This window comes from Schistocerca gregaria, chromosome 3, assembly GCF_023897955.1.
Source record: "Schistocerca gregaria isolate iqSchGreg1 chromosome 3, iqSchGreg1.2, whole genome shotgun sequence".
In the NCBI taxonomy this organism is placed as follows: Eukaryota; Metazoa; Arthropoda; class Insecta; order Orthoptera; family Acrididae; genus Schistocerca; species Schistocerca gregaria.
Genome location: NC_064922.1, coordinates 840,029,562 through 840,173,740, shown reverse-complemented (window position 1 = coordinate 840,173,740; position 144,179 = coordinate 840,029,562). Strand labels below are relative to the sequence as shown.

At 42.5% G+C, this 144,179-nt stretch overlaps 1 protein-coding gene across 2 annotated transcripts; it reads right to left on the bottom strand.

The window, feature by feature from the left end:
• Positions 1-44,973: 44,973 nt before the first annotated feature.
• On the bottom strand, positions 44,974-121,311 carry LOC126355817 (isoaspartyl peptidase/L-asparaginase). Of its 2 annotated transcripts, none has more exons than XM_050006261.1 (7): positions 121,212-121,311; positions 67,415-67,615; positions 58,289-58,366; positions 57,964-58,189; positions 49,519-49,637; positions 46,732-46,842; positions 44,974-46,400 (listed from the first exon to the last, which is right to left on the bottom strand). In XM_050006261.1, exons 2-7 carry the CDS (start codon positions 67,602-67,604, stop codon positions 46,195-46,197), a joined length of 930 nt encoding a protein of 309 aa, XP_049862218.1. In that variant the 5' UTR covers positions 67,605-67,615; positions 121,212-121,311; the 3' UTR covers positions 44,974-46,194. The 2 variants fall into 2 exon arrangements, with proteins under 2 accessions (XP_049862218.1, XP_049862217.1); XM_050006260.1 differs by lacking the exon at positions 121,212-121,311 and adding an exon at positions 97,811-98,073.
• Positions 121,312-144,179: the final 22,868 nt, after the last annotated feature.

Genomic DNA, 144,179 nt, shown 5'->3' with positions numbered 1-144,179 from the left:
AATGGGTAAGAAACTAGAATATTGGTTATTGAAGTAAACAGTTTGAGATCTATTAGATAAGTATGACTGAATAATTTTAACAGCAGAGACTGAGAAACCTACAGTTTTTAATTTCATCAGAAGAGTGTTGTAGCACACAGTGTCAAACACTTTTGATAAATCAAAAAATTTTGTACTTACAATAAATTTTTCTTCTTTTGCTTCAAGACAGTTACATATGTAGCTCATAAGAGCATCAGATGTTGATAGGTTTTTCCTAAACCCAAACTGGCTATTTGAAAGTAATTGATGAGAATCTAGAAAAATGATTATTTGAATACTCATTAGTTTATCAATCACCTTGGATAAAAGTGGTACAAGAGAAACTGGCCTATAATTGCTAGGCAAATTATTGTCACCTATTTTGTGGACTGGGATTACTTTAGCTACTTTTAATTTTTCAGGGAAACAACTTTCATCAAAGCAGTAGTTTATGATGTGACAGAGAACATCTGCTATATTATGACTACTAAGCTTCAATATTTTAGAGCTGATATTGTAAATATCCAGTGAATCACTTTTGCTAAGAGAAAGAATGACAGTGTGTTCATCTTCTACACAAATGTGTTCAAAATGAAACATTTTCCATAGCATTTTGGTTGTTATAGGCAACATCCAAATAGTAACTAGGTTCATGTTTAGTATCAGGTATCTTAGTAACTACACTATCTACACTGTTTATAAAATAATTATTAAAACTATCAGCACTAATGCTGGATCTAGATACAAATTCGTTGCTACCCAATGCTAGATTCTCATTAATGATTTTTCACATTTATTTTGGTTTATTAATAGCTTGTGCAACCAATTTGTAATTATATTCTAATTTAGTTTTCTTAATACCCATTCTGTGCTGATATTTGCATTCTTTATATCTTACTTTGGAATGCAATCACTTATTCTCTTGTATTATAATTACTGTCAAAAAAGGTAATAACAAATTTAAATGTTACCGGTAACACAGACAGATGAAAACCAAGACAAAACCTTGTTTCTAAACATTCTAAACATCTTTCCCTAACTCGGTATTTTAAGTTTCTGGTAGCTCTCTAGTGATGATGTGTCGATGGGTGAAACTGATAGCAATCCTCTCCTCAATTATGTGCAACAAAAAGGTACTAAACTGAGCATCAACAACTGACCACATAATAAGAAATATACACAGAGGCTCATGTGATGTACCTATTGCAGATCTAAGCTTCTCAGATCCCCACAGCAACTTAAATATGTAAGATTCATATTCTTTATCAGTCATTTGCAATAAGTGGATACACTAGACTTTACAAGTGCTCTTAATTATTAATAATATTGCTTATATTGTGAAATATTGCTTAAACGATTACTGTGAACCTATGCTCATAGTGGCTAAATGAGTTTCTAATGAGTAAAATGGGTTTTATATCAAAAAGCTACGCCGTTTTTTGTTAAATGGTTTGACTAGTGGGCTCTGAGTGTTGTTATATGAATGTGGCAGTAGTTAATATTCGTTAAACTGAAAGCTAAAGGTCCATCTACTGATCCTGTCATGCAATTCAGTATGGAGCAATTATGGTGTCACCCTTTGTGAATGACATCAGTCAGATGGAATGTGGAGGGGTACGAAGTCAGCACACCACTCTGTAGACAATTGTTAGCTGTCCAGACCTTAGAGCCAGTATTCCACACTCAAGCAACTCCTCAAGTGCAACAAAAGGCTGAGTGCACACTGTTCTGGTCCTCTGATTAAGAAAAAGTCCCTGACGGTTTTGGAAATCGAACCCAGGTCCTTCAGACAACAGTCAGATATCCGAACTATTGAGGTGCTTTTTAGTTAATCTGGTTTGTGGTAGAACTGGTGGCGTACTGGTATTAGTGTTACACTTGTGAAATACACCATCACTTAAAACACACACGAGAAAGTTCATGGAGTCTGGAATATATGAGATCTCTGTTGACTTCTTGGTTGAAAACTAAGATGAAGTATTTGCTGGTAGAAATGTAAGTGAAAAGTTCATTGTATTTGCTGCATATTCATGATGAAAAATAGAAGGAAAAGCAACCACAGTATTGACATCTACAAAAAAGAGAAATAAATGCATCTGGGTGAGAAATGCAAGCAAAATATCACTTGAGTCCCTGACGTATTTTAGTTCTATTAAACACAAAAATCACTCTAATTTTTCTTAATAATCACGTAAAATATAGAAAAATACACAAGACTGTATTTCTTCCTACTAAAAGCGATCTAACATAAAACCTACTGAAAACTCTGATGAAAATAAGTGGTATTCAATCTGGGACATTGCAAAGAGGGACACCAGGATTCGTAAATTAAATTATAGTATTTCCATTATACAAAATAATGACAACCATGTGATTACATCAATCACAATTTATAAAATGGGACTTCTCTAGTATTGCTTTGAAGCTACAGAGTAAAAGTAAATGAAAATTATTAATTAAAGTATTATAATGAAAATATTTTGTCATTCTTCCCAGTGACAGAATCTGAGTTAGTATCAACACTGCAGAAACTGAAAAATACGTTGTCTACAGGATATTTTAATCTATAATTTTGTAATGGAAGAAAATGTACTCAACATGGAAACGGCTCTAGCCAACATAATTGATGAACCATTAACAGTCACTATCCTACCAGAATATGTAAGACTTGCAAGAATTTTGCCACTCAAAGGAGAGACCAAACAAAAAAAATTGGAATCTATAGACACCACAGCAGCCCACCAAACTCTCTAAATGAAAAAAATTGGGGAAGTTCCCCATTGCAGTGGAACTGCATCCCACACTTAACTACAGTAAAGAATATACAGTGACATCACACATACAGAGACTGGAGAGCTTCAGGAGGAGGGAGGCAATGAAGATGGTCCTGAAGTTCGAAATGCAATGAGATGAGTGAATGAAATGTTAGATAAAATAGGATCATTTACACTCATGATTCATTCTTCACTTTTGCTATCTTATATGAAAGCTAGGTTTATAATACTAAAATTAAGGCCATGCTTCCCAAACCACATGAAGTGCCAATAATTCAGGCAGACCTCTATGTGATGAAAATGTGGAATTGTGGAAAGTGTCATATGGTTCCTCAATCTGAAGGAACAATATTTTCCTTCCTTGAGTTCTGGCTTAATTGCCAGTCCAACTTACAGCGTGCAGCAGAAAGTGCACTCTCTTTGGAGAAGAAAAAAGTTCAAGTCTCAGAAGTAACTAAGTGTATATCATAAGGTGAGATGAAGACGTTGTACAAAACTCTTGAACCATTTACATTTGCAACATCCTTTGTGGCAGTGTTCATCAAAATAAAAATGTACTTCCACACAGACATCATCAATCAATCCAAATAAACTACATATCTATGTACACTCATGATCAGAAGAAACTGAATGCCTTGAACGACTAAAGATAGGTCGTTCATATTCAAAGAACATGTACATGTTCTGCAGAAATGATTAGTATTTCAGGCACCTTGGATCAGCATGTGTTGGGGTCTGCCATGGCCCTTGATAACTTGTTCCATGCGTGATGGCATTGATGCGTACAAGGTGCGAATGGTGTCTTGTGGTATAGCCATCCACGCTGGATTCGTGTGGTTCCAAAGTTCATCTGTGGTGGTTGGCATTGGGTTACAGCCCTGTACCCATTGTTTCACCATACCCCCATATCCCATTTGCAAAATTCCATCCACCGATCAGGATCTTCATCATTAAGTGTGGGCAGTAATTGTGAAATGTAAAGTTTCCACTTTGCAGCTTTCAGAATTCTTCATGCACTTGTACTGCTAACCCCCACTTCACATGTGCATTGTGTAGCAGACCTCTGTGGAGAATTAACAAACGTTTCCAACATGAGAGACGACAAAGCAGGACTTGTAGCTGTACGCGGTCTTCCTTTGTGAATATCACAAATCATTCCATGCAATTCAAACTTGTCAGTGATGCATTTAATTTTTAGGTGGGTTGATGGCTCTGTTTCAATCTCCCGACTCCACTGACATTGCACTTCAACAGCATTATCAAGCTTGAAAAACCGCTTCACAATATATTCGTTGCTTGAATGTCAAGTGTGCTCCAGCAAACTTGGTTTCTGAATACCGAGATGAAAGTACTAACATCTGTTCAGCCAAAGATCATACTACAACACACCTGTAACTCAAATTGAATGACAATATCGATATCTCGATAGAGCCTGACAAAGAGTGTATACCTTTTTCTGGAGGACTCTGTAAATGGGAAGTGGGCCTATAATATCCACTTAAAACGCAGACAGGAAATACCATTACCAAATCCAGTAAAATTACGTTAAGAGCTATTTGAGAATGGTAGCAAAATCCCCAAACTAAATAGTCATCAAAGACTCACAAAAACTACGTCCATTTCAAGATGATACACAAGAGACTCACTAGTTCGAATTAGTCCAGAGTTCAACATGACGATTCACAAACTGACACACACAATACGAAGTAGAGTATTGTAGTGGCCATTCACCAGCCACAATCAATCAGATATAGATTTGAATCAAACATGTTACCATAGGTTTCTCTTCTTCCAGCACTTAACATCAAGTCTCCTAATCATTCGCTTGAGCTCTTCCTTCGAAAAGTCCGTCTCCAATTGACTCCCATAGTATTCCACTACTGTCTGCTTCTGCATTTGCTGAAGGCCTTCCCCACGAAAAGTACACCGTCCTTATGTGCTACAAACATGAGCTGACTCATTTTGATCACTTTCCCACATTAAACTAATTTATTACAATAATATATAAATGTTAAAAGAAAAGCAAACAAATTCCTTGAGGTCTATATTTATGTGCTGCTCCATGACTCTGGTGTCAATATCTTTATTCTTGGCTTGTATGTAACTTCTGTGTTTTTTCAGTAAATGTGTTTTTTTTCATATCCAGGGTGTAATTATAAAGTTAATAAAATGTTTTCTTGCCTTTAAAATAATGTTTTTCATCAGGTTATGGGCCCAGTACACGTGTAAAGGCAAACAACATAGTTTGATTAAAACAATATTTGCAATGAGCCTATGACTGTAAAGAAACATGACTGCTAGCATTGATAAGCTTGAAGGACCTGACGACTGGGCCAAATGGAAATGGCATATTTCTATGGTGCTGCGTTCACATGGACTAGAAGATATTATTAACGGTACACGTGAACGTGTAGAGTTGCCGCAAGATGCGACAAGTGCACAAAAAGAAGCGTATGTGGAATGGCACAAGTCTTATAGCAAGTGCACTAAGTAAACCTGTTGCAGAACTCGGCTTAACGTGCAAGAATGCTAAAGAAATCTGGGACAAATTGCGCGCCCTTTTTGAACGTAGCAGTACTCAGCGTTTGAATATGTTGATTGAAACATTTTTCCGTGTTAAACGTAATGAAACGGAAGATATTAGTGCACATTGGCCAAACTTCAAAAGTTATTTGTGGACCTGAACGATGAATTAGCAAAACATGAAGAAAACACGCTATCTGAAAGAATCTTAAATGGTCGAATTTTGTTGACACTGGGAAAAGACAACGACAATTTTAAGGATCTCTGGGATACGATACTGACAGAAAAGCAAAGCTTGAATTTATTAATTGAAAAAGTGTACTATTGAACTGCGTGAACAAGACATTAATGGAAGTGCAGCTTTTGTCGTTTCCAAAACAAGAAAACGGCAAACAAGTAATCAGCAAGCAAAGATGACGAAGTCACAATTAAAACAAAAGTTTCCGTGTAATATATGCAAACAATTAGGTCACTGGGCAGCAGAGTGTCCACAGAACACTCGTGACAGCAATAAAAGAAAAGAGAAGAAGCGAGAAAGTGAACACAGTGCATTTACTTCATACACTATGGGTGTGTGTACCAGTAATCACAGTGACCCAAATAAGTTGTATTGCGACAGTGGCGCTACAAATCATATCACTCCCAACAAACAGTATTTTGTTTCGTATGGTGAATTTGATGTTCCTCAAGTAATTTCATTGGGAATACAAGATGTCAAAATGTGGGCATACGGTCAAGGAACAGTTTACGTCCAAATTCGACGAAACAATAAATGGTCCGATGCTAGAATGGACAATGTTTTGTACATCCCTGATGCAAGTGCTAATCTGTTTTCTGTGAGAGCCATTGCCTGCAGAGGCTACAGTACTGATTTTAGTTATAATAATGTCTGTGTTAGAAAACAAGTCAGTGGCAATATTGTTATGACAGGTTATGTGAAAAATGGACTTTATGTGTTGAACATGCGTGTTGTTAGAAATGCAAAAATGAATCGTGTGAACTTGATAACTTCATCTGAAACATTGCAATTGTACAATGAAAGGTTTGGTCATCAAAATAAACAATATGTGAAGAGTATTTTAAAAGGAATGAACATTAATGTGGAAGATGCCAAGAGTGAATTTTGTGATGGCTGTGCAGTTAGAAATATGCATAGGCTGTCATTCAAAACACGAACAATACGCTCTACCAGTACTGGTGAATTAATCCACGCGGATGTCAATGGACCAATGAGCACGAAATATTTTGGAGGTAAGCATTATTATGCATGTTTCAAAGGCAATTTTAGTAAATTTCGTGGAATCTTCATTTTAAGACAGAAAAGTGAAGTGTGTACTGCGCTTAAGCAGTTTTTAAATGAAGCACGAACTAATGGACATGTTGTCAAACATTTTCGATGTGATGGTGGCAAAGAATTTAACAATAAGAACGTCAGGAACTGCTTGCAGACAGGGGAATACAGCTACTGATTCCTCCTCCTTAGACTCCTGTACAAAATGGTGTGGCTGAATGGGAAAATAGGACCATTGTTGAAGCTGCCAGTCAATGCCAAATCCGAGTAAACTACCTAAAGGGTTGTGGACAGAGGCATGTAACACAGCAGCCTACCTAGTAAATCGTACTGGAAAATCTTCAGTTGGAAATAAAACCCCTTATGAACTGTGGTTTAATCGACCAGCAGGACGACTTGGTCATCTCAGAATTTTTGGCACAGGCTGCTATGTTCACATTAACAAACAATTCCGTTCCAGGTTTGAACATAAGGCAGTTTCTGGACGACTTGTTGGATATATGATAATGACAAGGATGGATTTAGAGTTTGGATTCCACCTAAAAGAAAAGAGGTGTTGAGTCACGATGTGAAATTTAAGCCAGAAATTGTTTGTGATTTACGTAGTGATCATGTTGAATATAGTGATCATGTTGAATTTTAAGTCCCCAGGAAGAATTTAATGATCCAAATTCATCTAAAGATGACCAATGTAAATCTCCTAGGCTGTACACTTCTGGAGGAAGCCAAACTCAAGAAAAAACTGTCACTCTCGATTCTAGAGAAAGTCAAGAGTTGAGTGAATCTGATGAAAATAAAGAATTAACAGAATTTCTAAAAGCAGAAGCTGCTAAATCTTCTAATGAACAGAAATAGACGAATAAAAGACAACGAAGAAAACCAACCTGCATGGAAAGTGGTGAATTTTGTATGGCAACAAAAGTTGACGCACTTGAATACAAAGATCCAAACTGTTTTTCAGAAATATCGCAGTTAAACAAGAAGGAAGAATGGATGCAAGTTATCAGTGAAGAACCTCAATCACTAAGGAAAAACAATACCTGGGTGCTGGTTGACCATCCGAAGAATGCCCAAGTACTGAAAAACCGAAGAAGAATTAAAGATTTACGCTGATGCAGATTTCACAGGTGATAACCAGACAAGACGCTCAACAACTGGAATTATTGCAAAGTACTCAGGTGGTGCAGTGTTATGGACAATCAGTTGCAGAGAGTAAAGCAATAATTTCACGACTTTTTTTTCTTTTGGAGGAAGTGTTAAAAGAAAAGAAAAAAATCCTTGAGGTCTATGTTTATGTTCTGCTCCATGACACTGGTGTCATTATCTTTATTCTTGGCTTGTATGTAACTTCTGTGTTTTTTTTCAGTAAATGTGTTTTTTTTGTATCCAGATTGTAATTATAAACTTAATAAAATGTTTTCTTGCCTTTAAAATAATATTTTTCATCAATAAATAAAAGCTATGTTATAAATATTCAGTTACATTCGAGTCATTTACAATAAATAGAGGGCGATTTTTCACCATGTATAAACTCTAGGTATTGATGAGAGGATACAGAACGGCGAAAATCTAATGTACTTATGTGTGGGAATGCAAGCCTTAAATGCTAGAGATCATTTATTCAGTTATACATTGTTACATAGACTGTGGTCTAATACATAGTCTATGACAGAGCCACAATTATAGCATGCATGGTTTCCTCATAGAGTGTGGTACTCTTCCTCATACATTATGCCATAGCACCCTCTCTTGCCATAGTTATTCGTAACGTTGTGTCCAGTTCACTTCTCTTGCTGACTCACCTTGTACTGGATGTGATACAGCGTTCTACACAAAGGTTCCATATTCGGATCGACAGCTTGCCAACATGGTTTTTACGTATGGAAAGGCAAATGGCAACGAGCGGCGAGCAGCAAGTTTGTATCAGGAGACCTATCCCCACAGACAATAGTCATGGCATTCAATATTTGCAACAGTATTTCGGTGTCTGTCTAAAAAATGGTCGTTTCACGAAGCAGGAAATCACGAAGGACACATCTTAATTGTTCAGACACCAGACTTGGACGAAAATTTGACTAACATTGTGGAAGGCGACTGCCATGTCAGTACCAGGCAGTTGGTGTGTGTAGGGCTTAGTAGCGACAGACTTTGCACATTGGGAGCAGTTTTGTCGCTAGTTTCATGTCCAGTAAAACATGATTCATGGATTTTTGTCATCCATTGCATTCAAAGATGAGGTGACCTTTACATGGAGTGCTATCTCCAACTTTCATAACAGTTATATTTAGGATAGTATGCAGAACCCTCATGGTCTGGTGACAGTGAATCATCAGCATCGGTGTAGCTGGAATGAGTGGGCTGGCATAACTGGGGACCACATTTTGGGACAAATCTTCTGGATGTATCTCAATTCTGTATTGTCTGGTCAACGGGTCAGACGAGGGGGTCCAGTGGCATGGGCTGCTCATTCACTGGATTGCAACCTGTGCGTTTTCTGATGTGGGGCCATGTCAAAAGTATCGTGTATGCAGAGCACATTCCAGATGTGGAGACACTGGAACAGCACATTCATGTTGCCTTTAACACTGTTTGGACGCAGCCTGGCCGATGTGAACATGTGAGACTAGACATGCTATGACGTGCAAACGAATGTGTTCAGGTACATGGAAACCACTTTCAACACGTTGTGTGACTGTGGCTGCATGGTACAGCGCGTATTAGATCACAGTCTCTGTAATAATGTCTACATCTACATGACTACTCTGCAATTCACATTTAAGTGCTTGGCAGAGGGTTCATCGAACCACAATCATACTATCTCTCTACTATTCCACTCCCGAACAGCGAGCGGGAAAAACGAACACCTAAACCTTTCTGTTCGAGCTCTGATTTCTCTTATTTTATTTTGATGATCATTCCTACTTATGTAGGTTGGAATCAACAAAATATTTTCGCATTCGGAAGAGAAAGTTGGTGACTGAAATTTCGTAAAAAGCTCTCGCCGCGACGAAAAAGGTCTTTGCTGTAATGACTTCCATCCCAACTCGTGTATCATATCTGCCACACTCTCTCGCCTATAACGTGATAATACAAAACGAGCTGCCCTTTTTTGCACCCTTTCGATGTCCACCGTCAATCCCCACCTGGCAAGGATCCCACACCGCGCAGCAATACTCTAACAGAGGACAGACGAGTGTAGTGTAAGCTGTCTCTTTAGTGGACTTGTTGCATCTTCTAAGTGTCCTGCCAATGAAACGCAACCTTTGGCTCGCCTTCCCGACAATATTATCTATGTGGTCCTTCCAACTGAAGTTGTTTGTAATTTTAACACCCAGGTACTTAGTTGAATTGACAGCCTTGAGAATTGTACTATTTATCGAGTAATCGAATTCCAACGGATTTCTTTTGGAACTCATGTGGATCATCTCACACTTTTCGTTATTTAGCGTCAACTGCCACCTGACACACCGTACAGCAATCTTTTCTAAATCGCTTTGCAACTGATACTGGTCTTCGGATGACCTTACTAGACGGTAAATTACAGCATCATCTGCGAACAATCTAAGAGAACAGCTCAGATTGTCACCCAGGTCATTTATATAGATCAGGAACAGCAGAGGTCCCAGGACGCTTCCCTGGGGAACACCTGATGTCACTTCAGTTTTACTCGATGACTTGCCGTCTATTACTACGAACTGCGACCTTCCTGACAGGAAATCACAAATCCAGTCGCACAACTGAGACGATACCCCATAGGCCCGCAGCTTGATTAGAAGTCGCTTGTGAGGAACGGTGTCAAAAGCTTTCCGGAAATCTAGAAATACGGAATCAACTTGAGATCCCCTGTCGATAGCGGCCATTACTTCGTGCGAATAAAGAGCTAGCTGCGTTGCACAAGAGCAATATTTTTTGAAGCCATGCTGATTATGTGTCAATAGATCGTTCCCTTCGAGGTGATTCATAATGTTTGAATACAGTATATGCTCCAAAACCCTACTGCAAACCGAAGTCAATGATATAGGTCTGTAGTTAAATGGATTACTCCTACTACCCTTCTTGAATACTGGTGCGACCTACGCAATTGTCCAATCTGTAGGTACAGATCTATCGGTGAGCGAGCGGTTGTATATGAGTGCTAAGTAGGGAGCTATAGTATCAGCGTAATCTGAAAGGAACCTAATCCGTATAGAATCTGGACCTGAAGACTTGCCCGTATCAAGCGATTTGAGTTGCTTCGCAACCCCTAAGGTATCTACTTCTAAGAAACTCATGCTAGCAGATGTTCGTGTCTCAAATTCTGGAATATTCCATTCGTCTTCCCTGGTGAAGGAATTTCGGAAAACTGCGTTCAATAACTCCGCTTTAGCAGCACAGTCGTCGGTAACAGTACCATCGGCACTGCGCAGCGAAGGTATTGACTGCGTCTTGCCGCTTGTGTACTTTACATAAGACCAGAATTTCTTCGGATTTTCTACCAAATTTCGAGACAATGTTTCGTTGTGGAACCTATTAAAGGCATTTCGCATCGACGTACGTGCCAAATTTCGCGCGTCTGTAAAAGTTTAGCCCATCTTCAGGATTTCGCGTTCTTCTAAACTTCGCATGCTTTTTCCGTTGCCTCTGCAACAGCTTTCGGACCTTTTTTGTGTACCACGTGGGATCCGTTCCATCTCTTACCAGTTTATGAGGTATGACTCTCTCAATTGCTGTTGCTACTATATCTTTGAATTTGAGCCACATCTCGTCTACATTCGCATAGTCATTTCGGAAGGAATGGAAATTGTCTTTTAGGAAGGCTACTAGTTACACTTTATTCGCTTTTTTAAATAAAATTATTTTGTGTTTGTTTCTGATGGATTTGGAAGAAACTGTATTGAACCTTGCTACAACGACCTTGTGATCACTAATCCCTGTATCAGTCATGATGCTCTCTATCAGTTCTGGATTGTTTGTGGCTAAGAGGTCAAGTGTGTTTTCGCAACCATTTACAATTCGCATGGGTTCGTGGACTAACTGCTCGAAATAATTTTCGGAGAAAGCATGTAGAACAATCTCGGAAGACGTTTTCTGCCTACCACCGGTTTTGAACAAGTATTTTTGCCAACATACCGAGGGTAGGTTGAAGTCCCCACCAACTATAACCGTATGAGTGGGGTATTTATTTGTTACGAGACTCAAACTTTCTTTGAACTGTTCCGCAACTGTATCATCGGAGTCTGGGGGTCGGTAGAAGGAGCCAATTTTAACTTAATTCGGCCGTTAAGTATAACCTCCACCCATACCAATTCGCACGGAGTATCTACTTCGACTTCACTACAAGATAAACCACTACTGAAAGACACAAACACTCCACCACCAATTCTGCCTAATCTATCTTTCCTGAACACCGTCTGAGACTTCGTAAAAATTTCTGCAGAACTTATTTCAGGCTTTAACCAGCTTTCTGTACCTATAACGATATCAGCTTCTGTGCTTTCTATTAGCGCTTGAAGCTCAAGGACTTTTCCAGCGCAACTACAACATTTTACAACTATAATTCCGACTGTTCCTTGATCCAAGCACGTCCTGTAATTGCCATGCACCCTTTGACATTGCAGCCCACCCCGTACTTTCCCGAGGCCTTCTAACCTAAAAAACCGCCCAGTCCACGCCACACAGCCTCCGCTACCCGTGTAGCCGCCAGCTGAGTGTAGTGAACTCCTGACCTATTCAGCGGAACCCGAAACCCCACCACCTTATGGCGCAAGTCAAGGAATCTGCAGCCAACACAGTCGCGAAACCGTCTGAGCCTCTGATTCAGACCCTCCACCCGGCTCTGCACCAAATGTCCGCAGTCGGTTTTGTCAACGATGCTGCAGATGGTGAGCAAGACCGGCAGCCTTCACCATATCAGATAGCCGCTGGAATCCAGAGAGAATTTCCTCAGATCCAAAGCAACACACGTCATTAGTGCCGACATGTGCCACCACCTGCAGCTGGCTGCACCCTGTGCTCTTCATGGCATCCGGAAGGACCCTTTCCACATCAGGAATGACTCCTCCCGGAATGCACACGGAGTGCACACTGGATTTCTTCCCCTCCTTAGCCGCCGTGTCCCTAAGGGGCCCCATTACGCGCCTAACATTGGAGCTCCCAACTACCAGTAAGCCCACCCTCTGCGATTGCCCGTACCTTGAAGGCTGAGAATGATCCTCTGAAACAGGGCAGGCAGCTGCATCTGGCTCAGCCAGAGACAGTGCCTGAAACCGGTTTGTCAGACGCACCGGGGAGGCTTTCTGATCAGCCTCCGGGGACGCCTTTCGCTGCCTGCCACGCCTTGGAACGACCTCCCAATCAACCACAGGCGAGGGCTCAGCCCCACTGCGGGCAGTAACCAGGGCAACCACAGCGGCAGACCGATCTGGGGACAGACGGGACGAGGTTGACATTCCCGTGATACCCAAGTCCGGCTCCCCACAGTGGTGCCCATTGGCAACAGCCTCAAGCTGCGCGACCGAAGTCAGCGCCGATTGCAGCAATCGCAGTACCTGTCCATTCTAATCGATGTTGAACAACAGTTACTGAAACACGAGTCTGTGCCTAGATAACGCAAGCGAAACACGCAAAGAATGTATCAACTAACTTGTACAAATGCCTAACGACTGCGCTACAATCTGCTGAATTTACGATTACAGTAACTAAAACTCGAAACTGCACCTCCTACACGAAACTCACTCGCAATTTAAATAAGAATCTACCAAGTAAACACTAAAGCGCGATGCTACAACTGTCAAATACTATAATACGCCCGAAATATGAATTAAACAATGCAAGCACCCAAAAACACGCAAAGAAATTAATTGAACTATCTAACAAATAAGTAAGCTAGGGTTATACGACTTGCTGCTGCAGCTGCTTATCCAACGGCGGCAGGGTATGGTTGAATAAATGGTACCTAGCATGGAAACCATACATTTCTGGACGTAGGTTCATTACACCTTTTTTATTCTCATCGATCAACCCTTACAGTTTGTACATGGCGGCAAAAACCACCCTGTATAAATAATAGTTGTTTCGCAAATAAATATGCCAGTTTTATTTCGCAAGTTGGCTCACATTAAATGACTACAGACTATCAAAAGTATTGTTTAAATAATTATTTATGTCTGCTTGACAGAAACGTCTTTTGACACTGTTTACAACAGTAGTGTCAGCTAACACATGTGGTTGACCAATTTCAAATTATCACAGTTCTTAATAGAACTCGTGATCAACATTTAAATAGAGTCACTGGAAAAATAGTAAACGATTCATACATGACAATGTGTGAGGTATTAATGCTGTGTTATATCTCATGAAACGATTAAAAGTTGTTAATTCTGAGATTCATTGTGAAAATGTTAATTCAGCATGAAGTATTATTAACTTCTGTAGCTTGAAAGATATTGAAATATTGTTGTGTCTTTAGATACGCCTCATTTATCTGAGATCGCCGATCTATTCAGATCTGCATTAATACTTTATGTGAGTTATTGTCGAATCTCAAAGAGCTGTAACTTACCCACCTTTAACATTGTCTGACACTCCCCATTTCTTGGAGCTTTATCTCCTGGACAAAGGGAGTGCGAGCGACAGCCATTCAAATTCCTAGCCATGGGATTTACCCTTTCCTGGTGACGCTACTCGTCTCTGTACCTGGACACGCCCAGGTTGGTCACGTGACGTAGTCATCCAGCCAACTCCGACCCACCGCAGCAGGTAAATTCAGCTCTCCTCAGTACCAGTACTATGTGGACCAAATATGCTGTCTCAGAGCGACTCTAGTAGTATAGCGGTGTCCTTCAGGAATCTGTTTTAAGTTTGACTCCATTTATTATAGTGAGAAACTGTATTATGTCCACAGGAAAATCTCTTCTTCAGTGTTCATTGTTCACATATGGCTTTGACATATTCTCCTTCTCCTCCTCCTCCTTCTCCTTCCCCTCCCCCAGCCATACAAACGACTAATTGGCAGTTGCAGTTCATCATAGGACGATTGTAGGAGTGATCAGATAGTACTGGTTTTAAATTTTCGTGAGTCAGGTGTATCAGTGTTAATTTTAATTTTTACCGTCCCTTGCAACCCACAATCCTTAAAATAAGGGACACCTATCAATTGTGAAAGCACGGTTTTAGATTTTATGAGCAGCTGATGTGGCCACTACAGCTAAAATATATAAAGGTGGGGACTAAGGGCAGTGAATGTATTAAAATGCGCCAGCCACTGGTCGTGGGAGCCAATCAAACATATCTTCTCCAATTCTACATAGTTTTTGTGTGAATGAGGGGACCAGGATGCCAGTCTGATTTCCAGCCTTTGTGTTAAAGCTGGTGAACCGCCATTTGTCATCACACTACTCACAACCACCATGGTTGCCAGCATTCCATACCGTTGTCCACCTTTCTGTGACACATATATTCATAATACTATGGCGCAGAATGGTAAGTGGTAGAAATTAGAAAAAAATTATTAAAATTTACTCACACTGTTTAAAGGTAGATTTGCAGGATTGGCGTTGATACACTCCTGGAAATTGAAATAAGATCACCGTGAATTCATTGTCCCAGGAAGGGGAAACTTTATTGACACATTCCTGGGGTCAGATACATCACATGATCACACTGACAGAACCACAGGCACATAGACACAGGCAACAGAGCATGCACAATGTCGGCACTAGTACAGTGTATATCCACCTTTCGCAGCAATGCAGGCTGCTATTCTCCCATGGAGACGATCGTAGAGATGCTGGATGTAGTCCTGTGGAACGGCTTGCCATGCCATTTCCACCTGGCGCCTCAGTTGGACCAGCGATCGTGCTGGACGTGCAGACCGTTTGAGACGACGCTTCATCCAGTCCCAAACATGCTCAATGGGGGACAGATCCGGAGATCTTTCTGGCCAGGGTAGTTGACTTACACCTTCTAGAGCACGTTGGGTGGCACGGGATACATGCAGACGTGCATTGACCTGTTGGAACAGCAAGTTCCCTTGCCGGTCTAGGAATGGTAGAACGATGGGTTCGATGACGGTTTGGATGTACCGTGCACTATTCAGTGTCCCCTCGACGATCACCAGAGGTGTACGGCCAGTGTAGGAGATTGCTTCCCACACCATGATGCCGGGTGTTGGCCCTGTGTGCCTCGGTCGTATGCAGTCCTGATTGTGGCGCTCACCTGCACGGCGCCAAACACGCATACGACCATCATTGGCACCAAGGCAGAAGTGACTCTCATCGCTGAAGACGACACGTCTCCATTCGTCCCTCCATTCACGCCTGTCGCGACACCACTGGAGGCGGGCTGCACGATGTTGGGTCGTGAGCGGAAGACGGCCTAACGGTGTGCGGGACCGTAGCCCAGCTTCATGGAGACGGTTGCGAATGGTCCTCGCCGATACCCCAGGAGCAACAGTGTCCCTAATTTGCTGGGAAGTGGCGGTGCGGTCCCCTACGGCACTGCGTAGGATCCTACGGTCTTGGCGTGCATCCGTGCGTCGCTGCGGTCCGGTCCCAGGTCGACGGGCACGTGCACCTTCCGCCGACCACTGGCGACAACATCGATGTACTGTGGAGACCTCACGCCCCACGTGTTGAGCAATTCGGCGGTACGTCCACCCGGCCTCCCGCATGCCCACTATACGCCGTCGCTCAAAGTCCGTCAACTGCACATACGGTTCACGTCCACGCTGTCGCGGCATGCTACCAGTGTTAAAGACTGCGATGGAGCTCCGTATGCCACGGCAAACTGGCTGACACTGACGGCGGCGGTGCACAAATGCTGCGCAGCTAGCGCCATTCGACGGCCAACACCGCGGTTCCTGGTGTGTCCGCTGTGCCGTGCGTGTGATCATTGCTTGTACAGCCCTCTCTCAGTGTCCGGAGCAAGTATGGTGGGTCTGACACACCGTTGTCAATGTGTTCTTTTTTCCATTTCCAGGAGTGTATATAGCAAAAACGTAGATACAAGTTGATACTATAAACAAAGAATTATTAAGATTTAATTAGTTTAAACGGTTGTATCGACTAAGTAGTGAAACCGCTGAAACATTAGAATAATTACGCATTTCAGTTGTCTTGTCGCGAAGGTGGCATCTTTTTGTTCTGGTAGTGCTCCAGATGGGACACATATCTGCCATTCCCACAGATAGTTATTTGTCACACCACCATTGTTCTATTTTACTGAGACGCCATCTCACTAGGCGTACTCATAATTACACACAACAGTATTGATGTAAGTGTCCATGTAATCTAATTTAGTATAATATTTTGTGATACAGTGATACTATTTAATCTTGCGTCTTACTTACGTTGCAAGGTATTGTTCCAATTAAACGGCGTCTTGGCAAGGCTAAACGTTCTGTGTTATAAATCTTATGAATCGTCCAGCGCGAGCCAATGCTTTGTAATTATGTAATCTACGAAGTCCTACGAATATTTTCAGAAGAGTCACTCACGGTCAAATTTACAATGAACGGACTTTACGCAAAAAGCCATTGTCAAGCGCTCAAAGTTTGTATTAAGCAGCATCAGAAATTTGTATTCTGATCACATACGATTATCACTATTATCATTTGTCTGTTGGTTGATATTCACAAAACAGGCCGGAGAAGCTGATAAATTAAAACTGTCCCAGGCATATTCATGTCATGCTGGAGACAGAGTCGCAAGCAGGAAGCAAACCAGTATGTCACAATGGGTCAGTACTGTCTGCCGAGTAAGTATACTCATTCAACAGAAAGGATACTGCGACAGAAAGCCAAAGGAAGCGAGACAAGCACATTACTTAACTCATAAGACATGTTGCAGGAAACTGTATCTCTTTCATAACAGCATATAATGAGGGACTGACACAGTAGTTAAGAGCCTGTTAAAAGAATGTAGCAGACTGCGTAGGACACATTTGGTTATTACAAACAAAGGCTTGCACTACAGTCTCATGCTAGCTCCCATTAAATGCTCCAGCTTTCGTCAAGAGCTGACCATGGGCAACAATGACATTCACAGTAATATCTCTCAATTCCATGACTGCGATTCTGTAGTGAATCTCTGTTCTAGATGCTCCAGCACAGCGTATGAACATGCCAAAGATGTACTAAGATGATGGCCTTCACCTGACGGACTTCCTGCTGCTCGATGCCAACCATCTACTGATGGAGAAACTGACTGTGTTTTGACGACACTACATTGCAGAGTGCTGCCAATAACGGACTTCAAGAAGGAACCCAGCAACAGTGTCTCCTGGGGTCCACATTCCTGTTCAACACTCAGACAACATCGGCTTCTGGCACATACCAAGGGTATCTGAATGCTAAGGAGGCAGACGTAGGGGGAGAGTGGCCTCACAACAATCAACCTAAACTGCTTAACAGAGCGAAAGGCATCTGTGCTACAGCGGTTATGTGAAATAACGTGTTCCCCTTCTAGCAGCAATTACTTATAGGTCGCTAGAACAGCGAACGTTACTTAATGATATAGTGAAGTTCTGGCTTACTAATTTTCAAGAAGAGTTCTTAAATGGATCTTCATAATGATAGCGAACTTTAATATATCAAAGAATTATGAAACATCTTTGACGTTCATGGACCTTTGACCACAGCGAAAATATACTCTCCACACTCAAAAACCTTACCTTACGCAGGGGACTCTGTTGGGCCATGAGGTTCAGAGCACCATAACCAAAGGTATGATGCCGAGTTTCTTGACGTCTACAAGACTTTTGATATTGTTCTGAAGTGTCATTTAATGAACAAACTTTTAAGTCAGCATGTAACGGATCGGGTTCATAATTAGATCCAAGACTCCTTAGCGAATAGAACATAACGCAGTCTTCACTGGACGATACTGACAGACTTCACTATGGGACCAAAAGTATCCAGACAACTGGCTGAAAATGACTTACAAATTCGTGACGCCCTCCGTCTGTAGTACTGGAATTCAGTATGGTGTTGACCCAACCTTAGCCTTGATGACAGCTTCCACTCTCAAAGGCACACGTTCAATCAGGTGCTGGACGGTTTCGTGGGGAATGGCAGCCCATTCTTCACAGAGTGCTGCATAGAGGAGGGGTATCGATGTCGGTCGATGAGGCCTGGCACGAATAGGATTCAGGTCAGGACTATATGTAGATCAGTCTATTACAGGGATGTTATTGTCGTGTAACCACTCCGCCACAGGTTGTGCATTATGAACAGGAGCTCGATCGTGTTGAAAGACGCAATCGCCATTCCCGAATTGCTCTTCAACAACTGGAAACAACAAGCTGCTTAAAACATCTATGTAGGCCTGTGCTATGATAGTACCACACAAAACGACAAGAGGTGCAAGCCGTCTCCATGAAAAACGTGATCGCACCATAACACCACAGCCTCCGTATTTTACCGTTGGCACTACACATGCTGACAGATGACGTTCACTGGGCATTCGCCATATCAGGACCCTGCCATCGGATCGCCGGATTGTTTACCGTCGCTCCACACAACGTTTTTCCTCTGCTCAATTGTCCAATGGTTACGCTCATTACAGCAAGCGAGGCGTCGTTTGGCATTTACATCCCGTGTGGCTTATGAGTAGCCGCTCGACCATGAAATCCCAGTTTTCTCACCTCCCACCTAACTGTCATAGTACTTGCAGTGGATCCTGATGCAGTTCGGAATTCCTGTGTGATGGTCTGGATAGATGTCTACCTATTACACATTAAGATCCTCTTCTACTGTCGCCGGTCTCTGTCAGTCAACAGACGAGGTCGGCCTGTACGCTTTTGTGCTGTACGTGTCCCTTCACGTTTCCACTTCACTGTCACAACGGAAACAGTGGACCTAGGGATGTTTAGGAGTGTGGAAATCTCGCGTACAGACGTATGACACATGTGACACTCAATCACCTGACCAGAAGTGCGTTAGTTCCGCAGAGCGCATCATTCTGCTCTCTCAGATGTCTAACTACCACTGAGGTTGCTGATATGGAATACCTGGCAGTAAGGGAAACACAATGCACCTAGTATGAATAACGTATGATTTTGGGAGTGTCTGGATACTTTTGATCACATACTGTATGAAAGTAGTCCAAGAGTTCCCCAAGGAGATTCGAGCCCTCCTTCAGGCATGGGTGTGTGTGTTTGTCCTTGGGATAATTCAGGTTAGGTAGTGCTTAAGCTTAGAACTGATGACCTCAGCAGTTAAGTCCCATAAGATTTCACACACATCTGAACATTTTTTGAGTTCCACAAGGAAGTTTTGTAGGGTCATTTCGTTTACAATAAACTTACATGATGTAGTGGATAGTATCGAAAGTTCTTTGATTCTGTTTGAAAAGGAAGGATCTGAAGAGTTTCAATTTTTGCAGAGACTGGCAACTCATCCTCCACATAAATAAATGTAATGTTTCTTCCATAACTAAGTGGAAAGATCTATCATTGTCGAATCACGACACTGGTGATAAATCACTAGAAACAATGAAAGCACAGAATATGTAGGAGTGACTGTCAAGAGATCCCCAAAATGGAGTGGCCATTCTAAACCAGTCCATGGAAAAGCTGATGCCAGGCTGTCGCACTGTAAGAACCATAAAGTAACGTAATTCATATGTGATAGGCATGCCTAACAGAACAATCGTTAGACAGAGTCTTGAACTTTGTTCTAATGTTCTAATCTAGCGAAGTATTCTGGTAGGAGTGGATCCGTGGATCTAATTTGGGGACAGTCACACTTTTTCACTGTCTCTCCCTATCTCATCCAAATATTATTTGCCATTGCATTTATATATATCTGAACAAGTGCACACAGTCGATCATTAAGATACGCCCAATGACACAGTTTTGATTTCTCATCTGGGGCCAAAAAGGTTGCGGACAATAAGGCCATGTATCCAATTCACAACGATAGTTTTCGTTGCACGATAATGAATCAAGTCTGGGAATAAAACCTTCCTGAAAGTGATCTGCGCAGGTGTCTGTCGGATAGGGAGAGCCAAGATATGTTTCCTGAGCCTTCAGACGTCAGACTACAGTCCAAGTGAGAACCAGTGGGCGTCTGTATCGTCCACATCTCAGTGAACACATTGGGGTTTTTCAATAAGGTGGGTGTAGGTGCAGACGAAACTGGTTTCCCTGTTTGCCATTTATGGTGATATACGAGGCAGAGTGGCGCTGCTGTCGAGAAAGCCTGCATGCACCACTTTCCATACACGATGCTATATGGGCTGGGGAAATGTATGTTTCATGGGACTGGGAGGCCAATGCATTTGTCGCTCGAGGGGCATATTCCACTGTTACTACATGAACTGGAAAACCAATGTGGTGGAGGACCGTCTTCAGAAAGGTGTGATCAACATGGTTGAATGCCTGACTGAAGTGGAGCAATGCCAATGCAGATGTCGCGATCTGTAGAGTCCAATCAGCTCCCTATAACAGCAATGGGCCATATGAATATTGGTGTCACCACCCAAGAAAGTATCAAGAGACATGATGTTTCACACTGCCTTCTTCAATCATGGTGCCGACAAATACATGAAAATTTTTATGTCACTGTTGATTACAGTGATGTGCTGGTAATACAGATCTGTGATCGTCTATACAGTTTAGGGACCGGGATATTGACCTACCAAAGAAGGTGGATGGAATCATCGTTGTTGGGGACATCAGTTCATGACAGACGGACATCCAAATATGTACCAACGCATAGCTAAAACACTTGTAAAATTCGAGGGAGAGGCCATCAGGTCCTGGGGATTTATTGGCGACTCCCACCTTGATATCGTCTAGGACTTCATCTATGGTCACGTGTTCCTGAAGTTCCTGAGCCACGTCCTCCAGTATGGTATTTATGGTGAGTGCTGCTACTTCCTCAACTAAGGGTGGGTGATGCAGGATGGCAGTATACAGTTGGGTGAAATAGAAATGGAGAGCGTGACCAATGGAGCATTTTGCAGTATATCATCGTCCTTCCACATGAGTGAGGCTGTGTATGAGAGCTCGACAGCAAAGACAGCATCCTGTGAAGAGGTGCACATTGAAGATGTTTCATAATGCATATGGTCATGGGTGTGAGACGTGGCTAGGATCCCTTGCAAGCATCGTTGCATGAGTGAAGTCATATGCACTTTAGCATGATGCTCTACCATCTGACAGATGGAAGAGAATGCCATCGAAGTGCAGTCACATAGGATTACTTTATAAAAGTCCATGGCACTCGCATGTAAGGCCTTGATGTCTTTGTCATATACCATGAATGCCCTGGTTTCATGCATGATAGCCACCAGATAAGGGTGCATGTAGGTGGGGCAACATTGAGAGCAGAGGGCCCATTTCTCCTCAACGATTTGCCAGCAGTCAGGGGCACTCAAGTGCAAAACATTTAATTTCCACTGGCCATGACTGTACCACACCTGTTGGCAGGCGAGGGTGAAATGACAGATGCAGGCCTTGAGGTCAGAGAAAGCAAAAGGTCAAACTTCAGCATTATCAGCAAGGAAACTTGTTAGGTAGACACAGTCTAAGTGAATGGACCAGTGTACCATATAGTAAGTTAATCCCACATAGGTACCATGGACCATATATCGACCAGCAGAAGTTGGTCGATGATGACAAAGAGCGCCATATATGGGGAATGTCATGGGAGTTGACCAGTAGACCCTTGTGTAGAGCTGAAGTCCCCACTGAGTGCCAGAGCGTCCAGGACACCCTCAGAAAGTGCCATTACCTCATCAGCAAAGAGGATGTGTCGTTTGTGACGCCGCCTGGAGCTAGACAGTGAATACACATCGAGGATGCAAATGCTGAATAGTGTAAGAGCCATAGCCCTAGTATTAGGAATGTACACTACATCTTCAGCGGGGAGCCCTGCTTGGTGGTGGATAGTCACTCTGCTACTGTTGTCAGAGGCATGGGAGATGTGCCTGTGCAGCTAGTGGGAGCATAGAAATCAGTTCAAAAATGGTTGAAATGGCTCTGAGCACTGTGGGACTCAACTGCTGTCGTCATTGGTCCCCTAGAACTTAGAACTACTTAAACCTAACTAACCTAAGGACATCACACACATCCATGCCCGAGGCAGTATTCGAACCTGCGACCGTAGCAGTCGCACGGTTCTGGACTGCGCTCCTAGAACCGCGAGACCACCGCGGTCGGCTAGAAATCAGTGGCGATCACTTTTTGGAAGAGGACAATGTCTATATCAGAAGCATAAACAATATCTCTGAACTTTGCCACGTTATGTGGAGTTTGAATGAGGGCCAGATTTATCACAGCAATGTGGTAGTATTGTGGATGTGCTCCCCCTGTTGGCGCAGAGGGTCCTGTGGAGATACCAGTGTGGCATGAATCATCTGAGGCAGCCACTGTGGCTGCAATCACTGAGTGGAAGATGGGTTGGGCGCCACTGTGTGGCACTTCCTGACAGGTGGACCAGTGTCCCAATCTGCTGCATCGTCGACATCATCAGCTCAAGAGATCGAGACCGGTGGCAAGCAAATGTTGAGCCCATCGAGGACTAGCAGTGGTGCCACTGACACAGTGCCATCTGGGAATATCGGGAAATCACTATCTGGTACCTGGTCCACTACCTGTGATGCCATATGAAGGAGGGCATTCAACTTCGCTTCTTCCGTTTTCAAGACGACCGCTGCTTTCAGATGTGTTGTTCTGAGTCAGAATGTGGCCGTTTGTCGTCTGACATCGCGCCTGTCTGAAGGGAAGTAGAAGTAGGCCCCACACTCCGTTCGATATCCATCATGTCAGGCAGGCTGTTCATCAAGCTCTGGAGTGTTGTTGGTCCCTTCGCAGTCAGAGGAGACAGTGTCAGTGAGCTCTTATCCACACCATTGTTACTGAGGGTGAGTGCCAGCGAGAGAATAGGGGCATTCTGAAGTGACACATCAGGGTGCACACAGCCAACATAGGCGCCTGGTAAAGAAGTGACTGTCGTTTTTGGAGCTGCATCACCTGTCAGGGTCAGGAGCAAATGGCGGTGGAGACAATCGGAACTAACATGGCCCTCTTGTCCACATCCTGCACGTGTCTGCATCTGACCATCATACATAACGATCGCTCACACAACATCTGTCAGCTGATAGGAAGATACATATTTGGATAGTTCGATCTTGACTGGTCGAACACCATTTATTATGTGGTGTGTTGTGAATGTCTGAGGGTCGGTAGGCATCAACGACCAGGCCCTGCAGGAGCTCACACGCCCATAGGAAGCTCAAACATCTGAACTGTTCAAAGACAAAAATCAGTGTGGTCTATTGTGACCTCCCTAACGCACCCGTAAGAATATTTGAACTTTAATCTAGGTTTGTGTTGCCAATCTACGTAAGTGCCGCTTCCTTCATCGTTATTTTAATGATGATGACGCTGTTGGTGACAGAGAAGTGAGTAACTACCACTTCCTATAAGTCCTTGCATAGGGCTTGGTGAATGAATTGTTGGAGTTGAAAAGCATGTGGTTGTGCATGTTCAGCTTGCAATGTGATTTTAAGTGTTGGTAAGAGTGCGCCAAGGGGTACAACACCGATGGATGCTATACAACACAAATACTGGGATGCGGAAGTAGACAACTACATTAGCAGAGCACTGCCCAGTGCATGGAGCTGGTCCACACATGGCCATGGCCAAAAGCCAACTAACCACTAAGCAGTCCAGACACAGTGGTAATTGCAACTTCATGGAGTATCCTAGCATGCTTCCTGTCAGACCCAAATTGTCAACTTATCCACACACCACTGATATAAGAGTTCCTTGGCCATTATCCCCATTATTGGTGCAACTTGCTGGGAAGAACAGACACCACACACACACACACACACACACACACACACATATATATATATATATATATATATATATATATATATATATATATATATATATATATATATATGGGGTCCCAGCTATCTTGTCCACCGAAAATATCTCTGGAACAATAACAGCTATTGGAAAACGACTTTCACCGGTATCAATGTAGGGCTGGAGCCCATGAATGTACATATTTGGAAACATTCTAAAACGAAAGCATATGTGTTTTTAACACAAACTTATGTTTTTTAAATGAACCTCCTATACTTTTTCTTCAGCAATCCATAGCATGACAAAACACATACATGATTGCATCGCAATTTTCCCATTACATCCCGAGGTATTGAGACGCGAAGCTGACGCTTGAAACACCCGACATGCGCTGGTAGCGCACGTCCTGAGGCTCAAGCGTGAACCCCATGCTGCCCGTAATCGCGATGAGATTGACATGCGTAATCACACTTCCACACTTATCAAGAGGTCCGAAACGAATAATAAGGTCTGCTGCCATCCTGCATTAACGTCGTACATTCCAGCAGGTATTTATCCCATAGGCTAGGCGTGATGCGGTTCTGTAACATATCTGTGTACTGCAACGTTAGTCACAAAGTTAACTTCGCTTATCGTTAATCCGTTACTAGAAATGTAATGCCGTTCAACGTTAAAACATTTCTTTACTGTAGATCTAGCGAAAGTGACAGTTAATCATTCACTCGTAATAGTAAACTTCATGTTGATGGTTTTAGTGAAACGAGCAAGTGGACTAAAAGTTTTACCGTTGTTTAGGTAAAAATATTTTGATTTGGGAAGTTCAGGTAGGACATAGAAGATGAATGTAAACATGTTTAACCAATTAGTTTTATTAGCATGTAATTATCAATGTTATGTTTATCTAATGCGTTAAATGACAAATTGTTGTCAAACAAATGTTTCTTAACCTCACTGGGTAAGTGGCCCTTTGTAGAAACTTCCACTGTGATACCAGCACTACATACTAAACATAGCATTCACATCTCATGCTCAAAGTGATGCCCATTGGCTTGCATACATAGGGTCACTCTGCGGATGAAGGATGCCCTACTTCGTGCTACTGTTTCCTCTTTGATGGCTGTACAAGCATCAATAATGCGTTGCTTCATGTCCTCTGGTGTTGTTGTTTCATGTTGGTAAACAGCATTCTTCACTGCTCCCAAAAGACAAAAATCCAGTGGTGTAAGGTCCGGAGATCGGGCAGGCCACCTAACTGAGCCACCTCGTGCAATCCACCTACCAGGGAACTTACGGTTCAGAAGTCGTCGTGCTCGTAAGGCGTTATGTGCAGGGCATCCGTCATGCTGATACCACATGACCATTCTCCGGTTCAGAGGTACGGTGTCCAAGAGGACAGGAAGATTGTGTCTTATAAATCTGGAGTATTGTCTGCCATTTTGGGTGCCATTTATAAAGAAAGGTCCGATAACGGTATCTTCAATAATCCCACACAAAACATTAACTTTCCACGGACGTTGATGCTCTACCTGACAGAGCCATTTTGGATTGTCCGCGGACCAATAATGCACATTCCTCATATTGACAATTCCTTTGTTGGAGAATGATGCCTCGTCGGTAAAGATAACATCTGCAAAAAAAATTGGATTAGTCAGAAGTCTTTGCTGAGCCCACCGACAAAATGTTACCCTATTGCGGAAGTCATTTCCATGAAGATCCTGGTGTAAATGAACATGGTAAGGATGAAATTTATGACGTTTAAGAATACGCTGTACACTTGATTTCGACACACCAACTTCACGTTCAATTTGACTTGTGCTGAATTGAGGATTCACAGCTATGGTAGCGAGCACAGCAACTTCAGCACGTTCATCTGTGCGTGTTCTAGAACGATGTCGAGGTCTTGGATTTAAGCTTCCCCTTTCACGTAGACGAGATGTGAGACGACCAAACATCCGGCGTGAAGGCGATGGCTTGTCAGGGAATCGTCTTCTGTACAGTCGTTCTGCCTGAACAGCATTTCGTCCACCTACAACAGGGTAAAGTACAGGTCTGTAGAGTAGGGTAGAAAACAGACATATTAACTTAATAATCATAATGTTCGCTAACAGTACTATCAACAAACAAGCAATCTCATAACGTATTTCCCGTCAACGTACATTCTCCATAGATCTGCAGCATTTCTACCATATCTTCATGTGTGTACATTATACTGTACAGAATAAGTTCCACAACACAACGTTTATTCACAGTGTGTACTACCTCCGTGTCGTTACTAGATTACTCTGATGCACGACTACACTGGCAAGCGGTGTACTGCACGCCAAAGCAAAAACAAATGGTATGCTCGGAGGGTGGTGGAGTACAGGAGTTTGCATGGGTCGCAAATCATAATTAAGGCGAAGTGGTAACTGTGGCAGTAGTGGGAACTACGTTGGACACTTGACTAGGTAGTGCCAGGCCCTGTGTGACAGGCACAGTGGGTCATATAACGCATTAGATAAACCTTATTTTGGGTGTGCAGGATAAATAAGACAACCTGACGGGTGTACACCGATCGGTACAGGTTCATATTGTGTACGTAGATACGTAAAACGTGCAAGAGGGAAACCATTATGTGCTTATGAGAGTTGATGGCAGCAGACCGTATTATTCGTTTCGGACCTCTTGATAAGTATGGAGGTGTGATTACACATGTCAATCACATCGCGATTACGGGCAGCTTGGGGTTCACGCTTGAGCCTCAGGATGTGCGCTAGCAGCGCATGTCGGGTGTTTCAAGCGTCAACTTCGCGTCTCAATATCTCGGGATGTAAAGCGAATATTGCGATGCAGTCAACGCCATTGTGTATGTGCTTTGTCATGCTATGGATTGCTGAAGAAAAAAAAAATAGTAGGTACATTTATAAAAAACATTAGTTTGTGTTAAAAAACTCATATGCTTTCGTTTTAGAATGTTTCCAAATATGTACACATTCATAGGCCCCAGCCCTACATTGATACCGGTGAAAGTCGTTTTCCAATAGCTATTATTGTTCCAGAGATATTTTGGGTGGACAAGACATTTGGGACACCCTGTATTGATTTCAGTCAATGCACATCTGCAGGCAATGTCTATAATTCCTTTGTGTCTTGCTGTCCTACATATATGCATGCATACATATATGAATATGTATCCTAATTTTATAGTAACCTGTTCAGTAAAATCAATTATGATACCTTAGTCCTAGACTAATTGGATGCCTCTGTTTCCCAAATACCAGAAAAACTCCCCTCAGAAGTCAAGCACGCTACAGACAAGATGAAAAAAGGGACCGCTCCAGGCAGTGATGAACTCTCAGTCGATATTTTTAAAGCTAATGGATGACGATTATATAAAGCATTTAGATAAATTATTTTCAGGTTGTTTGCACTGTGGAAAACAACCAAGGGATTTGGAAATAAAGCAAAAATAGTCATAATTCATAAGAAAGGTAGTAATAAAGATATAAAGAACTATCGCCCTATCAGCCTTCTGTCCACACTGTACAAAGTCTTTACTAGAAATTTGACTACCAAATTGAGCAATACACTTGACCTGGCCTAAACCATTGAGGTAGCTGGATTCTGCACAGGGGTTAATACAAGCGATCGTATCCACACTCTACATGGAACAAATAGTAGAAAAAAATGAGTACCATCTACCTCTTTACCTTGCCTTCCTAGATTTTTCAATGAGATTCGATTCAATCAGTCATCCAGCGGTTCTTGAGGCTCTAACACAGCAAAGTATAGAATAGGCCTATGTTAAGGTCTTATACAGTATACACAAAACCTCCACAGTATTTTTGAATGTAGTTGGAGAAACCCATGAACTTCCCATAGTAAATAGAGTAAAACAAGGTGATTCTATATCTTCAAAACTATTTTAAGCAGTCCTCGAAAAAGCAATGTCTAAATTAGATTGGAAAACAAAGGGTATACAAATTCTAGGAAAGAGGTTAAATGAACTGAGATTCGCTGATGATACTGTACATTTGCAAATAATATAAACGAACTTCAAATACTAGTTAGTGAACTTGCATCAGTCCGTTCTGAAGTTGGTCTAGAAATGACCTATGATATAACCAAGATCATGATGAATGAATAGACACTGGAGAGAAATATATCTGTTGGAGGTAAGCAATTGCAAAGTGTCACAGAATATGTCTATCTGGGTCAACAGCTAAATATGAAGGAGACTTAAAACCAAAGATATTTCGGCATATTAAATTAGGCTGGCAAGCATATGGAAGGCGCTCTTCAGTTTTGAAGTCCAAGATTTTGGTTAAGTAGAAGAAACGTTTTTGACCAATGTGTACCATCAATAAACTTGTAGCCGTGAGACATGAACAGTAATGAGATGTTAGAAAACTAATAGTAGGGCAAAAAGGAATGGAAATATCAATGTAGGGTTACACAAAGAAATTCAGAAAGAAAGCAGTGATATCAGACAGACAACAAAGGTCACTGACATAATGGAAAGAGCGAATACTTTAAAATCGCAGAGGGCTGGTCATTTCTCTCAAATAACAAATGGTAGATGGTCAAAAGAAGTACTAGATTGGAGCCCAGTGTATCAAAAAAAGACAAAAGGGAAGACCACTGGACAGATGGGACAGAGACTTGCCGAATTGAATTGGCAACAGGAATCTCAAGATCGGCAGAAATCGAAGAAACTGCAGGGATCCCATGTTAAGCGCTGTCTCAAAGAGGCCACATCACCAAATCACCGAACTGGCCGATGATGATAATGACAATGATGATGATGATGATGATGATGTAAAATGTTTAAATATGATCATAATAATTTGTTTATGTAAATTGATAGTGCAGTGGTTTTGCATTTGGACTGGGGGGGGGGGGGGGGCATCACTGTGGGAAAAGTGCATCTGATGGAGCCCAAGATGGAAAAAGTGAAAATTTTTTACTTCTATTTCTTTTTCTTCAGTTACATAATGTTACATACTTTTGTTTACTAACTTCTGTACTTAATTCCACAGTAATGAAGTTGGAATTGGCTGTAACCAGCCAGTTGTGTAATGAGCGAGGAGGCAGACCATGCCTTTGCAATCAGGGTTTCGAGTTTTAGAAGGATATAAAATGAGATTGTAGCGATAAAGGATCTTTAAGGGCTGAGAGAGTAAGCTCTGAAAGAAAATCCACAGATGCATTAGGTTTAGCAGGCCAACAGAAGAGTAAAAGAGATGTTAATTGGTTTCAATGAACGAACGAGCCTCAGATTGAAAATACCTAATGACAGCACTTCTTGTACCCATGAAATGACTATGGCTCTTTGCAGCCTGAAGAAAATCCAAGTAATGCAGGAAGAACCACAGATAAAGGACGAAAAACTGGAACTCAGCACAAAGGTAAAAACAAGCTGAGTGGGGGAACATTGAATGTAGTAACCTTGACAGGAAAGAGTAAAGAGATTGTAAACATGATGGAGAGGAGAAAGAGTTGTTTCCTTGGAATGAGTGAGATTAAATGGACGGGAAATGACTCAAAACAGCTGAGAGGTGGATACAAATTATCCTGGCATGGTTACAATAAAATGGCAAAGAATGGAGTGGGCCGTGTGTTTCACAGAGACATTGATCACATTACAGATGTAAGCTTTATAAGTGAAATTATAGTTAAAGCCAGAGAGAACATGGGAAAGAATAGTTTCACTATACTCTAAGAGTATGCACTTCAGCAAAGTTGCAGTGAGGATGAAAAAGTAAAATTCGTTGAAGAACTGGAAGGCCAAGTAGGAGAGGATAACATTATGTTAATTTGGGATTTGATTGTTCAGACTGGGATTGATAGAAATGGATATGAGGTAGTAATGGGACCTTGTGGATATAGAAAAATAAATGTTGAAGGTGAAGAAATTCTAAATCTGTGCACAAAAAATAAGCTTTTAGCAAAGAATATAGTCTTCGAAAAACAAGATAACCATAAGGTTACTAGATGTGGGTGGGATGGCAAATCTAAGACTAATTGGAGGAAATGTGAGGAACACCAAAGTAACTATCAAGTGAGTATCTGAATAGTAATCACAGGTTACTAATACCTCATCTTAATAACAGATTAAAAGAGTGACTGCTCTTCAAAGAATACCCAAAATGAAGGAATGAAAGCTGAAAGAAGAAGAAAATAAGGAAAGTTTCCAAAATTCAGTAGTACAAAAAATTTCCAGGAACAGAGACTGGTAGCGTGGTTGAAGAACGGAATCTGTTTAGCACACCAATAATGAGTAATGCAATGCAAGTTTGTGGTAAAACGAAAGGTAAGGTAAAGAAGAAACAAACCAGTTGCTGGAGCAATTGAGTAAAAGATAGAATGAAAGAATGCAATCTAACAATGAAAGACATGGAAAATTACTAAAGAGATCAGAAGCAAGGGCTGGTGTCAAAAGACTAACGCAAGGTCATAACACTGGAGCAGTAGTGCTGATAGACGAAACTCTAAGCAAGAAGAGTTATGAAAGAAGAAAAAGAGAAGAGTTAGGAAATATATATCACCAAGAAACTAGAGTAAGACAGCAAGGGGAACTATAAACTGTTATACAGCTTGCTGAAAAGTAAAAGATCTGACAGAGAAGTTACAGACAGACAGACAGGAAAAAGACCACAAAAACTGATTGTATTTTAAGGCTCTCCTTAAAGCAGAATTACAGGCAGTAATAATAATAATAATAATCGTATGATTGGAGTTGATTCGAAGGCTGTAGGGGATGCCATGGGAAATATATTGGGACAAGGGGAAACAAACCCCTAGTTCCAAAATCTCTAGAGGCCTTATGAGATACGGGTTCTACTCCTCTTCCCACACCATCCACAAACATACTGAGAAATTTATTTGATTTACAGACAGAGGCAGGGACAAAAATTATGCTGTATGTCAGCAATTATATGCTTAATGTTTTCATTACCAGCTACATCTATCAAAAATTGTTAAACATCTGACAACTCCATGTATATTCTGTTCTGTTTTCTTTTCTCCCTGTTAACCTCATTTTCAGTTCATGTTTCTTTTCTTAAATCTTGAGTCTTCTGACTGGTTTGATGCGGTCTGCCATGAATTCCTCACCAGCTGATAGAAATAATATCAGGGCCATGAAAGTCATAAGGGAAGTGATGAAGAATTATTCGGAAATCATACTGAATGGGGAAACTGAACAAGAAAGTGACATCGAAGTCATGGAAACAGAGGAGGAACAGCAACCAGTCCCTGGGGCAGAAAATGAAAATGCCCTGAAACAGATGGAAGGTGGGAAGGCAGTAGGAGTACATGAGCTGATAATGGATGTGATTAAGACAACTGGAATCCGAGGGATACAGTCGCTATATTGGGTGCTTGGGGGTGATATGGAAAGAGAACAAAAAGCTGAGTTACTGGAAAAAGGAAATTATAATACCATTGGTAAGGAAAGGAAGTAGAAAGAAGTGCACCAACTACTGAGGAATCACACTGCTATCACATTGCCTTAAAGGTAATGGAAAAGATCATTGAAAAGAAACTGAGAAAAATCCTAGAACATCAATTTGAGGAACGACAGAATGGATTCAGAAGAAACAGGGGAACATTAGATCTCACTTTTCACTCTGCCCATAAATGGAAAAGTACTATAAAAAAGGAAAGGATCTGATAGTAGTAGTCTTGGACTTGGAAAAAGCATACGACAGTGTACCAAGGGACAAAATATGAGAGTGCTTGGGAAAATATAATGTCCCTGATCATTAATTTGAGAAGTTCAGATATGTATGGAGGTTGTGAAAGCAGTATACAAGTATGAGATGGAAGATCTAAATGGTTTAAGACAAAGAGAGGTATTCAGCAAGGCAATTCACTTTCCTTACACTCATAGACACAATCATGAAAGAAATCAAGGAAGTAGAAAACAAAGATCTCAATACTTTTCCTTTTTCTGATATCACCATTTGGGAAGAGACGGAAATGAAGATTCAGAGGAGACTTGCTTACTGGAATGAAAGGATCAGACAATTCAAGTTGACTGTGAGTAAGAGTAAGACAGTGGCAATGAAGATGAATAGGGCATCCACATCCTGTTATGTCATACTGGAATGAAAGAATGTTGAATGTGAAAAAAGTTTCAATTATCTCAGTAGTGTCATATCAGATGACGGAAGTGCCAAACTGTAAGTTTCAAGCACCAGCTTCTTCCACCAAGTGCAATACCTAATCTGGAACAAAGTAGTCCTTTTTTTAAGATCAGACAGACCATATATAACATCTTCAGGCCAAATAAAAAGTTTCTTTATTATTTTATTTATCTTTTGATAAGGGTGTGACTTGTGGCTCTTATAAATGAGCAGTGTAATGATATTTTTTTTGTTACTGCTCATCTAGATAGAGATTTTCCTATGTCCAGCCAGCTAGACAGTGGTACTCGAAGCGTCTAGTCATGATATACTCGTATGACCATGAAAGTAAGGAGATAAATGAATGTTTTTAAAATATTTATTTAAATTTAGGTACATTAGTTATAGATTATTATAAATACATGCCACAAGAAAAGCAGTTTCAGCCATCAAAATTTCTGAAGTTCCGGTAGTATATCGCAATCGCTTTCCAGCTGTGCAAGTCAATGGTCTTCCTCACCTGAAAAATCCCCTATCTTACTCAAATCAACGCCCTCTTCTATTACATTTAGTAGCTCTCTGTCGATTTCAACGTCTGTGAGTGGTTCTTTCATGTCTGTGTTAGTTGGGAGAAAAAGATGTAGTGAACTTCTGAAGGTAATTACAAATTAATATTTGCAAAATAGTTACTATGATTTCCAATGAACAGGTAATTTCACACAGCCCACAAAGCACAGGCAGCTTTTAGAGTAGATACTTTGCAAAAGAAAAGAAAGAGACATTAGTCACCAATCAAGAATGAACAAAACTGCGACCATCTGTCCAGCTGTCTGGACTTCATTGCTTACTCTTGGAAATAATTAAGAAGTTGTGCAGTCCTAAAGCATCGACTCTGCACACCGACCAGCGCAGCGCCGCGAAATGGCATCAAGAAGGCACGGACCTGGGCGCCAATGGAAAGAGCGGGCAGCCCCATGTCTCCATGAAGGCAGAGTTCAGCACCTCCTGTCAATGATAATTATTAGCCGCTCATCGCTGGTCGGCCCAGTTCGGTCGCCGACTTCGCGGGCATCAGTACTCAGTAATAGGAAGACGTTACTTGGCCTGCGTGCTGTGAGTAGTAATAGCAAGTAATGTAATTGCATATAGGAGATACAGCAGGCCCAAGAAGTTAGGTTCTTTCCCATTTTAGAAATAAAGAGTTATATAAATAGCATATGACATGTACAGGTAATTTTGGATTCCTTCCACCAGCCATCGCAACTTCTCCCCTTCGTTGTCTGTGTCCCTGCAGAATCCCACAGTAGCCAACACAGCAGAAGTAACCGTATTAGGTCACAACATAGACTGTAGCATTATTTGTTAAACTATTTACAACAATGACAACGATAAATAATAACAGAAAACTGAGTATGACATTTACACTTAACTTTTTTTCTGGAAGACACTACAGAGAGATCGCCACCCCAAAACAGCAGGAAACCTCCACCTTGCTGCACTCGCCGGATAGTGTGTCTAAAGCGTTCAGGCTGACCGGGTTGCCTCCAAACACGTCCCCTACGATTGTCTGGTTGAAGGCATATGCGAGACTCATCGGTGAAGAGAACATAATGCCAATCCTGAGTGGTCCATTGGGCATGTTATTGGGCCCATTTGTACCGCGCTGCATGGTGTCGTGGTTGCGAAAATGGACCTCGCCAAGGACGTCGGGAGTGAAGTTGCGCATCATGCACCCTATTGCGCACAGATTGAGTCGTAAAATGGTGGCGTTGCTGTCAGGGTTCCTCCGAGCCGTAATCCGTAGGGAGCGGTCATCCGCTGCAGTAGTAGTCCTGTCTCTCTATCTTCTCGTGTCTGAACAACGTCGCTTTGGTTCACTCCGAGGCGCCTGGGCACTTCCCTTTTTGAGAGCACAAAGCGCGATCGAACCGCAGTATTGACCGTCTAGGCACCTACATGGATACTCTGCAAATCACATTTAAGTGCCTGACAGAGGGTACAGTTTGTTTTGATCTTCTGATGACTTTATTAGTCGATAAACGATAGCGCCATCTGCAAACAACCGAAGACGGCTGCTCAGATTGTCTCCCAAATCGTTTATATAGATAAAGAACAGCAAAAGGCCCATAACACTACCTTGGGGAGCGCCAGAAATCACTTCTATTTTACTCGATGACTTTCCGTCAATTACTACGAACTGTGACCTCTCTGACAGGAAATCACAAATCCAGTGACATAACAGAGACGATATTCCATAAGCACTCAATTCCACTACGAGCCGCTTGTGTGGTACAGTGTCAAAAGCCTTCCGGAACTCCAGAAATACGGAATCGATCTGATATCCCTTGTCAATAGCACTCAACACTTCATGTGAGTAAAGAGGTAGTTGTGTTTCACAGGACCGATGTTGTCTAAATCCATGTTGACTGTGTCAATAGACCGTTTTCTTCGATGTAATTAATAATGTCCAAACACGATATATGTTCTAAAATCCTGCTGCATATCGACGTTAAAGATATGGGCCTGTAATTTAGCGGATTACTGCTACTACCTTTCTTGAACATTGGTGTGACCTGTGCAACCTTCCAGTCTTTGGGTACAGATCTTTCGTCGAGCGAACGGTTGTATATGGCTGTTAAGTATGGAGCTACTGCATCAGCATACTCTGAAAGGAACCTAATTGATATATAGTCTGCACCAGAAGACTTGCTGGTTGAACTACAGACAACACGAGGCGTGTACCTCCTTCCTGGTGGAATGACTGGAACTGATCGGCTATCGGACCCCCTCCGTCTAATAGGCGCTACTCATGCATGGTTGTTTACATCTTTGGGCGGGTTTAGTGACATCTCTGAACATTCGAAAGGTCTGCGTCTGTGATACAATATCTACAGTCAACATCTATATTCAGGAGTTCTGGGAACCGATGTGACACAAAACGTTTTTTGATAGGTGTACTTGATAGAGGTTACTTAACAAAGAAACATTTATAGCTGATTAGGTGGAAATGAAGCATCAACAATGAAGAATGCATAACTGTGATTAATTTCGTGCATAGCATATACAAAATGATTACTACATTTTGTAAACAAAGCTCCGGACGTCTTTGAAGATATACGTTATTTCCGTGTTTGTGAAATGTTGGGAAATTGTGGGGCATTTGTAAGTGTATCGTAGTTCTTTAATAAAACATACGCACGTTTCCAAATAGTATTTTTATACAAAAACACTGAGGCATGCACGTCGGAGTCAGTTGTATTTACGAAATTTTCTGTTGCTAGTACAATTTCAAGTACAAATTCACTGACTAGAATTTTGTTTAATATAATTCCTTTTGAGTAGACATCCACTTTCAAATACTTTCAACCATAGGATGAAATTTTCACTCTACAGCGGAGTGTGCGCTGATACGAAACTTCCTGGCAGATTAAAATTGTGCGCAGGAACAGGACTCGAACTTGCGACCTTTCCCATTCGCGGGCAAGTGCTCTACCATCTTTTTTTGCAATTTTGTTCGTTGTATTTGGTCGTAGCGGACTTCAGATGACATCCATTAAAGTTCATTGTTGATCCTTTCAATCAGTTTTTTTTTTTACGGAGGCCATTCAGCCCTCTCACCGAACACGCTGCGCTACCGTGCCAGTCCATCTGACCTACCCAACCATGACCCACGACCTGTCCTCAGAGCCTTAATTCCGCCAGTACCTCGTCTCCTACCTTCCCAACTTCACAGAAGCTCTCCTGCGAAACTTGCAGAAGTAGCACTCCGGGAAGAAAGAATATTGCGGAGACATGGCTTAACCACAGCCTGGGGGATGTTACCAGAATGAAATTTTCACTCTGCAGAAGACTGTGCGCTCATATGAAACTTCCTGGAGTACGAAAACTGTGTGCCGGACCAAAACACGAACTCTACCACCTGCCAGCGAAAGGCAAAGGTCCCAAGTTCGAGTCTCCGTCTGGTGCACCGTTTTAATCTGCCAGAAAGTTTCAATTATCCACCTCAATATGCAGTCTGTGGGACTGCCCACGTATTCATAGATTAATACACACAAAAATAATACACTCTTCTTTCACTATTTTCACTCAATTCTTCTGTAAAGATATTACATCAGTTTTTATCTATCAGTTCCTGAAGGCTGATATACCAATTTCTTTTTAAATAATCATTATCGCTGGCTACACTAATCTTGATGCTTTACTGCACTGCTGCTGCCTCCAAGTGCTCCTTTTTTCTTCTTGTCTTTCTTTGTATAGTTCTGCAGCTAGGTGGGCTAGACAGATCGGAAAAATGTCTGGCACGGTACTTGAATCAAGCCATGGCTTTCAAACTGAAACAGCTACGATTTTTCCGTCTGTGGCTGATTCTTTCCAGATAATGTCGCTAGCTTTTAAATGCCTGTGACACGCCTGAAAAACGAGGAGTGGAGTAGATTAATTGTAATACATTCAAGCGAAGCAATCTGGCAGGCACTAGTATAATTAAATTACATTCAAAACAGAGCTCACCACTGAATAATTAGTAACTGCGAAATCCCACCTCGGAATTGAATGAAGCCAATTCCGTCTCATCACATCGTCTTCAGAAAATTTGAAGACATGGACCTTGTTTCCTGCTGCGTAATTTCCATTACCTTTCAGTATGCAACACTTTATAACTCTGTTGAAGATGAAACTGCATAACCGGATATTATGTTGCGCAAACTCACACAAACAAAGCTTAGTAAGACACAAGATGAGTCCTATGTACTTGAATAACAATTTCGTAACCATCACATAGGGCAAAGGGTTTTTTATACTTCCTAGCGTAAACTTTCCCGTCGCCAGAAACTCTGTTACGCCGCTAAGTTTTAATTGTGTGAAATTAGAGAGCGTGCAATTTAAATCAGTGCATTCTAGTTTGAACATTTATCTCTTGCCGTAACTTTTCGGTAAACGGGGTTTCTAATACCAGGTATCTGTAAATACATCAACTTCAGTAGAGAAATTTATTTCTGTTTAATAGTTTGCGGCCTCAGAGTACAGTTGTAAGTAGGTTGTTTAGGTTTTTATGTTGGTAACGCCAAGTAGCGCTCTATATGAAAATCACTGACTTTGCTGTGTGAAGTCTGTGGCTGGTTTGCATTGTTGGAATTTGCTACTGTAGTGTTGGGCAGTTGGCTGTTAACAGCGCATAGCGTTGCGCAGTTGGAGGTGAGCCGCCAGCAGTGGTGGATGTGGGGAGAGAAATGGCGGAGTTTTCAGAGCGGATGATCTGAACATGTGTCTATCAGAGACAGTAAATTTGTAAAACTGGATTTAATGAACTGCTATATATATTATGACTTTTGAACACTATTAAGGTAAATACATTGTTTGTTCTCTATCAAAATCTTTCATTTGCTAAGTATGCCTATCAGTAGTTAGTGCCTTCAGTAGTTTGAATCTTTTATTTAGCTGGCAGTAGTGGCGCTCGCTGTATTGCCGTAGTTCGAGTAACAAAGATTTTTGTGAGGTAAGTGATTTGTGAAAGGTATAGGTTAATGTTAGTCAGGGCCATTCTTTTGTAGGGATTATTGTAAGTCAGACTGCGTTGCGCTAAAAATATTGTGTGTCAGTTTAGTGTTGATCAGAATAGGCAAAGAGCGAAATGTCTGAGTACGTTCAGTTCTGCTGAGCTGTTTGAAAATCAAATAATGTAAGTGATTTACCAGCACAGTAATTCATTAATTTTTCTAAGGGGACGTTTCACAGTGAGTAATCTACACAGCAGTGTTTAGTGTTACTTCATTCTCCTTTCGTATGTTTTGTTTTCATTTCAAATTCAGTAGCGACATTTGAGACCTTATTTCTATTTTATACACATTTATTTCATTAACAGTACAGAGTAACCCACCGACTTGAAATGTAAGGTGAGTCGGATTCTCGTTATTACAATGTTATTGGTATATGTTTGTTAATGCATTTTTTAACTAATATTTCTCTAAGGTTACAGTGATTTGAGTGCTTCATAGTTGTTAAAATGGTTCTAAATAATTTGTTTCTACCTATGTGATGAGAATATAATTTATACAATGCAAATGTCAAAGAAAAAGAAAAAGAAAAATGTAATACAATGAGTGTGGGGGAAAATGATTGCAATAGGTACAGGAAAGTGATATACTATATCTGGATGTTTAATATGTTCTGTATAGCATGTTGGTTGGTAATGGCCAATTTCTACCTATTTCAGGTGAGAAGGTCTTGGTAGAACCTCAAGCTATTCTCATTTGAAATGGTTTGTGCTTATGTATGTTTACTGTGTTTGTGTGTAGTGGTATGTTACTAGGAGTGTTGCAAGTCAGAGCACTACATGATGTTCAGCAGCTGTTTGTCCTATTGTTGGTAGATGCGGTATATTCTATGTGATACCTCAAATACATACACCTGGTATTATACAGATTAAATACTGACTGACCATTTAATACATGTAATACATGAATTTTAGCTTTACATAAGAAATACACATAAGTTTGTAAATTTGTTAGTAGAAACAGAATGTAGTTCATTGCTACCTGAATGCATTATTCCTTAAATAACTTAATATATTACATTTTTAGTTTTATACATACTTCATACAGGAAATACATTTGATGTAGAAAATTAATTCATTGTAGCTTTAAATAGAGAGGAGAATGTACTCCTATATACACATAATAAGACGAACAATACATTACTGCTTATGTGCAGAATACTTTAAAGACTATGCAATATGTCATTGTGGAGTAGGAGCCTCGGAATAAAATTTCTTTGAGCCTTATCCTCCCAAGCAACATTACGTTATTACTAGAGTCTAAGTATGTGGTGTCGGTGTTTGTTTTTTGGTTGTTACTGCCTGTTGTGGTGTTTGTGACTCTGTTGTTGCATGCAGTGTCATGCGTTGTTGGTTTGTGTCCCTTACATGTTGATCACTTCTGAGTCATGTTCACTTAGTGTGTTGGTTCCTTCTCTGTTTCGGAATGTGTGGTCGTGCTTGTGTCCCCCTATGTGGTTTGTTGTGTTCTTTGTGCTTCTCTACGCCTCCTTCCATAACGGTTTTGGCGCTTGTATTCTTCGTGCACTGTGTTCAATACATTATCAGCTATGCTATTTATTGTTTTCCAATAATCGGGAATACGTATTATTCTGGTGATGTCACTGTCGTTCTGGATAGGTCCCACTTGAGCAAGAGTGTTGCATAGCAGTACGATATGTTCCGGCGTCCCAGTTTTTCCACAAAGGCATATTTCATCGTTAGTTATTCCTATGTGGTCTAAATGTATCAGATACGGCCTGTGGCCTGTCAGGAACTGGACCATCCCCTCGCTTGTGTCGACATGTTTCAATTGAAATGTTTCATGTACGTCCGGAAAAATGCGTCGTACTCTCTCTACCATGTTTGAATCTGCCACTGTTTCATTTGTGTTTTATTCATAATGCTGGTTGTCATAATTTCGGTGACTTTATCAAGCCTGTCCCTCTTAAGCCAGTAAAGTGCAGCTCTATAATGTATTGTTATGTCTATAGGACAGGTCCCCATCACAAAGCAAAGTGCCTCTAGTGATGTGGTGTTGAAGGCTCCGTTCATTCTCAGGAGTACACTACGTTGACCTCTTCTTGCAATTGTCTTGTTAGTCTGTATGTTCAGTCTGTGAGCCCACGCACTTGCGGCGAAGTATGCGATGGATTCAAATGTCGCTATATGGTAGGTCCTTATCGTCTTAATAGGTAATTTGTACTGAGTTGTGTTGAGTCATGCTAGTTTACACATAATTTTGGAGGCTTTGTCAATTGTCAATTTGATATCATAGTTAAAAGTGTGTTTTCGTCAAGGTGCAGTCCTAGACAATGTGTGGCTTGCTTCCTCTGTATGCTTGTATTGTCTAACTTTACAATTGTATTCCTCTGTAGTGTCTATCTGAGCAGTAAATATACAGTTTTACTGGGCGCTCTTTTTTATTTCTTTGCACTAAATGTTAATTTTCTGAAGCAGTTGCGTGCCTTATGTCTCTAGTGTTGCTTTCGAGTTGGCTGACACCACTACGAGCAGGTCATCTGCGTATGAATTTTTGAAATCCGCGCTGAAAAGTGCATAAAGGTCAGTTATCAAATTTCAAACAAGTGTCAAAAAATATTTTTTGCGCACCTGTGTACTGAGATAACCGTTCGCAGAATTGAAAAGCAGCTACAATCGCTTAACGGTGGAAAGGTGTCAGGACCAGGTGAGAAACCTATAAAATTCTATAAAGATTATGCAAAAGAACTTGCTCCTCTTTTAGCAGTAATTTATCGTAGATCACTTGAGCAACGAAAGGTACCTAACGACTGGAAAAAATCGCAGGTCATTCCCGTTGACGCCAGTCTATTGTAGAATTATGGAACATCCTTTATATTCAAGAATTATGAGGTTCCTGGAAAGTGAACATCTCCTCTACAAAAATCAAAATGGATTTCGCAGACGGAGATCCTGCGAAACTCAGCTCGCTCTGTTCCGCCATGAGATCCACCGCACAGTGGACAACGGCGCTCAGGTTGATGTCATGTTCCTTGATTTTAGTAATGCATTTGATACCTTCCCGCATTGCCGTTTAATGAAAAAATACAAGCTTACAGAGTATCGGAGCACACTTGCGATTGGGTACAAGACTTTCTTCCAGATGAAACTCAACAACACGTCGTTCTTAACGGAAGTAAATCGATAGATATGAAGGTAATATCCTGAGTACCACAGGGAAGTGTGATAGGACTGTTGCTGTTTAGAATATATATAAACGATCTAGCATAAACCGTCGGATGCTCTTTAAGACTTTTCGCAGATGGTGCTCTTGTCTATACCAAAGTAGCAACGCCAGAAGATAGTAAGAATTTCCAGAACGGCCTGCAGAGAACTGTTGAATGGTGCAGGCTCTGGCAGTTGACCCTGAACGTAAATAAATGTAATATATTGCGCATACATAGGAAAAGAAATCCACTACTGCACTGCTACAATACTGATGACAAACAGCTGGAGGCAGCGTCTGCCGTAAAATATCTAGGCGTAACTATCCAGAGCGACTTCAAGTGGACTGAGCACATAAAACAGATAGTGTGGAAACCAGATACCAGGCTCAGATTCATCGGAAGAATCTCAAGGAAACGTAATTCATCCAAGAAAGAAGTGGCTTATAAAGCGCTTATTGCCCTTTTCTTAAGTAGTGTTCATCTATCTGGGATCCGTATCAGGCAGGACTGATAGAGGAGATAGGGAAGATTCAACGAAGAGCGGCACGTTTCGTCACGGTATCGTTTAGCTGGCGAGAGAGCGTTACGGAGATGCTAAACAAACTCCACTGGCAGACATTACATAAGAGGAGTTGTGCATCACCGAGAGAATTACTATTGAAATTTCGGGACAGCACTTTTCAGGAGCAGTTGGACAACATATTACTTCCCTCCAAATACATCTAGCGTATTGACCACGAGGAGAAAATTCAAGAAATTAGAGACAATACAGAGGCATACTGGCAATCACTGTTCCCACGCACTATTTGAGAGTGGAACTAGTTTGGAGGCATCAGATAGTGGTACCGAAAGTACCCTCCGCCACACACTATTAGCTAGCTAGCGGAGTATAATGTAGATGTAGATGAACACGTTGTTGATACAACACAAGACAGCAGTACACTTTCTCCGATTCTTAGTGACGTCATAGTTTCCAATTCTTAGTGTTGTTCAGACTTTCCATCAAGGTGATGTTGTACGAACACGAACCTCGATAGCAGTCGGCAAATGAAGAACTCTGGAGAGGCCATATTGTATATCTGTGTTTTCATATTATAACTTTGCGTTTTACGGCAGTATGGCATTTCGAGGGAACGGCGCATTGAACATTTACCGTCAACCGTCACTGTTGCAACCATTTGTCATAATTAAATGTTAGTTAATGGCAAGTCGATGACAAAAACTTTCAGGAGATTCTAAGTTAGGATGCACTGTTGTTTAAACTTCCGTGTGTAGTGATTGGAGGTGGAGTTGCAGAGTTAAAAGGGATAATTTCGTGTTGTTATTGTTGTGGTCTTCAGTCCTGAGACTGGTTTGAAGCAGCTCTCCTTGCTACTCTATCCTGTGCAAGCTTCTTCATCTCCCAGTACCTACTGCAGCCTAGATCCTTCTGAATCTGCTTAGTGTATTCATCTCTTGGTTTCCCTCTACGTTTTTTACCCTCCACGCTGCTCTCCAGTACTAAACTGATGATACCTTCATGCTTCAGATCATGTCCTACCAACCGATCCCTTCTTCTAGTCAAGTTGTGCCACAAACTCCTCTTCTCCCCAAATCTATCCAATACCTCCTCATTAGTTATGTGATCTACCCATCTAATCTTCAGCATTCTTCTGTAGCACCACATTTCGAAAGCTTCTATTCTCTTCTTTTCTAAACGATTTATCGTCCATGTTTCACTTGCATACATGGCTACACTGCATACAAATACTTTCAGAAACGACTTCCTGACGCTTAAATCTATACTAGACGTTAACAAATTTCTCTTCTTCAGAAACGCTTTCCTTACCATTGCCAGTCTACATGTTATATCCTTTCTACTTCGACCATCATCAGTTATTTTGCTCCCACCTTGTTTTGCTTTTGTTAATGTTCATCTTATATCCTCCTTTCAAGACACTTTCCATTCCATTCAACTGCTCTTCCAAGTCCTTTTCTGTCTCAGACAGAATTACAATGTCATCGACGAACCTCAAAGTTTTTATTTCTTCTCCATGGAAGACCAAACTTTTTTTATTTCTTCTCCATGGAAGACCGAACTTTTCTTTTGTTTCCTTTACTGTTTGCTCAATATACAGATTGAATAGCATCGGTGAGAGGCTACAAACTTGTCTCACTCCCTTCCCAACCGTTGCTTCCCTTTCATGTCCCTCGACTCATTTAACTGCCATCTGGTTTCTGTACAAATTGTAAATAGCCTTTCGCTCCCTGTATTTTACCCCTGCCACCTTCAGGATTTGAAAGAGAGTATTCCAGTCAACATTATCAAAAGCTTTCTCTAAGTCTACAAATGCTAGAAACGTAGGTTTGCCTTTCCTTAATCTTTCTTCTAAGATAAGTCGTAGGGTCAGTATTGCCTCACGTGTTCCAACATTTCTACGGAATCCAAACTGATCTTCCTCTAGGTCGGCTTCTACCAGTTTTTCCATTCGTCTGTAAAGAATTCGTGTTAGTATTTCGCAGCTGTGACTTATTAAACTGCTATTTCAGTAATTTTTACATCTGTCAACACCTGCTTTCTTTGGGATTAGAATTATTATATTCTTCTTGAAGTCTGAGGGAATTTCGCCTGTCTCATACATCTTGCTCATCAGATGGTACAGTTTTGTCAGGACTGGCTCTCCCAAGCCTGTCAGTAGTTTTAATGGAATGCTGTCTACTCCCGGGCCCTTGTTTCGACTTTGGTCTTTTAGTGCTCTGTCAAACTCTTCACGCAGTATCATATCTCCCATTTCATCTTCCTCTACATCCTCTTCCATTCCCATGATATTATCCTCAAGAACATCGCCCCTGTGTAGACCCTCTATATACTCCTTCCACCTTTCTGCTTTCCCATCTTTAGAACTGGATTTCCATCTGAGCTCTTGATATTCATGCAAGTGGTTCTCTTTTCTCCAAAGGTCTCTTTAATTTTCCTGTAGGCAGTAACTATCTTGCCCCTCGTCAGATAAGCCTCTACATTCTTACATTTGTCCTCTAGCCATCCCTGCTTAGCCATTTTGCACTTCCTGTCGATCTCATTTTTGAGACGTTTGTATTCCTTTTTGCCTGCTTCATTTACTGTATTTTTATATTTTCTCCTTTCATCAATTAAATTCAGTATCTCTTCTGTTACCCAAGGATTTCTACTAGCCCTCGTCTTTTTACCTATTTGATCCTCTGCTGCCTTCACTATTTCATTCCGCAAAGCTACTCATTCTTCTTCCACTGCAGATTGCAGTGTTCACTGAACAGGTACCAACACGATTACATCAGTGAATGTTGTAATGTGACTTGGTTGACATGGCACAAGTTCCACATAGTTCCCTGTAAGTGCTGTTCTGTGGGTACAAATTTGCAGTCAGTGGTGGTACACGTTACTCCAATTGGAGGGTCAACCCCACATTAAGACATAGATTTTCCCCACACCTGTGTATTTTAGTGGTGGATAACAGTCGTACTAGACAAAGCCAGGGCTCACTGTATTAAGTGGCTGAAACACAATACTCCAGTTCTGATGATGGTCTCTGCCACTATTTCTCACATTGATTCATCCAAATGATGAATGTAAGGAGGGTTGTAACACCAGGATATTGTCAGTTACCAACTGATGACAAAACGAAGAGAAGTGTCTTCCATTGAGAACCAATTTAGTCCAGATACAGATGAGCAAAGAAGTATTTTGTGAGGTAAGATTTAACTGCTACATAGTCACCGATACTAAAAGCAAAGATCCTTTTATTGGCACAGCACTGTCTCAGGTAACAAACAGTTTGTGAACAGAGATGGAACTGATGCAACAACATTGTAATTGTATCGTTTTTTGCTCTGATTTTGACACATTACTATTCAGAGGAAAAGATAATGTTTAATTTAGGTATTACTTAAAAAATCCTCAACATTCATTATATTGTGTCATTTTCTGCTCCTGCATTCTTCATTTCTGATTTAAATATGTACAAACAATAAGAAATTCTCGAATTATTGTTTTTTGTACTGACGTGAATGTTAGAAATTTGGAAAATGGATGATGACAATTTGCTATGGTTCAGAATAGTGTCTTTGTGTAGTCACCTGTTGGTAATTAGCTTCAAATTGTATTATAATGAAAAACAAAATAATTAATGACAAAAATTATTTTATAAGATTCTGCTCAACTTCTATGAAATTTGTAATATGAGTTTTCATAATCTCTAGGACATACAATAATAACGAAGAATAAAAGCTTGTTTTAAATTAAATAAATGTGCATATTACATTAATAACAGAATTTACAAGACAATGGGTATATGAACAAAACTGAGGAAAAGCAATCAGTAGCTAATAAATGTGTAGGTGCATAGAAATGCACACCACCACATAAAATCTTAGCAAGTACCAGTATTTACTTTTTCCAAAGTTAGTAAATAATTTTAGCACATTTTTCATAAACATGACATGCCACAAGTTTAGTAAGTGGTAGTACAATTAATTTATCATTAATGTAGTTAATAAGTAATACAATAATTTCAATATAATCAAGGTAAACAATAATGTAAGAGGAGATAATACACAGTGAGAATAACAGTAAACAATATTACATAAATCAGATTTCTTATTATGATCCTTTATTAATTGAGAAATAGTTTACAAGCAGAAACAGTCAGTTGTAGAGTGACCACAAGTCAGTGCGACTGAGTGTCTGTAGAACTGTATCTGAGAAAATATATATATGTTCTAAGAAAAGTGCTGTAGCTCAATAGGAAGTAACATATCTGTGCTGTTACATGTTTCGATGTGCCATACATAATGCAACTACTTATGAATGACTGCAGTTCCTGATTTTTGTTTATTGTGTACATAATATACAATTATGTAGTGAGGTAAATAAACTTTAACATAATTCTGATGTTGCTCAACTGAATATGAAGTTGATGATTCTTGAAGGCAAAATTAAAATTTAATTGATCTGCTCTATAAAGTCATCACCTTCTCTGATACCATAATGTACTTCATTGCCTTTCTGGTATGCCCAAGCCATTTTCTTTGAATTGAACCCAATCCCAATATCTCCTGCATTAGAAAGAGTTATAGCACCTGCTGTTTTACCAACCCTATTTGTCATTTCATTAACTGCTTCGATTGTTGCTTCTTGAGCAGTTTTACCTGAAAAATAATGTGTTTTTCTACTTTTAGAACAAGACTGTGGTATTGGCAGTCAGAGTAACACAATTTCAGTAACAAAATTGTTAAATGTTTGTATACTAGAAGATAATTAGGAAAGATGTTGATTGAAAAGGGAAGGTAAGAATGAATGTACATTTGTAACTGGGACAACTTGTTAAGTAAGAATCCAAATAATATTTCACAAGAATGCACTGTACAGGTGCCATGTTTGGTGGTAAACAGATCTGAATTTTATTGTAATGTTATGCATAGGGTAATATATTTATCACCTAATTACATATTAGACAGAAAATAAATTGTGATACGTTACCTTGTTTCATAATATTCAAAACGAGATGGGCCAGATTAACTTTCATAATAGATTCACCAACACCTGTAGTGGATACCGTGCCAATCTGATCATCACTGTATCCTCCTGAACCTGCAGTTAAGTTGATGGATTAGCTTCTTTTCACATTCACTGTTATTTTTTCTTTATGTAAATACTACAAAAATAATAACACACTTCCATTTCATAAAGTTTCAAAATTATGTACTATGATTATATACATTCACTTGTAGTAATTTCAGTCAGAATGAGACCCTTTTTTTTTTTTTGAAATTCATAAAACAAGATTGTACCACCATTGCTGTTATTTTTCTCTGCCTGATGCATGAGTGTATAAGTGTGATTCATATTTCAGCTATCTAAAGACACTACAATGAAATATAGCAAAAGCTGGGGTACGTTATGTGAAGTGAGAATCACAGATGAAAATAATACCGACATAAAAAAGAGCTAAAGAGAGGGTAGTAAGTGTTGATGAAATCAACATTAAATCATATATGTCTCATTCTAGTAACTTAAGATAAGATTATATTAAATTAGATACAGATTTCGTTCTGTAGACCCAAAAAAGAGATGATTCTCATGACTTTGGAACAAGTCAGAATACATAACTTAAAAAATGTGAAACATTTGAGTATAATAATCATTACCCTGATCATTTGTCAGGAGATAGTCAAAATAGGCAAATACATTACAGTAAACTATAGAGTAGAAGTAGTTACCTATCAAAAAGTCTTTCAAACTCTGTTTAAATCGTGCTTCATCTGAAACCAAGTTTTTAATGGTTGCTGGCAATTTATTGAAAATGTGTGTTCCTGAATATTGTACCCCTTTTTGGACCAAGATAGTGGTATTAGGTCTTTATGTAGATTGTTCTCATTCCTAGAATAGATGTATGTTTTGAGCTATTGGTTGGAAATAGAGGTATATTACTTGCAAACAAATTTCACTAAGTAATAAATATACTGAGAAGCAGTGGTTGGAATACAAAGTTCCTTGAAAAGTTTTCTACATGATGTTCTAGAATCTACATCACAAATGAGTCTTATTACACGCTTCTGCACACTAGAAACTTTTGGTTGGTTGACGAGTTACCCCAGAATATAATCGCGAATGACATAATAGAATGAAAGTAAGCAAAGTATGTAATACTTCATATTTATATCTCCTACATCTGACATTATTCTCACTGCAAATACAGACTTCTTTAGGCGTTTCAGCAGTTCGGTAGTATGCACTTCCATACTTAATACCAGAAATTTAATGCTGCCAACCTCTTCAATTTGCATGTCTTCTTCATATACACATGAGGGAAGGAAATCTCTTACAGGTTATGAACTGCATGTAGTGGGTCTGTTCAAAGTTTAATGGCAGTGAATTAGTTTATTAATTATTATTTATTAATGTCAGAGAAAATTTGATTAGCAGGTATTTCTAAATCTGTACATGACTTGCTACATATTGCAATCTTTGTATCATTTGCAAGCAAAAAAACTTAGCATGTGGCAATGTAACAGACGATAGATCATTAATGACGACAAGGAAAAGCAATGGGCCCAAAATGGACTCTCGAGAAACACCACATGTAAATAATCAGATGAAGACTGATTGGTTACTCTACATGTGTTTCACAATGACCCCCTTTGTTTCCTGTTAGTTAGGTAAGCTTTGAACCATTCTGCAGCACTGCCAGTGACACCGTAACATTCTAATTTACTTAAGAGGAAGCGATCTTTAAGTCAAAGGTTGCTATGAACATCACTGTGGTTTCTAAGGTATGGTCATACAAGGTAGCTAAGCCCGTATCTTCGTTTGAGCTGACTCATCAAGCCGGTTGATGTCTGCACACAAGTCACACAGTTCCTGCAAATTACATGCCAGTGGTTTTGGGACACATGGCTGGCACTCGATAGCACTTGAGATGTGTTCCATCGAGTTCAAACTAGGCGAATTTCGTGGCTAAGACATCAGCGTGAACTCACTGTATCACATTCCAGCCTTGTGACACGTACTGTTATTCTACTGGAAAGTATCATCACTGTCGATGAAGACATCAAACATGAAAGGGTGCGAGTGGTCAGCAATAATGTTCGTCTAGTCTACAGCGGTCCTGGTGCTTTCAATTACTACCACAGGTCTCATGAAAGCCCAGGAGAATGTTTCGTGCAGCAACCGGCCTGTGTCCGTGGCATGGTGAATATTTCGAGCATTCATTCGCCTGGTATCGTTCATCAAGCTGGTGTAACAAGATACGTGGTTTGTTACCATGTGACATGTGCCGATTCATCCATGGCTATGTTTCCAAGATATTGTGCCCTCTGCAATTGTAACTGACGATGCCATTTGGGTCAACATGGGAGCATATAGGGGTCGTCTGCTGCCAAGCTTCGTGTTCAAGACTGTGCACTAAATGGCGTGGCACATCATCATTGCTGCATCAGTGACAAGTACCATTTATAGCACATCTGCAAACAGTGCGTTTAACCACAATATTTAACAGTGTACTTACTTGTGATGCATAATTAAGAACTGTTTCACATTTTTGACATGTTTTAGGCAACCTAGAAGAAAATGTACACAACTTTTTGGGCAACTTTTTGTGTGCTTTTTCTGATATTCATTTGATGAAAGGTGATAGTTCTGGAATTTTCAAGATAATAACATACTGTAGAACCTGAAAGCAAGTCAGTGGATTTGAAATTATATTCCGTTGCAAATTATTTCTCAACAAATTTTCCTTCGAATACGCTCAATATAAACTAAATTTACCTGGTATAGGAGTGTCTCCAACACGTCCAACCATTTTGCCACTCGTTCCACCAGTGGAGGTTGCACATACTACATGACCCTCAGAATCCACAGCTACTGCCCCTACAGTGCCAACACCTCTGTGGATTTCCAAATTATATTATAATTTTATAAAAAATAATTTGAGAAACAAAATATATAATATAAATGTGCTATTGTGTGAAGGTAACAAGAAATCCACACAAATCTTGTAATATAGGAAGGTGGAACAGCTCGATTTGCTATACTACCAGTCCTAATACGAATATTATTTTCTTCTTTTCATTTTTCTGTCTTTCTCGTATGTTTTTCATATTACATGTGTCCCCATAATCAAAGCAACTTCTTAAAGCATAATAATATACAAATTAATTGATGACATTAAGCTATTTTCACATTATTGCATGATACAATTCAAATGCCCTCTATGACTCTACAGGCACACTCTCGTTCTTTCGATGAAATTTTCTTTAACTTTTCGCCTTATTTGCACCTATATTTTTGAAATTACATGCTGAATTATGGCCTGCAATTGTGAAAGACTTCGTGGTTTGTTGGTATACACAAGATTTCAAATATCCCCACAGAAAGAAATCTCATGATGTCAGATCACAAGATCTAGTGGCCAATTCACGTCGTCAACCACAAAACCTACATCTACATCTACCTGTCTCGTAACAAGTAGAATGTTGCAAATGATGCTGATGGGTTGTGCCATCTTCATGAAACCAAAACCCTTCAGTATTCACACGATCCCGTTCGGACCACAGAAACTCTCTTAAAATATTGCGGTAGCAATACACCGTCCAGCGGTTATGCGTTTCTGGAGCCATCTTAGTAGAAGTACGGCCTAATTAACGCCCATAGCCCAAATACAACATCACACAGTCACTCGTTGTGGTTGTAATGGCTTCTCCATAATTGCTCGAGTGTTTTCTGTGTCCCAAACCGCACAGTTTTTTTTTTTTTTTTCCTGAAGCTATTCAACAGAAACTGCGCCTCGTCAGTGAACGTTAGTTTTTTGATGAAACTGTTGCCTGATCTTTGATCGGAGAGCACCGAACAGTAAACGCTTGGCGATTTCCTTCTTGTGCCAGTTGGATTTTACTAACCCGAAGGCACAGACCACCTTTGAGAATTTGTTGCACGCTGGTCCTGGGAATATCCAACTGCGGTGAACATCAGCAAGTACTTTTCGTTAAACTAAGAGCTATATTATTATACATAATGGCGACGTTCTGCGTACAACGACTAATACAAGGACGCCACGAGGGTGTAATACCCACGACCACACAGCTTTTCTCAAATTTAGCACTCAGTCTCATCAAAATCAACTTATTCGGTGCATGACATTGACTAAACATCCCACTGAGTTTACGAATTGTTTCTGCCCAATCTTCACCGCATTAGTGACACGTTTTCACTAGGCCAACACACTATTCTGTCGTGTACTGCTTTATTACTAACCACAAAGCAAACAGATGACACTCATGCAGCCATCACTGCTGTCAACATACTAGAATAGGAATGGCACGCATTTTAAAAGTGTGTTCTCTATGGGACACTCTTTACTACAAGAAATTCCTATACAAGATGCATTTTTCTAGAAATTATTATTCGTTGTATTGCTTTTAGGTTTTTGATAAATACAACGTAAACAGTTCGTGTAGAAACACTTTATTTAGAAAAATATTCAAAAATTTACAAATGGTGAAAACTAAATGCACCTGGAAATCCGAACCTACTCACAGTTGTTTGTTTTTTGACTGAACTACCGTATAAAAAACCCTCTTCTCGTCTTTCCAAAGAACACTTTATCTTTTCTGAAAAGTTGTACAAAGTTGTTGGTTCCCGAATGTTCGAAACTTAGAATGCAATTATTTCAAAAACGTCATAGTCCGTAGTCCTATTTTTCTCTTTCCAAAGGTGTGTAGTATTACCGGAATAACATTTTAATTAATGAAGTCTTCAATTAGAAAATTTGAGATTTTTGAACATTTTTGGTTGGCTTTTATATATGTCCCTCTGTAAAAGTGCGCACTTAAAATGATGCACATGAAAGTAATTCATATCACTTTTGCCATTTGAACAATGTACAATTTATTGTTAATCAAAATAATTTCAAAGTCTGTTGCAAATACGTATTTTCATTTTCATTCCGTCAGAATTACTGATATCCTTTGGAGAGCCACCTCTGACAAAACTATTACACCTGATGTGCAAGATGTGTGAGGCAGATTTCAAGAAGAATGTAACAATTCCAGTTCCAAAGAAAGCAGGTGCTGACGTGTGTGAATATTACCGAACTTCAGTATAATAAGTCATGTTTGGAAAATACTAACGCGAATTATTCACAGAAGAATGGAGAAACTGGTAGAAGCTGACCTCGGGTTCCAGAGAAATGTTGGAACACGTGAGGCAATACTGAGCTATGGCTTATATTAGGAGATAGTTTAAGGAATAACAAACCTACCTTGATATCACTTACCGACTTGGAGAAAGCTTTAGACAATACTGACTGGAATATTCTCTTAGAAATTCTGAAGGCAGTAAGGAAAAAATTGCCAAATGCTATTTACCACTTGTACAGAAACCAGACGGCAGTTGTAAGAGTCAAGGGGCATGAAAGAGAAGCAGTGGTTGAGAAGGGAATCAGACAGGGTTGTAGCCTATCCCCAGTGTTATATTATCTGCTCATTGAAAAAGCGGTATAAGGAAACAAATAAAAATTTGGAGAAGCTATGAAAGCTCAGGAAGAAAAAATATAAACTTTGAGGTTTGTCTGTGATGTTGTAATTCTACCAGAGACAGGCATGAAAGAGAAGCAGTGGTTGAGAAGGGAGTCAGACAGGGTTGTAACCTTTCCCCAGTGTTATATTATTTGCTCATTGAAAAAGCGGTATAAGGAAACAAATAAAAATTTGGAGAAGCTATGAAAGCTAGGGAAGAAAAAATATAAACTTTGAGGTTTGTCTGTGAGGTTGTAATTCTACCAGAGACCAGAAAAGACTCAGAAGAGCAGTTGACCGAAATGGACAGTGTCTTGAAAAGAGAATATAATCAACAAAAGCAAAACAAGGATAATGAAATGTACTCGAATTAAATCAAGTGCTGCTGAGGGAAACAGATTAGAAAACGAGACACTTAAAGAAGTAGATGAGTTTTGCTATCTTCACAGTATACTAACTGATGATGGCCAGAGTAAAGGATGTGAAAAGTAGAATGATAATGACAAGAAAAGCGTTCCTTAAGAAGAGAAAATTGTTAACATCGAATATAGAATGAAGTGTTGGGAAGTCTTTTCTGAAGGTATCTGTCTGGAGTGTAGCCTTGAATGGAAACAAATCATGGATGATTAACGGTTTAGACAAGACGAGAATAGAAGCTTTTGAACAGTGGCGTTACAGAAGAATGCTGAAGATGAGATGGATAGATCACATAACTAACTAACTTAAAATACTACTTGTATTTTAACATTTTACGGTAACTGTTCCACCTCATCTTTAAATAGGCACCGTGCACGAAGCTGTAGTTTCGGTTGTTCGTTCAATGAGCTATGTTGACAGTCAGTATTGGATACAAATGTGAAATGACTTCCCACAGCATGGATTATCTCATTAATTTCTCTGCTCAGACTAGTTGATAGGGCTCAGTATAAAACGCACTTCGAGAAAATTAGCTCCCATTCTCCTGTCTTTTCTGCCACAGTGATGGCAAATCAGAATGTGTGGGTGCACTCAAGTGAAGGGCGAATCTGAATGCCTAGACTTTGCATTAACGCAATCTGACACATTTCAAGTTAAACGAGACTGCCACATTTTCTGACTGTATCTCAGTATATGTCTAGAGAAATTGCATTCGTTTGTGAAATGATATCATATCAAGGTGCAGCATCTCACCCAAAATTCTGTTAACAATATATTGAACACAACAAGAGCTTTGTAATTTTTCTGAATGGTAAGGCTGGATAGATGTAAAAATGGGTAATAAAACACACAGTTTTATTACTTGGATAAAATCATATCTGTCACAGGAAGAAAGAATAATTAAAACTGTGCACTTCCTCCAGTCATATGGCAATGCACCATACACAATGAACCTAGTAAAGAAGTAGTAAACTTTAGCTTGTACCCATCAAGTTATTTGTATACAGACACAAAGGAGTTATAGACATTGGCTGTCAGTGGGAAAGTGGAAAATCTATGCCAGATTGGAATTCGAACCTTCGTCTCCTGTTTACTAGGCAGATGCTCTGACAGCTGAGCCATCTAGACACAGTAGTCATCGTGACTGCACGGGCTACCCTAGCACACCTGCCATCAGACCTAAACTCTCACCTTATCCACACACTACTAATGTAGTGGCCCTTGCCCATTTATCATCATTACTCACGGCATTTCGGTGATACTGTAAGAGTTCAAGCTTGGGGTGCATCTTCAGTGAAGAGATCATTGGCTGCCTTCCCTTCAATATATATATATATATATATATATATATATATATATATATATATATATATATATATATATATATAGTAAAAGATCGCGCTGTAAGCATCATAATTTAATAGTGGTCGACAACAAATGACAAATGTATCATACAACAGTGCCTACGGTGTAGTTTGACGTTAAACAAACTGTACTACTCAGTGTGCATGGGTGTACATGAGTGATATTGTTAGTTACGTAAGCCAATCCACCATGGCAAAGTCGTATCACATAGGCTGGGAAAAATCGCTTTTTAATAGTCCTGAGGCCATAAAAAGCACCAATCAAAATCAAATCGGATTATTAATTTCCGTGTGACTAGCGCAAAACATGTTCAACATGTTGTCCACCGTTTTCTGCAACAAGTTGAAATCGAGAAACAGCATGTTCCACAACTGGTCGAAGTGTTTCTGAATGTGTTGCGCAATGTGTGCCTTCAATCCAGCTAAGTTTGCGATCGGAATACTGAACACAACATCTTTCAGATAGCCTCACAGCCAGAAGTCACACGAATTAAGATCAGGTGATCGGGCCGGCCAGGCTGTAGGGAAATGGCGGCTGATAAATTCTATCATTTCCGGAAGGGCGATTCAGCAACTGCTTCACTGGATTTGCAATGTGCGGAGGTGCGTGATCTTGCGTAAAAATGATCCCATCCACACATCCACGCTGTAGAAGAGCTGGAATGACGTGGTTGCGCATAAAACACTCATAGCTCTTATCATTGACGGTACAGGTAACAGGACAGGAGTCACCTGTCTCTTCGAAAAAATGTGGCCCTTTGATAACTGATGCCGTAAACCCCCACCACACAGTGAGCTTTTCAAGATGAAGTGGTACTGGTTGATTTGAGTGTGGATTTTTCGTTGCCCATATTCGACAATTCTGTGTATTCACATATCCTTTGAGACGGAAGTGGGCTTCGACTGTCCACAAATTTTCCACTGCCAATCGTTGCCTACTTCCACACGACCAAGAAATTCTAAAGCAAAGATCTCTCTTGCTGGCAAGTCAATAGGAAGCAACTCGTGCACTTGGAAAATTTTGAATGGATAGCAAAGAAGGATGTTTTGTAGAATTTTACGCACCGTGCTCACGAGGATGTCCAAAGCTAGGCAACTCACCGTGCACTACACGTTTGCACACCAATACGCGTCTCCTCCTGTATTGCTGTGGCCACTGCTTCCAATGGCGTCGAATCAATTCGTTTCCCCCCTCTACCAGGTTGCACACCATAAGAACCCGTCTTTTCGAATTTCCGAATCATTTTCCGCAGACCCAGGGCAGTCATCAGACCAATGCCTTTTTTCAAACCCTTCAGTGTCCGAAACTTCTGCAGAGTGACGTGTGCACAGTCATCATTCTTGTAATGCAGCTTTACAAGCAGATCGCGACCAAGCATTGAGACAGTCATGGCGAACGTCGCAGGTGCGGAAGGAAGAAAAGTCGTGTACCCGGTGTGTTTATACCAACTTCAATGTGTCGTGCGCATGACAGATTCTGACACACACAGCGCCATCTATTGGACAATTTTGACACTATTTCTTTTTCTTCTGTCATACTTTTCCCCCTTCTCCGATAATATTCCGTTGCAATTTGATGTCATTCTGACCAGCGGTATTATTTCTACAGCGGTTTGAAAGTTTAACTTTAGTTATAATCACACTGTATATATAACTGAGGTGAGACGGCCAATGACATATCTCCTCTCCAACCCCCGCCCTCTGCCGTGCTTTCACTGTTGTGTCCACCCTACCATCCATCTCCTTTCCCAAGGTGGTTTCTGTCAACTTCCCCCCATGCATGGTGCCCTCTCTCCCTCCATTTACCCCTCCTATCAACTCTGATCATCACCTCCCCCTCCTTTCCTCACTCGTTTCCCTGGACTCCCTCTTACGCCCCTTCCATCCTGTTTCTTCCCCACCTACCTTCTTTCTACCTCCCTTCTCTCCCCTGAGTCCTTCCTGCCCTCCCCTCCATTGCCTTTCCCACTCCTTCTCGCATCCAACCAGCCCCCTCTCTTTTATGCCCCCTCCTTCATTGGCTCCCCCCTTTATCTTTTCCTCTCCTCCCGTTTTTTCCCATCATAGGTCCGCGTCCTCCCTTCTCCTCCATCTGACGTTGTGTCATCTGTATAGTGCTGTTATAAGTGATTGTTCAGTGTTGTGCGTCCCCTGTCAGTGTTGCAAACAGCCGCCGTACTGTCGCTAGTTGTGTTTTTATCTCATGCAAACAGAAACCAGACTGTCACGGTGCTTTTTAATTGTGTCTGTCTACTCCTTCATCCGCGTCGTCACCGCAGTGTTTTTATATTTTTAATTCCACACCTTACCGCCATTTTACAGTTTTTTTTTACAATGTCACTGTTTTATCGCCTGTTTTTCTTGTTTGTTTCTATTCTCATTATGTTTTTTAACTTTTCTGTAGGCTGTAGAGCAGCATATTACGCTGCTGGCAGCAGCCCCCCCCCCCCCTAGGGGGGCACTACATTAGTAGTGTGTGTGGCAGTAGAGAATTTGGGTCTGACCTGGGTTCGAATCCTGATCCAACACATGTTTTCAACTTGGCCCCTTGATTTTTATCACTGTTTTCTCACAGAAAAGTTCTGTAATTCCTATGTGTCTTAATTTACAACGGGTGCTCGATCAAAATGGTGTGTTGCTGATAAGTTCCTGTGAGACCAAACTGCTGAGGTCATCGGTCCTTAGTCTTCCACACTACTTAATCTTAGTTAAACTAACTTACGCTAAGGACAACACACACATCCACACCGGAGGGAGGACTCGAACTTCCGATGGGAGGAGCAGCACGAACCGTGGGAAGGAGCCCTAGACTGCGCAGCTGCAAACGGTGTCCAAAGGAACACACGCCTCATAGATACGCAGGGTGTTTCCGCAACAGCGTGCAAAAATTTAACGGGACATAGCGGATGCACCACTGAACAATCTGAGCCAGGGAAACTGGAATCGGAGGAGCCAGTTTAAGGAGATAATAGGAATAAAATCACATTACTGTGTACGTTTTTATTTACATTAATTAAGCGCAAATACCATCATTGGCGCAGTGAACGTACGATTTGTACTGTATATTACAATATGTGCTGAAACAGACAGCCATCAGCCTCAATGCAAGCTAGTGACATCGGCGAACAAGATTCTGACGCATCCTCAAAAATATCCCTGGTGTGTTTCGGATCATATCGCAAGCAGCTATAATTCTGGTATATAATTCCATCTTCGTATCCACTTGGGTCTCATACACAAGTGACTTTAGATATTCCCATAGGAAATAATCAAGCGGAATCATGTCAGGTGACCTTGCAGACCATAGGATACGACCTCCCCTTCCAGTCCAGCGACCAGGGGATACTGTACCGGTACCGCTCCATCATATTGTACTGTACGTCTCTGAATAGCTCTGAGTAATGAATGCGTCTGTCATTGATTCATAGCACGTTCTGTCATGGGACAATGTAAATACGATACAACATAGCCACCTTACGGACAAGTAAAGTAAACAAAACCTGCATCATGACTTCGGGTAATGAGGCTCGTCCTTCTTGTTACCTTACAGGAAATAAAGAATGCACATGTAAATAAACAGCACATTACATGTAAAGTTGTGCGCATGTTAGTTGTAAATAACAGAAAACAGTAATACTAGATAAAGCGATAGGCAAGTTTACTTCCATATAAACTTAAAGCTGGCTTCTCCGATCCCGCGTTCCCTACCTCAAATTGTTCAGTGGAACATTCTGTATGTCCTACTACATTTTTGTATGCTCTTAAGGATACATCCTGTATATATATATATATATATACATATATACATATATATATATATATATATATATATATATATATATATATATATATATATATATATATATATATATATATAGTGCGAAAAATCAGCCAAGATACTATAACATTTACATTACCCCAGTTCTGTTCGAGTTGGATCATTACTTTTACTCTTCTTAAATTTCTCCAAAGCATGTTTTGCTTTCTGCGTTATCAGAGATTCCATAGGCACATCTGGAACTCCCATATCATTAGCAAAACGTTTTGCACCATCACCAACGAGCAACACATGTGATGTGTTCTCCATCACCAGTCTGGCTACATACACTGGGTGAGATACATTCTTGATGGCACCAACAGCTCCTGAAAATTAATCTCTTTAATGTACAATAATTTATCTGTATGCTGTATTACTAAAATGAAATGGAATTACCACGTTATTTGCAGTATTAATTGTTGTACCTGCATTAAGTCCTGTTCCTTCCATAACGATGGCATCCATTTCAACCTCTCCGTCAGCATTAAGAACAGAGCCGTGTCCTGAAAAAAAAAAAAAAAAATGTGGAGTAGGGTAGTATTGTAATGAAAAAGCTTTCCAAATATAGTTTATTCGAGATATTGTGATCAGTTCATTTACCGATCAGTGCAAGGAGGAAATTTCTTATTGTTCAAATGTGTGTGAAATCTTATGGGACTCAACTGCTAAGGTCATCAGTCTCTATGCTTACACACTACTTAACCTAAATTATCCTAAGGACAAACACACACACCCATGCTGGTTCCCAGTAGCAGTGCATCGTATGGACTCTCCTTGGTGTGACAGTCTGCTCTCTGACTTGTCATGTGCTGGTCGCACATTGTGTAGGTTATAATGCTCGATAATAAATCGCCATTTACACTGACCAGCCAGAACATTATGGCCACCGATCTGCTATCGATAGAAACCCGTCCAGCGATATCAGGAGCATCTTTCGAGGAAAGACTACTAGACGGACACATGCACGGTGTATATACACGTAGTTTCAGTGATTGTGCTGTCCTTATGTCGAACAGGAGAGACGCGCGAGCTGTCTGAGTTTGACCATGGGCAGATTATGACGGCCTGTAGCTTCAGCACAACCGTTTCGGAAACGGCATGTCTTGTCAGGTGCTCAAGGAGTGCAGTAGTGTATGTCGTGGACACGTGGCGAAACCAAAGTGAAACCACGTCTAGACATCGTGGGGTTGGGCGGCTGCCCCTCACTATAGATGTCCAATGTCATAGGCTGGGCAGATTGATAAAGCAGGACACATGGCAAACTGTGGCGGAACTAACATCAGACTTTAATGTTGGGCAGAGCACATGAGCATCTGAATGCACAGTGCACTGAACACTTCTAGCGTTGGGCCTCTGCTGCGATGACCCATATATGTTAACACCACGACATCGCAACTACGACTAACACAGACTTGTGACTATTGGCATTAGACGTTGGCGCAATGGCAGACTGTTACATGGCCTGCTTAATCCCGATATTTTCTTCACCATGCCAATGGGAGGCCGCAAATCAGTCGTCTTCCAGGAAAACAGCTCCTTGATACCTGCACTGTGTGACAGAGACTAGCTGGCAGCGGCTCCATTATGCTATGGGGAACATTCATGTGGGCATCCATTCGTCCGTTGGATCTCGTGCAAGACAGTATCATATACTGGTCGCAACCACGCACACCTCTTCATGACAATCACGTTTCCCAATGGCAGTGGCATTTTTCAGCAAGGTAATGCGCTATGTCATAAGGCCAGGAGTTTGATGAGGTGGTTTGAGGAATACAACGGCGAGTTCCAGTTGATGTGCTGGCGCCCAACTCCCCAGATCTGAACCTGATCGAACACATCTGGGATGTGATTAAACATGCCGTCAGAGCTCATCGCCCCCCTCCCTGAATTTATGGGAGGTGACTTTTGTTTGTAGATGGCAACTCCCTCCAGCGACGTACCAGGGCCTCGTTGCTTCCATGCCAAATGTGGACATACTGGCAATTATGTAGGTGGTTATAATGTTCTTGCTTATCAGTGTATACGAGATGTATGTGTATAATGTTGTTTACCCACCACTATGGCTAAGAGCTACGTTGGTGCCCATGACGACCGTGTCTGGCCCATTTTATGGCCGCAAATTGTGCTGGTAATTACGCAATAACAATGCAGCCATTTTCACACTCTGGAGTCCCGCAATTACCGCAGACAGACAGTGACTCCCATTCTACTTCTTGTTATATGCCACGCCACAGTATGGTGGAACTGAGAGCGTCTCATCACTCTGTGCCCAAAATCTAGGATGTAATTCAACAGTGTCGTATTCCAGTAGTGAACTATGTTGACTTTCTTCTGAGCAATGGTGTCAAACAAACACTCCCTCGAGTGTGCATGGTGTATCTACTGTACCGTCGACTTTTTCGGCATTTTCCATGCCTCATTCTGTGCAATGTTCCAATCTGTTTTTCACCACTTGAGTATGTCATGCCTCCCACGTCGCTTGTGCCTATAGTACAGCCTGGAAAATGGCGTCAGACAGTCGTGTGTACAGAGTGTTCTTACTTTATACACAACTTTTCCAGTGTTTTCTGCGCAAGAAACTGTGCAACGTCCCGATCCGTTTTCCCTGCCCGTGTATCTACTGCATCCCCTATGTGCATTGCAACAGGTGATACAGCCAAGTGAAATTTTAGCTAGTGACGCTGTTGCTGTGCTTACCACGTCAGGTTTCGATACACTGGGTCCGTATATGTTCCAGCCTATGCGGTGCCTACTCATCCATATTTTCGTTCGATATTCAAGCTTCCACCATTCCAAGCCTATCAACCCATGTGGGTCGTCGTTAGTGAGTGCATCATGGCCGCACATGGAATAATAGATGACAGTTCTAAGGTCATCACTCTCCTGAGTCACCTCAGTGATCAGGTAGATTTGATTAGTCACTTATTTTTCAAGATGCTCACAGCCAACAAATGCAACACAGCCCTGTTCTAGCGCCTGTTGCAGACACCAGAACAACTCAAACAGGATATTTACAAGGAAGCCTTTGGTGAGAACACTCCTTCACAGTTGTGGAACCGCCCCTGAACTCTGGTGGACAAAAATCTAATGCGCGACCAGACTCTACGTACTTTGTGGGTCATAAGACTGCTCTCTCAGGAGCAACTCATAATGTGAAACGATGTGAAATTACAGCTCATAGATAGAATACACGCCAACAGTTTGCATTGACAAAGCATCAGTTTACAGCTAACATTGCAAAGGTCGCCGACTCGTGGACACCTACTTGTCAATACAGGTGCCGACGTCAGCACCACACCCTCAATGGCGTGCCCCCTCCTGCTGTCACATTGCACATTCAGTTTCGTGTGGCGAATGACACTACAAATGCCGCGTATGACTCAACCACCACTGTCAGTGATCTGGGTTCCGACGACCTGCTACCATGGACCTTCCTCATCGTCGATGTCGCAGAACCTGTCCTCAGTGCAGACATCTTACAACACCATCGGCTGCTACCAGATCTGGCTGGCGGTATTTTACTTGTGCAAGAAGGCAGTCGACCCATTATCAGCGCTGTCAGCGACAAACTGCCCTCACCCAGCTGATTCATGTCCTTGTCTTCTAGACCTATCGCCACACGAACACCTCACCCAGAGCCTCACCATTCTCACTCATTCAAGCACTCCAGATTCACTATTGTAACATAAACCTCTCCAACACTGATATACACGGTGAAAACGACAACCTTCGTCAGTGAATTGTTACAGCCACCGCTGCAGTGAAAGATGCATGGCGCGATCCGAGTGATTTACACTGACATTACCTGTTCCCACCTACATTGAGTTCAACCTATTGTCCTGACAGTGCCATGCTGCACGTTGGAAAGTGGGTCAGTCAACTGTCTACATTTCATACACATGTGATGGCTGATGTGAGTTGCCGAACCAAAAAAATGTATGACTTTGTACCGAAATTCACGTGTTTCGGTGCACTACCGACCTTAACACAGCATACAATGCCATGTACGCCAACATTGTTGTCGCCATTGTCTTCGATGTGTTGAGTTTTGTTTTGCGTGCCGTTATCTCCAGGTGTCAAGACAGTATTCGCATACAGGAGCAGGCGACATGCTGAACTCAATGCTGTCTTCTTAAGCAGTCAGCTTAAGTAGGCAGCGAGGGGAAGCTGTCAGTACGAGTCAAATACCATAGATTTCCATCGACTGAGCTGGCTCCCATCAGCGACTGTGCCAAGTTTTTACAAGGGGTGCGCAAATGGTACATTTGCCAGATACACTTATACACAACTCTCACAGTCCAAGAAGAAAGAGGCTATTGTGCGTGAAGGAAGTAAACCCTTTCCGCGACACGCTATCTGATCAAAAGTATCTGGACACCTATTACTGGACATTAGTAAGGATTGTATCCACCCTTCACCTCTATGACGATCTGAGCTATATTGGGAACACTTTTAATGAGGCGACTGAACATCTGTGGAGGAATGGCAGCCAATTCTTCCTCAGGAGCCAAAAATCAGAGAAGGTAATGAAGCTGGACGTTATGGTCTGTAGAGAAGTCGACTTAGTAACTCGTCCCATAGGTGCTGCACTGTGTTCAGACTGGGACTCTGGGAAGGCCAGTCTATTTCAGGAATGTTATTGTCCGCAAAACATTGTCTCACGGATGCCGCTTTATGACACGTAGCACTGACATACTGAGAATAACCATCATCTCCAAGCTTTTTTTCTGCTGACTGCAACGCACAATGCTGCAAAACGTACCCTCTGCAATGTCTGTGTGTAACATGTTACTATACATTCCCACTTTACGCGAGCGGTCGCCTTAACAACTTCATATATCGGAGTATGCTGTCAAGACGAAACCAAACCCTCATATACCACCATGTGTCCATGTCCTGCACTCACACTACCGCTTTGATTCCAGCACAGGAAGAGACTTATTTAGTATTAACGCGGCCTTTGCCTAGACTTGTAAATACCATTTGCAGTTTTTCACAGTCTACTATTCAATCATGATAAGTAAGCTTGTCCCCGTTTGGATACCACAGCGATTCTGCGACTGGAGGACGTGGACATCTGGTGACATGTGGAGGTTTGGGTCAGTCCTGGAAGCGTGCTTGGATAGCCGAAGTTGTTAAAGCAACCACTCACGTAAAGTGATGACCCTGGGTTCGAGTCCTGGTCCGGCAGAAATTTTCATGTGTGTGCAATAAAGTGTTCAGCTAGAGTCTCATTATATTCGCAATTGCAGATACACGCCTTATCACAACACGTGTTCATATCCTTCCACATTTACTGTTTTTTTTTAAGTACGAGGGGCGTTTGAAAATCCATTCAAAAATAAAAATTTCTTATTTGTTTGGGGTATACGTTCTTTTATTTTTCGACATAGTCTCCTTTTAGACGTATACACTTCATCCAACGCTGTTCTAACCTGTAGATCCCTTCCGAATAATAGGAATTGTGAAAGTCTGCAATATAGCTATTAGTTGCTGAATTCACCTCCTCGTCTGAATAAATTCTTTGTCCCGCCAGCCATCTCTTCAAATTAGGGAACAAATAGTAGTCCGAGGGAGCCAAGTGTGGAGAATAGGGGGGATGTGAAATGAGTTGGAATCCTATTTCCATTAATTTTACGACCACAACTGCTGAGGCGTGTGCTGGTACACTGTCGTAATAGAACGATTTTTTTGCGGTCCAGTTGCCGGCGTTTTTCTTGCAGCTCAGTTTTCAATCGGTCCAATAACGATGAATAATATTCACCTGTAATGGTTTTACCATTTTCCAGATAGCAGGTGAGGATTATCCCTTGCAAATCCCAAAAGACAGTCGCCATAACCTTTCGGGCCGGAATGGAATTCGCCTTTTTTGGTGCAGATTCTCCCTTGGTAACCCATTGTTTAGATTATTGTTCGGTCTCGGGAGTATAGTAATGTATCCATGTTTCATCCACAGTGACGAAACAACGCTTAAAGTCCTGCGGATTCTTCCTGAACAGTTGCAAACCATCCTTGCAACACTTCACACGATTTCGTTTTTGGTCAAGCGTGAGCAATCGCGGAACCCATCTTGCGGAGAGCTTTCTCATGTCAAAATGGTTATGTCCAAACGTTTCTGCAAAACATTATGTACTCGTTCATTGAAGATGCCCACAGCACTAGCAATCTCACGCACTTTAACTTTTCCGTCATGCATCAACATATCAAGGATCTTATCAGTGATTTCTTGAGTCGTAAATTCCACAGGGCGTCCAGAACGTTCAGCACCACTTGTGCCCCTATGGCCACTCCGAAAATTTTGAACCCACTTATAAACTGTTCTAATCGAAGGTGCAGAGTCACCGTAATGTTTACCAAGCTTCCCTTTACTCCCCTGAGGCGTTTTGGCTTTCATAAAGTAATGTTTAATCACCAAACGAAATTTTTTTTCGTCCATTTCTTGACAATCACTCGACTTCCTTGATTCTCACGAATGCCAGGTACAAAGAAATTGAACAATATGGCTGAAACTTGGTGTACGTTCTTTCCAAAGATGCTACTAACTAAACATGACCTCGATACGCGCCGGTGATACCATCTCTCGAACTTTGCACGGACTTTTCAAACACCCCTCGTACAATAAGGGACCACATTCTGACCACGAAAAATACCACCTCACCACAACACCACTTCTCCTTACTTCACTGTTGGCACTATGCGACGGCAGGTAATGTTCTGCAGGCATTCGTCAAAGTCATACTCTATCATCTGATTGCCATGAGGTATAACATGATTCATCGCTACAAGTAACTCGTTTCCAGTCATCCACTGTCCAGTGGCGTCAGTCTTTACACCAGCTCAAGGGTAGTATAGCACTGACTAAAGAAATGTGTGGTTTATGAGGAGCTGCTGGACTATTTTAACTTATTCCTTTTAACTCACTATTCACAGTCACTGTACTAGTTGGACTGCTGGTAGTACTCGGAAACTCACGTGTGAATCTTTCCACTGATTCCGTGCAGTTTTCTACAACTACCCTCTGCGCGAAGCTTGACGGTCTCTGTCCGACAGTACAAGAAGTCTACCTGATGTTGGTTTGGCTCAGATAGCTCTTCGCGTTTAGAAATCACAGTGCCGTCCGCGGTGGTCTCGCGGTTCTAGGCGCGCAGTCCGGAACCGCGCGACTGCTACTATCGCAGGTTCGTATCCTGCCTCGGGCATGGATGTGTGTGATGTCCTTAGGTTAGTTAGGTTTAAGTAGTTCTAAGTTCTAGGGGACTTATGACCACAGCCGTTGAGTCCCATAGTGCTCAGAGCCATTTGAACCAGAAATCACAGTAACATGACCAGCAGTCGACTTGGACAGCTTTAGAGTTGTTTAGACGTCTCTGATGTGTTTGTCACTAAGGTGAAACGCAATTACTAGTCCACGTTCGACGTCACTGAGCTGTTCTGGGCAACCCATTCTGCCGTTACTTTTTCTTTACTGACCACACAGCACTCCCCGCCTTCTTTTGTACAGGTGAGTCTGACTGTTGTGACATCTAGTGGTAAATTCCACATTATATAGGGGTGTCCGGAAAGTCGTGATCAGGTGATGTAGAACTGTTTTTTTTTTTTTTTCACTAGGAAACTTGTGCACCACGACCACACAACATGTATTGTAAACATACGAAACTCCAACATTGGTCGTATATTATAGACCGTTTCTTTTTGTTAATGGTTGGTTCTTTTAGGGGTAGGGGACCAAACGGAGAGGTCATCGGTCCCATCGGATTAGGGAAGAACGGAGAAGGAAGTCGACCGTGCCCTTTCAAAGGGACCATCCCGGCATTTGCCTGAAGCGATTTAGGGAAATCACTTTGTTACTGGATACCGCTTTGAATCAGGGTGTGATCACCTGCAGTGCAAGACTAAGCCTAGTGAACTCACACGCTGAAGCGCCAAAGAAACTGGTGTAGGAGTGCGTATTCAAATACACAGATATGTAAACACGCAGTATATGGCGCAGGGGTCGGCAACGTCTGTATAAGACAGCAAGTGTCTGGCGCAGTTGTTAGATCGGTTATTGCTGCTTCAATGGCAGGTTATCAAATTTGACTGAGTTTCAACGTGCTATTATAGTCGGCACAAGCGTGGAACGCGAATATCAGGAATTCGGTAAAGCATCAGATCTCCAACATCGCTGCGGCCGGAAAAGATCCTGCGAGATCGGGACCAACGGACGACTGAAGAGAATCGTTGAACGTAACAGAAGTGCAAGCTTCCGCAAATTCCTGCAGATGTCAATGCACAGCCATCAACAAGTTTAGCGTGCGACCCATTCAACGAAACATAATCGATATGGGCTTTCGGAGCCGAAGGCCCACTCGTGTACCCTTGATGACTGCACGATGCAAAGCCTTACGCCTCGCCTGGGCCCGTCATCACCAACATTGGACTGTTGATGAATGGAAACATGTTGCGTGGTCGGACGAGTCTCGTTTCAAATTGTATCGAGTGGATGGACGTGTACGGATATGGAGACTACATCACGAATCCAATGGACCCAGCATGTAAGCAGGGGAGTGTTCAAGGTGGTTGAGGCTCTGTAATGGTGTGGGGAGTGTGCAGTTGAAGTGATATCGAACCCCTGATACGTCTAGATTCCACTCTGACAGGTGACACGTACGTAAGCATCCTGTCTGATCACGTGTACCCCTTCATGTCCATCCGACAGACTTGGGCAATTCCAACAGGACAGTGCGACACACCACACGTCCTGAATTGCTACAGGGTGGCTCCAGGAACACTGTTCTGAGGGTAAACACTTCCACTGACCATGAGCATTATTGAACATTTCTGGGATTCCTCGAAGCATGCTGTTCAGAAGAGATCTCAAACCCCTCGTACTCTTCCGGATTTATGGACAGCCTTGCAGGATTCATGATGCGCATTCCCTCCAGGCGTTAGTCGAGTCCATGCCATGTCGTGTTGCGGCACTTCTGCGTGCTCTTGGGGCTCTACGCGATATTAGGCAGGTTTACCAGTTTCTTTGGCTCTTCACTGCATCATCATGCATGAAATATACCTTCAAATACAGGTGTCCATTGTGAAGTACATGCAAACAAGCAGGTACGATCCACCAATTGCAACATAATCGCATATATAAACAGTGATCCAATACTGTAAAATACTCTTTTATTCCAGTCTCTGATCACAAATGAATTCTTTAGACGATGAATGGTTTCAGTCTGTAACGACCATCCTCAGATCTCTTTTACACCAAGCCCTAAAGTGATGCAGCCATAATGGCATCGTCAAAACATATAAATATAATCAGCAAAGCATCGTCACATATTTTAAATTTATGTGGCGATGCTATGCTGATTATATTTATACGTTTTGATGATGGCATTATGGCCCTATCACTTTAGGATATGGTGTAAAAAAGATCTGAGGATGGTCGTTACAGACTGAAACCGGTCATCGTCTAAGGAATTCATTTGTGATCAGAGACTGGAATAAAAAAGCATTGTAGGTAAGGTCTAGTTTGAGAGGAAGAGAGAGAGCGCGCTGTGGTGTGCGGGTACCTGCGTTGAAGGCCTCGTCGTCCTCCATGACCTCGACGGCGGCCTGCACGGCGTCCAGCAGACTGCCCCCCTGCGCCAGCACGGCGTAGCCCGCCTTTGCGGCCCGCCTCACGCCCTCCAGCTTGGGCTGGTCCTGGCTGTCCGGGATGTCGCCGGCGCCGCCGTGCACCAGCACCACCGGCTCCACCATCCTGGGGCACACTGGGCGGGTCCCCACAGCACACAGCACAATTACTCAACACTGCCTTTCTACAATGTTTTGCTTTAAAACAGCACAACCAAGAAGCTGGCACGCAACGAACATCGAAGTGTACCAACGCAAAGTAGCTAGCGTAACATCATCTACCGTCTGTATACAAGAGAAAGTTTCTCAACGGATTTCTCACTCAGAAACCACATTTTAATGTTGTTTGATTGTGAGAAGATCGCATTTTTGTTGTGGTTGTCTTCAGTCCGAAGTAGGGCAATACATAAAATATCGACATACGAGGGTCACTCCAAAAGAAATGCACACTATTTTTTTAATCCATCTTTTATTCTACATGTTTGAAAGTTTTACAATATGTAAATACATCCTTTAGGAAATATCCATTTTTTGAAAAATCAACAACGTTATTTAAGGCATGTTCTTGTGAGTTTAGTACAACTCTAAGCTACTTGTGTAACCAGTGAATTATAACTGGGACATTTCCTGACTGGCTAAAATATTCAAGAAAGGGGATAAAGAGATACCATCAAACGACAGACCGATTTAATTTTTGCCAGCATTCTCAAAAAAAAATTAGAATCTGTAATATACAGGCAGCTTCTCAACCATCTGACCACAAATAATTATCAAGAACACAGTTTGGATTTCTGAAGGGTTCTGATATCGAGAGGGCTATTTACACCTACAGTGAAAATGTACTTAATTCATTAAATAACAAATTACAAGCAGCAGGTATTTTCTGTGATTTGTCAAACGCATTTGATTGTGTGAACCACAACATCGTTTTAAATAAATTAGAATTCTATGGTGTCACAGGCAGTGCTGCAAAATGGTTCAAGTCATACCTCGCTAACAGGAAACAAAGGGTGTCAGTGCAAGGGACTAGTGAATTAAGTCATCAGAATGGGAAGAAATTACATGTGGTGTCCCACAAGGATCCATCTTAGGGTCATTGCTTTTTCTTGTATACATTAATGATCTCTCCTCAGTTACACTGCCAGAAGCATAGTTCGTTTTGTTTGCAGATGACACAAGTATTGCAATAAATAGTATGTCGAGTGTAGTTCTAGAAAGATCTGCTAATGATATTGTCATCGATATTAATAAATGGTTACATCCAACTCACTGACATTAAACTTCGAAAAGACTCACTATATGCAATACAGAACCTGTAAGAGGTTTCCACCCAGCATATGCGTAAAGTATGAAGAAAAGCAGATAGAGGAGGTTGACAGTCTTAAATTCCTGGGATTACAACTTGATAATAAATTCAGTTGGGAGGAGCACACCACAGAACTGCAGAAACGCCTTAACAAATCTGTATTTGCAATTCGAGTGTTAGAAGGCATAAGCGACATAAAAATGAAAAAGCTTGCATACTTTGCCTACTTTCATTCCATAATGCCATATGGTATAACATTTTGGGGTAACTCTTCAAGTTAAACAACAGTGTGTAATATGTATTACTTGAGGAGTAAATTCACGGACGTCCTGCAGAAACCTCTTCAAAGAACTGGGTATACTAACTACTGATGCTCAGTATATTTACTCCTTAATGAAATTTGTCCTAAATAATATATCTCTTTATCCAACAAATTGCTCAGTTCATACATACAATACCAGGAACAAACATGATCTGCACAAGGACTTAAAAGCACTTACTTTAGTTCAAAAAGGGGTCCACTAAAGAGGAACACTCATCTTCAATAATTTGCAAGCAAACATAAAAAATTTAGTTGCAAATAAAGATCAGTTTAAAAGGAACCTGAATGACTTACTAGTTGCCAACTCTTCTACTCCATTGACGAATTTTTTAATAGAAACAAATGATGTATTGTATATTTTCATACTATTAGTATTGTTATTTAAGCGTAAAAGAATGACATGTTCCACATCCACGAGGGTCTCCTCAGCATGGATCTATGGAACGAAAAACTAATCTAATCTAATCCAATATTTTCATTTTTCCACATAATTTCCATCCCTCTCGACTGCCTTACGCCATCTTGGAACCAGCGCCTGTACACCAGCATGGTAAAATTCTGAACCAACCTGTTGGGGCCACTGTTTGGCAGTGTGCACAAGGGAGTCATCATCTTCAAACCTTGTTCCACGAAGAGAGTCTTTCATTCAGTATCCCAAAGAGATGATAGTCACATGGAGCCAAGTCAGGACCGTAAGGCGGGTGTTTCAGTGTTGTCCATCAGAGTTTTGTGAGCCACTGTCAACATCCTTGGAACCCACCCAGTACAAACCTTTTTTAATGTCGACACTTTCAATATTCTGCAAACACTTCCTTCCCCTATCCCAACGTAGCAAGACAAATCGTTCACTGTGATGCGTCTGTCAGCAGTCACCAATTCGGTAACTCTCTGCACATTGTCTGTAGTGTGTGGAATACGATGCCCGCCACTGTGAGGACAAGCCTCAATATTGCCATGCCCGCTTTCACCACGTAACCTGCTTGCCCGCCGACTAACTGTACTGCAATCGACAGCAGCATCTCTATACACTTTTTTCAACCTCTTGTGGATGTTTGCCACTGTCTGGTATTCACAGCATAGGAATTCTATGACAGCACGTTGCTTCTGACTAACGTCAAGTGTAGCAGCCATCTTGAAGACATGCTGTGACAGCGCCACTCACGGAAACAGGTTGAAATAAGTTTGAAAACAAGCAAGAAGGATGTATCTACACACACAAAAACTTTCACAAATGCAGAATTAAAACGGCATTTTTACAAAAAATAGTGTGTATTTCTTATGGAGTGACCCTCGTATCGATAGTTTTCCTAGATTACATTGATACACATTGATAACCTTTTACCATTAATACATCGATACTTCTATATCAGAAAGGCTGTTTGGAGTGCCGATATTTTTATTTCATATTATATTTTTTCACAATTTTTAGTAATTATTCGAAGCTGTTCTTTTGAAATTGTAGTAGAACATAATTTTACTTTCATTGTGTGAAGGAGTCTTACTACTTTTTGAGCTTACATCACGGGCAATATTTCTCCTTCACTATGTAAAGCACGTATATGTAGCGCAAAAGAAGTCCGATTGCACTGGGGGAATTTCAGTGTGAATGAAATAACAAGATTTCCTAAGTGAAGAAGTAACGCTGTGCTATTTTTTCACATTGGCATTCTTCGGCAGTTGCTGAAACTGATGAACAAGAATCTAAATGATAAGACTGATGTTTGTGGTGGGCGGAGACGTGTGAGGGGAAACGCTAATGTAATCGGCGCTCGGCGCTATCAACAAAAACTGCAACGTTAAGCTTCGCCACTCAATTTTGATACTGCGACTGCTAAGTCGCTGGCATTAGCATACACGAGAATACAGAGAAGTCGATATGGACTGTTTTGGACAAACCCGATAGGTGACAAAACCGAATGACAAACCCATCGAACACCTTCTGTTGTGTTATGTATATGCAGTTACCATTGTTAGCAAAGTGGTTATCGCAAAGTGTGAACATGCATCGTTCCCCTTTCAGTTCTTGCTCTAAGACAAATAGGCAGGGTGCTAGCTTGTTGATATACAGAATATCTAATAATAAATAAATTTATGTATTTACGAAAATGTAGGCTCTAAGTCTAGCAGTATACGAGTGTTTACAGTTTTTATAGGCAGTCCCTCCATTCCGGAGCCGGCTTGCGCAACTGCTCGCCACACATTCTTAGTTCTCCTGAGCATCCGTATTGCCGTCTCCTTTTCCCCCTCGCGGCAGTTCATCTCCCGCATCGGCGGTCCAGGTCACGGCTCACGATTGAGGTTCGCGTGCGATCCCTTCTCTTCGAACTGGAGTCCTTCCCTTTACCACCTCTACTTGAGGTCCATTCAAGTACACATCCACTGTGTACACCTCGGTCGAGGCTTTGTCTGGACCTTTTGCATGGCCCTAAGGACTCCGTTAACCCCGCCGCTCTCCGCTGTCACTTCCTCTCGATTCTTGACGTGTTCCCGGAGCTCTGGAGTTGTTGACACCGACGGCTCGGTGGCTGATGGTAATGTTGGTATCGCCTATGTCCACAGAGACCATATTGAACAGCATTCCAGTGTATTCGTTGCAGAGCTTTTGGCCATATCTCGTGCACTACAGTACATCCGTTACTGTTCTGATGCGTCGTTTATTCTCTTTTCTGACTCCTTGAGCAGTTTATAAGCTATCGACCAGTCCTAACCTCGCCATCCTATGGTAGCAAACATCCAGGAGTCCGTCACTGCCCTGAAAGGGTCTAGTCGCTCAGTGGTGTTTGTGTGGACCACGGGACACGTCGGAATCCCAGGCAACGAACTTGCTCACAGGCTGGCCAAAAAGGCTATGCGAAAACCACTGACCTGTGTTCTGTCTTACGCCGCAAGGTTTTTCGGCTTTGGGAGACGGAGTGGCATAACAGTATGCACAATAAACTGCGTGTCATTAAGGAGACTGCGAATGTGTCGAAGTCTTCCCTGTGGGTTTCTCGCAGGGAATCAGTTGTCCTCGGTCGACACCGCATTGGCAATACGTGGCTCACACATGGTTACGTCCTCTGCCACGAGGACCCACCTCAGTGTCGCTGTGGCTCCCAAATAACAGTCGTTCACCTCTTGCTGGACGGCCCACTTTTAGCCGCTTTGCGGCGGACTTTGAACTTTCCGACCACCCTACCTTCGGTGTTGGGTGACAATGCCTCAACAGCAGCTTTAGTTTTACGTTTTATTCGTGAGGATGGGTTTTATCATTTGATCTGAGTTTTAGCGCATGTCCTTCTTCCCCCTGTTTCCTTCACCCTTGGACTTTAAGGATGCAGGTTTTAATGTGATGCAGAGTGGCTGGCTTCTCCTTTTTTATTCTCATGGTCAGCCAGCCATGGTAATCTACTTTCTTGTTTTTAATCTCTTCTCCCTGTTTCTTGCGTCTCTCTGTGGTTTTATTATCCTCTTGTGTCCTTTGTAGTGTTTGTTGTCCTTCTGTCGTTCTTCTGGTTCTTCTTTCTCCTGTTATTGTGCCGTACGTCTTCTTTGTGTTTTTCTTTCCCTTGGGTATTTGTCCTACTGGGAACAAGGGACCGATGACCTCGCAGTTTGGTACCTCCCCCCCCCCCTTTTTAACCAACCAACCAACCTTTAAACGTCCTCGCAAGAAGCAGCACCTTGGCGAAAAGCCTGAATGTAATTTCGTGAAGTGTGATTGGAGCTCGCAAAATTGGAGAGTCGGCCGGAAGCCGTCTTGAGGTTCAAGTGGCAAAGCTTGTTACCTCTGCAATGGAACTTATGTTTCACTCTGGGATGATAAAAGTCATGGGATAGCTCTATGCACATATACGGATGGCGGTAGTATCACGTACAAAACGCATAAAAGGGCGGTGCATCGGCAGAGCTGTCGTTTTCACTCAGGTGATTAACGTGAAAAGGTGTCCGACGTGACTATGGGGCACGATGGACTTTAACAGACTTCGAAAGCGAAATGCTAGTTGGAGTTAGATCCATGGGACATTCAATTTCGGAAATAGTTGAGGAGTTCGGTATTCCGAGGTCCAAAGTGTCAAGAGTGTGCCGAGAATACATTTCAGGCATTATCTTACACCACAGACAACGCACTGGTCGACGGCCTTCGCTTAACGACCGAAAACAGCTGGGTTTGCGTGGAGCTGTCAGTGCTGACAGACAAGGAACACTGTCTGAAATAAGCGCAAAAATCAATGTAGGGCGTACGGGGAACGTACCCGTTAGGACAGTGAAACGAAACTTGGTGTTAATGGGCTATGGCAGTCGACGACCGGCCCGAGTGCCTTTGCTAACAGCTCGAAAGTGCCTACAGCGCCTCTCCTGGGCTTCTCATAATATCGGTAGGACCCTAGACGAATGGAAAACAGTGGTCTGGCAGGAGAGTCCAGATTGCAGTTGGTAAGAGCTGTTGGTAGGGTTCGAGAGTGACGCAGAGCCAACGTCCCCGTGGACCCAAGTTGTCAACAAGGCACTGTGCTAGCTGGTGGTGGTTGCATAATGGTGTGGGCTGTGTTTACATTACACGGAACCGATCAACGACTGGAAATGGTTATGTTCGGCTACTTAGCGACAATCTTTAGCCATTCATGGACCTCACATTCCCAAGCGAAGATGGAATTTTTACGGATGACTATGCACCATGTCGATGGGCGACAATTGCTCGCTATTGGTTTAAAGAACATTTTAAATAATTCGAGCGAATGATTTTGTCACAGTGGTCACCCATTACGCATCCCGTCGATCATTTATGAGACATAATGGAGAGGTTAGTTCGTGTACAAAATCCTGCACCGGCAACACTTTCGCAATTATGGACGACTATAGAGTCAGTCAGCATGATTCAGTATTTCTGAAGGGGACTTCCAACGACTTGCTGAGTCAATGCCACGTCGAGTTGCTGCACTACACCGGGAAAAAGGAGGTCCCACACAATATGAGGTGGTATCCTATGACTTTTGTCACAACAGTGTAAAGTGGTTATAATTTCGGAAGTCGGGTGATAGTGATCCCTCCGCGACTAACGAGATTACTTTTCCAATCCCGAAAGCTTACAAAGCACTGGAAAGTGCATTTCCGTGCGCAGGCATCGAATTCCGATAGGCAGACTACTTTACTGGTTCTCTCAGCGAGTACCTTACGGATTAGTGTGTCGACTTCTGCGGTCAGAAGGGGCCCAGGAGCAGAGTGCATTGACATTAGCTAGCTAAAAAAGATGTTTAATGAAAATGGTGGACTTGATGTCAATAAATTGATGCCGTGTAAATTTGAGTGTGATGTTTTTGTGAGACTTTTTCGTTTATTGACGTAGAATTGGATTGCTGTTTTGTAGTGTTGAGATTATCAACGGAGGTTGTAGCGACCGATTGGAGGCTGTGTATGAGCTGTTAGCGGTGAACATATTGAAACCCCGTGTTCGAATCACATAATCTTTGTGAAAGTAGTTTGATTGTTACAGGGTTTAATTATCAGTTTGGAGAGGTGACAAGTGTAAACCTGCCTCGCATGTCAAAGCGAGTCTGGCGAGTCTTCTGTATACTGAATTAAGATAAGTAGCAATGCAGAGAGCTAATCTACGTCCACTAACAGACATCTCCAATTGATCGAGGGAGGAATACATCGCCGCACAGAACCAAGAGTGCAGTGGATTCTGGCCACGGCTGTGTGTGTGGTTTCACGAGACGCTACGGAATCTCCGAGTAATGGACGAAACGAACGTTTCAACCTGAATTACAAATAGCTTAAAAGGTTAGCGTTTCCTGACGTAAGGCTACTGGCAATATTGGTGGGAAATTGGTTTTTAAGTTGCTTTGCCTCCTACACAAAATTATTTTATGAACGTCATTACCACTCACGCGAAAGCAATTTACGACTGACACCACCTTCCGATTGTGAGCTCACGAACAAGTTGGTGGGTCAATAACGCTCATCTTGTAGAGCCAACTGAGATAGTTTGCCGGACGGAGCGCTCGCTAATCATTGGCGTTAGCTGTCTTCAACAGATTGATCAATTTGGATGCCACAGTTCAAATGGTTCAAATGGCTCTGAGCGCTATGGGACTTAACTTCTGAGGTCATCAGTCCCCTAGAACTTAGAACTACTTAAACCTAACTAACCTAAGGACATCACACATATCCATGCCCGAGGCAGCATTCGAAACTGCGACCGTAGCTGTCACGCGGTTCCGGACTGTAGCACCTAGAACCACACGGCCACTCCGGCCGGCGATACCACAATCTTCTGGTACGTAATGGAGGAGTAAGAGGGAGAGAGTTGAAGATTACAGGTTATGTACTGGAGGCCTTTCTCCTGTTATGTTTCTTCCCAGTCGCCTTGGTTTTAAGTTCAGGGATATGTTTAGGGGGAAGTGAAACTGGAAATAGTAAGTGCCCGTTTTTTCCTTTATGGGGTGGTTCAGGAATTCGTCCTTTTTTAAATTTGTTTGCGATGGTATCTACATCTACATCTATATTCCGCATGCTATCGTACTGTGTACAGCTCAGCGTTACTTCTGCCACCACTACGTTCTTTCGCCATTCCAGTTTCTTTCGCGAATGATTCGTGAGATGACCTAAGTCTCTTGACTTTCTTGTTGTCTGGGAGGAAGCAGTGTATAAGGCCCGACCCTTATTGAAGCTTACGGGCTCGTAATTTCAACAGGAAATCTCTCCGTGATCCACAACGCTTCTCTTTTTATGTCTGCTGCTGGAATTTGTTGAACATTTCCGTAACGCTCTCGCACCGATGAAATGCGCCGCTCTTCGTTGGATCTTCTCTATCTCTTCTATTAAACCAACCTCGTAAGGGTTCTAGACTGATGAGCAGGGTTCATGAATTTATTAACGGCTGTTTTTAAGTCATTACTTTAGTAGACGAACTATTAACCCATTAACAATTCTCATTAGGATGTTCTACCTCTTTCTTACATCGGAACAGGATTTCACACAGAGTATTTTTTAAAAAATCTTAGTTACCTAAGAAATAACAATAAATTTCATATGACAAACAGTAATGAAATAGTACTGCTGCTGTTGAACTAAAATTATTTGAAACTACGTATATAGAGTCAATGTACTGAATAAAAATTAATAAAGTTAAGACTAACTACTGCTGCAGCTAATAATAATAATAGAAGCGGCACATACGGTATGTACTAACAGTATATGAAAGTGATCTTTTCTTACGTAGTGAGTTCTGGGGGAGATCAATTTAGGCAGACTACTCCAGCTAAGAGCATTTCGAAATGAGGAAGATCTAATAGGAAAGAAGTATATAATGGGGTAAAGAGTGCGTACAGCGACTAAGGAAGACATTATTGCTCCTTTAGTACATATGTCATTAACTGTCTCTTGAAGCTGGAGCTGTTATACAGTTTTCTGATATAATGACGGAAGTATTCCAGGGTCGGATTCCTGATCCTGAAAAGGATTTCACAAACTAGGTTGACCGATGACGTGGGACAGAATGAATTTTGTTCTTATCGGAACGAGTGTTACTGCCACGTTGCCTAGACAAGAGCGTTAAGTTCGAGGAGAGATACGACGGGCAGCACACGTTGATAAGACTGTAGCGGAGACAGAGTGTATGGAAATTTCAGTGCTTATCTGCACGTAGCCAGGACGGCTGTGTACAAAATGGTGAATTATGTCTGTGACGTTGATAAAAGAGTCGAACGTTACAGATACACTACTGGCCAATAAAATTGCTACACCACGAAGATGACGTGCTACAGACGCGAAATTTAAACCGATAGGAACAGGATGGTGTGATATGCAAATGATTAGCTTTTCAGAGCATTCACATACGGTTGGCGACGGTGGCGACACCTACAACCTGCTGACATGAGGACAGTTTCTAACCGATTTCTCACACACAAACAGCAGTTGACCGGCGTTGCCTGGTGAAACGTTGTTGTGATGCCTCGTGTAAGGAGGAGAAATGCGCACCATCACGTATCCGACTTTGATAAAAGTCGGATTGTAGCATATCGCGGTTGCGGTTTATCGAATCGCGGCATTGCTGCTCGCGTTGGTCGAGATCCAATGACTGTTAGCAGAATATGGAATCGATGGGTTCAGGAGGGTAATACGGTACGCTGTGCTGGATCCCAACGGTCTCGTATAACTAGCAGTCGCGATGACAGGCATTTTATCCGCATGGCTGTAATGGATCGTGCAGCGACATGTCGATCCCTGAGTCAACAGATGCGGACGTTAGCAAGACAACAACCATCTGCACGAACAGTTCGACGACGTTTTCAGCAGCATGGACTATCAGCTCGGAGACCATGGATGCGGACACCCCTGACGCTGCATCACAGACAGGAGCGCCTGCGATGGTGTACTCGACGACGAACCTGGATGCACGAACGGCAAAACGTCATTTTTTCGGATAAATACAGGTTCTGTTTACAGCATCATGATGGTCGCATTTGTGTTTGGGGACTTCGCGGTGTGCACACATTGGAAGCGCGTATTCGTCATCGCCATACTGGCGTATCACCCGGCGTGATGGTATGCGGTGCATTGGTTACACGTCTCGGTCACCTCTTGTTCGTATTGACGGCACTTTGAACAGTGGACGTTAAATTTCAGATGTGTTACGACCCATGGCTCTACCCTTCATTCGATCGCTTCGAAACCCTACATTTCAGCAGGATAATGCACGACCGCATGTTGCAGGTCCTGTACAGGCCTTTCTGGATACAGAAAATGTTCGACTGTTGCCCTGGCCAGCACATTCTCATGATCTCTCACCAACTGAAAACGTCTGGTCAATGGTGGCCGAGCAACTGGCTCGTCACAGTACGCCAGTCAGTACTCTTGATGAACTGTGGTATCGTGTTGAAGCTGTACGGGCAGCTATACTTGTACACACCATCCAAGCTCTGTTTGACTCAATGCCCAGGCGTATCAAGGTCGTTATTACGGCCAGAGATAAATGTTCTGGGTACTGATTTCTCAGGATCTAAGCGCCCAAATTGTGTGAAAATGTAATCACATGTCAGTTCTAGTATAATATATTCGTCCAATGGTTACCCGTTTATCATCTGCATTTCTTCTTGGCGTAGCAATTTTAAAGGCCAGTGGTGCACATCGAACGCAGGCGTTCATCACCACTTCCAGATGCCGTGAGTTTTCCTGAGAAAAGCCATCGCTGTAACTAGTAGCTGGAAGTATAAGTGTTTGTACAAGTTTCTTTCTCAGTCAAGAGGGAATAGCTTTTTATATTTTCGTACGGCATTGGAAAGCCGCTGGTGCTATGCGTTCAGCCTCATTTAGTTTTCCACTCGGTTCTTTGATGAAGGCCGGCCGCGGTGGTCTCGCGGTTCTAGGCCCGCAGTCCGGAACCGTTCAACTGCTACGGTTGCAGGTTCGAATCCTGCCTCGGGCATGGATGTGTGTGATGTCTTTAGGTTAGTTAGGTTTAATTAGTTCTAAGTTCTAGGGGACTGATGACCACAGCAGTTGAGTCCCATAGTGCTCAGAGCCATTTGAACCATTTTTTTTGCTGAAGGAGAGAAGTTGGTGTTTGTTCCATTGAGCATTAAATATGGTGGGATTTTCCGATATTTCAGGCTAATGAACCTAGAAAGACCATTCAGGACCTTTCGTGTTTTCAATGGGTTGAACTTTAACCCCATATCCTGTGCCCAGGTTGATAGTAAACACAGGTCTGTATTGAAATCCTCGACAGACATCCTCAATTTTATTGGTTTTTTACTTAGACACAACTGGAGATTATAGCATACATTGGGTATTTACAGTAGAACAACACTAATAACAGATCATTAATATACAATGATAAGAGTAATACCGAACCATGCGGGACGTCTGACACTGCCTGGGGCCTTTGTGACTTTATGATACCGGACATGATGCATTCCATGCGAAACGTTAGGTACGAACAAAACCACTGCACTGCACTTGGAGAGAAATTTAGGCTTCTGAGTTTGGCTAGTAAAATATCGAAGTTGACAAAATCAAAGCCTTTGCTAAAGTTTAAGAAGCACATGATAGTCGCCTCTTATCCACCAGTGGGGAGCTTCAGGCCGTCTGTTGTTTTTATGAAAGCAGATGATATGCAGTGATGTTTGCGGATACCTGGTTGTTATTCGTCAAGTAGTTTGTTCGTAGTTAAGCAGCTGGTCAGTTGGTAGTGGACTACATATTCTAACTTCTTGGATAGTCGCAGAAGAACGCAAATAAGTCGGTAATCAGACGGTTCCATGGAAACGATCTGTTTAGGCAGTGGCTTAACAAGTCCCCGTTTACACTCCTCAGGCAAAACACTTGTGCTTAAGAAGTGGTTGGAAATAACTGTTATATAGGCAGTTGTGGGTCAGTAATAACATTCATCATACGAGCTGTGATGTCATCGTGTCCACCAGATGCTGATCTGACACCCATGGTAGATTTTTTGACGGTATTGCCGGTGAAATTTTTAGGACAGAATTTAGTTTATCTCCATGAAGTAACCAATAAGTCTCTGTTTTGTTAGCGGCCCCTTCAGTTCTAGTTGTAGGTAATGTAAAGTACCTTTTCAGTTCCTCGACTGGGACAATGGGATCAACTAAAGCTTTTACTTTGCCTATACCAGCACCACATAGGATTTTCCCGTAAGACACAGCTGATCAGTGTCTCTGGAAGGTTAACAAATGGCCACAACTGAATTTTCCATTTCTGGCTGGACTGAGTCTGTTCCACTTCTGTCTGTGTCCGCTGACGGTTAATGTTTGGCTATACCAGAGTTTTGCGTTTCTCCACTTTTGCTTGTAAGCAGTATGATTGTCAGGCGTGAGGCGCAGTTTGTGTGCCAAATGAACACTGCCTCTGAGATTCATGAGCTTTTAAGCTAATCAATCAACTGAGGTGCAGGTTTCCTTCTTCCAGTGAATCTCAGCCATTCATCTGATTTTCCTACAGCAATATGTATGTGACCATTCCATTAGGACTCAAAACAGATGGTTACGCCTTGGTGTTTGACGGTTGTTACCGTTTCCGGTGATTTATCATCAGTAATGTACGGCGCAGTAATGGAGTCCTTCGCGTTTTTATACGCACTATGTTACCTTCATTTACACTCAAGATGAACTGACGGTACCCATAAGAAATTCACCCAAGTTCCAAAGCACTTCAACTCCACAATCTTCAGGTGATAGTAAATTTAATGGGACTTAACATCTGATATTATCAGTCCCCTAGAACTTAGAACTACTTAAACCTAACTAACCTAAGGACATCACACACATCCATGCCCGAGGCAGGATTCGAGCCTGCGACCGTAGAGATCGCGCGGTTCCAGACTGTAGTGCCTAGAACCGCTCGGCCACTTCGGCCGCCGAAATCCTTATACTTAGTTTATGCAGTCCCGAGTTGTCCCCACGCGATTTCCAGATTTTTGGAGTCCTGACAAAAGACATTCGCGGCCTCGATTTGTTTCGGATGAAGAGGTGCATGCCTAGGAACAATCAAGGTTCCGTAGCCAACCGCAAACATTTTTCAATGAAGGCATTGACCGTCTTGCCTCACAGTGGAATCCACGTATTGTCAGTAATGGCGGCTGCTTTCGAAATAAAAAATGGTTCAAATGGCTCTGAGCACTATGGGACTCAACTGCTGTGGTCATTAGTCCCCTAGAACTTAGAACTACTTAAACCTAACTAACCTAAGGACATCACACACAGCCATGCCCGAGGCAGGATTCAAACCTGCGACCGTAGCAGTCGCACGGTTCCGGACTGCGCGCCTAGAACCGCGAGACCACCGCGGCCGGCCTTCCGAAATAATAGACTGTTTACTTACTCTTTTCTCATCTGCCTCGTTTCCATTTTATTCCCCTTTGTATTGTTATTAAGAGTATATAGATCGAGAGAAAGCAGAGAAGTTTCAATTCCAGCTGTGATTTGATATTTTTGACACTTTATCTACATAGCTAATAGCAGCTGTTCATGAGGTATTTCAATTTTCCCTCGTATCACTAATTTCCCTTATTACTTTCAAGCAATTAAACTTTTTTTTAAGTAAACCTCACGCTGATATATTTCATACTTAATTTGTCAATTTCCTACTCTTCGTTTGAAACTTCAGACAACATGTTTTTCTCAAATCACTAATTAAATTTTTCTCATTTACCATTCAAGCAATTAAATCTTTTCAGCACAACTAGATCTCACGTTTGTCAATATGATGCTCAATTTTTTTTTTATTTCCCGTTCTTCGTTTAGCTATGAAAATTCGGACAAAAATCTATTGTGCAATTTCTAGGGGCTATTGGTTTTGCTAAGCTAAAACATTAGGCTAAAAATAAGGCGCTACACACATCTGGTTCATCAATTATTTTCGACTCGTTAGTGAATTATTTTAATAGTTAAGATTGATGCATTGAAGTCAGACATTGTACTGGCCATTGGTGTGAGTGATGGTAGAAGTGTGTGTTATCGCCGCAACTGGTTGACATGTGACCGTTGGTGTCAGACTCATGGAACAGATATGATGTATAGGCTTCAGATCCACAGAGTTCGATGGATAGTGTGCTTGGTGCTTTTGTTTGTGCATGAGAAATTCACTCAACAAATAGTTGATGTGAACGAGCATTATTTGTCCACGACGAGGGACTCTGGGCCATTTGCAGCTCTGCAAAGTCTCACAACTTCTGATTGCAGTACGTGGTTTATGCATCTTTTGGCGTTAACAGTATTTCTGTGACCTCCAAAGAAGACGTAAAACTCCTTACATACACCCAATGTAGTATCTCTGCAAATAAGAAGCCTACCTTCACCAACTCGATCACCTTCCCAAAGTCTGGAACCGCGCGACCGCTACGATCGCGGGTTCAAATCCTGCCTCGGGCATGTGTGTGATGTCCTTAGGTTAGTTAGCTTTAAGTAGTTTTAAGTTCTAGGGGCTGATAACCTCAGAAGTTAACTCCCATAGTGCTCAGAGCCATTTGAACCATTTTGAACTTTCCCCAAGATCTTCCTGCACTGTACAAGCAATCACTTTCCATTCAATTGAATATGCAAAGAAAGGAAAAAGAATGGAAGCACAAAGTTGTAGACCAACATCCTTAATGTAGATCAGCAGTAAGCTAGATTATAATTTTTTCCTTAGAGAGAGATAATCTCCTGTCGATAAATCAACATACATCTAGAAATAGTCGTCGCTCACTTAAACAGATCTCACCCTTAACACAAACGATATCCTGTGAACAATGGTTGAAGGCGCACAGACAGGTTCTATACTCCTAGATTTCCCAAAACTATCGACAAAAAATGGTTCAAATGGCTCTTAGCACTATGGGACTTAACTTCTGAGGTCATCAGTCCCTAGAACTTAGAACTACTTAAACCTAACTAACCTAAGGACATCACACACATCCATGCCCGAGGCAGGATTTGAACCCGCGACCGAAGCGGTCACACGGTTCCAGACTGTAGCGCCTAGAACCGTTTGGCCACCCCGGCCGGCAGCTTTCGACATTGTGCCACATTGCAAACTGTTGACAAAGATTCTAGCATACGGCACACGTTCTGAAATAAGTGGCCAATTCGAACACGTTTCGAATAATTGAGCACACTACGTTGTCCTGGATGGCGAGTGTTCATTAGAGTCAAACGTAACGACCGGAGTGCCTCAGGCAAGTGTGCTACAGGGTGTTTAAAAAATGACCGGTATATTTGAAACGGCAATAAAAAATAAACGAACAGCGATAGAAATACACCGTTTGTTGCAATATGCTTGGGACAACAGTACATTTTCAGGCGGACAAACTTTCGAAATTACAGTAGTTACAATTTTCAACAACAGATGGCACTGCAAGTGATGTGAAAGATATAGAAGACAAAGCAGTCTATGAGTGCGCCATTCTGTACGTCGTCTTTCTGCTGTAAGCGTGTGCTGTTCGTGTAAGTGTGCTGTGGACAACATGTTTTATTCCTTAGAACAGAGGATTTTTCTGGTGTTGGAATTCCACCGCCTAGAACACAGTGTTGTTGCAACAAGACGAAATTTTCAACGGAGGTTTAATGTAACCAAAGGACCGAAAAGCGATACAATAAAGGATCTGTTTGAAAAATTTCAACGGACTGGGAACGTGAGGGATGAACGTGCTGGAAAGGTAGGGCAACCGCGTACGGCAACCGCAGAGGGCAATGCGCAGCTAGTGCAGCAGGTGATCCAACAGCGGCCTCGGGTTTCTGTTCGCCGTGTTGCAGCTGCGGTCCATGACGCCAACGTCCATGTATCATCTCATGCGCCAGAGTTTACACCTCTATCCATACAAAATTCAAACGCGGCAACCCCTCAGCGCCGCTACCATTGCTGCACGAGAGACATTCGCTAACGATATAGTGCACAGGATTGATGATGGCGATATGCATGTGGGCAGCATTTGGTTTACTGACGAAGCTTATTTTTATCTGGACGGCTTCATCAATAAACAGAACTGGCACATATGGGGAACCGAAAAGCCCCATCTTGCAGTCCCATCGTCCCTGCAACCTCAAAAAGTACTGGTCTCGGCCGCCATTTCTTCCAAAGGAATCAATGGCCCATTTTTCAGATCCGATACGATTACTGCATCACGCTATCTGGACATTCTTCGTGAATTTGTGGCGGTACAAACTGCCATAGACGACACTGCGAACACCTCATGGTTTATGCAAGATGGTGCCCGGCCACATCGCAGGGCCGACGTCTTTAATTTCCTGAATGAATATTTCGATGATCAAGTGATTGCTTTGGGCTATCCGAAACATACAGGAGGCGGCTTGGATTGGCCTCCCTATTCGCCAGACATGAACCCCTGTGACTTCTTTCTGTGGGGACACTTGAAAGACCAGGTGTACCGCCAGAATCCAGAAACAATTGAACAGCTGAAGCAGTACATCTCATCTGCATGTGAAGCCATTCCGCCAGACGCGTTGTCATAGGTTTCGGGTAATTTAATTCAGAGACTACGCCGTATTATTGCTACGCATGGTGGATATGTGGAAAATATCGTACTATAGAGTTTCCCAGACCTCAGCGCCATCTGTTGTTGACAATTGTAACTACTGTAATTTCGAAAGTTTGTCTGCCTGAAAATGTACTGTTGTCCCAAGCATACTGCAACAAACGGTGTATTTCTATCGCCGCTCGTTTAGTTTGTATTGCCGTTTCAAATATACCGGTCATTTTTGAAACACCCTGTAGGATCGCTCTTGTATTCATTGTAGACAAACTATCCGTTGTATAGGGTAGGCGCCACTCTGAGACTATTTCCAGATGACAATGCTGTATACGGAATAGTGTCTTCCTTGCGTGACTGTAGCGATATTTAGGAAGACTTGAGCAAAATCTTTATTTAGTTTAGAGTTGTGTTCCGGCTGTCGACGTGCGCTACAGTCGTGCGTACATTAGCCGGCACTAAGATTGCTTTTTTCCATTTATGACGTACATAAGTTTTGTCATTGAAGAATTCAGTCACCATCTAGAATAGAGGGCTTGATGATGCCCTATTTTATGGCTGAAACCGGTAGCCTACAAAATAAACTGAAAAGAACTTAGAGCTCACGATTCTTCTGATATTTATCACTTACATATCGATTGTTGCTCCGCCATCCAGCACAGCAAGAATGAATGCACCCAAGAATTTCTATTTGGTGCAATGCACTACACCTAGTTCTAAAGATGGACAAATGTAAGTCAATATGGATGGCTAGAATGAATTTCCTTTAATGTTCGAATACGGTATTATAAGTCACTTCGATTAAATATCTAGAAGTAACGTTACGAAACAAACTGGAATGGAAGGAGCACATAAGGTCACTTGTTGGGAAGATAAAAGGCCGACTACAGTTTACTGGGAGAGTTCTGGGTAAGTGTGGCATAACTATAAATAAGATCACGCACAGAACACCATTGCGACCCATTCTTGAGTACTGCTCGAATGTTGGTGATGCCCTGCAGGTCGATTTAAAGGCAGACACCGAAGTAATTCAGAGGCTTGCCTGTAGATTTGTTATTGGATGGTTCAACCAATACGAGAGAGACGAAAATTGTTCATGAGCTTAGATAAATATCCTGGGAGGCAAAAAAAGACCATCTTTTCCCGAAACGCTACTGAGGAAGTCTATACAACTAGAATTTGCAACAGACTGAAGAACGATTCTACCGCTTCCAAAGTCTACAAGGACAAAATAAGAGAGCTTAGGACTCGTCATGAGGTATACAAAAATCTTTTCCCTTGGCACCATTTGCAGGTGGAACACTGGAACAGGAAAGGGAGTTACTAACGACAGTACAAAGAATATCCTGCCATGCACGTACTTCCTGAGTATGTGTAACATGAAACTGGAAGATGGGAAAGTGTAACACAAGCTGAATCAGTGTTCATACGCGAAGAGTACATCCCTTCCCACATTCATGGCCCAGTCCTGAGCGGGCCACACATCGCTGGATATTTGGCATACACACCAACTCCTCTAAGCCTCCGATACATAGTTTGATTCATTGCCACATCCTGCACAGCGTTAAAGCTACACAGACCGTTGTCTAGCAGGCATCGGTGGATTTTGTTTTACAGTTACTCTTGGCCGACCTTGTACTATCGTACGATGGAAATTTTCTGATCCAGAACTGTCTCTAGAGCCTTCTCATGAGACTTTGTGACACTTTTATAAATATCGAGATGCTTTGACTTCAAATTATGAAGTGCTTCATGAGACACACAGCGTATTATCGCAGCACCTGTTTGTTCCACATCTGCCTCCGCCTCTTTGGTCAAGCATTGGGACATGTCTTCTCTGTCGTACCACCTGCTGCCAATCTGGTCATTCTTTTTTACTTAACAGACAGATTCCATACGCATGTCATGGCTTTTTATTCTCTGTAATAAGTCTTAATTCTCCTGTATGTAGCATCAATTTTCCTCAAGACCACTTCATTTCCAGTTCCTTTACTTGCCTCCCTGAACCATTCTTTAAGGGTCATTTTTAAATTAAGAATCGATTTGCAATGGAGTAAGAGAAACTTTATTTATGAACGTATTGTGTGTGTGTGTATTGGATATTGAACTGGGGACCTAGAAACGATGTAGGGGCTTCGTCTCCGCCGTAGCCCTCAGTGCTTGACAACCCCACAACAGGCTACAGCAGTCCACTCACCCCACCGCCGCCCCACACCGAATACAGGGTTATTTTGCTGTTAGGCCCCCAGTGGACCCCTCCTGGGAACATCTCATACCAGACGGGTGTACTTACGTTTGCGTGGTAGAGTAACTATCGTGTACGTGTACGTGGAGACAGTGTTTGTGCAGCAGTCGCTGACATATTGTAACTGGGGCGGAATAAGGGGAACTAGCCCGCATTCGCGGTGGCAAATGTGAAACCGCCTTAAAAACCATACATAGGGTGGCCGGCACACCGTACCTCAACACAAATACGCCAGGCGGATTCGTGCCAGGGACCGGTACGCCTTCCCGCTCGGGAAGCAGCGCATTAGACCGCGCGGATAGCCGGGCGGGCTTTATGAACGTAAATTGTATCACAATTACAGTATGCACATTTTTGTCTCACTTTTCAACATAGTCAAGATGAACGTTTAAACATTTGCAACTCGTGGCACCAGCTTTTGGATACCAGCATCAACTTTGCCACCTGACCATTAAACCATTTAGTAACAGTTTCATTTAACATGTCATCAGTTTCCAAGCGCTTTCCACCAAGAAATTCCTTCAGTTTTGGAAACAGCTGAAATTATGAAGGTGCTAAGTGAGGGCCGTATGGTGAATGATCCAGTGATTCCCAGTGAAACTTGACCAGTTTCGTCTTTGTTCTTGTCGCAATTTATGCAGAACGCCACCGCTCTAGAGCTGTACCCAACGGCGATTTTCAATAGCGCACCTAAGCTTTAATAATGTTTCACAGGACCTCTCAGCATTTATTCTCACTCCTTTTACAAAAAAAAAATCTAACAGGAGGATGCCTTTCCGCTCCAAAAGAACCGATGGCGTGATTTTCTTTGTTGAAAATTCTTGTTTGAATTTCCGTGGTTTCGTTAGGGAGTTTGAATGGTGCTACCTCATTGGATCGAGGTTTATTCTCTGGACTGTAGTGCGCATGCCATGTTTCATCACTGGTCACTGTGTAACTCAAGAATTCGTCACCTTCTTCGTGATAGTGCTCCAAAATGGACAAAGAATGTGCCATTTGCTTTGTTTTGTGTTCTTCTGTCATTTTCCCATCTTGCACACATTTTTTGTAGTGAAGTTTATCATGAACAATGTGAAAAAACTACTGATCTTGAAACTTGTGAAATTTTGATGCAGCTCGTCAATAGTGAAGCACATGTTTTGGCGAATTGCCTCATGAACGTTTTGTGTCAAGTCTTCATTCATGACAGTAGACCGTCCAGATCGTTTTCTATCATGAACATTTGTCCTTCCTTCATTAAACAGCCTACAGCATTTACGCACATTTCCATTATTCACCTAAAACATACACTTAAATAATCTGCTGGTGAATTTCAGCAAGGCGAACATCTGCACTATAAACTTCAATTAGCCGCTGGTGACTTTCTGGAGTTCCAACTTGTTTTGCATTTAAGAATCGAATAACCGAGCGCATTTCACAGCTGATAGGATTACTGATTGACATGGCGACAAACGAAGCAGTATAAACATACATAAACATACAACAAACTCGGTCAGACATGTGACACGTAATGGCGGCGTAGTGCGAGATTGGTCAAGAGTGATCGACCATGAATGGACGTCACATGACAGGAAGCGCGGACACGATGCGCTATCGGTTCTTATTTTAAGAATTACCCTCGTCGTTATGCTTTATTTTAATTTCCAGTGATGATTCGTACTTCTTAGTAACAGATACTGCTGTCTTGTCTATTCATAATACTTTACTTCAGTCAATAATAATTCGGAGTATGTCTTTAGTTACTCACATTTTATTCATCTCTGTTGGTGTTGTCCCGTTGAATTTCCGCATATTTCACGTTTCACTTCTCTGTTAAACAACCCACAGTGCTTTTACTTCTGTCATTGGTAAGCGCTTCAAAGAATTTTCATTTCTTCTCAATCTTTCGAAAGGTGACACTATCTTACTTCCTTGTAGGTATCTTCTTTCTTGTTTTTAGGGTTTCGAACCTCAATCGGTGAAAAGGAAACCTTATAGGGTCACTCTCTTGTCTGCCTGTCCGGCAGTCGAAAATCCTTTTTTTCAGTATCGGGTAGGCATATCAAGTTGAAATTTATGTCGCGTGCTAAGGTCTGTGGTCACTTGTCGGTGCACAAAATTGAAGCTTTAAAGTCAATGCAGTCAAAAGATGCGGTAGTTCATGTCACATAATTTGATACTCCCAAACTCACTCATCAAAACCTGTAGGGTACTTTCAGTTGGCCTGGAATCATAAAATTTGGCAGGAAGCAAGGTTTCACAGTACAACTAATCGAAAAAATCCGAAAATTATGAATTTGTAATAATATCAGAAGAAAAAATATTTCTTTTTTCATTTGTTATCTAACTTCAAACTTAGAATGAAAACATTCTCGAAAGTGTGAGAAGTCCCGAAACCGATGCCTTGTCAGTACTACTGATGACAAGATGCAAAAAAAATCATCGAGTTTCGCGACTCCCGGGATAGATGAAATGTCGATATATGTAATTAAGTTTGCACGTAACCCCCCCCCCCCCCCCCCCCCTCAGCGTGGGTCCTCCTCGTACATGGCCATTGTTTTTTAATACAATTATCATTAATATGATGATCGACCTGCAGTAGCAAGAAGATTTTCGATTACCGTTCTCGTATGAAGACTAAATTTAGGGCGACGTAAATCGCTTAAGTTGAGAATGTTCACAGCTTGTGGTGATTATAGGTTCGGCAAAGCTTTTCAGCATGCCTGTACTAGATCCTTATTTCCTACTTCCTTAAAGTAGATTCTTGTAATCGATTTCGTTATCGTACCTGCTGAAAAGAGTTTTAAGAAAAGTAGTTTCTACGTTGGAGGGTCATCTTGTGGCTGCGATAACCGGGGGGTGAGTGGGGCACTCTGAACCACGGGACACAATGAATCAGGCAGCATAATTTCAGTAAAAGGTGGTAAATTATTTTTTCCTCTATGCATATGTTGTCAGTACTGCTCTACAGACTGCCATTTGTTTTCTGCAGGATCTAGTTCTCGCCAGTAGTGTTGTGCTGGTGATATGTTAGTTTCGCGACAGTGAAGTAATTTTTGGAGACGTAGATAGATTGAATTTTGTTCAATCCTTTGTCACCAAATTTTAGAGAAAGTAACTCATTGTAACAATATCAATACTGTATTTTAATGACATAGATCCTTAAATATTAACAATGTTCATACATAACCTCACCTGAGCTTTGTTTGAAATATGTACTGTTGGGGCACATTGAACCAAGTTCTCCTGGGGCACAATGAGCTATGGTTCATTGTGACCCAGGGTGGTCCATTGAGCCCCAGGAATCTTTTAATTGTCCAATACAAGCATTAGGTACTTTGTTTCCTTAGCATGGGTAAAAACAGATGTGTAGGTATTTAATGCTTTTAAATTACAGACGTTCAGCAGTCCTGTTTTATATTATCAGGTTTGAAAGTCGTTCGTACATACCACAGGAAGACGGACAGAGGTAAAACTGACCACAATTTTATGCAAGAAGCTGAACGGGGTGTTCTTAATAAGGGTATGGCAGTTCGCCAAGCAGCTAAATCTCATTCAATACCTTACCCTACTCTTCGACGACATGTTCAAAACATTAAATGTGGTTGCAGTGAAAGATTGACACCAAACTATGACAATCGTAAGGTTTTTTCTGTGGAGCAGGAGAAAGAATTAGTGAAGTATTTGTTGCATTCTTCTAAGAGGTTGCATTCTCTAGAGCAGGGTGTTCCAACCGAGCTCCAGGAAGCCGGAGCGCTCCGGAGCGCTCACTGCGGCAGCTTGGAGCCCGCGTGGAGGGGGAAAGCAAACTCACTGCCCCCTGGCTGCATGCAGCCACAACTGGCGCAATAGTCCGTAATCAATGACAGCTATGGCTAGCCGCGGGAGCCCTGTACCTCTATTGGAGGATACCTTCCTATTCATTGAGAGGGATGGTCGTCCGTAGTGTCTTGTATGTCATAAAGTATCTAATTCTGCCAAGAGGTACAATATACAACGACATTATACTCGTAGGTAGAAGGCGTTGCACGCAGAGAACTGGTAGCAGGCTTAAGAACTACATAGGTACGAAAGTTTAAAAACGGTTTCGTAATAGGGAGGGTATTAAAACATGCAACATAGTTTGTGTTCTGCAACGCGTTTATAATTTTCAGGTGAATGAGAGGGAGAAAAACACTACTGAATCTGCAATTCGAGCAAGCTACAGGGTCATTCACATCATTGTGACGAGTGGTAAGCCGTTTACGGTGGGACCACTCTTAAAATCGTGCATGGTAGCAGTTACAGAATGTTTGTTTCCGAGGGGAGTGCAGACAATTGAAGGGTTTTGCCTGTCTAAGCAAACAACGTCTCGTCGAATCCTGGACATGGCAGCGGATTTAGAGACACAGATCAGGAAAAAGGCGGAGAGCTTTGTTGCATTTTCGCTAGCGCTTGGCGAAAGCACAGACATATCGGACTGTGCTCAGCTTGCAGTCTTTGTGCGTGGTGTCTACGTGGAGCTGCAAGTAACTGAAGAACTCTTTGATATGATACCACTCGATTAAACCGCAACAGGGCGTGAAATTTTTGAAGCTGTTTGTGAATCAGTGGACAATATGAATTTGCCCTGGGATATGCTCCATTCTGTAGCGACAGACGGTGCACCACAAATGATCGGGCGTCACCAAGGTTTTGCTTTTCGTTTGAAAAATAAACTCAGGGACGAGTTCGGAAAAGACGTTTGTTTTATTCACCAAGAGGCACTCTGTGTTGAAACAGTAGAGCTAGGTGGCGTAATGAAAGATGTCGTTAGGTGTGTGAATTTTTTGAGGTGTCACGGTATGAATCATCGCCAATCCAAAGGATTCCTGAAAGATATGGAAGCTATGGTGATATACCTTACCACAGTACAGTTCGTTGGCTGAATCGGGAAAAAGTTATTGATGTTTCCTCTGACATTCGTAAGGAAATATCCCTTTGTCTCGAAATTAAAGGGGAAGAAATGCGTTGTCTGAAATATATAAAATGTATATCAAGACCTGGCGTTCCTAACTGACATAACTATGCATCTGAATAATATTAATCTGCTACTGCAGGGCAAAGGGCAGCTAATCGTTGACACGCACGACCAGATCAAAGCGTTCATGGAAAAGTTACGGTAATTTGAGAGGCATATGAGTAATGGACATTTAACGTTCTTCAATCGTCTTGCTTCTTTAAAACTACCTAAAGGTAGCAAAGTTAAAGCAGCTCATCACGTCGTTTGAAACACGTTCCGAGACCTGACTAGTTTGGAAATGGAACTTAAGGTGTTCAGCACTCTTTTTTCAGTTTCCCCCGATGACTTGTCATCGTCACTTCAATTGGAGATTATTGATCTGCAAAATTCAACTTTGTTGAAAGAGAGGTACTACATCGCGTTGGATTTGTCACGATGGCATCGTTCATTACAGCAAAAAACATTTCCCAGGCTGCAGAACAATGCCGCTCAGATCACGTGCATGTTTGGATCTACGTATTGTTGTGTGGAGCTTTTCTCAGCAATGAAAAGAGTAATAAGTAAGGAACGATCGTTACTTCAGGATGCAACAATGAAGGCCATCCTCCGCATTAACGCTGCGAACACTTTGACGCCTGATATTTCCGATCTTGTAATGAAAAGAAAATGTCAAGCTACAAGTGGCGCTGAGCACTATGGGACTCAACTTCTGAGGTCATTAGTCCCCTAGAACTTAGAGCTAGTTAATCCTAACTAACCTAAGAACATCACACAAATCCATGCCCGAGACAGGATTCGAACCTACGAGCGTAGCGGTCTCGCGGTTGCAGACTGCAGCGCCTAGAACCGCACGACTGTCAAGCTACAGAGGCACAATAAATTTAGTATGCAGTTTCTTGTAAAACAGTTGTTTCTTATTTATTTCCTGAACATCGTATTTCCTGGTGTAGCATGTCACCACGTCTCAGCAGCTAAGTGTATGAGATTGTCGATCTTGTAAGACGCATCTGGTACATCAAAACGCTTGCCTTGCCGCCTGCCTCAGCCAGCCGTGCCACGTGCCGGCGTGCCGGCCCACTTGAATGGTCACAGCGAGCGACACGGCTCCCTGGAGCAGGGAGAGCTCCGCGGCTCACAACGGAGCCGACGAGCTGGTCTAGAGGTAGGAATGTTCTCTTCGTTCAAGGGAACTTATTACTTAGCATTAAATTCAAAACTCCTACGCAGGAAAGGCACTCCTCTCACTATGTACGGTGTAGCTGCATGTGTCAAAAACAGATCAATGACACCCACTAACAAATGTTCGGCTTTCAAGAAATGTGGAATATTTCAATTTTATGAAGAAATCTTCACTGAAGAAGACTTTATGGTCAGCGAAGTAACATACAGGGTCGTGGAGGCAAACAGAACAACTTCAGATGTTAATTCTCTCCATCATATCAAGGATGCACAACCTGCAGGACAAGCCTCAGTCCATGTCAGCCAGTCACAAGATCTGCAGCAAGCAGAAACATCTGCAGTGCTTAACACCCAAACAGCATTTCCTATTGGAGTTTCTCCTGAAATAATTCGAGGATATCCAAAATCAGAGAACAGAAAGAAGAGCAATAAATGCAAGAGAGGACGAAGTTTAATTGAAACTGATACACTGGAAAAAGATTTTTTGCAATCGAGAATACATCCCAATAAAAAGGTCAAATCTGAGTACAACTTTGAAGACTTGGACAAATTACCAGAAACAGAGATTTCGTTTTGACCAAATTTGAACTGAAAAACGAAACACCAGTTTACTACGTGGGGGAGATTTTGAAACCGAAGGATGACGCAGGAGACTATCAGGTATCATTTTCGAAGAAAAGCGAAAAAATGAGAGAGAAGTTTTATTTTCCTCAGATAACGGATGAAGCTTTTGTTCCAGCTAGCAGCATACTTTCCGTGCTCCCACGACCTGCTACTGATGGCGTGACAAAGAGACAAAAATCATATTTCTAATTTCGAATCAGCTTCGAGTCCATTGATGTTCGGTAATGCCAAAATAAGTAACATGACCGTGTGCCTACAGATTTAATTATATGATTCACACCTGGAATATATGTAAACATTACGTTTAAAGTACATTTACACTTACTTTGTATGCTAAGTAGGTTCTTCAATGAAACTGTTTAAAGTGGTTCATTGTACACCACATGTGGGGCACAATGAACCATTTACCTAATTTTCTTAAAAGGCGTGCAGCTAAAAAAACAATTAATGACAATGCAATCGTATAAGCCCATTTGATACTTGAATGATTAAACTGTAACATCTGTAAATCACAACTCTGTGATAAAATTATTGGATGAACAACACGGAGGAACATTTCTTATGGTTCAATCTGCCCCACTCTCCCCTACTAGTCTGTCATGCCTTGAGTGATAACTGAAGTCGAAAAAATCGCCAAAATACTCTGACTCTCTCGGTATGTGTTTGAATAGACCTGAGTCACTGCATTCTACGAAAGGGTCGCGATTACTCTTGACGTTGTGCACACCTACCTTCATTCAGTTCTTCATTCTCCACAATATTTCGTCATTGAATTCGTTTCAGTCTTCTATGTGCGGTGTCTCGGCCACCCACTGTCTAATGTAACTGTGCTGTCAGCCACTGAGCTGATTTTATGGCTTTGACTGCCTGTAGGAAGGCATTTTTATCATTGAAAGTAGTAAATCTTCAAGTCCTATTTTTTCATGTAATGCCGCTCCCTCGTTTATTTATTGCCATGGGCTCCTCTCCTAACCTGTCTACTTGCTACAGTGTCTTGGTTGGTGTGTTTTGTTTTCTGTTTGGTGAGATTTTCTTCTTGTCGGTCTTGGTTTAGGAAAAAAGTATCGTTGTTAACCGGTACGCTTTCTCGCGGGGTACAAGGAAAAGTGCTATACCCACAGGAGAGGAATTTGTGCATGCAGCCACGGGCTTGTGGCAGAGCTCTATCGTTTTGCCAACACTCGTTATGAAATTCCAGTCTCCGTCTACCATATCACGTTGACGTCATAGTCTAATACCTTTTTCACGAACAACCTGTTTCTCTGCAGCCCACGTAGTACCATCACGATCCGTATGTCATGCAATTCCGCCATACGACAGACAACATTCACAAAGATCGACCATTACTTCCCCTTCACAGTCTGTAAATTGATCCCTTGGTGCTCCTTGTCACCGAAGAGGTATAGCAACGACTGCTGGTGACAAAACACTCGTACAATAATCAACAGCTACATCTGTTCTCTACGAATAACTAGAAAATACATGACTGAGGGCACCTTTTGCACCATATATTACGTTTTTCTCGCTGTGCAGTAAAAGCAAAATTTTTTGGGAATACAGAAGAAAAATGAACGAAGAATAAGGTTTAAAGTCCCATATACAAAGAGCTAATTAGAGACGGATAGCACAAGGATTGGGAAGGAAATCAGCCGTGCCTCTTTCAAAGGAACCATCTATGCATCCTTCATGAACTTCGGGTAATAACGGAATAATATCCGTGTCACGGATTTTCTTTACTCCTGTTCGCGAGTCTAGTGTGTTAACCATTACGCCAACTCGGTCAGTTGATGTTCAGTTAGATAGACTACGGGCATTTGAATTGTAATAAACAAAGAAGCAGCAACAATAAAGAGAATCTCATCGGAGTATGTTGCCACAAACATTTGACAGACCTCACCTTGTACTAGATGTGACATCTTTGATTATGGAATTATTCGTCGAGGATCAGGATCGGACACAATTTTTAAACTAAAGAAACAAACAACAGAAATAGTAATCAGTCATATTGAAAAGATCGAGCCAGCAAGCTGTTAATTCTAGCTGCTCTGTGTGTGTCCATCCACCAATTCGTTACGCAAAATGAGAGTAACTTCAGAGATTATTGTATCAGTAAGAAGGCAGGATGTTATTGAATTTAGCATACGTTAAAATTCAGGAGTAAGTAAGAAACACGTATTTTTTTGTTTTCTCCAAAAAAAATTCCTGCCCCGAGGTACAGGTCCCCAAAGATGAAAACGATTTTGAAGATGCGAATTCCGGAAATTTTTAAAAAATGCTGTATCTCTGAAACACTAGATACATTGTTAGAGTTTTTTATTTGAAAGATACAATGGTATCTTCCGTTTGGTCCTATTTCTCAAAGATCTTTTACTGTCGCCTTTTGCATTTTTTTTATAATATGCAAAATTTTTTTCCAAAAACGCCAAAGCAGAAGGGTTAGATTTTTTCTGTTGACTAGTACCATATAGTACTATATTCTCCGTAAAGGAGAACTTCCACTTTTAAGCTGGAAAGGTTTTATTTTAAAACATCATTTTTTTAACTTTGAAGGGTAAGGCCACAGCCATCATTCTTTTGTCCAAAGAGGAAACCGAAGAATTCCGTGAGCAGAAAAAAGAAGGATGGTCCAAATAAACTACTCCTGTAAAAGAAATTCAGAAGACCCATTTTTTGGCTCAAAATGATGGGCGAACTCATATTGCACTCACTTTAAAGAGCAAGAAAGAACAAATTTCGTTCGTTCGGCCACCACCTCAGAAACAGCAGGATAATACTCAGATTCACAACCTGACAAGGGGGATGTTTGTGGCGTGTGTGTATGACTGTGACTGGTGGATTGCAGAGATTATCGACACCAGTTATGAGTTAAACGAAACTGTAGAGAACTTTATGCTACCACATGGACCAGCTGCTGGGTATAGGTTTCCAGCCGAAGGACAGCACCAATGCCATCAGTGTTTACTTCCTGTTCACAATGTTCTGAAGATTGTAAGTGCTCCAGTTCCTATTGGTTCAACAGGAAGGCATCACTCTATATCAAAGGAAGATACTGAAGCAATGGAACACACTTTTAGTTCATTGACTGCCTGATTTTAGAACAAAACAGTGTGGCCAGAATTTGTATAAATATCTACATTTTGGAACCACTGAAAATGCGTGGAAAATGAGTCTCTTACTCATCTTTCGAAACTAAAATTATGTTAAATAAGCTTAGGTTTTGATTTTTATGAGCTTGTTATGTGATAATGTAGTAATAAAACAGGCAAAAATTACAGTTGTTTATAAAACCTGTTCAACCTAAAAGTGGAAGGTCTTCCTTTCAGGGATCAACAGAAAAAAAAATCAAAATTTTATTGATTGGTATTTTTGAAAAAAGAATTTCCATAAATTATAAAAATAGTTCAGAACCCTATAGTACATGAACTTTGATAGATAAGTCCAAATGGAGAATTACTTTGTAATCATAAAGCAATTATCTTTCAAATAAAAAAAAACAACAAAATATCTAGAACTGTTCCAGAGATACAGAATTTAAATTTTTTTTCCAAAATTCGCATCTTCAAAATGATATATGCAGGGTCATCTTTAGAGGGCTGTATCTCGGAGTATAAATGGTTTTGGAGAAAACAAAAAAAAGGCGTGTTCCTTATTTAGTCTTTCATTTTAACATGTGCTGAATTCAATAACATCCGAGACTATGAAGGTAAGATTTTTTCCTAGCCAGTCTGAATTGATACGGACTATGCCTTCAGTGATTATTGTATCAGCAAGGAGGCAGGATCCAGATTTAACATACATTACCGAGAAAAAGTAATCGATCACTGCAACTCTCGTTTTCTAACAGCAAATAAAGTTACTGTAGTCAATAAGTACATATTGAAATAATACATACAGTACTCTCAAAGGCTGTATTGATAACACTGAGTGGCAACTGGAGAAAAGTAATAGAACTTAATAATAATAAACCTCTATAATTACACAACGTACTAGCGAAGTTTATTCCATCTTTTGTTTTAAGCTGATTTATTGCACAAATATGATCTGTACGTAAACTACCATTTTTTGTTTCACGTAGAAAATTACCGGTGAACCTCAAGCCATGACAAAGAGAGAATTTTCCTTCTTTTCCATAGCGAATCAAATTTTGAAAATTTCACGTAGCTATTTAGTTTGATGGTCTATAAAACTATAATATTGGACATTCTACACAGCCGATGTGTCCTGTGTTGTACCTATTGAATTATCCCATGTAATATGAAGGGAATTGTTAAAGGCACTCGTAACTTTTATAATCTGAGAACCTTCGGAAAAAAGATAAATGTACAGACGAATTTATGTAAAAAACAATAAAACTTCTGTGTCACTCTTATTATTCGAAAAAAATACCTCGATTTTGATTTATGAACAGGACGCTAACTTATTCTATAAATGTTACATATACGTGCAACAGATCTTTTTGCTTAGTTCGAACGTCGAAAGCTTCTGGTGGTCGATATATATGCCGTTTAAAGCCAGCCTTCCTCAATAACTCAATTGTATAACGCTAAATGCGCCGCAATATTCAGCTTAAAAAGAGTATTAATTGTGTTTGTTTTTGTGTTAGTGTAAGCTGTATTGAACTGTTATAGTAAAGTCACTTACATGTACACCACAAATATACTACACACTAAAGATCATAATTCGCTGGTAGAAAACTGATTACAACAATGATATTGCGTTAGAGCTACATACTTTCGTCGCCAACGACCACACGGCTGATGCAGATGACAATCATCAGGAAAAGAACTTTTGCTAACTCCATGCTGAATATCACCCAGCAGACTCTTGCACTAGAATCCTATGCAACAGTCGTGGTATTCACTGAACGGAATAAAACACCGCAGTTTAAAGTGACACTGGAATGAACGAGTAAGCAATAACAGCGACTATCTAGCTAACGTATCGCTGCCTCTAGATTTCGCGACCTCATTATCGCAGCATTCGTAACACTCAATAGGTGGCACTTCACAGCAACGCACTATGATTGGTCAGCCAGTAGTGACGTCAGCGACTGGCCAGTTCCGCCGCCTCTTTCGACTTCCTTTTACCTCAGCAGTTGATACTGCACTTTCTTTCCGAGCGTCCTGGCTCACAGCTAGTCCACAAGAGGATATATTTACCACTAAGATTTACTGGGAAACGTAAAATAAGGTAAAAAAGCATGTCGTTAGTTTTACATTTACATTAGATGTAAGACATTTTCACGGAATGATCTAAACGTTCAATTTCCTACGAGTACACGTCCAGACGAAAGACCGTTGTCATCTAAAATCTCCAAAGAAGTGTATGTAGCTCCTGCAGACATTTGTCAAGGTGCTGGCTCAATTACTTCTATCTTTTATAACCTTCTTCAGAAAGCTTAAACAATAACGTAACGAAATATTAGTAAAGTAGTTTGTAGATGTGGTGAGTTGAATGAAAATAAATTTATCTTCTACACCAGAAACTGTGTATAGTACATATAGTGCGTTACTCTTCTAAGATGCTTCTAAATTCTGACCATGTGCACAATTTTACCGTCTGCACATGTTCCACTTCTTGAGCTGCTGTTTCATGTTAAGAAGGTTTTATTTTATAAGAAAGCTATTTCTGACGCTCAAGAGAGGATTTCCGTTTTCAGGAGCGATACTTTTTCTTCAGTGTTACGTTTTGACAACGCAAGTCAGGCAAGAGTCTAATTCATATTGTCTTTTTCAGTCATATTTACTTTTAAAAAAACTGAGCTGGACTGCATCTTCGCAAGCACCTTCGACGTACAGCATTTTTTCCGCTAGTCATCGATCTCGCACCTTGTTTGGTATTATCCCCCGTCTTTCCCTGTCTTACACTAATTTTTTCATCTTGACGTAACTGCTACACCCGCTTCTACAATCTGCTTTATATGTTCTAGTCCTTGCCTGTCCCTACAGTTATTTCACCATACTGTTCTCTCCAACGTCAACAATTCTGTATTTCAGATATAAATCTTCGAGCAATTCTTCCTCGATTTCATACGGATATCTGATACCAGTAGAGTCTGTTTATTGAAGAAAACTTTTGTCCTATGACGGATTATCATTGCTAAGGAAAATATCCTTGCTTCGACCATCCTGTGTAAGCTCGTTTTCTAGAGAGGAGAATTTCTTTATTTCTTCCACTTTTGTGTTGTTGCCAAAATGTTAAATACGTGGTTATTCTTCTTTCCACTACGCTTGATCATCATCTTCGTCTGAAGTGCAGTATGCTGTCCTCTTGCCATCGGTGCTGTTTTCATTGCTCTTCAATTACTCTTCTGAAGTTTTCTCTCTGTTCCTGCGAATAATAGAAGTACAGCTTGAACAACAGCAGCGATAAATTGCAAACGTGCCTCGTGCCTTACTGAACACAAACTTGTCTTCCTTGAACCATTGCTTTTGTTATTTAGAGTTGATAACTGTATATCATTATTTTGCGTCTGTGCTTTCCCTTCTATCTTCTTAGGACTGTAAACGTCTTATTCCAGCTTAAAATTGTAAAAGGCCCTTCTCTAGATCCATAAATGCTGAGAGCATATCGTGATTTTTCTTCTGACTCCTATTACTAAGTACATGTCAGAATGCTATTTTGACGTCTTATCGCTTCAGGAAACCAAAGTGATCTTTATTCTGTACGTCTTCAGCTTTTTTCCTGTTCTTCTGTGTTATTCTTGCCAGTAATTTTGCAAGTGTGACGTGTAAGAGTAATCATCAGAGCCGCAGAAAAGTCAGGCCGCATATCGTCGGACGTTGTATTGGTAATGTCTTTACTACTATTACGTAAACAGATTATTTTCTCATAAAATAATTAATATGAAGCCATCATACAACTATCAGGACATCAGTACGGAGATAATAACGCAACAAATGTCGATAATATGTAATTTACTTGTTTTTGGACTACATTATCCTAATATCAAATTTTTAAAACTAATACGCCATCATCAGATGTGGACTTTGAACACAATCTATTGATTATGACCTGTAGATTAAAACTGAAGAAACTGCAAAAAGGTGGGAATTTAAGGACATGGGATTTGGATAAGCTGAAAGAACCATAGGTTGTACAGAGTTTCAAGGAGAGCATAAGGGAACAATTGACAAGAATGGGGGAAAGAAACAAATTAGAAGAAGAATGGGTAGCTCTGAGGGATGAAGTAGTGAAGGCAGTAGAGGATAAAGTAGGTAAAAAGACGAGGGCTGCTAGAAATCCTTGGGTAACAGAAGAAATATTGAATTTAATTGATGAAAGGAGAAAATATAAAAATGCAGTAAATGAAGCAGGCAAAAAGGAATACAAACGTCTCAAAAATGAAATCGACAGGAAGTGCAAAATGGCTAAGCAGAGATGGCTAGAGGACAAATGTAAGCATGTAGAAGCTTATCTCACTAGGGGTAAGATAGATACTTCCTACAGGGAAATTAAAGAGACCTTTGGAGAGAAGAGAACCACTTGTATGAATATCAAGAGCTCAGATGGCAACCCAGTTCTAAGCAAAGAAGGGAAGGCAGAAAGGTGGAAGGAGTATATAGAGGGTTTATACAAGGACGATGTACTTGAGGACAATATTATGGAAATAGAAGAGGATGTTGATGAAGACGAAATGGGAGATAAGATACTGCGTGAAGAGTTTGACAGAGCACTGAAAGACCTGAGTCGAAACAAGGCCCCGGGAGAAGACAACATTCCATTAGAACTACTGACAGCCTTGGGACAGCCAATCACGACATAACTCTACCAGCTGGTGAGCAAGATGTATGAGACAGGCGAAATACCCTCAGACTTCAAGAAGAATATAATATTTCCAATCCCAAAGAAAGCAGGTGTTGACAGATGTGAAAATTACCGAACTATCAGTTTAATAAGTCACAGCTGCAAAATACTAACGCGAATTCTTTACAGACGAATGGAAAAACTGGTAGATGTGGACCTCGGGGAGGATCAGTTTGGATTCCGTAGAAATGTTGGAACACGTGAGGCAATACTGACCTTACGACTTATCTTAGAAGAAAGATTAAGAAAAGGCAAACCTACGTTTCTAGCATTTGTAGACTTGAAGAAAGCTTTTGACAATGTTGACTGGAATACTCTCTTTCAAATCCTGAAGGTGTCAGGGGTAAAATACAGGGAGCGAAAGGCTATTTACAATTTGTACAGAAACCAGATGGCAGTCATAAGGGTCGAGGGGCATGAAACGAAGCAGTGGTTGGGAAAGGAGTGAGACAGGGTTGTAGCCTCTCCCCAGTGTTATTCAATCTGTATATTGAGCAAGCAGTAAAGGGAAAAAAAAAGAAAAATTCGGAGTAGGTATTAAAATTCATGGAGAAGAAGTAAAAACTTTGAGGTTCGCCGATGACATTGTAATTCTGTCAGAGACAGCAAAGGACCTGGAAGAGCAGTTGAATGGAATGGACAGTGTCTTGAAAGGAGGATATAAGATGAACATCAACAAAAGCAAAACGAGGATAATGGAATGTAATCAAATTAAATTGGGTGATGCTGAGGGAATTAGATTAGGAAATGAGACACTTAAAGTAATAAAGGAGTTTTGCTATTTAGGAAGTAAAATAACTGATGATGGTCGAAGTAGAGAGGATATAAAATGTAGACTGGCAATGGCAAGGAAAGTTTCTGAAGAAGAGAAATTTGTTAACATCGAGTGTAGATTTAAATGTCAGGAAGTCGTTTCTGAAAGTATTTGTATGGTTTGTAGCCATGTATGGAAGTGAAACATGGACGATAACTAGTTTGGACAAGAAGAGAATAGAAGCTTTCGAAATGTGGTGCTACAGAATAATGTTGAAGATTAGGTGAGTAGATCACATAGTAACGAGGAGGTATTGAATAAGATTGGGGAGAAGTTTGAGGCACAACTTGACTAGAAGAAGGGATCGGTTGGTAGGACATGTCATGAGGCATCAAGGGATCACAAATTTAGCATTGGAGGGCAGCGTGGAGGGTAAAAATCGTAGAGGGAGACCAAGAGATGATTACACTAAGCAGATTCAGAAGGATGTAGGTTGCAGTAGGTACTGGGAGATGAAGAAGCTTGCACAGGACAGAGTAGCATGGAGAGCTGCATCAAACCAGTCTCAGGACTGAAGACAACAACAACAACAACAACAACAACAACAACAACGCCATCATGTACTGTCGAAACATAATAAATAAGCAGAAAGCATGCCTTTCCAAACACATCTCATGGCGCCAACAGATACGTAGGAAGTGAAGCATTTAGAAGTTGCTAGAACTGAAAAACGCAGGCTGGATTTTTTAAACAATTCTCACAATGAAGAAAGTATATTTAGTGAATGAAGGTCCGTGGACAGCCTGCATTTCGGTTTTTAGATTTTGCTCCCGATACATACCGTAAATGAAATCCAAAATTTAATCTGTTTGTTTTCTTTTTTTCATTTCCTTGCTTCGGCAATAAAAATTAAAAACCGAAATGCAGTCAGCGGCCTTTTTATTTATAAAATATCTATGTTTTACTATTTCTGTGTGCCGCATGAAAACATTAGTGATTCGTTAAAAAGCGAAATAAGTGCTTCATTCCTTGTACCTTTATTGCCACGCTCCTCCCACGACATGCCCCACAAACATCTGCATTCTTCAGACTTCTCCAGAAAATCTTTCAGTAAAGTTTCGTCTGCCGCGCGCTCTGTCACGTTAGCCATATTTGAATAGCTTTTATTCCGCGGGCGGTGACAAAAGGCGAACTAACGTCGAGCGGTTGGCACGACAATGCTGTTCTGAACACACTCCACAATTTGTTGGGTTTAGTGGTAGTGGGGAGGATGAGGTGTGGTGGTTGTTGGGAGGGGGGGGGGGGGGGGAAGGTCGGCTATCGGGTGGCCGTACCCAACCGACACGCAAAATCGATCTCGATCTGTCTGGCCGCCAGGCTGATAATTTATGCAGATGCAGGGCTCTTAACCCGATCGCGTATCGATTTTACGAAAGTCAGTTGTTTTATATAAATGGAATCTGTAGCTCAACTGTCTGATTTCGTCTGCTCGAAGAAGTAGGCTTGTCAGTGGCTCATTCAAGAAGAAGCGTTTGAGAGAGTTACTTGCGATGATTAATGCTTTCTAGACTTTTATTTAGGCGCGTTGTGTAAAAAGATTTCTCCGTGATCGCTGAGGGAAGATTATTCTGTTTCAATTTTTTGAAGTCTTTCAGACGAGTAAAGACACAAAGTATTGGTTGTGTACGAGGTCTTTGCCACTAAAAGATCCCGGGTTCGATTTCTGGCGGGGTCAGGGATTTTCTCTGCCTCGTGATGGCTGGGTGTTGTGTGCTGTCCTTAGGTTAGTTAGGTTTAAGTAGTTCTAAGTTCTAGGGGACTGATGACCATAGATGTTAAGTCCCGTAGTGCTCAGAGCCATTTGAACCATTTGAACCACTAAAAGAGGGAATTAATACAGCAGTTTATAAATTAGCCAGCTACGAGCAGTGTAGGATTGGTTCCAATCATTTTTTACATTGCTTAATTCATGCATCCCTTTCAGCTAAGGAACGGTAAATAGTTATCTTCAAACAAATAAAGAAATGAATAACTTCCAGCTCGGTTGAATAATCCTTCTTTTCCATCACAGCACATAAAATTGATTCGTCTGAATTAACTAACATTTCTAAAAGCAAGCAGAACAACGAAGCATGTTTCAAAAACAGTGAATGCTTAAGTGGGAGCGAATATCGATTGTAGGATAGGATAACTTGCAGATAGTATTCCCAGATTCGATATCGGAGTTTTTAAATAACCAGCTAGGAATGGTATTGGGAAATCGGCTGACGAAAATGGATTAGTGAGCTCCACGTAGTAAATGTTAACTGCTGAAGAAATCTGTTAAGTGTCAGCTAAGCAGGAAGTACCACCTAACTATTTAACACTTTCACTTACCACAGGAACTACACTCCTGGAAATGGAAAAAAGAACACATTGACACCGGTGTGTCAGACCCACCATACTTGCTTCGGACACTGCGAGAGGGCTGTACAAGCAATGATCACACGCACGGCACAGCGGACACACCAGGAACCGCGGTGTTGGCCGTCGAATGGCGCTACCTGCGCAGCATTTGTGCACCGCCGCCGTCAGTGTCAGCCAGTTTGCCGTGGCATACGGAGCTCCATCGCAGTCTTTAACACTGGTAGCATGCCGCGACATCGTGGACGTGAACCGTATGTGCAGTTGACGGATTGAGCGAGGGCGTATAGTGGGCATGCGGGAGGCCGGGTGGACGTACCGCCGAAATGCTCAACACGTGGGGCGTGAGGTCTCCACAGTACATCGATGTTGTCGCCAGTGGTCGGCGGAAGGTGCACGTGCCTGTCGACCTGGGACCGGACCGCAGCGACGCACGGATGCACGCCAAGACCGTAGGATCCTATGCAGTGACGTAGGGGACCACACCGCCACTTCCAAGCAAATTGGGGACACTGTTGCTCCTGGGGTATCGGCGAGGACCATTCGCAACCGTCTCCATGAAGCTGGGCTACGGTCCCGCACACCGTTAGGCCGTCTTCCGCTCACGCCCCAACATCGTACAGCCCGCCTCCAGTGGTGTCGCGACAGGCGTGAATGGAGGGACGAATGGAGACGTGTCGTCTTCAGCGATGAGAGTCGCTTCTGCCTTGGTGCCAATGATGGTCGTATGCGTGTTTGGCGGCGTGCAGGTGAGCGCCACAATCAGGACTGCATACGACCGAGGCACACAGGGCCAAGACCCGGCATCATGGTGTGGGGAGCGATCTCCTACACTGGCCGTACACCTCTGGTGATAGTCGAGGGGACACTGAATAGTGCATGGTACATCCAAACCGTCATTGAACCCATCGTTCTACCATTCCTAGACCGGCAAGGTAACTTGCTGTTCCAACAGGACAATGCACGCCCGCATGTATCCCGTGCCACCCAACGTGCTCTAGAAGGTGTAAGTCAACTACCCTGGCCAGCAAGATCTCCGGATCTGTCCCTCATTGAGCATGTTTGGGACTGGATGAAGCATCGTCTCACGCGGTCTGCACGTCCATCACGAACGCTGGTCCAACTGAGGCGCCAGGTGGAAATGGCATGGCAAGCCGTTCCACAGGACTACATCCAGCATCTCTACGATCGTCTCCATGGGAGAATAGCAGCGTGCATTGCTGCGAAATGTGGATATACACTGTACTAGTGCCGACATTGTGCATGCTCTGTTGCCTGTGTTTATGTGCCTGTGATTCTGTCAGCGTGATCATGTGATGTATCTGACCCCAGGAATGTGTCAATAAAGTTTCCCCTTCCTGGGACAATGAATTCACAGTGTTCTTATTTCAATTTCCAGGAGTGTATCTGGATTTCCGTGATGGACAGCGCGCTTTAGGGCAGTGTAGTTAAACTCACGAAGGAAGTATGCGGGGTTGTACGACTCTTGTGAGTAAATGCTTAAAGTGCACATTTTTTCACACTGAAATTTTGGCGGTTTGCGACCAAACGTGTTGTCGCGTCCAGCCGCAGTGAAATAGTTAGAACAATTTGGCCAAGGCTGCACAAGACGTTGGGAAGTCCAGATCTTGTACCACGCAAGCTAGAAGAGCTCGCCCGGCTAGCCGCGCGGTCTACCGCGCTGCTTCCCGAGTGGGAAGGCGTGCCGGCCCCCGGCACGAATCAGCCCGGCGGATTAGTGTCGAGGTCCGGTGTACCGGTCACCCTATGGATGGTTCTTAAGGCGGTTTTACATCTGCCTCGGCGAATGCGGGCTGGTTCCCCTTATCCCGCCCCAGTTACACTATGTTGGCGATTGCTGCACAAACAGTCTCCATGTACATGTACACCATAATTACTCTACCACACAAACATTCGGGTTACACTCGTCTGGTATGAGACGTTCCCAGGGAGGGGCGGGGGTCTACTGTGGAGCCGAACCACACAGTAACACTGTGTTAGGCGTGGGGCGGCGGTGGTGTGGATGGACTGCTGAGGCCTGTTGTAGGGTTGTGTCCGCAGCTCGTGGTCTTGCGGTAACGTTCCCGTATCCCGCGCACGGGGTCCCAGGTTCGATTCCCTTGCCTCGAGATGACTGGGTGTTCTTGTGTCGTTTTCATCATCATCAATCATCCCCATTACAGTCGGAGGATGGCAATGGCAAACTAGGACCTTGCCTAGTCGTTGGTGCAGGTCTCCCTCATCATTCCCTATGCTCCTTGGAGTATGGGACCTCATCATTATCAATCTCGTTTAGGCGTTGCGGCTTTCGAGTAGCAATATCAATGGAGTGAGCAATCAGAGACACAGAACATTGAGTATAAATATACTCTATAACACAGAACAGGTGTTTCGTCGTCAACATCGAAGGGTAAGCGAGTTTGTGGTACTTACCTATGAACTCTCGTACTATGATTTGTTTTCGTGGCAGTAACTGTCACGCGCCAAAATCCGTATAATACGACATTTTTTCTCTTAGAGCAAAATGTAGACAAATGGCGTTATGTGAATTTTAAAATTTCCCCGGCGAATTGAATTTTTGGACCTGCAGCCAGTCGTCAGTCAATAAGCATCACAATATCTGAACTGGTTAGCTGCCAGTAAAATCTCCGTATCTTACAATGGCATCATTGTACTGGACATTGAAGGTGTGGCAGTGGGATCTGAAGTCCCATACCACACTTTTTTTAAAAAAATGTTGTAGAACAATGTGTCATCGTCTACGACGATCCAGACCTCACGGTGGTAGGTGAGTGGGTGCTTGGGTTCACTATATTCTGAATAAACTTTTGAGTTCACCTCCTTAGGGCCTGTACATCGGCCTGTAAGATACTGCCAATTTGTGGAATGGATTAGGATGTCGTAGTACCAAGGAACGTTGTACCTTATATCGATGCCATGGGAGAGGTATTGTCCTACCCAGGATTCTTATGTGGTACACCAAGTTTTGCAAACTGCCTACTTTGTTCTGCAGGGTCGTCGTCCGTTTGCGAATTGCTTCAAGTACTGTATCCATATGCAGGGCTGTGTGTAAGTCAAAGATGCGAGTATAGCGGCTGGCTCGAAGTATCTATTTGACTAACATATTTTGTAAAACTTGTAGATGGTCAGTTAGTGCTGGACTGGCAAGACCCAAGATGGTTCAGATGGCTCTGAGCACTATGGATCTTAACTTCTAAGGTCATCAGTCCCCTAGAACTTAGAACTACTTAAACCTAATTAACCTAAGGACATCACACACATCAATGTACGAGGCAGGATTCGAACCTGCGAACGTAGCGGTCGCGCGGTTCCAGACTGTAGCGCCTAGAACCGCTCGGCCATCCCGGCTGGCCAAGACCACAGACCGAGCTGCCATACAATATCTTAGAGAGAACCGTCGCCTTATATAATCGAAGCATTGCTGTGTTATTGAGATCAGTACTCTTGAAAAATGGGAGGAGTTTCTTGGCCATACTAAAAGGTTTGTTCCTGAGAGAGTCAGTATGTTTATGGAGGAAGAAGAGTTTGTCGAAGGTGACCCCCAGGTAAGTCACCGTTGCCCCCCTATGCAGTCTCAAGTTCGTAAGCATCGATGAGAGTTTCTTCCTGAAAATGATGGCTGTCGTCTTGGCGGGATTGAGTAGCACTTTATTGGTTTTTCACCAAGCAGCTATGGCATCTAGATGGCACTGAAGGCTTCGAATATTGGCTTGCGTATGTCTGCCGCTGGTGAAAAACGCCAAATCATCGGCAAACTGCGCAGTTTTCTACCCGTGTGACAGCTGACACGTCATTTACATTGAGATTCAATAGTAAGGGGGATAAAACGGATCCTTGAGGCAGCCCCACCTGCGCCAGTTGGGTATCAGACGATTGGCCCTCTATTGTAATAATCATCTTTCTGTCTGTCAAAAAACTAGCGATAAGTTTCACATGTAATTGGATATCGACGCCAGTGCATTCAGTTTCCGAATTAGTTGTTCCCTCCTTACCTTATTACAGGCCATTTCAACAACTAAGAAGACCACTGAAGTAGCACTAGAAACACCAAAATTTCTGGTAACATGTTCCAACAGACAGAGTTGCAGCTCTGCGGATAGTTTACGTTGGAAATCACACTGTTCTTCCCTGATCGTACCATCTGGCACCATTGGTTCCAAAATGCGGGCCTGGATGACTCTCTCGAAGGTTTTGCCCAAACCACTAACAAGACTAACGGATCGGTAATTCGTGGCCAACGTTACGTCCATCTAGATAAAGACGTATTTTTTTAAAAGTTACCATTTCATTCCCCTGCCCCATGGAAGCAGGCGGTGGTTGGCAGCGGCAAAATTCGCCGCTATTCAGCCAAGAGATTACACAAAATATCATAGGAGAACATTACAATGTATAAAATACAGGGATAAATGAAGAAATGTACACATGGGAAGGGGGAAGCAATTGGAATTAAAATGTTCAAAAAAAGGGGTAGTTGGATGAGGTATGTTTATGTAAAATCCACCTAGTTAGAATGGTACTCGAAGAAGATGTAGCACGTTAACACTAGCGGGTAAACAGCATCATTAGAAACGGCGTTCACAGCATGAGACGACTACACTGAACACGGACTGTACTGATGTGATATACACGGCGAACAGGATAACATAACAAAGTAAGTGCATGAAAGGCCTGCCAAAGAAGTTGAGGTCAGAGAGGAGAGAGAGAGGAAACAGAGATGAGGGAGTTGATGGAGGAGGGGAGTGGCAGGAAGGGGGCGGAGGAACGGAGTCTGTAGCACACCAAGGGGCTGGAGATGGGGAGGGAGCGCTAGGACTGGGAAAGGAGAAGGACAGGGGGTAGGAGGGAGATGACAGCAGAGGGTCAGAGGGGAAGGAGAGGAAGCCCAAGGGTGGAGGGGAGGGTAAGGGGAGGATCAGAGTTGGAAGGAAGGATAAATATTGGGGTGAAGCATATCATCCAGGATGGGGAGACAGAGGAAGTTTATTTGTGAAAAGAGGTGAAGGGTATGGAGATGGAGAGAGAGGGGGGACATTGGTAAAGGCGTAGCAGGAGGTGGGGAGTGGAGAGGATTGGTGACACCAAGGGGTGAGGGGATCGAGGCAGTGGTTGGTGTAGAGGATACAGATGTGTTAAAGGAAAAGATGTTGGAAAGGGATGAGGTCATAGAGCACCATTGTGAGGGATGGCAGACGGATACAGAACGTGAAGGGGAGTGCATGGCGTTCCAGAATTTGGAGGGCTTTATAGAATTTAGTAGGGGCAGAGATCCAGCAACACTGACACAACAAAGGATGGTGCAGATCAAGGATTCGTACAGATGAAGGATGGTGGAAGGGTGCAAGCACCATGTCCAGCTAGACAGAAGTTTCATGAGGCAGAATCTATTGCAGGCTTTGCATTGGATGGTAAAGAGATGGGGAGTCCAGGTGAGGTTATGGTCAAGGGTGAGGCCAAGATATTTCGAGAGGGGGGTAAGTTGAATAGGGTGGCCATAAAAAGTGATGTAGAAATCATGAAGCCAGAAGAAGGAACTGGTACATCCTATAATGATTGCTTGGGTTTTGGAAGGATTGATTTGAAGGAGCCACTGGTTGCACCAAGTGGTAAACTGATTTAAATGGGCATAGAGGGAGCTCTGGGACCGTTGAAGGGTAGGTTAGAGGGGAGGGCAAGAAAGGCGGTGTCATCATCATATTGAAGGAGATGGATGGGTGGGGTGTCCGCAGCTCGTGGTCGTGCAGTACCGTTTTCGCTTCCCGTGCGCGGGTTCCCGTTTTCGATTCCCGGTGGGGTCAGGGATTTTCTCTGCCTCGTGATGACTGGGTGTTGTGTGATGTCCTTAGGTTAGTTAGGTTTAAGTAGTTCTAATTTATAGGGGACTGATGACCATAGATGTTTAGTCCCATAGTGACCAGAGCCATTTCTTCGGATGGGTGGGGTGGTTTGGGCATATCAGCGGTGTACAGGTGTATAGGAGATATAGGAGAGGAGAAAGGATGGAGCCCTGGGGCACACCGGCGGTAGAAGGTACGGGAATTGGTATTAAGGTATTAGTATTATGAATGGTGACATAAGAAGGACAGTAGGAGAAGAAGGAACAGAGTGACGGATAAAAGTGGTAGGAAAGATGTAGGTCTGCTGGAGCTTAAAAAGGAGCTCAGAATGCCATACATGGTCATAGGCGTTCTGGAGGTCGAAACAAAAACAGCAGAGTGACTGGAGTGAAGTTGGAGGGATAGGAGATTGGTGAGGTTAAGGAGCTGCTTGTCAGCAGAGAAGAAGGGCTGGAAACCACACTGGGTAAGAGGGAGGAAGTGGTGTTGAGTTAGGTTCTGATGGCTATGGCAGGGGCAGATGGACTCAAAGACCTTACTGGGCACGGGGGTGAGGTAGATGGGGTGACAGGAGGAGGTGTCGGAAGATTAGGATTAAGGAACAATGAGGTATGGCAAGTCTTCCACAAGTCAGGGTAGAAGCCAGTGGAGAGGATGGTGTTGTACAGGGTGTCATGGGTGGCGAGGAAAAAGAGGGCATTCCTTGAGGTGGCGGTAGGTAATGCAATCATGACCATTGGCGATGTTGCGTTTTGAAAGGAGGATGAGTTTTATGTCACGAAAGCGTCCTCCAATCCACAATATATAACGCGCATGAAGTATTCTGCACATGCGTCAAAATCATGATGACGGGCAACTACACCTTCCGGCGGCAGAGCCCTCGCTGGTGGGATCGCAAAACTCAGCTGTCCTCTGCGCTACCTCTTGCCGCTCTCTGTAGTCTTCCATTAGAGCAAATCGTGGATTTGATAGGATACCACGCAAGGTCATAATCAACATTTTGTCAATTGGGAGTTCGATTTGTTGAAGAGGACCTTAAAAAGACTCATGTTTTTCATTTGTTCTGAAGATTTCCATAATGAACGATAAACCATTTTATTTGACAATGATCTTGAAGTTTTCACCAAGCAGAGATATAATCTCGTTACTTAGGTGTGCCGTATTTTGGCAAACCACTGAGAATCAGTCATGCTACAGACTCCCATCATCCTCCAAGGTCATTTCACAATGAGGTGAGAAAGTGATCTGAAATGGACGAGGACAAGGTTTTCGGGACACCGAGATTATTACCTGCAGGGATTTTGGAATAAGGGGATCTCTGTTCGACAGAGAACATAGAACAATTTTTGATGGAGAAAATGCAAAAGATCTGGAATCATTCAACCTTGCACTTTCCCAAATTTCCTCATTTTAGTATGTATCTGCCACTTCTTGTAGTGTAGGTAGATCATTTCCCGGATTAAACAATGTCCAGCAGACAAATGCATGAGCATAAATGAGGAGAGCTGGGATTATCATTTATTTACCTTATGGTTTTTAGTGTCAAGAGTCTTCAAAGAGATGTTTGGCACACCTTAGATGCAGATTTTTTTCTTTTAAGCATAGAGGCTGCATCTTTAACGGAAATGGAAAGTGCAAGGAAAGAAAGGAACTGGCTGCAGCCTATAGTAAGAGACCATCCCCGGCATTTGCCAAAACTGAAAATGGGAAACCACAGAAAACCATTTTCAAGGTTTCCAGCGGATGGATTCAAACCACCTTGCCTCCCGAATACAGGTATTGATACCTCAGCGCCTCATCTCGCAGAGTTGCCTCAAGTCTGGAAAGACTTGTTTTTACTTTAATTGTGCATGTTTGGTACATGGTTTACTTGTGCACTGAACTGCTGGCTTCGGTTGTTAAAGTAGTACAAGAGCATAAATAGATTTTGGACGAAAGGGGGGATTCAGGGCGCAGTCTATCGGACGAATACAAGAAACCCGCCAAATAGTCTCTTAGAAACAAATGATCTATAGAATGTGCGGTTATAATACACAATTTCCGCTCTCCATAAACCTCTCCTCATCGTTCCATATCGGAACTGAGTACCGACCAGGTGACAAGATTGGCGATATTTTGCCATTTGGGCTACTAACGATAGAATACTGAGCAATTTTTTTTAAAAGAAATGCAGCCATCGACGTTTGGACAGTATTTGTGTTGATCACCACGAGTTTTGGGCGTCACATGCAAATCCAAGTGTATTTTTAAGGACTGATTTTAGTTTAATGTAATTTGTAATGATATTTACCACTCCACTGCCTTTTGAAATACTGAAATACTGAGATTCCAAAGTTCTACCTGTCTCGAAATAACGACTTCAGTGCTAAAATTAAACTGCTATTGATAGGTATTTAGGTTATTATAGTAGTGCGTACTTACTTTTAACTTACCATAACACTAGTAGATGAATCAAAATCTCCTTCTTGTTACAAACTTACCCATAATTAGAAACTAGAAACTGTAACACTACAGCACACAGCATAAAAGCAGTAAACGACAGCATTTACATTAAATTCAACTGATCGTAAAAACTAAGATGATTAAGAGGACAACTGACCTCAAGCAAGTATGACTGAAAACTACTACACTGCAGCTAGGTCATTTAGGTGTGATTTAGGGGAGGATGGTTGAGTGTTTTGGGCCCCTTGGATATCCCCCCCACCACTTTGGCTACATCCTTGTTTCATGCATTGTCCGCTGTCAAGGGTCATCAGATTTTCCGCCAGGAGTATTGCCAGTGATCCTCTTACAATGAAGTTCCAAGAAGATGTCGTTATGGTCAGAATCATTATTTTATCATGTCCCATTGAATGCCCGGCGGAAATACAATGTTCAGCGTATAAGCCATACCACATTGGCAAGATATTTTGTTAATTCCAGTCTTCCACAATAACAAATTTTCCTTCACTGATACTAGAATGCCTGCAACCATAGTTGGTGGGCGGAAAACCACTTTCACCTGAAATTTACAGAGGATTCTTGCTATCTTAAACGAAATGTTTCTGACAAAAAAAAGAAAAGCTGAAGATTTTGCTGGCGTGTTTGCTTTTATCTGATTCCTGGTTCTTGGTGTTCAATGATAGTGCCCTATTATTCTACCGGGTAGAATATCCATCTTCCCCCCAACACTGTCCTTGAGGGGGCGAGCTCAGTTCGTAAGTTGCTTGGATTAAAAGAGATGTTGATCGGATTAAAAGTGATGTTGATCATATCTGACTGAGTGTTCTACGGTCGCTCAGCAGCCCAACAATATGGAGAGACAACAATGTTCACCTTGTTCTTGTCGTCTTCAGCCCGAAACTAATTTGACGCAGCTCTCCATGCTATTCTATCCATTGTAAACCTGTTCTTCGCTGCATAAGTACTGCAAACCGACATTACTCTGAAGCTGCTTGCTATCGTCCCGTTTGGGTCTCCCTTTCTTAACCCCCCCCCCCCCCCCACACTCCCCTCCCCCACAAACACACTACACACCTTTATCGAACTGATGATACCTTGATGCCTCAGGATGTGTCTTTTGAACTTATCGCCCTCTTTAGCCAAGTTGTGCCCACGAAATTCTTTTCTTCCCAGTTACACTCAGTATCTCTTCATTAGTTACTTAAATTACCCTTTTAATCTTCATTGTTCATCTGTAGCACAATACAGGGTGAATTTGAAAGAACAGATTTCAGTTGTTAATCATAGAGAAACTGTGAAAGATAGAAACACATTGCGAAAGCCAATGGACAGAGAAACGTTCAGAGTATTACATTCGCGCAGACACTACACCATATACTCAACATGAGCACCATGCGTTGCTCGAGAAACATCGGAGCAGTAGGGCCTACTCCATTTCATTCCACACAAGAACCAACAGGTCTCTCTTTATTGAATCGACAGTTTCAACAATTCGATTTCTCAGGTGGTGAAAAGTTTCACAGGTGGAACAAAGACTGTCTTTCATGTACTCCCAAAGAAAACAAAATCGCAATGAGTGAGCTCTGGTGACCTGGGAAGCCAAAAACAATGAACAAGATCTTGCTGTCAACCTCTTCCAATACAACGTTGTGGGGTGATGTTGTTAATAACGGCGCCCATGAAGGTGAAAGTGATGCGAGACGTCGTCATGCACTAAAGTGAAATCACTGGTAACTTCTTGAAGTAGAGGAAACAACCAGTTTTCCAGTATGTCCAAGTACGACATTCTTTTGACACTTTCCTCCGCAAAAAAGAAAAGAATCGACACAATATACATTCAGTTTCCTTGAGTCTCTTTCATGTTCGACCTTGTCGCCAGTATTCTGTGGCTCCAAAATTCTTACATTATGGCGGTTTGCTTTACGGTCGCCGGTATGCAGTCGCGTGGTGTAGTTGCCATGTTGCTACAAACAGCAGCGCAGCTCTGTCAGAACTCTGAACCTACCTCTATCCAGTCAGATGCGCAATTTCTTTCTATCTTTTACAGTTTGTCTGGAATAAACAACTGAAATCTGTTCTTTCGTTTTGAATCACCTGGTATTTGAAAATCTACCCTTCTCTTCTTGTCTGAAGTTCTTCTTGCCCATGTTTTACTTCGTAAAAGACTAGGGCCTCCTATCGGGTAGACCGTTCGCCTGGTGCAAGTCTTTCGATTCGAAACCACTTCGGCTGGGGTTGAAATGATGATGAGTACGACAACACAACACCCCGGAATCGAACCCGGGCCCTTTAGATTTTCATTCTGTAGCGCTGACACATTTTTTTTTTAAATTCTGTTTCCTTATGGTTCGTTGTATTTCGTCGTAGCGGACATCAAATGACATCCGTTGAAGTTCGTTGTTGATCTGTTCACTCAGGTTTCTTTTTTTTTTTTTTTTTTTTTTTTTTTTTTTTTTTTTTTTTTTAGCTCTCTGGCCGAACACGGCGAGCGGCACCACTCAGCTACCACGGGCGGACACCCTCCTGACAAATACATTTAGAAAAACTTCCCAGTACTTACACTTCCAAGACGTTTGCCATCTCTGACAGAATGACGTCATCAGCAAACCACAAAGATTCTTGATTTTTCTCATGTGTACGTGTGGGTGGGGGGGGGGGGGAGACTGGGAACCAGGAGGGAGGGGAGGGGGGCACAATCGCTTTTAAATTTTTCAAAGAAATATCCTCCATTTGACTGTATATTACTGTCCATTTATTTCACACAATCACGATTTCGCCTTAATAGCCATTGCCAAGTAGATGCTGGAATGTTACAATATATCTGACCTATATGTGGTATATCACCGGCGAAAAAACATTTCTGGTCTTATAAACCAGTGACATTACAGTATATGATCGTCGGTAAAGCAGATGCCAGAATGAGATTCTTTGGAAGAATCCTAAGGAAATGCAATCCGAAAACAAAGGAAGTAGGTTACAGTACACTTGTTCGCCCACTGCTTGAATATAGCTCACCAGTGTGGGATCCGTACCAGATAGGGTTGATAGAAGAGACAGAGAAGATCCAACCGAGAGCAGCCCGCTTCGTTACAGGATCATTTAGTAATGGCGAAAGCGTTACGGAGATGATAGATAAACTCCAGTGGAAGACTCTGCAGGATAGACGCTCGGTAGCTCGGTACGGGCTTTTGTTGAAGTTTCGAGAACATACCTTCACCGAGGAGTCAAGCAGTATATTGCTCCCTCCTATGTATATCTCGCGAAGAGACCGTGAGGATAAAATCAGAGAGGTTAGAGCCCACACAGAGGCATACCGACCATCTTTCTTTCCGCGAACAATACGACTCTGGGATAGAAGGGAGAACCGATAGAGGTACTCAAAGTACCCTCCGCCACACACCGTCAGGTGGCTTGCACAGTATGGATGTAGATGTAGATATGAGTACATATCGAAGATACATAATTTGGCTGACAACGTGCACAGCGAATAGCCATTAACGCAAGTATGACGTATTTAATAGCCAATACGCTGCAGTGACCCTCATTCCTCACATCCATGCATCGTGCGGTGGTTGCAGTTTGCGCAGAAAATGCTTACGATTCAGACGTGCAGCTTAAGCGTACGCACACTGCCACTTGCACTACCATAAAGAAAGCATTTCGCCTTTGTTTTGCTTTAAACGCGACTTCCTACTTACCCTGTTGCAATGTTCTCCACTAGCATGCTCCTGTATGAAATGTGTCTCCTTCCTGTACACCACGTGCTGTTAACGCCTACAGCCATCAGCGCCATCTGTGAGTTACATAACGAAACTCGTTTATTTCTGTCTCCTTGTAGGTGGCACAGGCGTCTCCGCAGCAGATGTGTCAGCGTGGTACGGTGCGATCTCTATCCATGACACTACATTTCGTGAGATGCCTGTATCTGATACCCAATGAACTACAAAGTTTTGTTTCAAGAAAGTAAAAACACCTTAACCGACACGGATCGGAGACGAGTGTTGTTATGCCTTGTCAACGACAATCGAATGCGAATCCAAAAGAAATTGCTGCTGACAATGAACGAAAGTACATCTACAGCGGTTTCGGAGCTAACATTGCTGAAGCAACTTCACGCAGTAGAGACTGCGAGCCCGGTATCTGGCAGAAGGACATTTCTCATAGTGGTCCATAAAACTGCCAAACGAGAACTGCATAGACGTTAACTGGAGGCGCATAGTGTGGAGTGTCGAGTCGTCAGTTTGCTTCTGTTTAAAAGATGCAAGGTGTCTAGTGCAGCGACAGCCCAATGAAACGTTCAACTTGGTCGGTGTGGATCGCGTAGTTGATACCAGAAATGGTTCTGTTATGTTTTGGGAGTGTTTTTCATGCCACGACATGGGCCATTCATTCACGTACCGTGAACGTGAGACAGGATATACAATTCAAAACAGTTTTTTTTCTGATCCTCAGTCCGAACACTGGTTTAATGCAGCTCTCCATGCTACTCCATCCTGTGCAAGCCTTTTCATCTCTGAATAACTACTGCAGCCTACACACTGCTGAATCTGCTTACTGTATTCATCTTTTGGTATCCCTCTGCTATTTCTACCCCCAACCATTACCTCCAGTATTAAATTGATGATCCGTTGTTGCTTCAGAATGTGTCCCATCAACCGATTCCGTCTTCTAATCAGGTTGTGGTACAAATTTCTTTTCTCCCCCGTTCTATTCAGTACCTCCCCATTAATTACGTGATCTACCTATCTTCAGCATTTTTCTGTAGCACCACATTTCAAAAGCTTCCGTTCTCTTCTTGTCTACACTGTTTACCGTCCATGTTGCGCATCCATCACTCCACACAAATACTTTCAGAAAAGTCTGCCTGACACTTAAATCTGTATTCGATGTAAATAAATTTCTGTTCTTAAGAAACAATTTTCTGGTCATAACTGGTCTACATTCTACATCCTCTCTACCTCGGCCATCATCAGTCATTTTGCTGTCCAAATACACTCCTGGAAATGGAAAAAAGAACACATTGACACCGGTGTGTCAGACCCACCATACTTGCTCCGGACACTGCGAGAGGGCTGTACAAGCAATGACCACACGCACGGCACAGCGGACACACCAGGAACCGCGGTGTTGGCCGTCGAATGGCGCTAGCTGCGCAGCATTTGTGCACCGCCGCCGTCAGTGTCAGCCAGTTTAACACTGGTAGCACGCCGCGACAGCGTGGACGTGAACCGTATGTGCAGTTGACGGACTTTGAGCGAGGGCGTATAGTGGGCATGCGGGAGGCCGGGAGGACGTACCGCCGAATTGCTCAACACGTGGGGCGTGAGGTCTCCACAGTACATCGATGTTGTCGCCAGTGGTCGACGGAAGGTGCACGTGCCCGTCGACCTGGGACCGGACCGCAGCGACGCACGGATGCACGCCAAGACCGTAGGATCCTACGCAGTGCCGTAGGGGACCGCACCGCCACTTCCCAGCAAACACAGTTGCTCCTGGGGTATCGGCGAGGACCATTCGCAACCGTCTCCATGAAGCTGGGCTACGGTCTCGCACACCGTTAGGCCGTCTTCCGCTCACTCCCCAACATCGTGCAGCCCGCCTCCAGTGGTGTCGCGACAGGCGTGAATGGAGGGACGAATGGAGACGTGTCGTCTTTAGCGATGAGAGTCGCTTCTGCCTTGGTGCCAATGATGGTCGTATGCGTGTTTGGCGGCTTGCAGGTGAGCGCCACAATCATGACTGCATACGACCGAGGCACACAGGGCCAACACCCGGCATCATGGTGTGGGGAGCGATCTCCTAGACTGGCCGTACACCTCTGGTGATCGTCGAGGGGACACTGAATAGTGCACGGTGCATCCAAACCGTCGTCGAACCCATCGTTCTACCATTCCTAGACCGGCAAGGGAACTTGCTGTTCCAACAGGACAATGCACGTCCGCATGTATCCCGTGCCATCCAACGTGCTCTAGAAGGTGTAAGCCAACTACCCTGGCCAACAAGATCTCTGGACCTGTCCCCCATTGAGCATGTTTGGGACTGGATGAAGCGTCGTCTCACGCGGTCTGCACGTCCAGTACGAACACTGGTCCAACTGAGGCGCCAGGTGGAAATGGCATGGCAAGCCGTTCCACAGGACTACATTCAGCATCTCTACAATCGTCTCCATGGGAGAATAGCAGCGTGCATTGCTGCGAAAGGTGGATATACACTGTACTAGTGCCGACATTGTGCATGCTCTGTTGCCTGTGTCTATGTGCCTGTGGTTCTGTCAGTGTGATCATGTGATGTATCTGACCCCAGGAATGTGTCAATAATGTTTCTCCTTCCTGGGACAATGAATTCACGGTGTTCTTATTTCAATTTCCAGGAGTGTAGCAACATTCTATTACCACTTTAAGTGTCTCGTTTACTAACCTTAATGCCTAAGCGTTACCTGACTCAGCTCGTCTATATTCCATTAGCGTTGTTTTGTTTTATTGATGGTTAATCTTATATCCTCCTTTCTAGGCACTTTGCATTCCTTTCAACTGCTATTCCCAGTCCCTAGTTGTCTCTGATAGAATTACCATGTCATCGGCAAAACCTCAGTTTCTTTTTTTAATTTCTTCTCCCTGGACTTTAATTCCTAGCCCAGATTTCTCTTTGGTTTCTTTTAAAGCTTGCTCAGTGTACAGGTTGGATAACATTGGGGGTAGGATACAACCTTGCCTCACTCCCTTCCCAATCACGGCTTTCCTTTCATTCCACTCGCCTCTTGTAACTGCCGTCCGGTTTCTGCACCATTTGTAAATAACCTTTCGCTCCCTGTATTGTACACCTGCTAACTTCAGAATTTCAGAGGGACTGTTCCAGTCAATACTGCCAAAAATTTTCTCTAAGCCGACAAATGCTATAGACTTAAGTTTACAACCTGTTTTCTAAGGTAAGTTGTAGGTAAAAAGAGAAGACCTAGTAGTAATGCTCGGATAACACAAGAGATATTGAATTTAATTGATGAAAAGAGAAAATATAAAAGTGCAGTAACTGAAACAGGCGAAGGGGAAAACAAAGGTCTAAAAATAAGCTTGACTTCAAAACTATCCGTGATAATGTGTTGCCCTTTAATCTACACCCGCATGATGATTATTCCATGGCTACTTCCGTCATCAAAGATGACTAGAGTCTTGTTTATAGGGTTGCAGATATATGTTCACGGTTTGACGAATACCCAATCATTCTATAACATCTCCACTGGTCCGCTAAATCATACTGTCTTAAATCCACAGAAAATCTCTGCAACTGGTTGCAATAATGCGTGAATTACATGGCCGCAATTTTTAGTTTTTCTCGATGTAATCATCAATGAGTGGCTTCACCTACATGTGGTGTACCCGAACAAAGTTGTGGACTCTCTTTCTCGCCGAGCTGAAACTGTTACGAAGATAAGAGGCAGTGTGGCAGGGTGTTAGCATGGCGTCTCCTAGGCGAGACATATCTTTGTCTGGGTTCTGAGTTACGCGACTGTATACCCAAAACATGCCACCAACAAATACCTGTTAAATTGAAGGGAACAGTCAGTTAGTTATTTAGTTGTTGCATTGGTCGTTTGTCCGATTCTTTGATAGAAATGATATGGAACGAACCAATTTTCAGGAAATTCAGGTCTATACCTGACTAGAGTTAATATGTATAATGAATACATTATTTTTTAGCCGTAATCGTTCAACTACTCTTAAAATGACTTCTTTCTCTATCCTTGTTTAATTACAGGCTACTAGTTTGTAAAAAGGTATTTCTTTAAGTTGCCCAGGAGAAATGATTTTAGGTTGGACTTAAGACTTCCTTTGCTACCTTTCACGTTTTATGGAATTGGGGAGATAATCAAAAACTTTTGTTGCTGCATTTTGAACGTTTTTCTGAACACTGACAGTTGTAATAATGGGTGATAATTGTCTTTTTTTTCTTCTGGCGTTGTAGGTATAGACTTCACTATTCTTCGCACGTTTTTCTGAACACTGACAGTTGTAATAATGGGTGATAATTGTCTTTTTTTTTTCTTCTGGCGTTGTAGGTGTAGACGTCACTATTCTTCGCAACGCGTGATTGGCTATTTATGGCGACTTTCATTAGCAAACATGTGTTTTCTGACGGTGTAGTTAAAATATGCAACACCTTAGATAGATACATGTCGACCGTGGGTAAACACCACATATTATTCTTATTGGTAGCTTGCGTACAATCAATTCCTTTTTTCTAAGTGATTAATTACACCAGGCCGGCCGCGGTGGTCTAGCGGTTCTAGGCGCTCAGTCCGGAGCCGCGCGACTGCTACGGTCGCAGATTCGAATCCTGCCTCGGGCATGGATGTGTGTGATGTCCTTAGGTTAGTTAGGTTTAAGTAGTTCTACGTTCTAGGGGACTGATGACCATAGATGTTAAGTCCCATAGTGCTCAGAGCCATTTGAACCATTTTTGAATTATACCAGAAAATTATTGCGTAAGACATTAGTCAGTGGAAATATGCCAAATATATCAGGAGGTTAACTCCTTTTTTCCCTAGACTAGCAGTTATACAAAGAGCAAAAGTAGTTGAAAAATGGTTCAAATGGCTGTAAGCACTATGGGACTTAACATCGAAGGTCATCAGTCCCCTAGTGTTAGAACAATTTAAATCTAATTAACCAAAGGACATCACACACATCCATGCCCGAGGCGGGATTCGAACCTGCGACCGTAGGAGCCGCGTGGTTCCTGACTGAAACACCTAGAACCGCTCGGTCACAGCGGCCAACAAAAATAGTTGAAGTTAATAGTTTGAACAGTACTTCCAATCGGCTTTTGTAGAACGTGTATCCACAGAACAGAACGTGTGATTAGATGAGTCGCTCACCCGTGGGCTGGAGAAGAAAGGATGCAGCTAAGAACAGCTCTTCGGCTCTTTCGCTGCCGCGCAGAAGTCAGCCGGGGTCGCAGAGCGGGACCAGCCTCGTGTTGCGCCGTTCCTTATCTGGTACGCCGGCTCAGAGCGACACATTGCGGCTGCTATCGGGGCCAAGGAATGCAGCGGCGACTCTGGCAGCGCCGTTGTTCTGCTGGAAGGCGGTCGGCGCCTCGTCTGTACTATACACTGGCTTACCGGCGACAGGTGACCTCATTTCTCTAGCATCTTCCTATTATTCCAATCACTTTTGTTACTTTGTCCTAACTTCCTTATTTTCGATTAGTTTTCTTATTTTCGGCCAGCTTTCTTACAGATAGACAGATAGTCCCATACCCAAGTAACGAATGTAACAAAACAAAAAACGGAATAACATTGCCGTGCGAGGACATGTCTAGTACGCATTTCTGCGCTACGTGTGTACAGGGCAAACCATTGCCAGTTCAGTGCAGCCTGTGTTGTTGACCTGCCTTTTTCTGTACACCTGCAGTGATTGATTTTGATAGCCCTGTTTTGTTCTTGTTGCATTTTTTATGATGGTGAGTAGGGATGTGCAAATGAATTGACATTAAAATCCGTTCCCTAATCATTAGACACTTTTCTTAGTCTCCAATAATTTTTCTTTATTTTTAACTTCTCATGGCAAGTTACCCCGTTATCAGATCTTTAACATTGACACACAGTACCTTTTCACTTATAAACTTTCCCTTACAACATCAGTTTTCCAGATTCACTGGTGATGAACGAAATATAGAAAGTACTGTTAATATGTTGCAACTTGTTATTACTGTTGTCTAACTCGTATGTCGGAGCGGCAATGGAGGGAGCAGAGGACAATTTCACATGGGAACAGTGATAAAAGGACAAATGTAACAGATTGCAAGGAACTAACTGCGAGAACTTTCGCACAATCTGATGAACGGTTCGTGTATCCAAGTATCTGACAAGTATGATATACAGAGAAATGGAGAAAATTAAGAATCTCTTAGATGACGATCAGCTCGGCGTCTGGGAAGGTAAAGGCATCAGAGAGGCAATTTTGACGTTCCGATTGATAATGGAAGGAAGACTTAAGAAAAATGAAGAGATGTTTGTACAATTTGTCTGACGTAAAATGGGTTCAGCAATGTAAAATGATGCTAGATGTTTGGAATACTGAGGAAAAAATCAGTAAAGCATAGAAAGCTGCAAGAACCAGGAGGGAAACTAAGACTGGACGACGAAGAACGAAGAGCTCGGAGTAAAAAGTGTCTAAGAGAGGGATGAAGTCTTTCGAACCTACGTTGAATCTAGACATCGACGAAGCAGTGACGGAAATGAAAGAAAGGTTATGGAGTGGAATTAACAGTGAGAGTGGTAGGTTATCAGTGGTAAGATTGGCTGATGACATTGTTATCCCCAGTGAAAGTGAAGAAAAATCACGGACATGGTGAATAGAGTGTAATCTAACAACTACAGACTGTGGACGAAGTGTAAGCTGAAGAAACAAAAAAATAGTGAGGAATAGCAGAAATCAGACTGCGACAAACTTATCATCCATAGTTTGTAAACACGAAATAGACGAAGTTAAGGAATTATTCTACCTTTGAAGTAAAATAAACATAACGAATGAAGAAGGGACATAAAAAGCAGACCAGCACAGGAAAAAAAACAGTCTGCTGGCATCAAACATCCTCTTAATCTAAGGAAGAAATTTCTGAAAATGTGCGTTTGAAGCACAGCATGTACGGTGTTGAATCATCGACTGTGGGAAAACTGGGAAGCGTTTGAGATGTGATGTTACGGAAGAACGTTGAAAATTACATGGGCTGATAAACAATGAAGAGGTTCTCCGCAGAATCGACGAGAAAAGGAATATATGGAAAACAGTGGCAAGAAGAAGGGACAGGATGGTAGGACATCTGTTGAGATATCAGACAACCACTTCCATAGTACTAGAGGGAGCTGTAAAGGATAAAAACTGTAGATTAAGACAGAGATTGGAATACGTCCAACAAATAGCTGAGGATGCAGGGAGCAAGTGCTTCTCTGAGGCGAAGTTTGTACAAGAGAGGAAATTGTGGCGGGTGATGATTCCGAAAAGACGAAAAGTTCCTCCTTGAGGAAAGTGAAGAACACGAAAGAGAACTGTTGCGTGGCATGGACAGCTTACTAACAGATCAAGGATAAAAAAAGCAATAACAAAGTGAAACTCTACAAATACGACAGAAGAAGTGAAAAATATTACAGTACGTTGAAAATCAGATTACATAAAGTCAACCAAGTCAGGGGAGTATCTAGTACAGATTAATCCAGGTACAGAAAATTTCTTCCCAATAAGAACACTACTGGTATAAAAAATGAAATGGGGTTGAGCAAGAAGTCACACTGCATCGTTTACTAGTGGAGCATCAGAAGACTGGATGACAATAAAGTGGAAGTAATGCGAAGTACTGCAAAAATGTGTTAAGAATTGAGCACAGAGATAAAAAAAAGGAGTAGCAAGACTAGTGTGTAACATGTAGTCGATGGTGCGGAGTCATGCTCTGTAGCTCAACGGTCAATGTGACTGACTGTCATTCGGCTGTCCCGGGTTCAGTACCCGGTACTGCCAGGGATTTTCCCTTGGCAGGAGCCTGTTGCCGCCGTTTGAGGAGCTAGTTGACTGAGAAGTAGCGACTCCAAGATCTGCATAGCTAGCAAGACCCGAGATTGTGGTGTATCGACGTCACGCCTCTCCACGTCACATTCAAAAAAATGGTTCATATGGCTCTGAGCACTATAGGACTTAACTTCCGAGGTCATCAGTCCCCTAGACTTAGAACTACTTAAACCTAACTAACCTAAGGACATCACACACATCCATGCCCAAGGCAGGACTCGAACCTGCGACTGTAGCAGTAGTAAACTAACTGGCAGTGTCCTTCTCAGACGACATTTGGTTTACCATTTGAAATCTACGTCAGAGTGGGTGGAAGTCTGATTTGAACGGCCATTCTCCAGAAGGAGAATCCAGTCTCTTAACTACACTCCTGGAAATGGAAAAAAGAACACATTGACACCGGTGTGTCAGACCCACCAAACTTGATCCGGACACTGCGAGAGGGCTGTACAAGCAATGATCACACGCACGGCACAGCGGACACACCAGGAACCGCGGTGTTGGCCGTCGAATGGCGCTAGCTGCGCAGCATTTGTGCACCGCCGCCATCAGTGTCAGCCAGTTTGCCGTGGCATACGGAGCTCCATCGCAGTCTTTAACACTGGTAGCATGCCGCGACAGCGTGGACGTGAACCGTATGTGCAGTTGACGGACTTTGAGTGAGGGCGTATAGTGGGCATGCGGGAGGCCGGGTGGACGTACCGCCGAATTGCTCAACACGTGGGGCGTGAGGTCTCCACAGTACATCGATGTTGTCGCCAGTGGTCGGCGGAAGGTGCACGTGCCTGTCGACCTGGGACCGGACCGCAGCGACGCACGGATGCACGCCAAGACCGTAGGATCCTATGCAGTGCCGTAGGGGACCGCACCGCCACTTCCCAGCAAATTAGGGACACTGTTGCTCCTGGGGTATCGGCGAGGACCATTCGCAACCGTCTCCATGAAGCTGGGCTACGGTCCCACACACCGTTAGGCCGTCTTCCACTCACGCCCCAACATCGTGCAGCCCGCCTCCAGTGGTGTCGCGACAGGCGTGAATGGAGGGACTAATGGAGACGTGTCGTCGTCAGCGATGAGAGTCGCTTCTGCCTTGGTGCCAATGATGGTCGTATGCGTGTTTGGCGGCGTGCAGGTGAGCGCCACAATTAGGACTGCATACGACCGAGGCACACAGGGCCAACACCCGGCATCATGGTGTGGGGAGCGATCTCCTAGACTGGCCGTACACCTCTGGTGATTGTCGAGGGGACACTGAATAGTGCACGGTACATCCAAACCGTCATCGAACCCATCGTTCTACCATTCCTAGACCGGCAAGGGAACTTGCTGCTCCAACAGGACAATGCACGTCCGCATGTATCCCGTGCCACCCAATGTGCTCTAGAAGGTGTAAGTCAGCTACCCTGTCCAGCAAGATCTCCGGATCTGTCCCCCATTGAGCATGTTTGGGACTGGATGAAGCGTCGTCTCACGCGGTCTGCACGTCCAGCACGATCGCTGGTCCAACTGAGGCGCCAGGTGGAAATGGCATGGCAAGCCGTTCCACAGGACTACATCCAGCATCTCTACGATCGTCTCCATGGGAGAATAGCAGCCTGCATTGCTGTGAAAGGTGGATATACACTGTACTAGTGCCGACATTGTGCATGCTCTGTTGCCTGTGTCTATGTGCCTGTGGTTCTGTCAGTGTGATCATGTGATGTATCTGACCCCAGGAATGTGTCAATAAAGTTTTCCCTTCCTGGGACAATGAATTCACGGTGTTCTTATTTCAATTTCCAGGAGTGTATATTACTCGGTAGTTCTTCACCTTATTTCGGAGGCACAGATCCTTGACGTATATCACCCTTTATAAACAGGGGAAGCACAGACTGATTTTCTTAAACTGCGTCCTGGCGGTACGTCTGGGCCCGTATTTGGACGGTTAGGTCTATTTTTTGGCCAACAGGCCGCTATCAGCACTGTCGCAACAGGCTTCACGATACGTCGCACAATGGACTGAGGTGCTCCTCAGAACGCTGATAAGGAGAGTTCGGGCTACTAGATACAGCTACTGTTTGCTGAGGCGCTGATAATGAAAGAACTCACACAAATCAGTGCCAAAACACAGATAAAAGACTGTTGCGCTATACTGCTGCCAGCATATTGTTTAAGAGCGCATATCAACAAAGAAATGCGCATGCCATATCCATGCTCTCTCTCTCTCTCTCTCTCTCACACACACACACACACACACACACACACACTTGCATGCACATGCATGTAGACTTCGTTGTACAAATGTCTGGCTTACAAATTTGCAGGACTTGGAATTGTTTTCTGACGTTCCGGTTTTCAGTTGCTTGCAGTAACTCTGAGCGACAATACTATTTTTATGAAGCTAAGGAGTGCCACTGAACTGATTTCCTCGTTGCAGCAATGTGCACCCACTGCTGGCCGCCAACGTGCGACGCCACGATGGCGCCACTTAAAAAATGCAAAACTGTCATGGAGAATACTACGTCCGCTGGATATGCAAGTAATTACCATTTCACCACAACACACAAAGCAGCTACGAGTTATTCCACCTACGTTCTGTGTAAATGGTAAGATTACGCTCCGTGTTTCTCATTCAGAGTTCACATTGTACTGTCGATTTTTTTTTGTGAGACCATGTTACGTCTGGTTTAAAAAGGAGAAACTTCCACCAGACAAAAGTCTCAAGTCCAAACGTTTAGTAACGTGGGCGGTTGAGTCTCCAGGTTATCGTTTTGTGGTACTGATACACGAGTTGGTCCCGCAAGTATGTAATCGATGGAAGCAGGCGCATCGTACACGACGCCATGCAGTGTCTCAAACGCCATCGCGTCTAGCGCCCAAGAGGCCAGGTGTACACTACTGGCCATTGAAATTGTAACACCAAGAAGAAATGCAGATGACAAACGGGTATTCATTGGACAAATATATTATACTACAAGTGACATGTGATTACATTTTCACGCAATATGGGTGCATAGATCCTGAGAATTCAGTACCCAGAACAACCATTTCTGGCCGTAATAACGGCCTTCATACGCCTGGGCATTGAGTCAAACAGAGCTTGGATGGCGTGTGCAGCTTCAATACGATACCACAGTTCATCAAGAGTAGTGACTGGCGTATTGTGACAAGCCAGTTGCTTGGCCACCATTGACCAGACGTTTTCAATTGGTGAGAGATCTGGAGAACGTGCTGGCCAGGGCAGCAGTCGAACATTTTCTGTATCCAGATAGGCCCGTACAGGACCTACAACACGCGCTCGTGCATTATCCTGCTGAAATGTAGGGTTTCGCAGGGGTCGAATGAAGGGTAGAGCCATGGGTGGTAACACATCTGAAATGTAACTTCCACTGTTCGAAGTGCCGTCAATGCGAACAAGAGGTGACCGAGACGTGTAACCAATGGCACCTCATACCATCACGCCGGGTGATACGCCAGTATGGCGCTGACGAATACACGCTTCCAATGTCCGTTCACCGCGATGTCGCCAAACACGGATGCGACCATCATGATGCTGTAAACATAACCTGGATACATCCGAAAAAATAACGTTTTGCCATTCGTGCACCCAGGTTCGTCGTTGAGTACCCCATCACAGGTGCTCGTGTCTGTGATGCAGCGTCAAGGGCAACCGCAGCCATAATCTCCGAACTGATAGTCCATGCTGCTGCAAAGGTCGTCGAACTGTTCGTGCAGATGGTTGTTGTCTTTCAAACGTCCCCATCTGTTGACTCAGGGATCGAGACGTGGCTGCACGATCCGGTACAGCCATGCGGATAAGATGCCTGTCATCTCGACCGCTAGTGATCCAGCACGGCGTTCCGTATTACCCTCCTGAACCTACCGATTCCATATTCTGCAAACAGTCATTGGATCTCGATCAACGCGAGCAGCAATGTCGCGATAGGATAAACCGCAATCGCCAGAGGCTACGATGCGACCTTTATCAAAGTCGGAAACGTGATGGTAAGAACTTCTCCTCCTTACACGAGGCATCATAACAACGTTTCACCAGCCCGCATCTCGTGGTCGTGCGGTAGCGTTCTCGCTTTCCACGCCCGGGTTCCCGGGTTCGATTCCCGGCGGGGTCAGGGATTTTCTCTGCCTCGTGACGGTTGGGTGTTGTGTGATGTCCTTAGGTTAGTTAGGTTTAAGTAGTTCTAAGTTCTAGGGGACTGATGACTATAGATGTTAAGTCCCATAGTGCTCAGAGCCATTTGAACAACGTTTCACCAAGCAACGCACGTCAACTGCTGTTTGTGTATGAAAAATCAGTTGGAAACTTTCCTCATGTCAGCACGTTGTAGGTATTGTAAGTAGGATGTTTAGGTTTTTTATTCGTAACGCCATATAGCGCTTTGTATGAAAAATCACTGGCTGTGCTGTGTGCAGTCAGTGGCTGATTGGCATTGTTGTAATACTCGCCATTGTAGTTTTGGGCAGCTGGATGTTAACAGCGCATAGCGTCGCGCAGTTGGAGGAGAGCCGCCAGCAGTGGTGGATGTGGGGAGAGAGATGGCGGAGTTTTGAAATTTGTAAGAATGGATGTCATGAACTGCTATATATATTATGACTATTAAGGTAAATACATTGTTTGTTCTCTATTAAAATCTTTCATTCGCTAACTATGCCTGTCAGTAGTTAGTGCCTTCCGTAGTTTGAATCTTTTATTTAGCTGGCAGTAGTGGAGCTCGCTGTATTGCAGTAGTTCGAGTAACGAAGATTTTTGTGAGGTAAGTGATTTGTGAAAGGTATAGGTTAATGTTAGTCAGGGCCATTCTTTCTTAGCGATTTTTAAAAGTCAGATTGCGTAGCGCAAAAAATAATATGTGTCAGTTTAAGCACAGTCGTGTATAATTTTTCTAAGGGACGTTTCATATATCGACCCTTAGCAGAAGATACCTCACTGGAATCTTTTATTTTTTCTTGTAGTTTGTGTAATTAGTGTAGATTTTGTTTATTGCTAGCGCGTAATTGTAGAGAGAATCTCCTTTGTAGTTGTAGTCTTTCATTGTTGTACAGTAAAACAGTTGTGGCATGCATGCAAATTTGCACCAAGTATTTCGCAGCTGCGCTTGCAATTAAGTAGATATTATTTTCAGTGCTATGTTAATGTGTTCTCTTATTTTTGCTCTTCAAATTGTGATTTTCTGTGCTGTCATGTGAAAATTGTGACAATAATGGCGTGTCAAAAACGTAATACTAGGCTCCAAAGTAAACTGAGAAATGACAGTGAAGACGAAAACAGTGTGTTAGCGCCACCATGTAATGAATTAACTAATGTACAAAGTAGTAATTTGGTAATAGTGCATAGGGAAATGGAGCGGGCTGCAAATAATGGTGTAGGCAGTGAAACAATTAGTGAACAGGGAAGCATTATCGATCGATCGGTCGGCAACAGCTTGCGTCAGGAATCCGAAATGACAGGACACAATATTGCAAATACTGTACATTCAGGTTTTGCGGCCTCGCCGTTTTCTCAAATAAGTCAAGATACATTTTCTGCTTGTCAAAATGTGAATGTTGCCGGTGCAAATGCACTGCCGAAAAGCATAGAGGAACAGATTCCAGACACTAATACATTATTATTGCAATTAATGCAACAAATGAAACAAAATCAGAGACAAACACAGCAACAGTTAGACACAATGGAACAAAATCTTCAAAAGTTAGACACAATGGAACAAAATCTTCAAACGTTAGACACCTTGGAACAAAATCAGAGACAAACACAGCAAAAGCTTCAAAAGTTAGACACAATGGAACAAAATCTTCGGAAGTTAGACACCACACTTGAACAAACACGTGAAGATTTAACTACTAAGTTACATAAATGCCAAAAATCTGTAATGACGTAAAAACTAAAATTTGTGAGCATTTTCAACCAATTTTTTCGCGGCATGAAAATGCATTACAGAATCACGAAGAAGCCATAAAAGAACTGCAAACTACTGTTCGTGAAAATAACGACACATTGCAAGCTAGAATGGACTCAGTTGCATCCACTGATTCGGTTACGCAACTTGCAAGAACTCAGGAAAACTTAAAGGACACAGTAGATACGATTTCAACACAAATGGACACGCTCAAACTCGGTTCAGAAAAACACATTGAGGAAATGTGTTGACTATCGGAGAAAGTAGCCGAACTTTCAGATCAGTTCACTAACTTATCTACAAAGGTAGATGATGATCTGAATGATACAAGACCCGTAGCCTTCACTGACACAGAAGAGTATGAACAAATAAGAAAATTCAAACAAAATCAAAATCAAATCAATGCACAATACAAAAGAGAAATCCGGGAAGTACAAGATTAGTTGACGCAGGTAATACAAAAATTACATATTTCAGAGGACATTCACGCTCCAACACAGGAAGGACTTAAGAAATATGGAAAAGCCACAAAATAATAACACAGGGCATTTAGGAAATTATGAAAGAATTTGGCAAGGTGCACCGAATTTTGAGGTGGAACCGCGGACACGACGTAACAATGATCGATATGCGACTCGCCGACACGATGATTTTGACTATAAGCTGTTCATTACTACACGTAATTCAAAACATTTAAGAATTCTGACAACGACATTCATCCACAAACATGGCTTCATCAGTTCTCTCATTGTTTTCCTCCCAACTGGTCATTGGTGCACTGGTTAGAATTTATGTGTGGCTACTTGGAGAATGAACCAGCTGTAAGAATGCGATCGGTCATTCACGATTGTCACAGTGAAGGAGAATTTTATCATGCCTTCCTCTCAGCGTACTGGTCTCAAGCTACACAAGACCGAGTAAAACATAGCATCATAATGATGAAACGTTTCGAACAATCTGAATTTTCCAGTCTTGTGAAATATTTTGAAGACATGTTGCACAAGAATCAGTACCTGTCAAACCCATACAGCCCCTCAGAACTCATCCGCATTTGCTTAACTAAATTACCTGAACATTTACGACATATTATTTTGGCAGGACGTTGCAAAGACGACATTGAAGCTTTTCAGGGACTCTTACAAGAACTGGAAATTGACACTGACAATCGCGGAACGCGAAAACAGGAGCACGACAATTACAGGTCACATCCGTCACAATTCCGCGATGACAGAAATAATAACTGGACGCGACAACGCTTTTCTTACAACGCAAATCGTGACCAAAACAGACACCACCCGTATGACAACCGTTGGCAGAATAATAATTACTGAGAAAGATCACTTTTCCGTAGTAATGAATATGACAGAAACAGTCATAGAAACAGACAATATGGCAACCAGAACTATTATTATCACGGGAGACAGAATAACTTCAGACGCAATGGTCCACCGTGCAATGATAATTCAGAGAGAAATTCTCCACCACTTAACCAACAAGAAAGAAACTACAGGAACTACCGACATGACGACAGTCAATATAATCATAACGGAAGACCTGAATTTCATAAAAACTGGCGGGATTCAAACAGAGCAGGGCACTCTCGACAAGGTGAATTTGTAGAAGTTAGACCTGCAAATCCCAATTACGACGCGCGCCAACAAAGAGGCAGACAATGACTCGCACCGCAGGCAGCCGCGTGCGCCGGCTGGCTCAGAGAAAAATAACGTAGACGCTTACCTTGAGAAAAATTTGAGCATTCCTTACCGACGTATACCACACGATAATTGCGTACTAGGAAGAGTAAAGTCTTACACCACATTTCACATGAAACCGATTATTGAGAGATAATCTGCTTTTTAACTTTGTCTTTGCCATAAAACTTTTCACTTCACATTTCTAGTATGCTTTGTCAGACTTAAGAAACTGTTAACATGCAACAATGTTTGAAGTTAAATATCCAATCAAGAACCAAGAGAACTTATTTAAACAGAAATTACGAATGCATTGTTATATTGAACAGACGACACAGTGTTATTGTGTGTGTGTACATTCTTGCTTGTTAGTGGCACGATTACGTAAAGACCATAAGGCTCACATACTTAGAACATTTACCAGTACTGCTAATGAGATTTTAATGCAACATTTTGGTTTACTTGAAAATGCATTATGGATTTAAAGTACTTTCTGAGAGATACCAGATGACACAGTGGTTAGTTTATGTGACAGCTACACGATTTTATCACGACGGTACTAATGAGTGACAATTTACAATATTGCTTTTGCGGTGTTTCTGTTTTATGTCTGCACAGTTTTATGTATTATTCTGGAAAGTAAAACATGTTTTAGTAGTAACTTTTGTGGTATAGCTACAGTGAGACAGCCTTTTCCGTAGCACAACAATACGTTACATTATAGTACTTTCTTGATCATGGTAGGTACGTAATAACTACAATATCTATACGCAAAGCATTTCACTTTCGTTTATGTTGAGGTAAGTACATTGAGTTAAGCAGAACTTTGCCTACAGAAGACGATGACTACGACACTTCCACAGAATTATGTTACAGCAAGACGCACATTTAGCGCTACAGGACTCGCATTTGAGTGATTAATTTTGTACTTACACCACTTATTTTTCGAGATTTTTCAATTACAAAGGTTTTCCGTAATACTTTTCATTCCATTGCTGTAATCTGTAACACCTGAGGGTATAATTACATTAATTCTCAGGGGGGTACACGCTTGCTTTGTGTACCATGTGTATGGCAAGCACAAGGAGCCCTAGCTGATATGGTATTTGCTTATACAACTTTACACATCGGTACCATATTTCTCTAACACAGAATTACACAGCTATCTGATTATTTAACAGAGAAACAAACATTTATTTTACTACATCAGTGACAGGTGTTTACGTAATTACATAGTTGGATGACTTCACACTTATGAAATGGTATTTTGTCTGTACTTTGTGAACTGTTCATGCTTTTTCGGAACCATTGTGATACTATGAGAGCTTTGAATGATGTATTTGGTATGGGATCATCATTTTTAAAGTACGTTTGAAGTAGATGACACTTTTGACATGAGTAGAGAATTTTTTTTAGGTTTTGAAATTATTGGAGGAAGCTACGACGATTTTGAGAATTTGACTGAGGTGATATGATGTTATTATTACGATGACTATGTGTATTATGCTGTTGCGGTATGTTTATGATCAATAAGCTGATGCTATATGAGTTATTTGATTATGCTACATATCTGTTATGATGAAATATTGAAGAAGTGTCTACGAATAAGGTACGGAATAATGAGTAGTGGTTAGGGACTCTGATTTGTGAAAAAGGTTGTTGGAAACCAAGAATCGTACTTTAAGAGTTATGAAATGTATGTAAATGCCTGAATGTATTAGAATGCCGACGAAAATTTTTTGGACACTGTTATATTTACTGAATTTTGTTTCTACAGATTTGAAACCCAAATTCTCGACCTGTGAAATATTTTTATATGAGACTGCCACTGTAGCGGAAACTGGTGTCGTAAATATTTCGGTAAGAAAGTTTAGTGACCACTTTCACGTAATGCGTCGTGGGCACCCAGCTGCGTGACAGACGCCTGGAAAAAAGCCATTAGTGTGTGCCTTTCAGAGGCACAGGTGGGAAAAATGAGGCCATTATCCTCGCTATTGACATTCCTTTGTAGAAAGCATCGTAAATACGACACCCGCAAACTTTAAAACATAATTACACTGTAGAGTTCTTAATTTATGATATTTACTGAAATGAAATGATGAGAAACATTTCATGCCTATTGTCTTGCTAGTTGGAAGATTGTTTACTGCATTATGAAATGCCTTATGGCTAGCAAATGACGTTTCACGCCTTGCTTTGCCTATTTTGTTTAATATCTAGTTTCTTGTTGCACCCCAGCATTGTTTAAATTAAAATTTAATACATGTACTAATATAACTACTTTCTGTCTACAGACCCAGTAAAGAATAATTTTATGATGTACTTTCATAAAAAAAGGAGGAACGCAAATAGACATTTCCCCTCACAGGAATTGTACAAATAATTTTTTTAACGACTTGGTAACTTACTTGCAGAGTAAGTTTTTGTGATGCATCGCTCTAGTGTTAAGATGTGATATAGGTATTAAGCATGGCCATTTTTACTGTAATATTTTTTCTGCTTGAGCTTTGTCATGTTTAGATAATAGTTATTGCATTTGCTGCTGCTGTTTGCCAGGCATAGTGTTACTGAATTTCACATTGTATTACTCTGTTTAGCCAGTTTTACTACTGATTTATTTTTCTTGTTGCTGTTCATTGCTTCATATTAGTTGTAATGTTGCATTTGCTTTGCTAAGTCCTATAGTGCTGCCTTTTTTTGCCAATTTGCATTTTTTTGTCATTGCTGTTTGTGTTAATGGTTTTGTGCTGCTGCATTGCCTCATCCCTTAGTTTAGCATCTGAGCTCAGTAGATTTAAGTTAGCTTAAGAGGGGGTAGATTATATGAGAGAACGAGTTGTGATGAATTGCAAGAAATGCATTGAGAAGTTATACGAAAAATGTACAGAAAGCAGGTATAGGTAGGATTTTCTTGGAAATAAATGATGGGGTAAGATACTGGAAAATAAATAATGAGGTAAGAAATATGTGAACATCTAAATACAGAAAGCATGCTTGGATACGATTTTTTTGGTGGAAACAAATGTTGAAATAAGACGAAAGATCTATGGAATGAAGTTTTGGGTTGGACTGCAGTACCATATGTTACACTGAAAACAAACCCTGCCCTTTCCTCTTGTGTTATCCCACTATGTGTTTGTGTACCCTTGTGTATTTGTTTTCTTCCTGTCTCCGTGTACTGTTTCATAGAATTTTTTCTCTTCTAATACTAAGTTACATTCACTATGATGAGGAATACTGTTATCCTCAAATATAATTTGCATGTTATGTACTTCGTAAAGATGTTTACACATTATTTATTCTGTTTTGTTCTAATGCTCATCTGTGAAGTTGATGTTTCAAAAGTTATTCTGATCTTTTATGCATGTACTTATGTCATAATTCCTGTAACACTGATGTATATGTTATTTCGATTCTTTTGTAAAACCTGTATTACTGCAAATGTTATCTGTACTATTATGTTCTTTAATGATATATTTTGTACCTTTGTTATTGTATTCTCATGTTATAAAATTGTAATTGACACCAGTTCATCAAATTAAGTAACTTGTAAATTACAGTTCACTGCACACGTTTCTGTTGGTCATAGTATATGGACAATATGTGAGAAGTAGGGACTAGTAGTGTTTGCACATGTGTTAATAATTCAGCAATGGACTGGATAACAGCATTGCTGGCTCTAAGGACATTTCAAACAAATTCTTTGTGTGTGGACAAGTGGTGATTTATGGACTTGGTATATTGTCTGGAAGACTCTTCAATGGTGATTGTGCACCTGCACAGTTGCAACAGATGGCTGCTGGCCGTCTCTACAAGGACTACAGTGGGTCTGCACCTTTGATGACCCATCAATACCACTATTTCTACAAGGACTGCAGTGGGTCAGCATCTTTGATGACCCACCAATACCATTATTTCTACAAGGACTGCAGTGGGTCTGCACCTCTGGTGGCCCTCCAATAACATAATCTCTGCCAGGAGTACAGCGGGTCTGCTCTGTGATGACAAACCTACCAATATTCTTCAAACCTTCGACTGACTCTGCTGTGGGTTTGCTCTGTTGTGGCACATTACCTGTCTGCATGTCAAGAGTCAGCACTGTCTTTCCGTTGGAAGGACAACACTACTTCAAGACTGCATGGAAATCCACTACTTCCGTGTGCATTTTCTATTACTGCTCAGACTTTGAGAAAAACACTGCTATTTTACTGTGATGAATGATCAGGACTGTCTTTACGGACTGTGAGAAAATTTTAGCTTTTGTCCAACATTGTATCAATGAGTGTGTTAATTTGATTTCTTTGTTATTGTAATTATGAATTTTTTTTCAAATCTGTATTGCCCAAAACAATTTGTAAAATTTTTTGTGGGGAGTATGGGGACTATGTAAGTAGGCTGTTTAGGTTTTTTTTATTGGTAACGCCACATAGCGCTTTGTATGAAAAATCAATGGCTGTGCTGTGTGCAGTCAGTGGCTGGTTGGCATTGTTGTAATACTCGCCATTGTAGTGTTGGGCAGCTGGATGTTAACAGCGCGTAGCGTTGCGCAGTCGGAGGTGAGCCGCCAGCAGTGGTGGATGTGGGGAGAGAGATGGCGGAGTTTTGAAATTTGTAAGAATGGATGTCATGAACTGTTATATATATTATGACTATTAAGGTAAATACATTGTTTGTTCTCTATTAAAATCTTTCATTCGCTAACTATGCCTATCAGTAGTTAGTGCCTTCCGTAGTTTGAATCTTTTATTTAGCTGGCAGTAGTGGAGCTCGCTGTATTGCAGTAGTTCGAGTAACAAAGATTTTTGGTGAGGTAAGTGATTTGTGAAAGGTATAGGTTAATGTTAGTCAGGGCCATTCTTTCGTAGGGATTTTTAAAAGTCAGGTTGCGTTGCCCTAAATATAATATGTGTCAGTTTAAGCACAGTCGTGTATAATTTTTTAAGGGGAAGTTTCAGTGTCGCCACGGGCGCCAGTCTCTTGTGAATGCTCTTAAAAGCTAATCATTTGCATATCACAGCATCTTCTTCCTGTAGGTTAAATTTCGCGTCTGTAGCACGTCATCTTCGTGGTGTAGCAATTTTAATGGCCAGCAGTGTATATTGTCCGGCCACGTGGGATCGTCCAGTCACATCACATACCACGAGCAGAAACTGGGCTTGTTAGCTTCCAAAATTGCTCTACCATTTGTAGCTAAAGTTTATCTGAATTGGTTCAGCTGTCTTAACGTATTCCATCTCCTTTCTCCCAGGTTGAGGATCTGAATCCTTCCTCTAGGGCTGCTGAGGATAGTGTTACTGACCTCAGAGCTTCTTGCCTGAATACTCCGTTAACAGTGAATGCCGTCGGTCCTGGCAAAGGCTAATGGACGTTGTTGCACTGCCATCTCGTTTCCCAAGGACTGTGAGTGCCAATTATTGCTCAGATGGTTCAAATGGCTCTGAGCTCTATGGGACTTAACTTCTGATGTCATCAGTCCCCTAGAACTTAGAACTACTTAAACCTAACTAACCTAAGGACATCACACACATCCATGCCCGAGGCAGGATTCGAACGTGCGACCGTAGCGGTCGCTTGGTTCCAGACTGTAGCGTCTAGAACCGCTCGGCCACTCCGGCCGGTGCCAATTATTCTTGAAGGTAGTTTAAAGTTATTTTGAAAGTAATAGTTCGCATTCATACCTACTTAGTATAATTTTATTCGCGATATCCAAATGGCCATTATTCTTGTCTTTTTGTCTTGCTAAAAATCAAAGTTTCTAAGTGGTTATTGTTCATTTCTACATTGCAAAATGAAGCTAAAAGCACTTTCGATATTAATGGTCTGCAGGATATGCAGAAGAGTTTGAAATGTTTCTTTTATGTGTAAATAAATTTAAGCAGGATATGCAAAAGAGTTTGAAATGTTTCTTTTATGTGTAAATAAATTTAAGCCCCAAAACTAAAATAACTTACGTAAACCTACGTAAGACACGCTGTATTTTGTTATTAGTTCCGTTTATTGACCTTATATTGTCTTATAATGTAAAATTATAATTAAATCTTAAATATGAGAGAACATACAGATGTTAAAATTTTCGAAAGGGAGCAGTTGTATTTTGTTAATTGGCAAATAATGCATCAGACGCAGCGCAAGCGGCGTCAACAATCAAATTTTATGCGATCAGCGACGCCGGAAATGAGTGCAGCGAAGTCTCTTGAACATTTTTCCGTGCAAGAGGCTTCCAGAACAGGAATATACTGAGGAAAAATGACAGTAAAGTTGCCTTCAATTGTCTACTTGTATATAAACACGGGAAGCGTCTGGCTCTCTCCCTCTCGATATATCTCTCTCTCCTGGTCTCTCTCTCCTGAGGTCCGCTCTCTACTGATCACCCCGCTCTTGTCGATCTCCCTCTCTTAATAATCTCTCTCTCGAAAGATTTTGTAACAGGCTGTTGTACTTGAAAGATATTTTCAATGTGTGTAAAGTCCACCCCGGTAGCTGAGTGGTCAGTCTGCTTTCGGCTGCGGTGGGGCGAGGACGTCCGCTGCGCCCCGCCGTGCGCGACCGTGAGCGCTTGCTTGTGTTTACCTTCTCGCGGCGCGAGTTGTATTAGTTTCAAGTTCGGTGCGACTATGGCACACACATGGCGCCACGATACGATCAAAATTACCTTCCAACCAGATCACGCGCGTCCTCGAGCCTATGAAATAGAACAGTTCATACGAGACGATCTACGTTTAGATCCGGCGACTGTCGTCGGAATACATTTTTCTATAACGGCGAGCGTGGTTTATGTTAAAATGACCAGTGCAGAGGTCTGCGCGACAGTGGTGTCTAAATACTCGAACTCTCTCAGATTCAAACATTCTGACGGGCATATCGGTGCAGTGACGGTGGATCATGCAGGCATGGGCCTAAGGACTGTAAGAGTTTTTGAGCTCCCCTTCGAGGTCCCAGAGGAAGTTGTCAAGGCCGCCTTCCGACCGTACGGCAATGTTATCAACCACGTTGCAGAAAAGTGGCAAACTTTCTCGACGTATAAGGTCTACAATGGTGTGCGCCAAATTAAACTTGAGCTCAAGAAACATGTGCCGTCCTATTTGAACATCGGTGGCTGTCGTGCAATCATCATGTACGACGGTCAGCCGCGTACCTGTTCCGGATGTGGGCAGGAAGGCCATGTTCGATCGAGCTGCTTACAACGTAGAATTACGCAGATACCAGTGGGAGACTCCGTTTCCCCGACGGGGACGACAATCCTGCCCCTCACGTACGCTCAGACGACGATGCGCACCATAGTTGAGGACGAAACGGGCGATCAGACACACCCATCGACGCCAGAAGCACCAAGGGAGGAAGAGGAAGGACCCCCGATGCCAACCCATATGTCGCCCCCTCCACAGCAACAACAGCAGCAACAGTCCCACCGACTCCAGACGCAACGTAACATCCAGAACGCGATGGACGTGGACGCGAACATTGTCCCGACCGCGGCTTTCCTAGCGGAAGGTGATACGACGCTGGATTGCCTCCCACATTCGGATACGGATGTCCACGTTCGCAAGCAACGTTCGCCTCGACGACGGAAGCGACGTCGGCGGACCCCTTCAGACGATTGCCTCCTACACACGGCCGGTCAAGACGGTGACATCTCCTCAGACGGCATGGATGCTGCGCCTGCTGAGAATCTAAGTGGTGTAGACGGTTCACTTGCCCATACCACGAGTGCCAAGTTACTTCTTGCACCACGGATTCAGCAGGTCGCGTCGATGGATGGCGCTCCGTCTACCTCTAACAAAGACGACGTACGTGCGGGAGATTTAGGTGCTGATCAGCTACACAGCATCGTGTTGCAGCCACTGTGGTCGGACGATGTTGAGGAACTTCCTAAAGAGGGCACGGGTGACAGCGGAGGGGGTGGCATAGGAGATGCCACTCCTATCGTAAAAGACGCATAATTTGTAACGAATTTGGTAGGTCCGGCATCTCTTGCGGTTAGCTTTGATTGCCATGGGGTCTACCCTAGGTGAAGAGGCTAGGCAGCACACCTTTCGCCTAGCCACAATCAATATCAACGCGATAAGGGCACCACACAAACTGACAATGCTACAACGCATGCTTGATGCGGCGGACGTCGACGTGGCCCTCTTACAGGAAGTATGTGTCGCTAGTTTCCCTGACTTCTACGGATATACCGCCCACATCTCCCACGCCTCTTCTACCGATTGTGGTGTGGCTGTTCTGCTACGGGACGGTTTGGAGGCTACGGACGTACTGTACTTACCGAGTGCAAGAGCCATGGCAGTAACTGTCAACGGTGTACGACTCATCAATGTCTATGCCCCTTCAGGATCAGGGAGACGGAGAGACCGGGCCCGCTTCTTTTCGGAAGATATCACACGTCTATTTATGGGCTGCATAGACGATATGGTGATCGGAGGAGATTTTAACTGTACATTATCTCAGTCTGATCAGCAGCCACATCACGTCCCGTGTGCGGAATTGGAAATGCTAGTGCGTGACCTCCACCTGATTGACACGTGGCGCCATATCCATGGCCCAGCTCCTGGATACACCCACTATACAAGTCATTCATCAAGTCGGTTAGACAGGATTTACGTCACAAGCACCCTTTCGACGGCGACGAGAGGAGCAGAGCTCTGGCCCACTGCATTCACCGACCACACAGCCTATATTTGCACCATTGCCCTTCCAGCTGCACGTGTGTGGCGCAGTAGGCCCCCCTGGAAACTGAACGTCGCCCATCTGGACGAGCCGGCATGTAAACGTGCTATCGAAGAGTCGTGGAACGCGTCCTTACAGCGTCGTGGTCGTTACCGATCGACCCTCAGTTGGTGGATTGAATGTGCGAAGCCTGCTCTTAGGCGCACCTTCATGGCTTACGGCCGGGAAGCGGCGGCATGGAGGAGGAGCACGGAAAACATTTATTACACCGTCCTACGGGAATGTCTTGCTATGGAGCCCTCACCTGACCGGCAGATCATAGTCAATCGCGCGAAAGCGCAACTCATCTCCTTAGCACGCCATCATTTACAAGGCGCTGTTATACGGTCGCGTGCTCCAGACATGATACAATCAGAAAGGCCATCTATGCACCATGTGCTCCTAGAACGCAGGAGGCGCCGTAGGGCACTGGTAACCGACATGATAACGGACGACGGACGACACGTGGCAGAACAAGCAGATATAGCAGAAGCCTTCTATGGGCATTACGGTCAACTTTATTCAGCAGTGCTCCCTGATATGGCGACGGTAGACTCCGTTTCAGCACATGTCCACGGTACAGTTCCACCAGACATGGTACCGACTTTACTGGGGGAAGTGACAGAAGAGGAAGTGCTCGACGCCATTGGTAAAGGTGCTCCCCATAAATCACCAGGAATCGATGGATTACCATTAGAGTTCTATCGAGCATTTAAACAACTGTTGGTACCGTGTTGGGTTGAAATTTGTCAGGAATTGATGTCCCCGGGTATACCGCTGCCTGCACCGTTCTTGGAAGGACTGATTGTCCCCATCCATAAGCCGAAGGGACGGAATCATGTCTGCGATTATCGCCCCTTAACGTTATTGAACAGCGACTTCAAGATCTTTTCGAGGCTACTATCAGAACGTCTTCGGGGCACACTATTGCACGTCCTGTCCAGCGATCAGATGTCCTTGGGGGGACCAAACAACATCAGAACTGCGTTATGTCGTTACAGAGATCTCATCTCCCTTGCACGGGTGAGACGTTTGCCGGCAGCCCTGGCGTCTATCGACTTTAGCCAGGCTTTTGACCGTGTGGGCCACACTTTCCTCACTGCCGTTCTACGGCGCATGGAATATCCCGACCCCTTTATCACAGTGTTGACACGCCTTCTGCATGGGGCTACTTCTCGAGTTCTTGTTAATGGAAGACTGACGGCACCCATGCCGATCCGCCGATCAGTACGACAGGGATGTCCATTATCAACATTGTTATTTGCATTGGCCTTAGAACCCTTGTTGTGTGGTCTCCGAGACAGGCTCACTGGGATACAGTTCGGCGGCTCCATCTATCGCTGCACCGCATATGCGGATGATTTGATGATCGTCATACGAGGAGCTGACGATATGGCCGCGACGTTGGACTGGATTGCAACCTACGGTACAGCTTCTGGTAGCCAAATCAACATTGACAAATCTGTCGCCTTGAGCATCGGGATTGGGCTACCGCAGGAACACATTGCCCCCTTACACTTCAGTGATACTGTCCGCTGCTTGGGCTTAGATTTCATGAACGACATGCGACGCGCGACGACGCTCAATTATCGACGCCTTCTTCACCAAATTAGGGCCGGAATTGCAAATCAGCGCTTGCGGTCCCTCAACATCGTTCAGCGGGCGTATTATGCCAATGTATACCTTGCGTCCCGCATACCGCATGTCGCCCAAACGCTACCCATTCCGAAATCCTTGGCTCGTAGCATTATGGCAGCGCTGGGATACTTCGTCACAGCTGGTATGTTACTGAAGATCAGATACGTATCTCTTACTCTCCCCAAGGAAAAAGGTGGTCTCGGCCTAGTCAACGTCCATGATAGGGCCATTGCCCTCTATGTTAGCTCACATTTATGTCTGCTGCGCCGTTGTCCTACGAGCCTCACGAGTCTGCTTCTGACGGCGCTACGACCTACTTCACTAAGAGCGCCGGTGCCACTACAGGACATCCCAGCGCCCCTCTTTTATATAGGACGTTTCTATTTAGAACAAAGTTATTGCAGTGTAGCGCTCACGACACCACAAATGGCCACGACTCGACGTATTTATCACGACATGATGCAACGCCGCCCCCTAAATGTGGTCGAACTAAAATATCCTGACGTACGGTGGCGCGTTGTGTGGAAGACTGTACACGATGCCATGCTTGATTCCGACGTTGTTTCCCAATGGTACGTAGTCGTTAATGGGAAGCTGGTGACGCAAGAACGTCTCTACAATATCCACATGGCAGAATCTCCTAATTGTGTGGGTTGTAACACTGTAGATTCTGACGAGCACCGCCTCAGCTGCGGAGAGGCGGAACCGGTTTGGCACCTAGTGCGGCAGATGCTGGCTTATGTCTTGCGAGTTAGGCCGGAGCATATATCTGCACGCACGTTATTGTTTCCGGATGAGACATTTTACCCCAAGACTCGAACCAACTCCGTCACCTGGATACGTGGACATGCGGTCCATTACCTCTGTCGTGACGGACACAAGAATTTCCTTGACTTCTGGCTCTATTTGCAAGAAAGACATCATGCTATTTCAGGGCATACCAGATATCGACAATGCTTCGCAAACTACCTATGGAGCGCCTTTCACAGCCCCCCGTGCAGCTGGAATGTTCCAGGCAGTGGCAGATGAGGTCAGAACAAACTGCAAACGAGCATATATTGAACAATCTTTATCAGAGGGCGCAGTCAATGGGAAGCCTAACTACGACGTGGTAGTTTTCTTTTTCATGTTATTTACGTTTAATATCTTCGATGGTGTCTTCATTCTGTTTTAGTTTTCCAGGCTTGATTAACTATGACTGTTCGCACATTGATACCTATATAAATAAATAAAAAAAAAGATTTAAAAAAAGTGGGCAGGAGACCTGCGTTTAGAATCCTAATAAATACACAAGAACAAAATGAACAACAAATCAAATATAATAACGTATTATACCCTTTCCTTTCTCCTTTTATTATTATTTTTTTTATATTAAAAGTTCAGAGGCATATTTAATTTTTGTTTCGTTCGCAAAATCTAAAGTGGTGGCGAACGGCCGTCCTAGTTAACTGTAGGATGAAAGTGGCGGTGGCACTATCTTTGTTTTTGTTTTTAGGCTTTAAAAAAAATAATAAAAAAAAAGGCGCGCAGTCCGGAACCGTGTGACTGTCGATAAAAAAAAAAAAAAAAAAAAAAAGTGGTCAGCGCGACAGAATGTCAATCCTAAGGGCCCGGATTCGATTTCCAGTTGAGTCGGAGATTTTATCCGCTCAGGAACAGGCTGTTGTGTTGTCGTAATCATCATCATTTCATCCCCATCGATGCACAAGTCGCCGAAGTGGCGTCAAATGGAAAGACTTGCACCCGGCGAACGGTCTACGCGACGGGAGGCCCTAGTCATGCGACATTTACTTTTTGAGGTGTGTAAAATATTTATCTATGTAAAAGTGTAGCCAATATATGCATAATTGTTATTGGTGACCAGTGTTTCATTTCAACAACATTAACCTTGCCTGACAACTTTTCTATGTTTCAGCTAGGAGAACTGCAAGACTACCGACATATCGTTTGATGACCGCTGCTGAACATAATTGATGTTCGAATTTGCAGTAGCCACTCGTGCGTTTCTGAGATCTGTTAAACCGGTCTGTAAACGCAGTTTCTAGGGAGCACTTCTGTACATAACGCGTAATATTAATGGTCTACATACGGCGGGAGTACTGAGGAAAGAGATGTTGAAGCGGAAGCGTAGATGAGCTGCAAAAAATGGTTTAAATGGCTCTGAGCACTATGGGAATTAACTTCTGAGGTCATCCGTCCCCTGGAACTACTTAAACCTAACTAACCTAAGGTCATCACACACATCCATGCCCAAGGCAGGATTCGAACCTGCGACCGCAGCAGTCGCGCGGTTCCAGACTGTAACGCCTAGAACCGCTCGGCCACTCCGGCCGGGCCGATGAGCTGCAGT

Coding starts and splice junctions, on each gene's coding strand:
- LOC126355817 (XM_050006260.1), bottom strand. CDS start 97,880: ATGGAGTTAGCAAAAGTTCTTTTCCTGATGATTGTCATCTGCATCAGC. Junction 46,843..49,518: donor TGGAGACACTCCTATACCAG/GTAAATTTAGTT, acceptor ACTTAACTGCAG/GTTCAGGAGGATACAGTGAT. Junction 46,401..46,731: donor TTTGAATATTATGAAACAAG/GTAACGTATCAC, acceptor ATTATTTTTCAG/GTAAAACTGCTCAAGAAGCA.